The sequence below is a fragment of the Nicotiana sylvestris genome, chromosome 2 (genome assembly GCF_000393655.2).
Source record: "Nicotiana sylvestris chromosome 2, ASM39365v2, whole genome shotgun sequence".
NCBI lineage: Eukaryota > Viridiplantae > Streptophyta > Magnoliopsida > Solanales > Solanaceae > Nicotiana > Nicotiana sylvestris.
In genome coordinates, this window is record NC_091058.1 from 154,762,280 (window position 1) to 154,906,458 (window position 144,179).

At 37.0% G+C, this 144,179-nt stretch overlaps 11 protein-coding genes and 3 non-coding genes across 23 annotated transcripts; 6 read left to right on the forward strand and 8 right to left on the reverse strand.

Annotated features, from left to right (window-relative positions):
• Positions 1–23,963: 23,963 nt before the first annotated feature.
• Positions 23,964–34,852, forward strand: LOC104221109 (uncharacterized). 7 transcript variants are annotated; one of them, XM_009772096.2, is made up of 9 exons: positions 23,964–23,980; positions 29,825–29,998; positions 30,121–30,225; positions 31,721–31,807; positions 32,538–32,588; positions 33,455–33,548; positions 33,639–33,723; positions 33,858–34,091; positions 34,335–34,852. In XM_009772096.2, exons 2-8 carry the CDS (start codon positions 29,867–29,869, stop codon positions 34,027–34,029), a joined length of 726 nt encoding a protein of 241 aa, XP_009770398.1. In that variant the 5' UTR covers positions 23,964–23,980; positions 29,825–29,866; the 3' UTR covers positions 34,030–34,091; positions 34,335–34,852. The 7 variants fall into 7 exon arrangements, with proteins under 7 accessions (XP_009770398.1, XP_009770401.1, XP_009770408.1 ...); XM_009772097.2 differs by lacking the exon at positions 23,964–23,980 and having other exon boundaries at positions 29,779–29,998; positions 34,182–34,852; XM_009772098.2 differs by lacking the exon at positions 23,964–23,980 and having other exon boundaries at positions 29,779–29,998; positions 34,197–34,852.
• Positions 34,853–41,170: 6,318 nt separating this feature from the next.
• Positions 41,171–44,014, forward strand: LOC104221108 (L10-interacting MYB domain-containing protein-like). Of its 3 annotated transcripts, none has more exons than XM_009772093.2 (3): positions 41,171–41,316; positions 42,532–42,948; positions 43,236–44,014. In XM_009772093.2, exons 2-3 carry the CDS (start codon positions 42,583–42,585, stop codon positions 43,761–43,763), a joined length of 894 nt encoding a protein of 297 aa, XP_009770395.1. In that variant the 5' UTR covers positions 41,171–41,316; positions 42,532–42,582; the 3' UTR covers positions 43,764–44,014. The 3 variants fall into 3 exon arrangements, 2 of the variants coding, with proteins under 2 accessions (XP_009770395.1, XP_009770397.1); XR_011405135.1 differs by having other exon boundaries at positions 41,196–41,316; positions 43,246–44,014; XM_009772095.2 differs by having other exon boundaries at positions 41,198–41,316; positions 42,583–42,948.
• A 1,188-nt stretch (positions 44,015–45,202) lies between these two features.
• TRNAI-AAU (transfer RNA isoleucine (anticodon AAU)) lies at positions 45,203–45,276 on the forward strand. Its single transcript has one exon. It is a non-coding gene; the product is annotated as a tRNA-Ile (tRNA).
• A 1,540-nt stretch (positions 45,277–46,816) lies between these two features.
• Positions 46,817–52,945, reverse strand: LOC104221112 (protein EARLY-RESPONSIVE TO DEHYDRATION 7, chloroplastic-like). Its single transcript, XM_009772108.2, has 5 exons — positions 51,999–52,945; positions 50,527–50,693; positions 48,894–48,978; positions 48,278–48,513; positions 46,817–47,164 (listed from the first exon to the last, which is right to left on the reverse strand). Exons 1-4 carry the CDS (start codon positions 52,778–52,780, stop codon positions 48,315–48,317), a joined length of 1,233 nt encoding a protein of 410 aa, XP_009770410.2. The 5' UTR covers positions 52,781–52,945; the 3' UTR covers positions 46,817–47,164; positions 48,278–48,314.
• A 2,329-nt stretch (positions 52,946–55,274) lies between these two features.
• LOC104221107 (vacuolar fusion protein CCZ1 homolog B-like) lies at positions 55,275–67,062 on the reverse strand. Of its 2 annotated transcripts, XM_009772091.2 has the most exons (11): positions 66,895–67,011; positions 65,746–65,942; positions 65,031–65,124; positions 63,861–64,041; positions 63,725–63,763; positions 63,513–63,622; positions 61,796–61,891; positions 59,549–60,004; positions 57,365–57,520; positions 55,777–56,006; positions 55,275–55,450 (listed from the first exon to the last, which is right to left on the reverse strand). In XM_009772091.2, exons 2-11 carry the CDS (start codon positions 65,925–65,927, stop codon positions 55,423–55,425), a joined length of 1,572 nt encoding a protein of 523 aa, XP_009770393.1. In that variant the 5' UTR covers positions 65,928–65,942; positions 66,895–67,011; the 3' UTR covers positions 55,275–55,422. The 2 variants fall into 2 exon arrangements, with proteins under 2 accessions (XP_009770393.1, XP_009770394.1); XM_009772092.2 differs by lacking the exon at positions 63,725–63,763 and having other exon boundaries at positions 66,895–67,062.
• A 7,088-nt stretch (positions 67,063–74,150) lies between these two features.
• Positions 74,151–74,738, reverse strand: LOC138885816 (uncharacterized). The gene is made up of 2 exons (XM_070166800.1): positions 74,579–74,738; positions 74,151–74,482 (listed from the first exon to the last, which is right to left on the reverse strand). Exons 1-2 carry the CDS (start codon positions 74,736–74,738, stop codon positions 74,151–74,153), a joined length of 492 nt encoding a protein of 163 aa, XP_070022901.1.
• A 126-nt stretch (positions 74,739–74,864) lies between these two features.
• Positions 74,865–75,983, reverse strand: LOC138885817 (uncharacterized). The gene has a single exon (XM_070166801.1). It carries the CDS (start codon positions 75,981–75,983, stop codon positions 74,865–74,867), a length of 1,119 nt encoding a protein of 372 aa, XP_070022902.1.
• A 24,234-nt stretch (positions 75,984–100,217) lies between these two features.
• Positions 100,218–102,518, reverse strand: LOC104221106 (importin subunit alpha-1a-like). The gene has a single exon (XM_070167532.1). It carries the CDS (start codon positions 102,278–102,280, stop codon positions 100,613–100,615), a length of 1,668 nt encoding a protein of 555 aa, XP_070023633.1. The 5' UTR covers positions 102,281–102,518; the 3' UTR covers positions 100,218–100,612.
• Positions 102,519–109,807: 7,289 nt separating this feature from the next.
• On the reverse strand, positions 109,808–109,914 carry LOC138886596 (small nucleolar RNA R71). Its single transcript, XR_011405646.1, has one exon. It is a non-coding gene; the product is annotated as a small nucleolar RNA R71 (small nucleolar RNA).
• A 652-nt stretch (positions 109,915–110,566) lies between these two features.
• LOC138885818 (uncharacterized) lies at positions 110,567–114,114 on the forward strand. Its single transcript, XM_070166802.1, has 5 exons — positions 110,567–111,310; positions 111,410–111,466; positions 111,641–111,945; positions 113,256–113,589; positions 113,719–114,114. Exons 1-5 carry the CDS (start codon positions 110,567–110,569, stop codon positions 114,112–114,114), a joined length of 1,836 nt encoding a protein of 611 aa, XP_070022903.1.
• A 232-nt stretch (positions 114,115–114,346) lies between these two features.
• Positions 114,347–114,814, forward strand: LOC138885819 (uncharacterized). Its single transcript, XM_070166803.1, has one exon. The coding sequence runs from the start codon at positions 114,347–114,349 to the stop codon at positions 114,812–114,814; it is 468 nt and encodes a 155-aa protein (XP_070022904.1).
• Positions 114,815–120,546: 5,732 nt separating this feature from the next.
• LOC138885820 (uncharacterized) lies at positions 120,547–121,502 on the reverse strand. Its single transcript, XM_070166804.1, has 2 exons — positions 121,327–121,502; positions 120,547–121,198 (listed from the first exon to the last, which is right to left on the reverse strand). Exons 1-2 carry the CDS (start codon positions 121,500–121,502, stop codon positions 120,547–120,549), a joined length of 828 nt encoding a protein of 275 aa, XP_070022905.1.
• Positions 121,503–122,485: 983 nt separating this feature from the next.
• On the forward strand, positions 122,486–122,558 carry TRNAR-ACG (transfer RNA arginine (anticodon ACG)). Its single transcript has one exon. It is a non-coding gene; the product is annotated as a tRNA-Arg (tRNA).
• A 325-nt stretch (positions 122,559–122,883) lies between these two features.
• On the reverse strand, positions 122,884–125,462 carry LOC104213058 (pectinesterase-like). The gene is made up of 4 exons (XM_009762464.2): positions 125,407–125,462; positions 124,561–124,931; positions 123,287–123,675; positions 122,884–123,174 (listed from the first exon to the last, which is right to left on the reverse strand). Exons 2-4 carry the CDS (start codon positions 124,892–124,894, stop codon positions 122,884–122,886), a joined length of 1,014 nt encoding a protein of 337 aa, XP_009760766.1. The 5' UTR covers positions 124,895–124,931; positions 125,407–125,462.
• Between the last annotated feature and the right edge of the window lie 18,717 nt (positions 125,463–144,179).

The following is a 144,179-nucleotide window of genomic DNA, read 5'->3' on the forward strand; positions in this document are numbered from 1 at the left end:
AAGAATTAACGCCCGATCCCCTATTAACTGCTTTCCGTGTGTTTGTTTTCTGCTATTGTGATTTGCCGGGAGGATTTGTTTGGAGTTTCGGAGTATTTTGGGACACTTAGTCCCTAAATGAGAGCTTAAGCTTTAAAATTTGGACCGCAGTCGGAGTAGTATGAAGATGGCCTCAGATGGAATTCTGTCGCTTCCATTAGCTCCGTTGGGTGATTTCGGGCTAAGGGGCGTGTTCGGATTGTGTTTTGGAGGTCTGTATTTTAATTAGGCTTGAAATGCCGAAAGTCAAATTTTTGATGTTTCCGGTTCGATAGTGAAATTTTGATATCGGAGTCGGAATGGAATTCCAGAAGTTGGAGTAGGTCCGTTGTGTCATTTGGATATGCGTACAAAATTTTAGGTCATTCGGACGAGGTTTGATAGGCTTTTTGATCGAAAGCGGAAATTGAAAGTTTTGAAATCCTTAGGCTTGAATGAGTGTTCCGAAGATTGGTACAACTTTGAATAGTGATATATGACTTGTTTGCACTTTTGGTTGATGTCTCGGGGGCCTCAGGATGATTTCGGAAGGTCGACGGAAGAAATTGGGAGATTTGGGAGCAGCTTCAGCTGCTGAAGTGTTGTCATAACCGCAGTAGATTTTGGAGCTAACATTAGACTTTTTGGGCAATTTTCTTAATTTCACGTGTTAGCTTCGAATTAATTAGTGGAATTAGTTACTTGAAATTATATTTACATTATGCAATTCATTAGAATAGATTTGGGCCGTTTGGAGTCGGGTACTCGTGGAAAGAACGCAATATCGAGTTGATTGAGCTGGTTCGAGGTAAGTGACTTACCTAACCTTGTGGGGGGAAACTCCCCTTAGGATTTGATATTATTGATATATGAAATGCCTTGTATGTAAGGTGATGAGTGCATACATGTGCTAATTGTTGAAAATTCGATTTTCATTAAGTAACTACAACTGTGTTTTCTTCCATGTTTATACTACTTGTAATTTAAGCCTACTGTTAGCTCAGAGAAGCATGTCTAAGTGACTTAATTTCTTTACTTGTTCAAACTGCTTTATTTGAATTATGTGCGGCATGCTAGGTTAGAAATACTTGTTTTACCTTGGTATGAAATTGGATTGAATTGAATATTCTTCGTGTTGCTGCTGTGTGTTTACTTTGGGACTACAGGCAATATCCCGGTAGATCCCCCTTCCCTGTTTATTTGGGACTATAGATTGGTATTCCAGGAGATCCCCTGCACATTTATATTGGAATTATGGGACTACACCCGGTAGATTCCCCCAGTACTGGGTTTTTACATTTAGGACTACGGATTGGTATTCCGGTAGATCCCATGTGCACTACGAGTTGGACTACGGGACGACACCCGGGAGATCCACTGGATATTTATATTTGGGGACTACATGACGGTATCCTGGTAGATCCACGATTGCTATCTCTGTATGGAGTTACGTTTTTTTTGTGATTTTCTCTCCGTTGTATTTGTTGCTATTCTTATTATCATGTGTTACTTCATACTGTTAGCATTTAATTATATTGTCGTATTCTATACTGTTTTACCTTGTTTTTCATCTATAATCAGTGGGGCCCTGACCTTACTCGTCACTACCCGACCGAGGTTAGGCTTGGCACTTACTGAGTACCTCTGTGGTGTACTCATGCCCTTCCTGCGCATGTTTTTCATGTGTAGATCCAGGTTCTTCGACTCAACCATACCATCAATGAGGCGAGGAGAACTTCAGAGAATTCGAGGTATATCTGCCGCGTCCGCAGACCGAGGAGTCCCTCTCTATTTTCCCCTCTAGCTTTAGCTTTCCTGTATTTACTTTTGTTTAGACATTCTGGAGATTAGAACACTTGTGGTTATTCAACAGCTTGTGATTTCATGAGATTCCAGGTTTTGGGAGTTGATTCAGTTTGAGAGTTTATATTTGTATATGCCGAGTGACATCTTAAATGTTTTATTTATGTTTATTCTGCTGTTTTTGACTAGTTTTTATCTTTCATTTCTTTATTCGTAAATTGTTAGGCTTACCTAGTCATAGAGACTAGGTGCCATCACGACAGTTCATGGAGGACGAACTTGGGTCGTGACATTCATGAGTAGAGAAGCACTGAGATTGTCGGAGTATATTTTCAACGTAGACGCCAGAAGTATAGTGTCATCCATAGCCATAGGACGTATCAAAGAGACTAAGTGGCCGAGAACACTACAGTCTGGTCCCACCCATAGAGATCATAGCTTGATGTGAAAATACCATGATACTTACGGTCATAGGACTGAAGATTGTCGACAATTAAGAGAATAAATAGCTCGATTGTTCAACAATGGACACCTTCTGGAATTCCTAAGCGAGCGGGCCAAAAACTACTTCAGAAATAGGGATGCTAGTAAACAGGTCAAATAAGAGGAGACCCATCACGTGATAAACATGATCATTGGGGGAGTTGATGTCCCCCGAGGGCTAATGATAAAATGCACCAAAGTTTTTATTATGAGGGAACAATGCACTCGGGATTACGTCCTAGAAGGAGCTATCTCGTTCAGTAACGAAGACGCCAAGGGTATTATCCAGCCTCACAATGATGCATTGGTAATATCCGTACTTATCAATAAATCTTGGGTTAAACGTGTGTTGATTGATCTAGGTAGCTCGGCTAACATCATTCGATCGAGGGTCGTAGAACAACTGGGTTGCAAGACTAAATCGTACTGGCAATTCGGGTATTGAACATGTTTAACATAGCATGCAAGACCACAAGGGGTGAGATACTTTACCAGTAAACACTGCTGAGACCACCCAAGAAACAAAGTTCTACGTGATCGAAGGGGATATGAGATACGACGCCTTGTTCGGAATGCCATAGGTTCACAGTATGAGAGCGGTGCCTTCGACCTTACATCAAGTGCTGAAATTTCCCACTCCGGGAAGAGTCAAGACAGTCTATGGGGAACAAGTGACCACAAAGGAAATGTTTGTTGTCAATGAAGTAATCCCGGTGTTCGTAGTTTTGACATCAAAAAGCAGGGAACCTGTCACGCCCTAAACCTGAAGAGGCGTGGCCGACACCCGATGCCATATTCGACCTGAGCATACCACTCTGTAACTGGAAGTCAAAGATAATCTGAAGATATGCTTACCTGGTGATACTAACTCAACTCTCTCAATATAGTAAGTAAAATAGTTGTCTGGTCTTATAAGGCTCAGTATGTCTAACTGCTCTGCCGTAGTAGGCTCGCTCATAGGCGATCGACCATACTAGGCTCTGTATCTTGGCCATTCTAGGATCGTTCATAGGTGTTCGGCCATAGTAGGCTCGATATATAACTTACCATCTAATCTCAGGTTTCCCAATAGGGGCCTGCCTATGGATTATAACTCGATGGTGGTGAAAATACTGTAATATTATATATATATAAACTCTCTGCTCTCTTGGCTAAAAGAAGATAAAACTAAACTGAATATGAAGTCCTGATAAGGGAGAATGCTATAACTTATGAGACTAGGACAATGTACTAAAATTTAGGAATATGAACTTCTCTTTATGTCTCGTTATCAAACATGTGTAGTTAATGGATCATGCCAAAATGAAGGAAAGGTTTATCCTTAACATACCTTATCACAATATTTCCAATCACCAAGTTAAACTCGCCTCTTCGCACCTTAATCTACAATAATGATAATAATACTATCATTAAGTTACGAAAGGTACAACTATCGCACAATGGACGACAAGCTTATCTTGTATAAAAACGGACAGCATCTCCCCTATAATCCTTACTTCCTCTAAATTCAAGATAACACCAACAACACAAGAACACAACAATATCAACATATACATTATTTTCCAACCTTATATACACCACAAAATACTACAAAACATCCCAACACACCCCAATCTCTTCATACACAAAACGACCACCGTAGTAGTGTCAAACAACCCCAATATGTTACGACGAACGGCCAGACCTCCAACCTGAATTTATGTGGTGTTTATCCACACCCTTCATCCTCAAAAACTTCAGAAAACAGTAATAAAACATGCAATCCAATAGTAACACAAAATAGTTCGCTACAAGTGAATAACTCAAACCCACAGCTTCCAATCACCGTCCCGTGAGTTCTTAAAATTATAGATTGACTTTCCATACATCTCCAGCAGAAAAAATGGATGAAAGAAAGCAGTAAACATACCTTATTTGTTGAATAGCTCAGCTCCTATCTTGGTTCTTCAACTCTAGGTTTTACCTCCAATAAGAACTTGAAAAGGAGAGAAAATCAATTAGGGTTTGTGGGTAATTTTTGAAAGGATGTTTATAGAGGTTTAGGTCTGGTTATTGTGTTATATAATTGAGTGTTATATTGCAGGATATAAGATCTTAAATGGGCTCTTTACCTGACCCAAAATAGCCCCTTTTTTGACTCTCATTTAAGCAAGTGACACACCTACTTGTCACCTAGCAGTCTGCGCAGTCTCACGGAAATGCATATATATCTCTACTCCAAAGTTGTATTGACAAACGGTTTAATGCATTAGAAAATAGACTCATATACCTTCAATTTGATAAGTATATCATCCCCTAATTTAAGTATATTGGGAGAAAATCTCAACTACATTTAACCTAAGTTTCCATATATTTATGAATGGGACTTGTGATGACCTTTTCCAACTTTTGTTCCACAACTCGCTCGACTTCAAAACATAACACAGGACTATCATACAACTAGCATAACTCATAACATAACCTCCTTATCATGTTAACCACCCTAGTCTCACTCCAAAAGTACATGTTATAACATTCCCAACTTGTCGACTTTCGACGAAATGTTATTTTCTTCAATTCCTTAGCTTCTAAACTGTTACACCCCATATTTTCATACGTGAAAGTACGCCACAAGTAAATTGATGAAAGCTTGGAAAGGAGATGTTACATCCCGCATTTTCGTACTTTAAAGTTTCATCGTAAGTTAATCGGCATAATTTCGGGAGTGAGATTATTTTGGGATACAAGCATTATGCTATTTCAAACAAGTGATGGGTAAATTCGTGAAGTTGAGAGGATAAGAAAATTGAAGAAAATAAATTTCGTCGAAATTTGACATTTTGGGATAAAATACGGCCCGATCTAAAATACCCGGTATTTATGAACTAGTACCATATGAGGTACCCATGACCGTGATAGTGAGGTGTATAAAGTGTGCTAAAAATGAGCAGTATTTTAAGTAATTTGAGATAATTCTTAATTATATGAATAATTAGTTAATTATTGGATTTATGGGAAATTACCAAGTAATTAAGATATTGGTAATTAATAATGATTTTGGATAATTCTTAGACATGATATGGCAGCCATACAAAGTCCAAAGGATGACTATTCATTTGTGCACTATGTGGCATGTGTAGGAGAATTGGTGGCCTACATGGATTATTATGTATAAATTAAGAAATTACATAAATTTGCAAAGAAAAGCTTACGGATAAAGCTTTCACTATCCAAGAATCTATTGTTGAAACTACATAAGTTTGCAAAGAAAAGCTTATAGACAAAGCTTTCACTATCCAAGAATCTATTGTTGTTGCAATGTCTTGTCTCTTATTGGGGTTCATAATCATCCTATAAACACTTCATACTTTTGCTACGGGAACCCCTCCACAAGAAAATCAATAGTAGTTCCCCATCCAAAATTTTCATCGGAGTAATTTTGTACTTGCAGATTGCTTCAAGCTTTTTATACAACTTGTTCCGTGTTTTGTCGTAATTAACGTGTGTTAGAGGACTGTCAAGAGAATTGACCCAGGTATATATGGTACAAACGAAATGAGTAAATGCACAATTTCCATAAATGACTCTATTCATAAAAATACTAGAGATACTTATGTTCGTGATTCTCCATGTGTCATATTATTCTATCATCTATTTATGGGTCTCAGAAAATACGTAAGTTGATAAAGTTTATTTCATGATATTAACTAGAGGCATAATGGTCTTATGACATACCGAGATATTTTATTAACGTATTTCATGTGCATTTCATGCATTTATACATGCACATTGACCCATGACCAGATGGAGTTATATACGCGTATATATATGTATACAGGATATGGGAAAGGTTATGGTGTATATACGCACCACCACCTGATCAGCTAGTATACGTTGATGATTTTGCCCACAGTGGCCGAGATGATATGATGGGATGCCCTTAGAGGTTTGATGATGTTATGAACACATGTACTTACGCACGACATGACATACATATGCATATGCATGCCACTATGAGTCTTTCATGATTTACAGAGTTATTCAGACTTATATGTCGAGTCTTTTACTCCATGTGTCTCTCATGTCTATTAGTTACCGATTTTCATTCCTTACATACTGGGTACATTATTTTTACTAATGTTCCTTTTGCCTGGGGACGCTACATTTCATTCCCGCAGGTCCCGATAGACAGGTCAAGAGTCCTCCTAGTAGGCTATCAGCTCAGTGGAAGGTGTTAGTGCACTTCAATTACTCCGGAGTTGCTTGTTTGGTCAGTATTATTTAGACATGTATTGTTTAGTATGGCGCGGCTCTGTCCCAACCTTTATGATAATTATGTATTTTTAGAGGCTTGTAGACAGATGTCATGTACGCAAAAGATTGTATGGCCTTGTCGGCCTATGTTCAATATATGAGTGGTTATTTTGGTCTTATAGGCATGTATGTCTTATGTATAAGTTGGTATTAAATGTTGTATTTTATTTATCTCACCGCAGCCTCTCCGGCTCAGTTATCTATGATGGCATGATGCGAAATGATACGTTATGTTGGTACTCAGTGGAATAAGGTACCCGATGCCTGTCGCAGCCCATCGATTTGGGTCATGACATAAACCTTCCAACCTTCTTTGTACTTGTTGTTCATGATCTTTAATATATGTAACATACGAGGTAACATGATAACTTACTTTATATACTTCCAAAATATAATCTCATTTTTGGTCTTACATTAGTTTACTTACGATGCACTTTTACATACGAAAACATGGAATGTAACAGAACCGGCCAAAGAAACAAAACTAAATAGCCATCAATAGTACCAGCCTCAACAAAGCCGGGAAAAAAGGAAGAGCGCGGAGCGGACAACGAGGATGGTTATGGTGTCCTGAGATTTTTTATAGTACCCGATGATACTAACACCACCAAATCCACGATTGAGGAGTTGGAGCAGGTTATATTGATCGAGCACCTACCGTATTGAAAGGTATACCTAGTCACGAGATTAACCCCTAAGCTCAAGAAAAAAACTTATTGATTTTCTTAAAACTAATGCCGATTGTTTCGCTTGGTCCCATCTAGACATGATAGGGATCCCACCGGAGGTGACAACTCACAGATTAAGCTTGGATCCAATGTTCCATTTGGTCAAGTAGAAGAGAAGGCTACACTTCGAGATCAAACACACATTCATCAAGGACGAAGATCTAAACTTCTGAAAATAGGTTCCATCCGGGAAGTTAAATACCCGGATTGGTTAGCTAGTGTGGTAGTCGTACCTAAAAAGGGAAATAAACTTAGGATGTGAGTAGATTATAAGGACCTAAACAAAGCGTCCGAAGGACCCTTTCCCTTTGTCGAACACCAATCGAATGATCGATGCGAAGACCAGACATGAGATACAGAGTGTTCTCAACACTTATTCTAGGCACAACTAAATTCGAATGGACCTGGGCGATCAAGAAAAAACATCTTTCATAACCAAATTCGGTACCTACTGTTATAATTTAATGTCATTCGAACTAAAGAATGTTAGTGCCACATACTAACGCCTAGTTAACCAGATGTTCAAAGAACAAATAGGGAAATCAATGGAAGTTTATATTGATGATATGTTAGTTAAGTTTCTGCGAGTAGAGGACCATTTGAAACATTTTCAGAAGACCTTCAATATATTGAGGAATTACAATATAAAGATAAACCCAGAGAAGTGTGCTTTTGTGGTCAGCTTGGGCAAGTTTTTCTGATTCATGGTATCTAACCGGGGAATAGAGATCAAACAGGACAAAATAAAGGCCATAGAATACATCATCATAGTCGACAACGTTAAAGTAGTACAAGGACTAGTCGGACGGATAGTCGCATTGGGCTGGTTTATTTCGAGATCATTGGATAAGAGCCATCAGTTTTTCTCACTGTTCATAAAGAAGAAGAACTTCTTTTAGACCCCAGAATGCCAACAAGCCTTAGAAGAACTCAAGTGATACCTATCGAGCCCTCCCTTACTACATACCCCGAAGGGAGACGAACAACTATACCTCTACTTGGTGGTTTTCGAGGTGGTGGTAAGTGGTGTCCTGGTCCGGGAGTAAGAAGATACACAATTTCCTATTTATTATGTTAGTAGAACCCTAGGCGATGCCGAAATGAGGTATCCACATTTAGAAAAATTAGCGCTTGCCTTATTAAGCGTTTCCAAAAAATTAAAATCGTACTTTCAATGCCACCCATATGTGTCATGACTTCTTACCCGCTGAGAAATGTCATGCATAAAATTGAGCTCTTAGGCCGGTTGGCCAAATGGGCCATAGAAATTAGCGGGTACGATAACGAGTATAAACCCTAGACTGCCATAAAATCTAAGATTTTGGCAGACTTTGTGGCCGACTTTATGTCGTCCTTGGTACCGAAGTCGAGAAGGAATTAATGCTAACCTTAAGGATTAGCTCGGGGATCTGGACTCTATTCACGAATGGTGCCTCCAACGCGAAGGGGTCCGAGTTCGGTATAGTGTTAAAAGCACCTGCAAGTAACATAATTAGGCAGTCTATTAGAACTGTAAAATTGACTAACAATGAAGTCGAGTATGAAGCTATAATTGTAGGTCTATAACTAGTTGTGAGCTTGTGGGTCGAAGTGATCGAGGCCAAATGTGACTCCCTCCTTGTCATAAATCAAGTAAACAGGACGTTCTAAGTGAAAGAGGAACGGATGCGAAGGTACTTGGATAAGTTGCAGGTGACCTTACACCAATTCAAGGAATGAATTTTACATTACGTACCTCTAGATCAAAATAATGAGGCCTATGCACTGGCCAACTTGGGGTCGTCTGTGGACTGCGATGAATTCGACTAGGAGGCAGTGGTACAACTGATGAACTCGATGGTAGAAGAAGGTCACCCCGAGATAAACTCAACAAGATTGACTTAGGATTGGAGAAACAAATACATAGACTACCTGAATACAGGAAAATTACTATCGAATCCCCAGGAGTCGAGATCCCTACGCACCAAAGCTGCCAGGTTCGGTCGAGGGGAAATTATTTAGAAGATCCTTTTTTGTCCCACTAGATAGGTGCTTGGGTCCCAGGGAGATTGACTACGCTATGAGAGAGGTGCACGAGGGAACTTGTAGGAACCACTCGGGAGCAGAATCCTTGGTATGGAAGTTAATCATAGTCGGTTACTATTGGAACGAGATAGATAAAGATGCGAAAGACTTCATACGAAAATGCAACGAGTGTCAAAGATACACCCCAATGATTTATCAACCGGGAGAGATATTTTACCCGGTCTTGTTGCCAAGGACATTTATGAAATGGGGGATGGACATCACCGACCCCCTACCATGGGCGCCCAGTAAAGCCCAATACATACTACTCATGAAAGATTATTTCTCGAAGTGGGTCGAAGCTCAGACGTTCGAGAAGGTTTGGGAGAAGGAGGTCATCAACTTCATTTGGGATCACATAATATGTTGATTTGGGATACCAGGCGAGATCGTTTGTGACAACGGAAAGCAATTCATTGGGAGCAAGGTAAGTAAGTTTCTCGAAGATCACAAAATCAAAAAGATACTTTTAACACCTTACCACCCTAGTGGGAATGAACAAGCGGAGTCAAAGAACAAAACTATACTCCAAAACTTGAAAAAGAGGCTAATCTATTCAAAGGGAAAGTGGAAAGATATCTTGCCCGAAGTCTTGTGAGCATACCGAATGACTTCGAAGTCAAGTACCGGAGTGATCCTGTTCTCTCTAGTCTATGGGGAGGAAGCCTTAATCCCGATTGAGATTGGGGAATCAAGCCTAAAGTTCCAATATGTGTCCAAAATGTCAAACTGCGAGGCCATGACCACAAGTTTGGACTTATCAGACGAAAGGCAAGAAGCTGCCCTGGTCTAGTTGGCTGCCCAAAAGCAGCAAGTGGGGAGGTACTACAACCAAAGATCTAACCTTTGACATTTATAAGTCGGAGACTTAGTGTTAAGGAAAGTAAATCTACACACCAAAAACCCAAGCGACGAGAACTAGGTCCAAACTAGGAAAGACCGTATAGAGTTTCCAGAATAATAGGAAAAGGTTCGTATAAACTCGAGTCCAAAAATGTTGTACAACTACCGAACAACTGGAACGTGACACGCTTAAAGCGGTACTACTGCTAAGGTACAAATAAAATTCCCTTTTGAAATTTGTTATACTATAGACTAACTTATGCAGGTAACCGACCAAGTGCCGATGTGACAATTAGGTCTGAAAGCACGTATTATACTCTTTTTTCCTTGAACCGATTTTTTCCAAAGTGGATTTTACGAAAGGTTTTTAATGAGGCAACAGTAAAATGTGCTACCTTAGTTTCGAAGGCCGGCCTAAATCGGAGTTGTCGATCACCCGTACTAGACCTATAGTATTCGTGCCTTCACAAGTTTGGTCTCAAATACTAGGGGTCATTACCCCCCCTCCCCCCCAAGTTAGTATCCTTAGAAGGTGTTATTATTTGCCAAGGCTCTATTATTAGAATTCGTTGTAAGTTTCAAATGGTCAAATGAGCCATAACCGTGTTTCTATTACGTCGCATTTATACCGTCGATATATTCGTTGAGTTACTTAAAACAAATAGCGGATTCTAAATCCTTGAGCCTACGGTCCACCCCGAGTTGGGGATTGTTGTTCGATAAAAAGATCGGACAACTCGGTCCCGAAGCCTAAGGGCACCGAGCCTATCAGGCAGGGCCCCAACATGAAAGGCTACGGCCAACTCAAAACAGCTCAAAGACGTCCAAGTCCATACTCAGAAAGTAAGGTCCTTACATATGATTAAAACCTATTAAAAGATTGCCCTCGGCAAAACACCATCGTGTATGACTAAAATATTCAAGTATCTTACAATGCTTCATTTTAATCAAGTATTTCAAAGCCTAAGCAACTTAGAGTTATTATCAAAATCGAGCCTTATTCGGGCTTCAGGGAAACGAGTGCTCTAGACTATTTCCAATTTTATGTTGAGGCTTTAATAACAATCTTCAGATAGAAAGTTGCAAACAGATACTGAAAAGTAAAAGACATAGAGCCCATTTGGATTGGCTTGTTTTAAGTGCTTTCAAGCCAAAATCGCTTTTAAGCCATTTTGTAGTATTTGGATAAAGTAAAAAAAATGCTTTTAAGCACTTGTTTTTAAGCTAAAATGACAAAAACAAGCCAAAAGCCAAAAGCTAGAATTCCTAACTTATGACTTAAAATCTATTTTGGCTTAAAAGTCACATAAAACAAGCTCATCCAAACGGGCTCACAATATAGCCTAGGGAAAATTTTATATATTCAAAAAATATTTACAAAAGCACGATAAAACGACCTCTAAATAAAAATGAAATGTACAAAAGAAATCAAAAAATAATCTAAGGCATCTCCGCCTAATCTTTACCAGAGCCAGACTCAACACCGGAACCCTCAGGCTTATGTAACTCTTTTGCCTCGGCCTCAAGCCTCTTGGCCTCTTCAATCTCGACCGACAGATCAAAACCTCGGGCATGAATCTCCTTGAGGGTCTCCCTCCATGATAGCTACTTTACATACTTAGCCTTTGCTATTAAGAGGGCCTCGGCCATTTCCACGTCGGTTTTATATTAGGCCAGCAGCTCCTCGACCTTGGAGGAATCAATCGAAGCCACTTTTAACTTGGACTTTAGGGTGGTATACTCCTGACCGAGGTCGTCCTGTTCCGAAATGGCTAAACGTAGTTGAGCTTAGAGCTCATCATTTAGCTGAGACTATTTGTCGGTCTTTTCCCTTATTACTCGGAGTTGGTCCTTGGTCGATGCCAACTTTTCTTTGTTGGCCTCCTTTTTCGAGGCCAGAAGGTTCATCCTGCTCCTTAGTGTCTCGGTAGAAGCTTTGAACTCGTTCATCTCGGCCTGGAACTGGTCAATCAAGTCTACCATCTCCTGGACCTGCGAGGTTGCATCGTTAGCAACTACGATCAACCTCTCGTGTTTAATCTCAAGTATCCTTACCTTCTCAACCAGTTTGGCATGCTCCCGTTTTACAGACGAATCCTCCCTTCGAGCTTTTTCTAGCTCTTCTTAAAGAATGGGGAGATCCATGAGGGCCTCATTTTTTTGTTCGCTGAGGGCCTTGTACATATCCCTCTGTCGGACTTGCTCCTTGAGCTCAAATTCGAGCTGGCTGACTTCCATCCGAGACCAGTGGAAACTTTCATGATGGAGAACCGAAGCCTGAAAAATGAATCGATAAGATCATGAGGATATGATGAAGTTAAATGAGAAGCATAAAGGGCACATGGAAAGGAAAACTTACTCGATTTAGTGCTTGTTGTGCCTCATTCAAGAGGCTCGATATTCTCCCTCATTCATCTTCGCCCGGTCCTCTTCAATCACAAGGAAGCAAAGGTAGATGGCCACACTCACTGATACGGACAATACTCAGGTGTCCGACTGGATAGTAAATATGATCGTTCTTTTACGGTCGGGATCCACACTCAGGATAGGAGACTGCTTAATCAGCTTTAGGCTTGATCTCAGCCTATCTGCTTCCGACGACAAATCTTTCTTTGGGATCTCTAGATGACCAAACCCGGAGTAATCCTCCAATGCGTCGATGTCCCCACCATCAAAGAAAAGGTTGAGGGCCTCATCTACATCCCGCGCCGTCTCATTTGTATTCTCCTTTATGGCCTGAAACTTGTCGAACAAGGACTTTGTGTGGGATGGCAATTTCGTGATGTCAATGACACCGATGGTTCCTATCAGAACATGGGTAACTTCTTGGGATACCGTAGTTACTGATTTTCCTTCTGGCTCCCGAGCTAAAAGGGGTCGGCCTTTTGGTCACTTCCCCTGGGCGCTGTCTGATCTTCTTCGTCAATGGCCAGCTCACTAGCAACGAACTCTAGATTATCATATTTAGGGTAATCCTTGAGCCGGTGGAGGGAGTCAGAATCCAGTACCCTGGCCCAAGTACTCTTCTTGTTGCTTTTACAGACCCAGACTGTGACCCTCTTCTTCTTGGATTCAACATTCGAGGAGCCCAAAGATTTCCTATTTTTTCTCTTTTTCTCCTCTGTGCAGCAGCTCCATGTTGTTACGAAGCGGGGGGTTTATCGAGTAAAGACGGAGCCTCATCCTCATTTGATTCCCAAAGTTCAGTGGTCTTGGGCAAACCCATTAAATAAAGAGAACTTAATGGAAATGACGGTTGAGTATGAGAATAGGCTTGGTCGAGAGGAGCACTTACCATGGGAACAAGCCTCCCACTTGCCCTTTGATAGTTTGCGCCATTCGCGCTCAAAGTACGATAGTTGTTTGCAGATCCCCTAGACCCACTCTTTGAATCGAGGAACTGCATTGGGAACTTGGGTAACCGCTGCACAATGGTAGAAGCGGGAAATAAGAAAAAAGAACAAAAGAAATTTTGAGTACTCAGAAGGGAAAGAAACTTACGGGCTAGGTTCCACTTCTTAGGGAACAACAAAAATTCAGAGGGGATGAGATCCTTAGTTTTTACCCGAAAGAATCTCCCCTACCAGTCTCGATCCCGATCTTTATCTATGCGCAAAAATAGAGCTTTACTTGCCTGACGAACGAGCTTGATTAACCCCTCTTGGAAAACTCGGGGACTGTAGAGACGAAGCAGGTGGTCGATAGTAAATTGAGGTGCTTCGGTATTGTTGACAAAATGGCAAAGAAGCATTATCATCCTCCAAAAAGACGGGTGAATTTTCTCGAGGCAAACCTTGTACCTTTTGAAAAAGCTAAGGATTATGGGATCCACCACGACAAGTGTGAAGAGGTAAGTGTAAACACTTAGATACCCCTCCAGAGGAGTGATAATATCCTCATCGAGACTAGGGACGACCACTTCTTTACCCTCCCAATTGTAGTCCTCCCAAATTGTAGGGAGTGGATCTTCGGTAATGGAGCATATGTACATTCATAGCCCCTACCCTCAGTCCTGTTGACTAGAGGTTTTTTCGACCTTGAAGTTGTTCTCAATGGAGCAGCCTCCGTGGATGAAGCTCTTCAAGGGAGGTTCCAAGGCCACCTCGGGTACGACCACCTCAGTATTCGTGGCCAGGTTAGAAGTTGAAAATATAGTCTATTGAGGCACAAATTTCAATGTATTTGCCATCGAATTCTGGGAAATATGAATATTTGAAGGTGAGGATGAAGATTTGAAGATAAGGATGAAGGTATAAAGGTCAGATTTGAAGATTTAAAGATGGAGTATGAAGATTTAAAGATGGGAAGATGGAAATATGAAGGTCTGTAGAACAATGTATGAAGATTTGAAGGGGTTACGAATAAGTGAAAAGTTCGGGGCTAAATTAAGGAGCTCTAGAATCGGAAAGTAAAAAGTGAAAAAGGGGACTGAAGTTTTTATAGAGAAGGGATAATCAATGCATGACGTTTCGCATTCGGGGACTGTCAACTAACAGCTAACACATGTCCGAAGTCAGAACGATGTGACTGATGGGACATTTTACTGACCCGTGAACTCGGTTGTAGCGTAAGGAAAAAGGAACCGGGGTTAATTTATCGCTTCTTGCCGCTTCGATAAACCTGCCCTCCAAAAGGCGAGAGGACTATCTTTGTATGGGTAAAATTGGGGTAAATGTTTCCCCTGATTCCCATATAAGGATACAAGAGGGAAGCACGGTTCGACACAACTATAAGCAAGGCCGCAAGACCCCTCGTATCGGAACCCGAGAGGAGTGGACGATGTATCTAGGATCGGGCATGATAAAATAATGAACCTAGACCAAGTAAAGTTTCTAGACTACGGGAAACGCGGGGAACAATTATGCATGACAAGTAGGGAGTCGTAATATTCACCTTCAATCGGATATTACGGTATAAATCTCGTCCGATATCAACTGCGGACCGACATTTATCGGAAGAAGAAGATTTTTACCTTATTTAGACTTGTACTAGGACTGAAATTTCCCTACTATATAAAGGGAAAATTTCTTTTATTTGAGGACATTATTAACATGCAAATCAAAAAAAATAAAAGTTCATTTTGTATCTTCTAGCTATTATTCAAAGTATTCTTCAGCCATTCTCTTCTTTATGCGCGATCGAGATTATATCCAGATTCAAGGGTTCGATCAAGGTCGAATTTCACTGCTCAACCAATTGGTTTGAGCTTTTATTTTATCTTTAATTTAATTACTTGTTGTTCTTAGATTATTCATATTGAATTAAATCACATATCCATTGAATCACGTACAAATTTAATTGTTACTCATTTTTTAGGGTAACCACTATTAGAGCTATACTTCACAGCGATGGTGAGCCAATGACAGAAATCAACTGGTGGTATAGCTAGGAGGTATTTGTCACAACCCCAATTTCCTTCCTTAGGATGTCGTGATGGCACCTAGTCACTTCGACTAGGTAAGCCTAATATTTGATAAAAACTTGACAGATATAATTAATAGAAATACTAAAGCAAGTCTAATAAACTCATAATATATTACGAAATAGAATCTCAACAATACACTCCACAAAACACGTGGAACTGAGATATACGCTCTAAAGAGTAAACTACAATGTCTAATACATCACTGTATGAATGAAAATACAACAGAAAATAAAGATAAAGGAAGATGACTCCGAGGCCTGCGGACACCGAGTAGACATACCTTAAAGTCTCTATAAAGCAGCTAACAGATGATCACTAATGTCCAGCACGAGCAGACGTATCTGGACCTGCACAAAAAGATGTGCCAAATCGTAGTATGAGTACACCACAATAATACCCAATAAGTAACAAGCCTAACCTCGATAGAGTAGTGACGAGGCCAGGTCAAGACATCTACTAGGATGTAAATAAGCAGTATGAAATCATAATACAGATAAATAATGGAAGACAGAGAAATAACTTATACGAAACAAGTGAATAACATGAACTAATACCGGAATTTGTAGCATGGAAATAACATAAAGAAATCAATTAAAGGGAACCACAATGATCATATACGGACAACAACTGATAGACCAAGGAAGAAAAAAATAATAAGAAGTGTTCCCACCAAAACTCTTTGCAACAAGAGATAATCAACAAGAATCACAATGAGATACCACCTCGTGTATATATCAAGAATCACAACTGAGGTACTGCCTCATATTCACAATATCAATCACATTCTTTTCTTATAACACCGCGTGAGCCTTACATTTAAATAGTATTGAAAATATTTTTGTCCGAAATAGCTACACACACTTTAGCCCACTTTATGACGTCGTGTGACTTCACATAGTAACCTTACAAGTAACACGTACATAAGTCACACCTTATGCCACCACATGCACATTAACCCCTAACCTTATACCGCATCATGTGTGTCAATATCACATCACAATAACAACTTGCACCACAAGTGCCCAATATATCACAACTTGCCAACAACCAACAATATCAATATTTCAACAACAATAGACCATGGATCCATCACAACGTGTACAAGAATATCAACAATAATTATAAATGTAAAATTCTTGACAAGAAAGATATCTCAACAATTGACAACTTCGCCTCCAAGTGATACGACTTTCACAACTTCAACACCAATAACTCAACAATAAAAAAAATAATGTGTAACCATGAACTAAATACCAATAACTCAAAATGGAAGAGATAACATGACTTCAAATAAGAATAATAGCATTGAAAGAGATAATATGTAACAATGAATTCAAATAATGACAATCAACAAAGAAAGAGATAACATGTGTAATGACTTTAGATAATGATAATCAATAATGAAAGAGATAACATGTAACAATAAAAGGGGAAACAAGTTCAATTAAAGCATCAGAGCAATTCATCAAGTAGGATGTAGAATAAGTGTTAAACAAGTCATTTAATGCATGTAAGGATAGACTAACACATATAAGAATAGATTGACTATGAGAATTTAGAACATAATATGACATTTCAATTAAAGCATGGAAAGAGTCTAAGTAGCCTAAACCGATCAAATACCACGTACAACCCGTGTACTCACTCGTCACCTTGCATACACGGCCTCCACATAACACAAAAGACACAATCAATCCCAAATCCTAAGGGATAGTTTCCCCCTACACAAAGTTCTGGCAAGATACCTATCTCAACTAGGCCAATTCAACTCTCGGAAATAGCTTTTACCTTAAAATTTGCATCCACGCGGCTGAAATCTAACCAAAATCGACTTAATATCGTCAAACAATACAAGAAAAATCAATTATAATAGATAAAGCTAAGATCTTTACACTTTTCTCAAAAAGTCAACAAAAGTCAACCAGGGATCGCCCGGTCAAAACCTAGGTCCAATGGTAGATTCTGACTACCCATGAACCCATGAGTTCATATATGTGATTAGTTTCAAAAGATGAGTCCAAATCGACTCTCAAAACTCGAATCTTATTTTCAAAAACTTGATAAAGTTTCACAATTTTCCACTTTAATTCACACGATTTTGATGTTGAAATCTAACATATGTTGATGGACTATCATTGGAATTAGATTAGAATCACTTACCCAAAGTTTGTAGATGAAAATCCCCTATCCAAATTGCCTCCTACCGAGTATAGGGTCCTAAAATAAAAGAATGTGTTGAAAAATTCCGTCTCCCAGCCCTTTGTACCAGCTACAGTTGTCGCATTTGCGACACAGGGTTCGCATTTGCACACCCTCGCAATTGTGGACCAGGGCTCACATTTTCGAACTCTGACAACCTCCTTCATTATCGTAATTGCGACAAAAGGCTTCGTAATTGCGAAGCTATGATCCTCGCAAAACTGAACAAATATTCGCAAATGCAACTAAGTCAAAAGTCGGAAGACTTCACAAATGCGAAGGGGAAGTCGGAATTGCGACATCTGAGCCCCCACTATCACCTTCACAATTGCAAGGCTGGTGCTCGCAATTGCGATAACTGAGCACCAGCAGAACCTACAGTTCATTTCAGTTCAAAACCATTCCGAAACATGTTCGAAACTCATTTGGGCCTCAGGGCTCCAAACCAAATATCCACATAAGTCTAAAAATATCATTAAAAACTTGCTCGCATGATCAAAATACAAAAATAACATCTAAAACTATTAATCGAACACTAAAACGCAATTTCAAAGTAAAGTTCAAAAATCTTTATAATTATAACTAAACGTCCGAATCATACCAAATCAACTTCAAATGATACCAAATTTTACAGACAACTTCTAAATAGCATAACATGCCTATTCTGTAACACCCCAAAGTTTTAACTAATATTTGCATTCTCGATTGAGCATCTTTATAATGAGGATAGAATTTACTTAGCATTTCCTAAATGTGAAATTGACAATATATGAAAATTGCTTACTTTAGGTTGTGTTAATATTGACAAAGAAGTTCCATGGTGTTGCTATGTGCAATACTTAATATCATTTTGATGAATTGTTATTAAATACATTAGATATTTAAGGTTTTGGGCTGCCACCCCTTTGTATTTATCTAAAGATATTTAGTAGTTTTGGCAAGCACTTTTATTTCATACTTATCTAAAGTTCATAACTACTTTTGTGACTTGCTTTTCCATAACCTTCTCTCATATTTCATTCTTTCATGTTAACGAAAACCCCTACCCTCTCTCCTTCTTATCACCTGAAATACTTCATGAAAACCATAAAAAAAATTCACTAAACCAACCAGCAAAACTAGTTCTTGGTGAAGCTGAAGTTGCTCCTCTCTTTTATGGTAAGTTACTAAACCCGTTGTTTCACTAGACAACTACTAGTGTTTTCTTATATATCGTTTTGTATAGAGCTCTGTTGTAAGTGATCCAAGCTTTGCTGGAAAGATATTTTGTAGATCTATAACTCTTATTCAGGCATTGGTTTGTCTTTATTTACCCGAAAATGGGTGATGAAGTACATGGCAGGTGCAACCCAGATTTTCTGTTTTACAAACCCTCCATGTACTACTGTTAGTAATTTTAGCATAGCTTTTTGTAAAAAATTGATATTAGGGTGATTCAAGATTTACTGAGTCCCTAAGCCATATGTCTATGACTTTCATGGAGACTATACAGTTTAGTTTGTTCATTTAAATCTTTAAAACTGAGCCACAATACTAGATAGTGGTATTGTCCAAAATTTCGGTTTAAAAAATGTAGGGTAATTTTCACCAGTATCATATTTAGTTTGACATGTTAAATCACTGAACTTATATAGATATTTGATTATATATTTAAGGTATATATACCCTTGTAAAATTTAAGGGGAAGTACTTGAGAAAGTGGGCGGATTTGGTTGGTCTATGGCGTGGACGATTCGAACGTCCTCAAGTTGTGGTTGAACTATTTTTTGATAAAACACCAAGTTTTGTGTATAAACATGAAGTTGTACTCTTTTTACTTGCTGGAATGTTTTGAAATAACTTGAGATTTTCTTTTCCTTGTCTTCAATTAATAGCATTGTATTCGTGTTATATCAAGTATTGTAAGATATTTGCTAAATCGCCCACTCGTACGGATTGCTTGATCATTTTGCATTCTTGTTGGGACTTTGTCTTTCTTGTGGCAATGACTTTATCACTCATCTTGGCATGCCTCTTGATTCGGATCTTTTTCCATCTTGACTTTGGATTTGTAGTTCGTCTTAAATTATGGAACTTGCCCGTGTTAAGTACGAACTAGAAAGCCATTTTTAATATGGTTCTTGATTCTCTTGGCTATTGGGTTTTGAACCTAATTGATTTAGGGCTTTGGTCCACCTTGATATCTGATTATACTTAGTGTGACGGCATGACGTACATATTGGGCAAAAAATAGATATTTGGCAAACTCTCTTAGATTGATAGCATGCGCTTTCTCGACTCTTGAATCTTGAACATTTTTATTGATATTTGGAAATACTTCAAGGTTTGATATTCGATACTTTTGATATATTTGTTTACTTGTTTTAAATTATGTTTCATTTGAGCTACCTATGACTGAAAAGGAGAATTAGAGAATTTAATGGCTCCAAACCCAAAGTTTATATGCCACTAAGCTTTATGCTTAGAGATAGTTGTTTTGTATTGTAGGTAATGTACGGGATGAGATTTGAAGACGACCTTATCAAGTAGTCTTTTTGGGAGCACATGGATATCAAATTTGCATATGCACCTAGGTTTTGTATAATTTTGAGACTTGCACATGATATATATGTCACACTTATGTATGTTATTATGGAGGCTTGTTGGATCTCAAGGCCAAAATTATGTAACATGTAATTTGGTGACTTGTTTTGCTGTTTTAGGATATATGAATAACTCAAGTCTTGAAATATGCTGAATTTATACTTTGTCTTGTAAAAATGCACAAAGGAGAAGACTAGTTTTTCTTCTTTTACTCCCTAGTTTGAAATTCATGTACAATATGAACATGCAGTGATGTTGAACGAAAAGTATAAATTTTGTTGGGAAACTGCTTTAACATGTTGGTTGTTCAAGAAGGGTTGGATCACCTTATGTTGATATTTTGACATTATATTTTATTTTAAAAAATTACAAAGTGTATTTTCAAAAATAAAAATATTACACTTTGAACCTTTATCGCATGGGCCTATTTCCGCTACGAAATTATTCTGAATGTCTTTTTGGACTAATATCTTCTTAATGTTGTAAGTAGTAAATTAGATTTGTTTCGTAAGTAGCACCCACCTAAAGGGATTGCTACATATTCCAAGTATCAAAATCAAATTCCGAACCTGATAGCTAAAAGTCAACTTACGGTCAAACTTTTCAACCTACGGTCAAACTTTTCAACGTCAAATTACCAAATTTTGGCGAAAATAACAAAAATCAAACTACGGATTTCTGAATTAATTTCGGGCATATTCCCAAGTCCAAAATTCAGATAGGAAGTTATCGGGGCCATTAAAATACTGTTGCAGAGTGGTTTTCATAATAGTCAAAGTTAAGTAAATATTTCTAACTTAGGTTTCTAAGCCAAGAATTAAAGGGTCCAAAATAACCCGAAAGCTTTCCGGAACGAAACTAACCAACCCCGCAAGTCATAAAATTATAAATACACATATGTAAAGCATAAAAAGTATGTAACGGGGTATAATTTCACAAAATGACCGACCAAATCGTTACAGTATTTTTGCTGATTTATAGACACAAGATCCAGCCTGTTAGGGGAGAATCTTTTTGAAAGATTAGACCATCTCAAGCAATGGAGCCACTGGAGTTTGTGAAGTGGCTGGCAGACCTAAGTTTAAGATAGATAGATAGAAGGATGAGGCAATTAAAAGGCAAGAAGTGTGGTCACAGTCCTGAAAAGAAAGAATCATAACTTGTAGCAAATATGGAGAAACAATTCATAATGCTAGGACTTGTGGTCAGGTAATTGCTTATATAATTTGAATTTCAAAGCATTAAAGTTTTAAATGCTAGAACATATTTATATTTTCTAACTTGTCTTTTTAACAGCAACCAAAGGGAAAGAAGCAAAGAAAGAGTGGAAGAACTAAGTAGGTTGCCACCAATTCAACACCCGAAGCAACAAAATCAAAAGAAAAGCAATAGAGGAAGAGGCCAAGTTATTTGATATATCATGAAACTTAAACAAGTCAGGACAGTTCAACACCTCAAGTTGAACATGATATCAAATGTGCAGCACCTCAAGTCGTTCAACCAAATTAGACCAGTAGTCTTAGGTTCATGCCAACACCTAGAGTTCGAGGTATTGGACAATCAAGTATGGATCAATATTTTGAGTTTCTAGTTGGACATGAATAAAATGTTGTGCTTAGGCCAAGAGTTATATCAGAATTCAATACAAGGCTCATGATGAGACAACAAGTACAAATACTAGCTGGAACAAGGTCAATCAACTTCACTGGTGATTACACGAGTGTTAGCGTTCCAACAAATCTTCAATACTCTGCACCAACATTATAGTGGAAGGGAAAAGCTGATGTAACTGCAAATCAGTTAGAAAAACAAGGGCAAGCGAGAATTGTGAAGCTGAAATCAAGGGAAAGAATGATGACACAACTGGAATTTTTGTGTGTTGTGTGAGATGTATTTACTGCAAACTTAATTATATTTATCTCCCATTTAGTATTCTGTTAATAATGGTTCATAATGTTGAAATCGGATGTCATATTATGATCTAGGATGTGTATATTTTTGGTGATGTAATTACTGTTTTTGGTGTGTATATTTTTGTGATGTAATTACTGAAATTGGATGTCATATTAATCGAACTGATGTTTTGAAGTTGTAAGTTGCTATATTGAAGTTATATGTTCTAAGTTATAAGTTATATGTTGTAAGAATTATCTTCAAGTTCCTGTTATGATCCTTGTGTTAATTGTTAATCGAATACATGTATTCAATGAAATTGGAAGAAAACATGTATTCAGTTAAAGCTTTGCCGAAGGAAACACATGCCTCACCGGATAAGAGTGTCACAAGTTATTGTGAAGTGCCAATAGCTTCAAGTTGTAGTTGTAAGAAGTGTCTATAGTTGATTAGGACTTGTAGCACAACTAGTACATAAACAATTACGCATAATACAAATTGAAGAAGTTTCATCATTATATTACAATAACTTGGAACATACATTAACAGTTGATGTCATTGTTTTACAATGACTAAGAATATCAAAACTCAGTAGATAGGAGTGTAAAAAATAGTAGATATAAACATCTAAGTTTTACAAGAACTAGGAACATCAATATGGAGTAGATGCCATCTTGCTTTTATAAATTTAATTTATCCACATTGCCGCAACAAATCTAACAAAAATACAACTGAAATCCAAATAAACATCTCCATCTTAACCACTTTATCTTCGATTTTTCTTGCTTTGTTCACTTCAATTTTTTGCAGCCTCCAAAACTTCAACTTTTTCCAATAATTTGTCCATTTCTAGATTGTATGACTCCAACAATTGATTCAACATATTGATTGTAACATTAGCAACATTCAATTTTACTGTAACTTATTGATTTCTATCAACACTCGATTCAGAAAGGGCTCGTCTTAACATTCTCAATATCCTCATAACTCATTCTAACAATAATGAACAATAATTATGTTACAAGAAATAAAAATTCAATTTTTGTACAAAACAATTAACAAACTCAACACATGATTTTTTTAACTTACTTCAGGTTAACACATTTATAGAATCTCCTTCCCGTATTTTGAGGTGTGGTCGGTCGAAAGTGGTTGGAAATCTCTCCACAATAGCACCTCCTCTTTGATGTAGCACTAAAATCCGACATTTGACACGCTTTTACCATCAACAACAAAAAAGGAATTAATGATGAATTTTGTTGAAATCGGCGGTCTTGATGGAGCTTAGAACATAGAGGGATTAATGGAATATAGGAGTATAACTTAGGGTTGGGGTTTCTTTTGAGTTATAATTTACGGGTTAATTTGGATTGGGTAGCGAGTAATATGAATTGGTCGAGTCAAAATAATACCAGATGAAAAAAAAGGCACGGATGACTGTCATGTATCCCCTACGTTCACTTAAAGATAAATGTATGTGGATAGTAAGACGGTAAGGATTTTATGGTCCGATAGTATAACAAGGGACAACTTTCCATAATCCGTATCTTTCCCTTTCAATCAATGTCTCTCTCTTTTAAGAAGCATTCCCTCAATCTCTCTCTCCATAAGCTAATTTCTCTGGGTTAATATACTTCTTCATCTTAAGGTACACTTTTTTATTTATTTATTGTTTTCTTATGTTTTTGTCTTCTTTTCTTCTCTATCTCTATTTCACAAGACCTATATCTAGCTTATAGTTTCCAGGGTACTTTTTCCCCTTTAATTTTGGGTTAATTTTCATCAAACTATCAAAAATGAACCTTTCTTATGTGGACGATAGCACTTCACAAAAAAACTTGAATTATAGATTTTCCGTTGTATCAATTCACGGAATAGCCCCCAATTCGTTTTAATATTTGTATACCTAAGCCAATCAGATAATAAGGAAGGGCAACAATTCAGACAAAAAAGATAAATTTGGCTGAAATTGATTAAGCTAAAGGAGCCAATCTTTCCTATATCGTGACAAAGAAACAAAAAATATTGAATTAGACTATGCACATATGGTATTTGATGATATGCCATGTCCATCTTATGTTATTGTGTACTTACTGATTCCTTTGAGCATTTGCTTTCACTATTCTGTTTCTTTTTTGATGAAGTTCTTCTTTTTTTATGAAGTTCTTTTCTACGTCGAATCTAAGAAATGATGAACTTTTTTTTATTGAAACATTTTGTATAATTCCCTTTCATCGTTATTGTTATCTTTGAGTCAAATGTTTTCATGTTATTTATTTGAAATTTCTTCGGTCTCTTTGAAAGTGTACGTCTCCACTTAGTAAATCTGATGGTGTGTTAATGTGAAATGTTGCTTATGTATACCTTTTCAATGCCAGGTATGATGTGTTATCTAAGTGAACTTCATTAATCCAAATCAAACATATCTAACATCAATACATGTGCACTTAGCATTACTCGTACACACTGAATGATATTTTTTTCCTTTTCTTCTTATGTAGCACTTACATTATAGGTAGTATTATTGCCTATATGTAGATAGTAATATCGCCTATATTGATCAGTCTTGTATAATAGGATATGGACATATCAGAATCTTTCCGATTTCAATATGAATATTAAACTAGTTAATATCCATTTAATATATGATGTAGTACATTCAGAATTTGATATAAATCAATCTTATAGCTAAGAAAAATGCGAATAAGTAAAGTCAAAAAACAAATCGAAAAAAGAATTAAATTGAACAAAACTGTAATACAACAACAAATTAGAAAATCGGATGCGCACCCCTCATTTTATTCTTTTATCCAACCTTAATATCATACGTCTTTAAAAACACATTTCAAAGGTGAAATTGTTACAATAAATGAATTCCAATCTTAATAACTTCATAATTATTAATTAATAATGCATATATATAATAAGCTATCTCAAACACCATTTGTCATATGAATCCCTCCAATTGAAGAAAATACATAAATAATTGAATCTATCTATCTATATCTATAGTATATTAAAAGCACGAAATTTTTTAACGAAATAGTATTCGCCTTTTTTACCCTAAAATAGAATTCACACTTGACAAAATAGTCATTTGATTATTATCCTAATATTTAGAAATAGGCATTTAATTTTTTTACTATTTAGGAATAGTCATTAATTAATTTTCTACTATTTAGGAATAATCATTTAATTATCTAAGTCTAAGTTAAATATAAAAAAATATTTCCAAGAAGGAATCAAATACTATACCTTTTTTTTGACAATATGGATATATATTATATAAAACTAGAAGTTGTTGCTAGTACATATACTTCGAATATGAAAATCGTCACATATTGGTGACCCAATATTTGTGACATTTTGATTCCATAGATAAAATACTATACCTTATTAAAAAGAAATTCTAACTTTTCAGCAATTTTGCTGATTTGTCAAACAAAAAAATTAGGAACTTTTCTTTACCCCTTTTACATTTTGTACTGTAGAAAACTTTTCGAAAAATTATCAAACAAAAAATTAGGAGCTTTTCTTTTACATCTTAGATTGTAAGCCATCCATGTTTCTGCTTTAAACAATTTAATTTGTTCTTTGCACTTGGCAAGTTTGTCTAATTTCAAGTAAGAAAAGAGCTATCCTTAAGGCCCCGTTTGGCGACACATTTTCCCAAAGTAAATTTGAAATTTATTTTCAAAACCCATATTTGGCCATAAATTTTGCCCACATTTTGCCCAAAACCCAAATCCCATATTTCAAATCCCAAAATCAGCTAATAAGCTGATTTTGGGCCAAAATATGACCGTTATATTTTTTTAAAATTCTCAATATTACCCCAAACTTTTATATTTTATAAAAGAGCCCACATTTATTAAGCCCAACTAAACCATATCTGCTCACTTGTCTCTACCGGTTAATAGGGTAACATACTTTAAATTTTATAGCTAGTTACGATCATTTTTTTTTGGACTCATGGATCTTGTAATATTATTGCAATTTGACGAATTGTAATAGCTAGTAATTGTGTTTGTTATTAAAAATGATAATTTTGTACCAAACTTATTTATGTTCAGGAATATGGTTTGTGATAATGATAATGAATGTTATTGATGAAGGTTATGTATATACAATATAACAAGTTTATTTGTTTGGTACTGTTGGATATTTTTTATAGTTTTTAGAACTTGTGGGTATAAGTTAATGTTTCATATTTTCAAATAAAAAGTGAAATATGTTCTGAAAAAACACGTCCAAACACATTTTCATCTTCAAACCAAACTTCACCTAAATCAGATTTTTCAAAATAAATTTGGGATTTATGGCCAAACTCTAGCTAAATCTCCGTAAAATTAGTTTTAATGCAAATTTATTTTCAAAACAAAGAATATTATAACTTCAATTATTGTTTATGGATAAACATATTTTTGTAATATTGACATTTTCTCTTACCCTTCAATTACGTACTATTTTTTCAAAATAATATACATCTAAAATAATAAAATTACTTTATAATAAATAATAGGTCAAACTAAAGCATATTCTCTGTGTGAAATTTGAAGTTGGACATGAATTTGTAAGGAAAAAGTAGTATTTGAAGTTAAGTTTAAAAAAAAGTATTTGAAAGCCATGTTTACCTTTTTAATTTGTTTCTTAAAAGAAGTTTAAAGGTTATAGACGAGCTGAGATACATTGTGAGCAATGTTAACACAAGTTTTAAATGTTTTTTTATATAGAATTAGATAAACACAATCAATATTCTTTAGTTTAAGGAACTTACACCATTTTCTTTATCTTTGTATTTTATAATTCAAGATACTTTTATAATAATATTTTTGTGATTTTTAACAAGTTTATTCATGACACGGGATACACACACGTAAAAATTGCATGGGATAGCCACTTTCTAAAGTGGTATTTAGTTTTTATCCAGCATTTTTAATGCTGAGCAAAAGTAGCCACTAGTCTATTAAAATTAATATGAAAAGACAGTATTACCCTTTCATAATTTCATAAAGGTAAAGCGCAGGAAACTGTTGCATGGAAGTTTACGTTTCCCTCGTTCAAGTGGGAGTTTTCTTCTCTCTTTTAATTTCTCACTGATTTTTTAACACAATCTTTGGTAGACTGCTCGTTGTTCATAATTTTTGCCAAGAATGTATGGTTTCCTATAGATTATAATGGATGAGTGTCATGACTGTCTCTATCTAGTACATAAGTAACAAAAACGGGGCAGAAACATAGGTAATAGAAAACTACGATGATTCTGGAAGAATTTTGTGCACTTCATTTGACATCAATCTTATATGTAAATTGCAATTATTATTATTTATTTATTTGTGAAAAGATACAAATAATGTTTGGTTTTCTGCTACGTTATGGATCCTGAACTTACAGTTATAAGTTCAAAAGTTAAGGACACCTGGTCCTGAACTTCGAGTTCCAAGTTCAAAAGTTTAGGACACTTGGTCCTGAACTTAGAATTACAAGTTCAAAAGTTAAGGACACTTGGTCCTGAACTTAGACTAACAAGCTCAAAAGTTAAGGACAATAGGTCTTGAACTTACAGTTACAAGTTCAAAAGTTAAGGACAATAGGTCATGAAGTCCTGAACTTAGACTAACAAGCTCAAAAGTTAAGGATAATAGGTCTTGAACTTAGGCTAAGAAGCCTAAAAGTTAAGGACAAAAGGTCCTGAACTTACAGTTACAAGTTCAAAAGTTAAAGACAATAGGTCCTGAAGTCCTGAACTTAAACTAACAAGCTCAAACGTTAAGGACAATAGGTCCTGAACTTAGGCTAAGAAGCCCAAAAGTTAAGGACAATAGGTCCTGAACTTAGACTAACAAGCTCAAAAGTTAAGGACACTTGATCCCGAACTTACAGTTACAAGTTCAAAAGTTAAAGACATGTAGTGCTGAAGTTAAATGTAGTCCTGAAGTCCTGAACTTAGAGTTACAAATTCAAAAGTTAAGGACATGTAGTCCTGAAGTCCTGAACTTAGAGTTACAAGTTCAAAAGTTAAGGACATGTAATCCCGAAGTACTGAAGTTAAGTTCAAAAGTTAAGGACATGAGCAGAAGGGTATTTTCGTCCGGGCAGTTAAAGTTTATTAAAGTAGTGGCTAAAGACTAATGATATTTTAAATAGTGGCTTAAAAGTAAATACATGTGTTATTAGTGGCTAACCGTGCACTTTCCCCTACACACGCAGCGTGCGTACAGAGCCCGTGAAATATCGTTCGTCTTTTTACTCTTTTATAATAGAGTTCTCACTGGACAAAATAATCATTATTATCTTATTATTTTCCTAATATTTAGGTTTTAAATTAACTAAAATTTTGGCTATTAAATCTCTTCTTATTTGAATTATGTAAGAACTACTAATATTTAGGAATTTAAATCTTTTCATAACTATAATATTCTTAACATACGGTAGAAGAAGGAATTACAATTGGGCGTTCATGACTTCTTTAGAAGTCTTTATTTTCCTAAAAAAATATTATTTCAAAAAAATATATAAATAATTCGTATTCTTTTATCTTCTCATAATAATAAAAAAATTAATATTGAATAATTAAAGTGGGATGGAAAAAGTAATAAATATTCTCTGGTATAATAAAAAAGGTTAATAATCTAAGTAGGGGTGTGCATTCGAATCGATTTATCGATAAATCGAATCGATTATTTGTTATCGATTTCGAAATTTTCCTTATCGGGTTATCGATTTTAATTTCGATTTTGTCCTCTTCAGTTATCGGTTTATCGATAAACCGATAAGATATACTAAAAAAATAATTTTTTTTACCCTTATTCTATAATACCCTTTCCTTTACCCTAAATCCCTAACTCTTATTTCCCCGACCACATTTAAGGAATGATCATATTTAAAGCTCAAGGGAATGAAGTTCAAATTAATGGAAAACAGAATTAGCCGTGATAATGTAGTTAGTTTTGTTTTTTTATACCATTGGAGTGTTGGTGTCATACATTTGATCTCTTACTTTAGTTTCGTTGCATGTGCGTGTTGACACAATTTTTATGTTATAAACGGTGTTCGTCTTATTTAGCTTCTTTTTGTCCATATTAGTTAGGCGTGTTTATAGCGATATACTTTCCGTGGAATCCCGCAAATTTTCTTATTTGTATAATCGATAACCGAATCGATAAGTCCCAAAAATCAATAAATCGGAATCGAACAAATCGAAATCTTATTGAAACGATAAAGATAAGCATATGTACAAATCGATAAGTAATTATCGATAAGGGTCAAAATCGAATCGATAAATCGAATGCCCCTAAATCTAAGCATCTAAGTTAGCCACCAAATATTTTTTTCTTAATATTGATATGGTTTTCTTAAAAAACTTAAAAACTTACCCATGGAGATAGTGTGCACGCGTGTCATAACACTAGTTGACCTATATGTCGTGTATTCATCTACTTCTAAAGTCAAACAAGTCAATAGTGTTCTATTTTTCCCGTTCACGAATCAGAGGGGAAAAAAAAAATCAAATTGGGAGGTTCCTAACGGCGGCATGGAAGTGAACGGGGACGACGGCGAACCAGCGGCGAAATCTCCAGCTGAAGAAGAAATGACTACATTTTCTCGCCACAATTTCGGAAATTCTGGAAACACCGACGACGGCTTCTCCGTCACCATCATCGAGGTCTTTCCTCTCTTTTAGTATATTTCTCTAATTTCAGCACTCTATATTATATAAAAATTCAAACAACAACAACAAAGGATAAAGAACTCCATACAGCTAACTTCTTTTTGGCATGTAAATAGAACATGAAAGAAGAGTACGGTTTATTCGTATGGCCTTGCAGTATTGTTCTAGCCGAGTACATTTGGCAACAAAAATCACGCTTTACTGGCGCTACTGTGGTTGAGGTAAGGAACCTCATTTTATTGTTTTACTTATTGAAAATTTTATAACTTCGTTGCCTTTTATTGGTCTTTAGCTCGAATAAAGGAGGACGGTTGCAGTAAGTAACTCTATTGTAAAACTAGTGGGTTTATAATGAATCCTCAATATATTGTTGAGTTTTAGTTATATACACTGTCATGTTTTACACTATCAGCTCAACCAAAGGATAGTTACATGGAAATCTCCTTAAAATATACAACAACAACAGCCGAGTGTAATCTTACAAGTGGATTATGGGGAGCAGAGCCAGAGCTAGGATTTAAGCTGTATGGGTTCTAAATTACAAATCCAGGGTCTCAGAAAAAGTCATTGGGTTTTCTACTACTGTAGCTCCGCCCCTGACTACATATGAGTGTTTTCTTCTTAATAAGGGCATAAGACCACTCCATGTGAATGCAAGTTAGTCTCACTAAGAAACTAAAAACAAGAAAGTAGGACAACAACCACATACCTTGTCTGGCGACAGACTTCAAGTTTGAAATTTTGGAAAGAATCAAAGCACAAATTGACAAAGAGAATGAAGTTCAAAATGTGGGGCAACCCTAGAATCAAAGATTAAAAATCAGATTTCGTATAAATTGTCAAATATAAAATATAAGAGGAAAACATGAAGAAAAAAAATCAGAAAAGAAGAGTTGAAGAAGAAAAATAGGGTGCAACTTCTAAGGGAGAAAGAGCATACCCTAGCTTTTTTGATTTTGGAGTTAAGAAGATTAGAAGAGACAACCTTATGGTTTATTTATTCCCTAAAAAGAATAAATGGAGTAGTTTAAAGGAAGGCAAAGCGTGATTTAGACTTTGAAGTTGTCTGGGATTACGACATCGTTTACTTTCTGCTTTCTTAAAAAGAAAAATTGTAAAAAAAAAGAAAATAGCACACTGCTTTTGAAGGGATTCGAACCCACGTGCTCTCCAAGCGAACCCAAAACTCTTACCATTGAACCCAAACCTCTTTTGTTACTGGGTTCGGTATGATATATTTATGTATAAACAATAAATTTTTCAATACAAATACAGAGTCTCGGAAAAAGTCACTGGGTTCGCCTGAACCCACACCCTCTACTGTGGCTCCGCCCCTGATGGGGGGTAGTATGTACGCAGCCTTACCCCTACGCTGGAAGGGCAGAGAGACTGTTTCCGATATATAATTTGAAATGTGAGATATATAATTTGAAAATAAGACACGTTACTTGACGGATGGTGTAAAATTCCTTAAACTGATGGTCTACATAACTTAAGAACTCTTATTGTTTGGTTTCTTCGATACGGACTTGAAACAGGTTTAAAGGAGCGAAATGAATATTAAAGATTTATATGACCGACTCAAACTAGTTTGGGATTGACGCGTAGCAGCAGCAGTAGTAGTTGTTGTTTGTCTGTTGCCTACTTTGCGTACTCTGCTTTAGTTTTAGTTTGAATAGTGTTATATTTACTTCCTTTTTGTTCATCATATTACAGCTTGGGGCAGGGACCTCGTTGCCTGGGCTGGTTGCTGCAAAAGTGGGTGCAGTTGTAACGCTCACTGATGATTCAAGCAGAGTGGAGGTGTGATTTTTTATTTTTATTTTTTTGAGTAGTTTTCTAATAGACACCAGATTGAGAATTCATTATTTGATCATAGTCGTGGAGACAGTGCTCAAACCCGGGTGCTCAAACCATGGATATATTACATATCTATATTACTGGTATGATAATTGGATTCAAGAACTGAGCATAGAATTGATGTGCAGCGGGAATTGAGTATTAGGAATTATTGATAACAAAGAAGTGCTTGACCTTTTCTTTTCTCTTCTTTATTTTCTTAGCTATTTCTTACCTTGGAGCATCCGTGTATCTTTGAGGCCATTATTGTCATAAAAAATATGTTGTCCTCACAACAATTCTGGTTACAACAACAACAACAATGCCTCAGTCCCAAACAAGTTAGGGACAACCGTGCTGGTAACTCAAAGTAATATGCTTACAGAAACTGTTGAATTGTTCTGGGTTTTAACTTGTAGGTTTTGTCCAAGGATGCTTTTTGGAAATAGAGCTGCCATTGACCCTGTTCTCCCACACTCATCTGCTGCTTCAATATTATTAAACAACAATCTGAACGTGCAATGGTGACTGATGTAATTGAATGACTAAGCTATAGATGTTAGTAGGTAGGGTAGGAAGCACCTACCCTGAATAAGAACGTCTCAAAATTTTGTGGGAATTATTAGTCAGCACCTGAGCTTCCAAAATTGATACTTATCAGTTTTACTATAACTGCTTGTTTGTGGAACTACAGGTGGTCACTCATATGAGAAGACAATGCGACTTAAATGATATCAAGTGCAAGGTAATCCACACGCTTTTGTTTGCTATATGCAACTTGTCATTCCACATGACACATTTTGTGTAGAAGGGTAAAGTTGTGTGAGTTTTACTTGAGTATCTAAGAGCGTGTAGAATGCCTTGGACAGAGGCGGCTCAACGATATTTGTGACCTAAAGCTTAAGAAAAGACCTTAAATTTATTGTAATAAATTATATATATTCAATCTTATTTGATTTTTTTCTTTTTTGTTTTGTAATAATGGTTTACGGATCATCTTGTACGTATTTTGGCCCTTCACTCGGCTACCTGCTAGCTCACACCATTGAAGACATCTAGTAACTCCACTCACCAAGGCTTCAAAGATCCTTTTATAAGAAACATCCGCGTTTAAGATACAATTTTGTAAGTTCCCATCATCTAATGATCTTAATTTTGTACTATTAAGTAGATGTTAAAATAATTTAATACATTTAAAATAGTTTAAGTGTATTTGAAATTGAAAAAAAGACTTGATCTACTCTTTATAAGATAATCTACTTTAAAAGATATTACAAGAGACGTTGTTTGTATTTATTTTATTATCATTGTTGTCGTCAAACTTTTTTTTTTGCCATATTGCATATTTATTATGAATTTTTTTTATCTGAATAACCTCTATTTTTCTTCTTCTAAATAGCGTCGAAAAAGCAATGAAACTTAAATCTGGTATTTGATAATATGAAAAATTTGGGCCTCTTGGAACATTGATAGTTTTATGCATTTCTCCTCCGTAGGCTTTATGAAGGTCTTGTTTCTTTTCTTGATTTTGCGTGTGATATCTATTTGAAGTCTTCCATTTTCACATTGCTCGTACTGTTGTTGAAGTGTTTTTTTCATTTTATCTTCTAGATACGTGGACTTACCTGGGGTGTGTGGGATGCACAAACCTTCTCTCTGTGCCCAAACATTATCCTTGGAGCTGATGTCCTATATGACAGTTGTGGTAGGTTTATTTCTTTATATATCTTGTTCTTTCCTTGTTTTCTGAATCTGCCTACTGAAGTTGAAATGTCTTTCTTGCTTGCTTACCAAGCCTTTGATGATCTCTTTGCAACTGTGACATTTTTACTCCAGAATTGCCCATCATCCGTCTTTATTACTACATATCATAACAGAAGGTATGTTTCTGACCTCTCTTCTCACTTTAGGTTCAGCTAAGGATTATTTTCTTGTGTAATTTGCTCATTCAGATGTAGAGATGATCCAACTCCTGAGGGAAATGTTTCCTCTGATTGCTTTAAACCATGTGTAGTGGGCATCACCTAATTGGATTCTTGATGGTGAAATGGGGCCTGAAGTGTGTTAAGCTTCTTGATGGGTTCTCATTCATGCCATCACACAAGACGTCTAGTTTGAGTGGTAACATTCAATTGGCTGAGATTATTTTGGACGCAGCAAACAGAGACGATACAAAATTGATGTGACTGAACTCAAGTGTGATGGTGCCAAATACTAGGTCCTGCTTACATATTTTACTTCTTCCATTGTAAGTGATCTAAAATTTAACTATATAGCACTCTTTAGAAATCTTTCCTGCAGTCTTTTTCTCGTTTTTATTTTCTAAAGGATTCCATAGGTTGTAATCGTTCAGGTTTCGATGTAAATAACTTGTGATCAACTAATCATCACCTGCACATCAATAGAAGTGACCAGTGCATTTGTGTCCTCTCTTTCTGTGTGCTTTTTCTGGGGGAAAGGAAACTTACTATCACCATTGCATCTCTCGCAGCAAAGGCTAAAATATCTGAACATGAGACTATGCTGTGGCAAAGAGCTTCAACTGCTTTCTTCACATTATCAATGACTTAGAATGCAAGCAAAGAAGCATTAGAGGGACCATCTTTTTCTGCCAAGTTCTTTCCCTTGGAGTTCAGCATAACAGAAGCATCACAAACCTTCAAGAAGGTTCATGGGGTAAAAATGAACAATTTGCTTAGCAATGGGAGGGAAAAGTGTGAGAAAGTGTAACTATTATATGGATGAAACATCATGAAATGCATCCTAAGACAGGCACTGTTTTCTCCATCTTTGACGGGTCGGCATGAGAACATGTTTTAGCGTAGTAATTTGAACTAAGGGCATTCCCTTGACTCTTTAAGGTAGATGGCAAAACAAGTAATGAGCTCAACTATGCAACAAAATACGCCATTGGCTCTATATGCCTACTAGGAACTCTAGACCAAAGTTGTGTAATTGCTTTGGAATTTGTTGATAAAAAATGGTTGGTGAAAACAGTGAATTTGGTTGCATGCATGTTTGCTATTAGGTTGTGGAGAGCTTTTCAAGCTTCTATTGTGAATAGATATATCATGTTACTTTTGTCTGCTCCTTTATGCCTAATGAACCTTGCCAAAGGATAATGATATAAACCAGGCATGTCATTTTTATCTCCTCCTTTCCTGCTTGTTGGCACTGCACGTTGTGTTAAGGCAGTTAAGCTTCAGAGCCAAGGATGTTGCTTAGCTCGATGTTCAAATCCTACTCGAGACAAAAAATTATTGCGTGATATTTTTTACCTGTTCAAGTCTTGATAGACAAAGTTATTGCATACCTGTGATGGTTAGAGGTGATAAGCATCTGATGAAATAGTTGAGTGTTCACAAGGTGGTCAAGTTACCATCCTTAAAAAAACAAGGTGGTTAACCTTCATATAGCAATACCGTTATGCATGTAATAATGGCTCGTAATCCAAGTCTACTGTTTCGTTAGTTACACCCACCTGAGTATAGTACCAGTTAGGAGTGTCAATTTGAGCCCAAACTCATCTAACCCACCCAACCCGTCCAGAGACTAATGAGTTGAGTTACAAATATTTTAGCTCATGGGTTAATTTGGGTTGAGCCCAAGTTAACCCATTATATTTTAGCTCATTCTGACCCATTAATCAGCCCAAATACAACCTATGAAACTCACCCAAAACAAAAGGTATCTCAACCCAACTTATATAGAAATTTATTTAGTTGCCCCAATTTTACTTTTTTCTTTTGTATTTTTAGTTGGTAGAATAGCCTAATAGATACCTATACTTATCCCGCTTTGTCATCCCGGTCCCGATACTTTAGAAGGTTTCATCCAAACACTTGTAGTTATTTTATTAAAACACACTACTTTAAACCCCTCTGACCGTTGACAGAGCATATGTGGCAACTTGATGGCCGAGTTGGACAAAATACGTGAATTTCACGTGTACAAGGAGCGTGAACATAAAAAGTTAGACTGTAAATAATTAAGGTAGAATAGCCTAAACGACACTTCTACTTGTCCCCCTTTGTCATCCCGGTCCCGATACGCTACGAAGTTTCACCTAGACACTCATAATTTTCAAAACCCATTACTTTAAACCCCTCTGACCGTTGACCAAGCCTATGTGACAACTTCATGACTGAGTTGGACACAATACGTGAATTTCACGCGCATAACGAGAGTAAACATAAAAAAATTATACTAAAAATGATTAAAATAAAAAGAAAGGTAAAAGCAAGAGACAAAAAATATAAGAAAATTTAAAATATCTCTGCTCTTTCTTCTTCCTTCTTTCCCCCAGCCCCACCCCTACCCCCTACCCCATTTCTTTTTCTCTTTCTATCCTTCCCCTTTCCCGTTCTTTCCCACCCATCTCCCATTTCTATTTATTTTTCTCTTTCTTCCCCTTCCCGTTCTCCCCACGTACCTCCCCGTCCGTTCTTCCCTAAAACCCATTTCCCATTTCTATTTCTCTTTCTTCCCTTTCCCGCCACCCCACCCCCCAACAACCCGCACCCCCCTTGAAGAGACTAACCACTGTAAACATGTCTTGTTTTTTCTTTTTTCCTGTTTCTTTTTGTGTGTATATGTCATCAGCAGCACCATTAGTTCATTAGAATACTACAAGACTCTTAGAATTGAATGAACACTACAAGATTTTTAATGGTGTTCTCCGGTGGCCGGAGGAATTTTCCGGCGATAACAATGAAGTTGTTGGTGGTAAAAAGAAGAGATGGTGGAGTAAGGAAAAAAATAAGATAAAGTCAATCATTTATTTTCCTATGTGGCACTAGCAATGACCGTGACATCCTACGTGTAGGAGATTGTATTACACTCACATCAGCCTCCTGTCATAAGCGTTTATTATACACGATTTGAATGAGTGTAAGTGTTCGATTGGTAAAACCGGGATGACAAAGTGACACAAGTATATGTGTCATTTAGGCTATTCAAAGAATAAATAAAAAGAAAAAGTAAAAGATAAAAAAATAAAAACAAATATGCCTCCTTCCCCACGCCGCTCCCATTTCCTTTTCTCTTTCTACAGTTCCCCTTTTCCCTTTCCCCTTCTTTCAACACCTCTCCTCCATCTCTTTTCTCGTTCCCCATTTTTCCTTTCCCGTTATTCATCCTTTCCATTTTCACAAACTTTAAACCAACATTTGAGAAAAATATATTAAAAATCCTTTTCTGAAGAACAATCACCATTAGTGTTTTTGAGATGAATTAGATCTATGGCTATTACAGTGTTGAATCTGTTTTGGGCAAGGACCGTTTTGGAACTATGATTTTCAGGTTGTGGAGTCGATATTTAATGGCGAATTTATTTGATCGAGAGAACCTGATTTTTTTTGACAGTTTAGGGTGAGTTTCTTGAGATGCGTTTTGGAGAGTGTGGTTGATGGAGGTCTTTGCGGAATTAGGTGGGATGTACACCGTAAAATTGTGTGAACATATGAGTATATTGAGTATTTTCACTGGTGGTTCCTTGGCATCAATGGAGGAAGGAGTTCAAGGTGGTTCACATGGTGGATTGAAGTAGTGAGTGGCGGCGTTGGACAAAAATATTTGTAAGGGAGAGATGGACGATGGAAAATTGGAGAATGATGATTTTTTTGGTTATCCATGGTGGTATTGTTGCTAGTAAAGCTAGAAAGTCAGATGTTGTTTCTTGCTTTCTGCTGTGAAAAATGAAGACAGATGGTAAGGGTGGGGGAGGAGCCTGAGCGAAAAAGAAAAAGAATTTTTTTTTTTTTGAAATTAAAGTGAAAAAATAATGATGTGTCATGAAAAATCTGATGCGGAGGACGACGTGTCATTCACATTGTGCATTTGAAGAACACGCGAGGTAGGGAGGGTTTAAAGTAGTTGTTTTAACACCCACGAGTGTTTGGATGAAATCTTATGAAATATAGGGATCGAGATATAAAACGGGATAAGTAGAGGTATTTAAGGCTATTTTGTCTTTTTAATTTTATGTTCTTTTGTTTTTCTGCACCATCCACCTACCCTGCCCCTCCCCTCAAAAAGAAATTTTTTCCTTTTTTTGTATTTTTAGTTTTTTGCACCACCAACCTCCCTCCCCCTAATTTTTTTTCGACTAACACATTTAAGGTAAAAGACTTTTTTTTATGCAAGATGAACATGGTTTTAAAACATGGGTCAAGTTGGACGGGTTGGGTTATGACTCATTGTTTGGTCCATCTTGACCCAGCCCATCTTAGCTCAAGTACTTTGGGTTGAGTTGAGCAATGACCCATTTATTGACTTAATCCATTTTAACCCGCCCAAATTCAACCCAACCCACCCATTTGTCACTCCTATTTACAGTTAAAGAAAACACAAAGTGAGATGTAGGGCTGGGTTTGTCTTGTACAGGAGATAAAATTTTAACAAAGCACATGCATCCGAATACTTTGAAGTTTGAATAGTCATCTCTTTGCTCCTCTTTACCATGTGAAAAGAATAAGGGTCAAAGTTTAGACTCAAATCTATTTACATCTCAAGTTTCCAGAAACATAACATATTTGTCCGAGTTGAGGCTTTCACTCGGTGCGTTGTGATTCGTGGTTTGAGAAAGGGTCTAATAATTCAACTAAGTGATTAACCAAAAGGGAACTTAACACTTGGCCTTTCCAATAGTCCGTTTGGTCAAGTTGTAAAAATCAATTTATTTTGAGAAGCGTTTTTTTTTTACAAGTGTGTTTCTCAAAAATACTTTTTTTGAGAAACCGTTTGTGTTTGACTAATTAATTCGAAAAGCACTTTTGACCAAGCTTTTAAAAACTGCTTGTAAGTGTATTTTTCTCAAAAGTGCTTTTGAAAAAAAACTATTTTTTTCTGCTTCTCCAAAACTGTTTCTAATTTTCCTCAAAAGAATTTCTTTTTTCTTCCAAAAGCTTGGTCAGACACTTTAACTTTGAAAAAAAAATATTATTTTTGAAGAAAAAAAGTGCTTATAGAATTGGAGAAGCTTGACCAAACAGGCTATAAATCAAGTAGTAATAAACATTTTTATTTATGCAAAAAAAATGATGGTGTTATGAAATATAACTCAAAGTAGCAATATGGAACAAGGAAATAAAAATAATTTAGTAAAATATGAACAAGAAATAGAGATAGAGAGAAGGAAGAGATTTTTTTCTTTAATTGCGTGTATTTTCCTATCTATTACAAGGCCTTTATATATGCATGAAAAGTGAAGAAAATATGTCATGGAATATGTCATTGAACATATAAAATATGTCATTGAATATGTCATTAAGCATTTGAAGAGTAGACATCCACCGTAATACGATATTTATCATAACAGATGGCATATTATTGTAATTGTTCCTGCTACTTCTGGCTATTTGATTGCTCCATCTCCACTACCAAAATTGATGGGCGTATCGTTGAACTTGCACAAACTAGTACTCCTTTCAAAAGGAATGGTGGAATTCGGAATATGAGGATTTACACCTCTAATTTTTTGTTTGAATCAGATATCAATTATTTGTTGAGTTTTTCGAAATAAGATTATAAATTTATAATTATAATATTGTTCTAGTTAATGTTTCTAACAAAGGAGCAACTGTTTCACTTACCTATAGGGAAAAACCGTGGAATTACAACAATTCTACCTCTTTATTTTGCCTTTTCAATTTACAGAAAACATATCTTTACTAGAAAATTCCATTTTACAATTGACTAATTAAGCTTATCAATGATATTAGTGTTAACTCGATGAAGGTTTTATATTTAACAAAAGCAAGTATAACACTAATTGATCTTATAACTTGACCCATTTCAATTTTATTTTGAAGGGTGAACGAAAGTTTCATGGACACATGTCTATCCTCCTCTAAAAGTTTGTCCAATCATAAATAACAAAATTTACTCAAATGTACTTCATATATTCACATGCAAATGAGATTATAAAATGAAAGAGGATGGCTTCACCATATTAACTTGCATCCTACCAAGACAATGATTGAAAAACTCATTATTAATTTTTTCATAAACATAACAAATGTTATACGTTTAAGAGAGAAACTAAACATATTGATACCATGAAATGCATTTATCAAAAATTTATAGTAAGAGCAACATTATATTCTGTAAAAGTGGCACACGTACTCTAGACTATTTGGGAGGATCTATTAGGAGGATCAATTAGAAGACTATGCTGAACACGGGGTATTAGATCATAAGTACAAAAGCGCTTTCATATCAGGAATTTAAGAGATTTGCTCAAGTCCAGTTATCCAAATACAGTAAAAACAACACAAAATAGTAGTAGCAATTACACCTTAAAATTTAAACGAAATATAGTATTAAAGAGAATTAAGCCCTAAGGTGACTTTATATACTTACGAATAAAATTATAATTTTGATAGAGCTTATTTGGTTATAGGTTAAACCATTAATAAAATTGGGCAAACCGAGAACTGAACAGATAATCCAATAGTCTAATAATACTAATCAAGGAAAAAAATTAGAAATAGTCAGATTTACAATTGGTAATTGAAAAATAGCCACAATTTTAAAAGTAATCAAAATTAAGCCACCTTTTTATGTAAGATATAATCTGAACAAAAGCACCCTTAAAAATTCAGAAAAATTCCAGCATAATATGTTGGAGTTCGAATTTTTTACATATGCTTCCAGTATAATGCTGGAATTTCATAATGTGTTGGAGTTCCAACATAATATGCGAAAACTTTAAATGGACGAGCTCCATAGTCCAACATAATTATGCTAAAATTTTCCGTGATGGAATTGCAACATAATAAACTAGAAGTTTATACGGTCGAACTCCATAATTCAGCATTATGCTGGAAGTAATGACGGATCTACGTTGATAGATTTGGGTGCTTCAGCATCCATTACATTTGGAATACTACACTATTTATTTATATAGAGATACTAATGATACACACAAATTTATTGTTGAGCACCCATCTCTCTTCATGAACTTCTCATTAAAAGCAGTTGAGCGCTCATAATTTGAAAATTTTGAATCCGTCACTAGCTGGAAGTATCTGTATTTCAGAACAGTGGCTATTTTTAATAATTTTACAAATGCTAGTTATTTTTTGATTACCAATCCAAAAACTAATTAGACCGTGCTATTTTCACCACTAAATCGTTAATGAATTATTAACCTAATAATCCAATAAGTTTTTTTTGGTTTGAGTTATAGGTTTTACCCGATATATGCCCGGCAGGTTAAGAACCAAAGTCGTGAACGTCGTAAAAGCGTAGTAACCTCCGCCCATTTTTCACTGCCGTCAAAAGTTTAGGGTATAAGTGCAAATTCATAAAAGTTTGCGGGCTCCTAAACAAAACTGCTAAATATTTTCTCGAACCCGCACGAGGAGAAAAGGCAATGCCCTGTTTGGATGCCCAAAATTCTCGTTTACGGGGAAATCAGCTCTTTACTGTAACCTAAGTGCGACAATTTTACAGCACCAGTTTCCTCAGAGGTATTTTTTTTTTTTCTGTTCGATAGATTATTATTCATATAAAATATTACAAAGTCTTTCGGTCTTAAAATTTCTAGGGTTGTCTTTATAGCCAATTATGGCCCTGCCATTGGCGTTTAATTTGATTTTGAACCAACAAGGGTCTTGTTGTATAAACTGGGAACATTCACTGCAACAGGATCAAACCCACAAGCTGTTTAAATTCTAGAATTGGATTAAGGCCTAATTAAAATCGAATAAGGTTTCTTTGATTTTGTTAACTTTTGGCGCGAGATTAGAGGGGTAAGGCGAGATTTGAATCATGTACCTAAGTGGCCAGAGTGAAGTTGTAATCTCTAAAGCTGATTGGTCTTTTTGAATGAAATTGATATTTATGCATGTATTCCTTCTTTTTTTTTTAATGTCTAATGTGTCATAATTACCAGATGGAAATTGTTGAAAAAGGTCAACATTACCCTGGGACTGCAGATTGTTGTTGTAGGCTTAAGAGCTAATTGGTTTATTTTGCAGCTGTATATACATGAAAAATTAAAACTTGGAGATAGAGAAGTGGGATAATACTGGGTATATTCTTTTTTGGTTAAGTAAAGTAGACGGTTTTCTCCTTTCAAGTAAATTACCTGTTGTCTCTCAATTCTCATGCCTTTTGGATAACTGTTATACGAGTCCTATTTCTGAATTCGGTGTAGTTTGCATTAGAGGCGGAGTTAGAAATTTATATAAGGGGATTCAAAAAATTATTAGAATGACATAGTTGGGATTCAAACTTGTGACTTTAAAGCCTTTTTAACCCACTTTACCACTATACTAAAATTTTCCCGGGGATTCAACAATTCGTATATAACCATAAAAAATTATTTTTACCCTATTTGCTCAGTATAATACTGGGTATGCTATTGTTGTTGTTGCTCAATATAATTTTTCGATGAAGGGAAGTGAATCTCATTCCCTCTTACTAGCTCCGCCCCCGGTTTGCATTACTCTGTGAATAACCCCTGGGTAAATACTAAATAGTCAATGCAAGTGTCTTTGGTGATACCTGTATTAATCTATGAAGACAAAAAGCTTTTCTCTTGTGATAGAAGTTAGAACGTTACTTGGATGTTTGAACCGCTCTTTCAAGCTTATAAAGCTATACGAAAGAAAATATAAATATTTATGCAGTCATGCTTGAATTTCTGTGATCTGTGATCTGATCTTACTTGTCATTTTTAGGTATAATACTGCTGTAACTTGTCCACATTGCATTTTTACTCAATCAAATAGATGGCTGGGAGTGGGAGGTCTACTCGTTCCAAAACACAGCAATCTATGCAGCAGCGGGAATCCCAGTGTAGAGCAAAGTGGACCACATCTCTTACCAAGACAATGCTGGAGGTCATGGTCGACCAAGTTCATGAAGGGCATATGCAAAACAAGTCTTTTAGTAAGAAGGGATGGAAATGCATTTGTGATGAGTTCCATAAAAGAACTAGTCTTACATGGGAGAAGGAGCAATTAAAGTATCGATATGCTGCACTAAGAAAGCAGTTTGCTACTATGAAGTTGCTACTTAATCATAGTGATTTCAAATGGGAGGAAATTACAGGTTTAGTAACAGCAACAGATGAAGCTTGGGACAAGTACATCAAGGTTTGTATTCCCGTGTTGTCTATTTTGAACAAAAACACCTTTAGCCGCTAGGACACATTTGTCATTTGTGTTTGCAAGTTGAAATCTCCTTTTCAGTTTAGTTTTCTTTTATCTCCTAACGCACAGGCATAAGACTTTCTTTTCCAATGCCTGTGTGATCTATGGATGGATCACGGTTTACCTTAGCAAAATTTTTCATGTCAAGGGCTTGTAATTTCTTAGTAGAGTCAGATGTTGTTCTTCAGAAATCATCCGTCACAAAACTCTCCTTGACATGTACTAATCAGGATAATCCAGATGCAGAAACCATAAGGAGCACTGGCTGCCCATTTTACAAGGAACTGAGCGTGATATTTGCTGATTCTGGAAGTAAAGGGACGTATAATGGATCTACTAGACACAAGGACTGTCTCCCTGGTTCAACACTGTCTCAGGAAGACTTATCATATTCAGAGTCTGAAGAAGGTCCCGATACCAATGAGCAAGAAATTCTTCAGTCTGTGAGCTCACCTACTGATATAGTATGTCGAAAGAGAGGGCGTAAGGGGATTGATGGTGCTATTGCAAAAGCTATATCTGAGATGGCTGCTGCTTCAAGACTTAGAGCATCTGCTATGAACAAGTGCAATGAAAATTTCAGCATAACCGACTGTATTAGAGCTTTGGATGAATTGGAAGGTGTCGATGACCAAGTGTATTATGCTGCTTTGGATCTCTTCTACAATCGTGCTGCTAGGGAGTTGTTCTTATCTCTCAAAGTTGAGAAGCGGCTGACATGGTTGGTTGGCAAATTCTCCCGGTCCTCCCTAAGTTAAAAGGACAAGTCCGACTAATTTTGTTATATATTTAAGTAGCAATATCCTATCTCAACTGATTCATTTATTATTGGTTTTTACAAAGGTGGAAGCTTCATCTCTCTATCTCTTTCTCCTTTTTTTCTTTTTTGATAACTAGGAGTAAGACTAGATTTCAGAGAGTTGAAACTTGCTGTAGGAGGAAGCATTTTGTTAAAAATTAAGCCCACTCATTATGCATTAGATGCAAAGGTGGCAATTGTTTCTATTCATCATAAGGCAGGAATTGCAGTTGGAGTTGCCGTTGCAGCAACAGTTGTGACATTTAGACTCTATGTTGTGCGGACTCTCCAAAATGCTGTAGCTCCCGTGTCGGATCCTTCAAAAATACACTACTTTTGAAGGATACGACACGCACCCGACGATATTTTTGGAGAGTCCGACCAAGATAGCATTTAGTTGCTTGTATGAAGTCAAAAGGAGAGCACGTAAACATCAGCAATATGAGTGAGTTCCAGATGTTCTGGTGAAAATGAATAGCACCGTGGTTCATAAGGCATCTAGTTGTTATGGATGATCCATCATACTCCTAGTTTTTGTATTATGAAAAACAAAAACAAAAAATCCTGATTTTAACAAGTACTAACTCATAAAAGAAAAGATCCGGCATTTAAATATGAGGGATTCAACCTTTAACCCATTGTGTTTTTAAAATTATGGCTACATAAGTCATTCAAAATATTTGTTGGATTTTTCACATTTATATCTATGCTCTATAGTCCATCCGCCTCTGGCAAAGGTACACTCCACCTTCCAATCCATGGCAAAGCCTGAAGTATTGCTTGCTTGGAGCCAAGACATCTTCCTCGGTATTGTAAGACAACGAAAAAGAAGAATCCATTCAATCATGAAAGGTCAAATCCCAACGGAGACATAAAAGGTGTGTTTTTTTTCATCTGTCAAAGCCAGAGTTACGTAGTACTTGTGGGAGGTAGCAACTAACCGAGGCGAGGCGATAGAACTAGTCGAGTGCAAATTTGTGCCCTAGAGGCAAAAGTTGAATTTTAGAGGCACCAGATCAATTACTACTACTTTCCCCTCCTAAAGGAGAACAAGTTTACGCCAACTAACTTGAAAATGGAATTATATTAAAGTTAAAATAATCCATAATGTTAGTTAGGCTCGTGGACTCAAACACAAGGCGCTCCCTTGAAAAATCTTTGACTATTCATCATGGCTATAATCTTGGTTTCTTTTAATACTTTTGGAGGATTTTTCTACAGCAGTTTTTTATTCAATAAGGTAAATATATGACTAACGTAGATGGCATCTGAATTAGGTTTAGAATTAAATTTACGAAAATATTTTTATAAAAGTTCATCAAAAGAAAATTATATTTGGAGTAAAAAGGGATTGCTTAATCTGGAACTATACAATTTAGACGGGGATAGGGGCATCGAGGCCCATTAGCTCAGTTGGTTAGAGCGTCATGCTAATAACGCGAAGGTCGCAGGTTCGAGACCTGCATGGGCCAAGTTTGTTTTATTTTTCCTTCATATTTAACCTGCTTTCTGCCCTTTTGCAGCAGTAAACTAAGCTTTATAGCTGGAAAAATCGAATAAATACGAGTCAGCGACCAATGTATTACACAATTTCTTCTGAACAGATACAGAGCTTTTAAGCATTTTGCTTCATCTCTCTGATCTTCTTATTGCCTTTATAATTGCTTCACAGCCATCCATCAATCTTTGGTATCTAAAAAACATAATTTATGCAGCCAAATATTTCTCTAAGTTTAAAAAGATAAATTAAGTGGTAAGAACTACAACCAAATTAAATATTATTAGTAGTTTTACTCACAAATCTTCAACTTTTACAAGCTTCTCTTCAATGTAAAATTCATATTTAAAAGCAGCTCCACTTGCGCAGATTCTTTTCAACTCAAATATCATCCAAACACCTACTGAAATCACACATGTTTGTTTGTCTTTCCACAGAGATTATGTCGTTGGGTGCATGACCAGTTGACATCTGGGCGATTTTCCTAATGGTGTGTTGGTAAAAGAAGAACTGCTACAGCTTTTTATGCATCTTAAAAAGTACTTTTATCTCACTTTGGTAGGGTGCATAAGAATAATACTGAATAGGGTGTATTGGTAATGCTGACATATTTCTTATCCATTGTTTGATTTGATATATTAAAGCATTGTGCAATTTCTAAAAGAATTGTTTGTTTACAAAAACGCCCTCAAAATCAGTCCATCACTTTAACTTTCTAAATGAAATATATGTTGAGAAATATTTTTATATGAAAAAGTTTTAAAAAAACTATTTAATTTGTCTACCTCTATTGTAACATAGAACTAAATATTTATTTATAAAAAAGGAAATATGCTAAGTATTTATTTATTTACTAGGGCTATAATTTTATTTCTCACAATTTGGATTATTTTAAACTTCCATCAATATAATAACTAGCATATTTTAATCAAGCATAAATGTTGAAGGACAATTTTATCTTTAACTAAGCTAATGCATGCATTAAAACTCATTGCATTGCTAATACCATTGTTTTCTATGCATTAGTTATGCATAGGATAATACCAAAAAGGATGTATAACTAATGCATAGGTTCAAAATATCTACCAAACAATGTATTATTAATACACAAAGCTAATGCATGCATTATTATCCTACCAAACGAACCCTAATTCTAACTAGTCTGGTATGATCGAGGAAAAACTTGTTAAACGAATGCATGAGTGAGGTGAACTGTTGTTCTGCAATTAAGTATATTATTTTATAGCGCCATTAGAAGCTTAGCTGATGGTGCAATTCGAAAAGGAAAAAAAATGGTCCATCAATTGATCAACTATATCTCAATCACAAACTAGTAAATATTCACTCCGTATTTTACAATATGGGAACCTACTCATTTCAATATTGAATATAATTTATCTTTTAGGACAAATTATAGGTTCTCTTAGACTAGAGATTCTTGAAGTGACTCATTTATTTACATTGCCATACAAGTATATAACAAGATTAAGAACATGCCTAACAAACTCCATATCTAATGTAAATGTAATAATTAATCAAATTTTAATCCCAACTGGTTAGTATCAAGTTCATGAGGAAAAGAGTATTCATTCACACATTTTACAGCAGACTCCCACTTGTACACACATAGACAGACACAAAAATAATATGAAGAGGACGGCCCCAATTGCCTGTTATCTCAATGTTTTCTTCTAATGCCCAATCTGCTCGTCTCCACCACTCACAACTTCCCAAATCTTTTTGCAATAATCAGCTTGCTGATCAGAGCCACAGCCAAGTTGAGCCTTCCCATGGACCACGACAACATACTGCTTCACAAGTAGAAAGGAAATACCGCGTTGCTACCAATACTTCACACGAATCTGGGGCCGAAATATGCACAGAAAAGCAAGATAGTAAGTAAGATCTAAATGGTGTCTATTTCATATGTTAAATTTCGAACAAAATGCTTTTTGGCATGCACTTCCAGATTTTGCTTCATATCTACATATCAAGCAAAGAGACTGCATGAAGTAATTAAGAACACATTGAAATCAAAACAGAGCTTTCCTTATAGCACCAAATATAATCCACATCAGAGGCTCTGGAATAGGAGTATGTCAGCTGATATGCAGCCTAAACATGGACATCTATGTACTTCTAAGATTTTCCAGTAAATAAGTCCATACATTGCTAGCGACACTCACTTTAATCACTTGGAGTCAACATAGACAACTCAAACCAAAGAACTCCAAAGGATGAGGGCCATGAGTTACCCCCTCCCCCCACCTCCCAAGCCAAGCTTACACACACTTCGACTGCTCCACCATGTTCCTGCTACCTCCCACTGGCACAGGTACCAAGTAACTCTGTCCATCGAGGCTTAGAAAGATGCGAAGAAATCACCTAGATATTTTGTCTCTGCTAGTATTTGAATCGTGGTCTTCAAGGTTTACACCTACTTCATCAAACACTAAGCTACCCTTAAGTAACCTCATAATTCCATCTTTGCTCAGTTTTCTTTGATTATACTCCAAATCTACCCCGGTACCAATAATTTTCCCTCACTCCCTATGAACAATCTAATGTGTACATTCCTTTCCTATTGAACAGAAATGAGTGTATCATCCTTAACAATACTATCATTCATTAACAAATCTGAACTACTAACAAGCACAATAACAAAAGTGTGCAGAAAGAATCAAAAGCTTGAGGAATCTCTGAGCAACAAAAAGAGCAGCATGATTGCAACCCACTAGCATTGTGATTTAACCTAATGATGAAAGCTATTGCTCAAACAAAATGCAAAAATTGCCTGCCAGAGCAGATTACCCATTATAAAAATAGTACTTAAAACCAGAGGATAGAAGGTAGAGATGGAGAACTTACAATTTATTCTACAACAGTATATCTACAATATAGACCTATATTTCTTATCATGACTAATAACTTCAATAAATCTGAAATATGTAAGAGTGGGTTCTAATTGGCAGTACCTCTACTGGAGAAGTCAACAACAATAATCGGCGGTGACTACTTGGAACTCTTAGCCTTCTTATCAGCTTTAGCAGCAGCAGCAGCTTTAGCAGCAGATTTGGCTAAGGTAGTGGGCTTCAAGGCACTCTTGGGGTTCAGTGCCTGTCTGATCTTAAACACAGCCCAGGCAGTTCCAAAAGCATGCCCTGCAGCATCAAGCCCTTCACTGGTTGCCTTAGCTGCTTCTTCTCCATACCTGCAAAAGGCAAATTCAGTTTTAATTTATATCTGAATAATTAGAGCTACATATCTTCCTTTTAGTGTATTACCCCAATGACATAGCGTATTAGCACTTAGTTGGGCGACAAAATGAATGAAAATGTATTGCAATGAAAAGATGGAGGTCTATTACCATATGAAAGTCCTAGTTTTCATTCCTTGTAAATATCAGAAAAAAGCATATGTAGCCAAGATAACTGATCATACACTCGATCATAAATGTTTAGTTAATTGTAGGAAAAAGGGAAAGGAGAGATTTTTCTTTGATTAACCCTTTTTTACCCATTTGGACGATTATCTAGTTTTTTTCGGCAATTTTTTCAGGTATTGGAAAACTGTACAACAACTGAGCTTCACCTGTGAGAAACAAATTCAGTCGTGACAGTGCTTGACGTAGACATCACATTCTTTCCAGCTACTTCAACAGCATCACATATTCTGCCTATTAACAAGAACATCGGCATTAGACTTCTGCCAAATTTAATCATTAATTTTAAACAAAACAAATAAATTGCATCTACTTGTGCCAAAGACAAATTACATTGCTGTGAGAAGTAGCACACATACTTATGAAGTTGAAACCACCAGCTATCATCTTAAGAGTGCACAGTATACATATTGTATTCTAACTGTAACACCTGCATAAAGTTAATGTTCCATGTCCCCTTTGTGCCACTTGGACTCCCGTGTGAGAGGGAGGAAGCAGGAGCAACCATCTAAAAGCAAGGGTTACAACTAGCACTTCACTCAAACATATAACAATTACTCAAAGTTGTCCGTTTGACAGCCTAAGTGAAACTGACTCAATCCTTTTTCTACGCAGAAAAGTGCTTCGACCAAGCTCGTCATCATATCATAAATTGACTACCGCTTCCTCACCGACTGGTAATCAACTCATTCTTGCCATGGAGGACAAAAAAAGAAAACATCAGAATCCAGAGATATATAAAGAACTGAAGTCCCACCTTATAGCAATGAATTATACTGCCCTCTCCTCCATTCAAAACATTGCATACTACCCCATTGTGCACGGTGGTAGCTTTTACTTAATTCCTGTAGCATGCAGTGGTAATACTTTTCTGATCTAGGAAGATTGATATTACGTCTGAATTGAATGATTAGGTGAGCAAGGAAAGGAGGGGAATCAGAGAGATAAAGAATTTTAAGTTCTGATAGATTTTAGAAAGAGAATTAAAAGAGAGATGGGAATGGCAAGGTAATGAAATAAAGATTGAATCTCATTTCCACCTATATTTAAACAGAAAAAGTATGAAACTAAACCTGTTTTATTCAAATTTTTGTAATCTAAAAGGGGAATTTGGCATCATGAATAAAATGGGTATTTTTATAATGTCAAATTATTCATAATAAACCCAAAACAAAACTTGATTTATTCTCTTTTCTCCTACCTCCTTCCCTTTCCCTCTGCATAGTTTTCTTAGCTTATCAAAAGCAAAAGAAAAAAGAGAGGTGGTGGTGGTTGGGGGGGGGGGGGGGTTCTCTTCTCTTAATCCAAACATATCGATCAAGAATAGCTTAAGGCAGAATCAAATACAAAAACTGGATTTCTTACCCTTTTCTCTCTTCTCTATACCCGTGTATTACGATTAGCAATTGCCTTTTTAAACTCCTAATGAGACACAAGTGGTAAGATGTCCAAAATAGTTCAGGTGTGCATTGAATAAACGGTGCCAAGTGGGAGTCCTGAGGTATTATGCCTTTATATTAAAGACAATTGATGAAGACCTATACATATTTATTCTATTCCTGTCAGACATGTCCTTGATGCCATGAATCCTACACTGTTTAAAAATGACGTCTTAGCTAATCCATGTGTCTGTGATAATATGGGTATTATAACGCTGCAATTGAACTTCTATCTGACCTGAAGCAGTAGGGAGAAAAGGTAGAAAAGCAAATAGCAGAACCTAGAGACATACAGATTCCAGAAGATGTCAAAATGAGTCAGAAAGAGAGATATTTGACTTACTAAATCCATCAAGAGTAGCAAGAACCATTTCCCCAGGCAAGAGGCTAAAGAACTTTTTTCCTGCTTTGGTATTTGCAACTGACCTGGTAACGAATCCTGAAACCTTCACAGCTCCAGAAAGGACTCCAACCGCCACTTTCTCAGTCATCTTTGTTACTCTCTTAACCCTGAAAAACACAGCCGAACAAATAAGTCACAAATATTACACCAACTATTCACATGAGTATTCCTGATCTTCTTAAAGGGATGTATATGTCCATCAGCAAGCGGTAGCTTAAAAAAAAAGAACCCAGGTTTATGATATTTTCCATTTCCCAAGAGTGGAAATGAGGGAAAAGGCAGGATTTTGAGTCACTTATTTCTGTATTACTCTATCAAAGAAAGTCTCACATGGCAGCTTCTCATGCTAAAGTTTTAGTTATAGCAGGTTTCAAAATTTATAGGAATTTTGCGTTAACAACGCAAGCATCATTATTGGTAATAGAAACCAGATACATTTAGGCGAATCAAAATTATCTTGGTCCGTAGATGCTCTTTAAGGATGCTTGACATATTCAAACCGATTAACAGTTTTAAGACATTTGAAGCCAAAATAGTTAAGAAAATCAAAAAGTTTCATAGTCCAACAGCTCACTGGGATTAGCAAAATCTCTATAACGCTGAGAACATTTCCCGTCATATATCCCGTTTCTTTAGAGTCATAACTTTTTTTCTTTTTCTTTTTGATAAGGACATCCCCTTTCTTTAGAGTCATAATTGATTACCTTGTAATGAGAAAAATATAAATTTCACTCCAAGTGCCCTAATATCAAACAAACCATCTCTACCTTCTATATCCTCTCATTCAATGAAAGTTCTTCATCACATGAAAACAAAAGAGAAAGCCTTGTGTACACAAAAGAAGAGGCTAAATTTTTCTAGTTCAACACTTCCACACCTTTCACTGACTCACCCTATCTTTAAAATACTAAAGGAGTCATGCATTAATGTGGGGCAGTAAGAAATATCCTCCTTCAACTTTCCTGCTTTCCCATGTGAAGGGGGAAAAAAGCACTTCCCTTCACATTTAAACTTCATAGTCCATTTTATTAATTCCTCATTTATGTAACACTCTTTCCTTGTTAGTATGTCTCAAAAATGATGACACCTTTCTCTATTTAGAAAGAATTCAACTTTACAATTTTCATTTTACTCTTGATAAGATGATTTATCAAGACAAATGTCATGACTTGTTTTAGACCACAAGTTTCACGTGTCTTTCTTTCTTAAAATATGTGTGTCTAGTCGAAGATCATCAGATAAAATGGGACGGAGGGAGTAGCCCATTTAAGAATTCAACAAGTAGTCAGTCTCACTATATACTTGATCTTACTTTGCGAAATATTCAAGAACTCACAAGATTGCTAATCAAAATGATAACCAACAATTGCAAAACAAAGATATTTAGCTGACAATCAAGCAAAAGACCATACCTTTTGATCCTCTTCAATGTCTCAGGACTAACCTCAGTTTTCGAACCTGTCTTAAACCTATTCTTCAATACCTCATTACCCCACTTCAATCTATCTGCAGTCACATCTCCACACCACAAAATCCCCTTTATCAAGTGTCCTGACCCCGAAGCCACATACTTTGCCGCCGAGGCATTATACTCCTCCACATTAGGCGCCAACGTGGTCCAATATGCCGCGCATCGCTCTTCCAACACTTCCTTCTTCTTCTCCGACTTCAAATCCGCCGGAGACAACTCCTTCGCCACCGGTCCGCCCAACACCGCCGCGGCCGTCTCCTCCACTTTCTGCACCGCAAAGTTGCTATAATTTTCCAAAATGCCATCCAGCTCCTTTAGTAATTTCTCCTGTCCCTTGGAAGCAATCGTTAAACCATAATTCAACGATTCATTCGCCAAGTCATTAGCTGACGAATCCTTATCCGATTCATCGTCTTTAGGAGCTTGAAATGAGAAAAAGTAGCGCGAATCGTCGAGTTTTACGGCGGCAAGGTCCTTAGTCAACGGCCACTGGATTTCGTTTCCGACACGAACGAGGACAGCGACGACGCTGTTGTCTTGCCGGAGACGATGAACGGATAAGTCTCCGGCGGAAAGTTCGACGGAGTAGTGTGTGTCGATCAAATGGAGCATGGAACCGGGGATAGTAAGTAGGGTTTCAAGAGGGGCAGACGGTGTATCATGCTGGTCGTTAGGGGTAATTTGGTCATTTTCAGGAAAGAGGTTTTCTACGAGGTCGTTCATGTCAATGGTCGGGTAGAGATTTTGACGGGAGGAGGAGGAGGAAGGGGTATTTTGGTCAATGACTACTTGGGGTTCTAGAAGTATTAGGGTCTAGGGAAGCCATTGAAGAAGAGATGATGGAGTAGAGTAGAGATGAATAGAAGAAGAAAAGGTACAGTAATACTTAATAGCGTAAAATGGGTAGTTTGGATATTAAATTCTGTTAACGGTCTTGGTAATTGCCCGCGTAAGTACCGATACTGCTTTTCGATTGGGTAAAAATATATTTTATTTCAAAAAATTAAACATAGTAAATTTTAAGTGGTGCAAATTTTTTTTTGAATTAGACCAAAGTTCATATAAATTAAAATATTCCATTTGCTTCCTTTTAAGTTACTTGATTAGTCATACGAAATTTCTTCTTCACCCGCTTATAAATTTCTCGTTTGTTAATTTTCCTTCATGCTGGAGGGAAATAAGGATATATCTAGTCTTAATAATTAATCAAATGAAAGTAAAAGAAATCAAACAGTTTATGTGTTATTTCCTCCGGTCCATAATAAATAACCAATTTGCTTTTTTATTTTAGTCCAAAATAAGTATATATCCATTTATATGATCAAGAAAAAATTCAATTTATTTTTCCAAAATTACCCTTATATACGTATCTCTAAAAAGTCTTTTACTCCTCACATTAAATTTTAATTAAGGGTAGTTTAGTCACACTAACTATTTTTGTCTAGAATTTAGTATTTTCTTAATGGATGTGCCTAAAGCAAATTGGTCACTTATTGTGGATCGAAGGGAATAATCAACCACCTGATTGTGTTGTTATACTCTTATGATTTTTAAATTTCAAAATTTAAAGTATAAAACAATCTTAGTAATTAATTGACAGGTAACAAATCCAAAGGTTGTGGACCTTGTAGTAGAATGAGTAGAATGCTTGCATCCTTAAATAAATGTCTTGAGTTGGAATCCCGTGAATAAAAAGAAATTCTGGTTAAACTTGTTGAGTTTCTTTTTAATATAGAAAGGTATTAAAAATTTTGAGTAAAATTTTAAGTTTTTCTCTCCTTTTAATGAGACATTGTCCCTCATTGGTAGAGGAAAAGGAGTTTGATGGGTTTATATACAAATGCACTTCATGTAGCTCTTAAAGAGTCAGGAAGAAGGCAAGCCTCGCGCTGTCGTCGCTCGCTCGGCTTTGGCTATGGCTATGGCTATGGCTTCGGTCAAATGATTGATTGATTAATTTTTTAGACCAAATTTATTTGTTAATAGTAAATATTAACGTAATAATATCTGTGTTTGTAACGGATATGTTCCAATCCGTGGATTTGTTCCAGCAGGCTAATGCGTCTCCCACCATTGCGAAATGCTTGCTCCATAATAGCAAGTGATTGCTCCATTAGTTAGCAGCCTGGTGTTCCGTCCACCATGGCCAAGTGCTCCACTAAATAAGTGGCAGTGGATCTGTGTTTAGCAGCTAACTGCACTATAAATAGATGGTGCAAGCAGCTTGTTGAAGACACACAGAAAGAAATCGTTCCTCTTCAGTTTACAGAACTACTGATATCCTCTTCAGTAAGAACTCAACATCGGCTATAAATTGCATGTCTTCCTCTCAGAATTTCCATTCGACTTCTGAGTTCTCCTCCCTTGTTCTGCATTGTTTTAAACTACAAACAAAGCATCCGTAAGTGTGATTTGCTGCCGAACTTTGTGTTCGCTGAAACACTGGGATTTGAAGTACCGCTACACCAGTGTGTAATTCGTTCTATCCTGGGAGGAAATAATCTATAACCTTGGGTACTAGGAGGGGATTAAATTCCTTAAGGAAACACTGTGAATTCAGTGAGCTCGAATTAATTTCTGTTTTATTTATATTTGCGTTTATAAGCTAACGTTCTAATTTCCAGAATCATTATTTAGAAATAGAGGAATTTAATAACAAAACTAAAATAATACTGTAATAAATAAATAAATAAAAAAAAGGTTCTGCCTGAGTTTACCTCAGTTAACATACTTATTTGCTGGCCCTATTCTCGCACATCAAAGTTATATATGAAGCGATGATTTTTCTCTTTAGATTTTTTTTGTGAAGAAATGAACTTAGGGAAAACATCAAAGCAGTTGTCCACTAGACAAATTATTCTAGTTCTTGTGTAGAAAATAAGAGAAAAAACTCCATTAAAATCTTAGAAGAAAAGTTTCTTCTCCAATTGGTACAGACTCACTGATTCATCTTCAACATATATTCCAACTAGCTCATCTTCTTCGTCTGATAAGTCCTGTCTTGGTATAACATTGTTTCCTTGATTGGGTTATCTGAATGAAGGAAAATTATAGCTAGGAGACTAATATGGCAAGCAGCTTCAACAGGAACTATATATCTAAATTTTTATCCAAAAAGAGAACGCGTAGGGTCATTAGGTTTAGATCAAGTTATACAGAAATTGTAATGCAAGGATTAATAATATAGGGAGAAAAAATGCATAAACTATACAAGTGATTTAGATTTTCCAAGTGGAAGAGGAGAGGATCAAGTTTTTATTTATTTATAAACAGTACAAACAAAGTTGAATTAACAACAACATATATGTAGCTATGTCTTTTGTATGAATCCTGTGTCTCGGCAATACCAAAATCTAGTTTCCCTCTTACAAAGAAAAAGCGCCACTGCAATACCTGCATGGTTTAAGAAAGTTAACATGAGACGAACACTATTCCAAAGGAAGTTTTAAAGACCCGTAAGATCGTCCATAGAAAGTGAGATTAGTAACCTGAAAAATAAGCCAGGTTTCTTACTACTACAAGTTGAGATATTGACTTTTACATTGTCGATGTACGCAAGTTAAATCCTATTGGAAACTGATGAAAACAAGGAATTAAAGGACATGTTGAGGCACATGTAGGGTTCAAAAAACCTTATGATGTAGTTAAGTAGTTGATGGTTAGACGTGAAAATTTTCAGTAAAAATGCTCAATCTTAGACCTTCCTTGGGAAATTTTACCTGTCACTGAACTTTTCAACAGCTTCAGAGGCATAAAGAAGGGTCTCATTGGCTTTCTCAAGTACCATATAGAGCTCCTTCCCTCGTGTCACCCGCGAAATCACCCAAGCACCATTTTTTGCTCTAATACAAATTTCTTGGTCTTTCTCGCAGTCCGATCCATCACATTTAGCTCTGCTCTTTTCTAAGTCAACCTCTTCTCGGAGCTTATTCATTGCAACTAAAGAATCCTGCATGCATTATCAGATTATTTAGAGCAACAGTCAAATCTAGTTATTACAGTACACAAATTTGATTACCATGGCTACATCGTTCTATGAGAAAAGAATATTACCAGTTAATGACTACCTCATTAAACAAATGTTCACGAACTTAACAAGAAAACTGGTCCTAAGGTAAATATATTTAAAGTAAAACCGGCCATCATGCAAATAAGGTAAACATCAGAGAATACTTGGGTTGTTTGGTGCGAAGGAAAATGTTTTTTAGGAAAATAATTTTCCTTTCTCTTGATAAGGAAAACATTTTCCTCCAATTGGAGGAAAATGAGGTCAAGGAAAATATTTTCCAAAACATTTAAGCCAACCAAACATGGAAAAATTGGAAAACATGTTAAATGTTTTCCTTCATACCACACACACCCTTAGAAGCAGTGTGCTATCTAATCACATTTGACAAAAGATTGATTGAGATGGGGCTTAATAGGTCCCCTAGTGCAAGTACCCTAGGTGCAGACTTAGTATTTCTTTAAAAGAAACTACTAAATAAAACATGTTTGTCAATAAATAAATGAGAATTTTCAAAATAACAAACAACCAACCATCCAAATTTATGAAACTGTGTACCAAATAAATTCAAAATTGTTAATGTCTAATTGACAAATTTATTATAGCACCCTGGTTTTTTTTTTTCTAGTTTTCAGTTTTACTTGCTTGTGGCAGAGGGCTCATATTAAGGGTGCAAGATAGCCAAACACCTCACTGTGAGCCATATGCAAAAACTCTACGCATCACGGTAACCACAACAAGCACCTCACTGCCAAACGAAGCTAGGAACAAGAAGTCTCCAACAAATCAAATTATTACGATATAACATATCCAAAGAAACATATTCCATGAAACTATATTAATTTTACTTTGCCTTGCACCAATATTTAATTTTGTATAAGGTTTCTGACTGCAAGCAACAAAAAGATGCCAACTTGGTCAAACTTCGTCAGCTATACCCCCACAATTACAACTCCAATAAAAATCGTATCTTCGCAAATACAATAATAATGAGGTTCTAAAAGCTTTCATCTTCTCTGATGTGTCCTGCTGCATCTGTTAGTAGCAAATGTGTTGGAGTACCCATATAATGTGACAAAGTGTAATTGAAGTTGAGGAGCAAATAGCTGCCGCACTTAGAGAGACGAAATAATCTTTAAAATCTTTACTATTTTCACATGGCTATTAAATAGGTACATATATTGGAACTTCCACTATAGTCAAAAAAGCAAAGCAAGCATTACAATAGGTGGATTCTCGAAATGAAATGAAAGTTTTGAGTTTTTGACAACCAAAAGAAGGAAAAAAGGAAGTTATCTAACCTTTGTAAGAGTTGTTACTTTTCCAGGCGGAGATGCCCGAGAGATGCATCTATCACCGTCTACAAGTAAGTAGCGGTAACCACTCACATGATATGCATTCTCGCCACCCCATCCTCTAGATAGTTTCTCTTCAACTTTGAATATCTTGGGTGATGCCTGAAATTAACAAGACATGTAATGAACTGACCAAGATAATAATTTTATATATCATAATTATGCTCGCCAGAGAAAGGCTATTAATCTCAAAAGCAGAATAAATTTTCACCAAATGAAATGGAAAGGAAAAACCAGAGAGAACACACGAAACAATATCTTGATAAAAGCACCATAACTAATATTTATTTGATTCATTTTCGCTTGAGGTCGTATATTTGTTGCATCAATTCATTGTCTCTTCTACTTGTGCCCACTCGACTTATGAGGAGTCAAATCAAACACTAGCTTGGCTAATACAACACAAACCACTTAGAGCCACCATTTTAAGTCTTTGAAGAAGTCTTGTAAAACCTAGAGCAACAATATACAGATGGTTTAGTGTATTTGTCAACTAAAAAAAGGCACATAACCACCACGGAAACCCAGGAAACACATAACCACCACATAACCACCACGGAAACCCAGGATCTAAAACGTGAGCTTGTTACTGAGGGTTTGTTCAGGCTAGAATGCAATTAAGTTAATGCTAGTAAAAAGTTCGTCAACAAAATAAAAGGTACACATGAGGATTAAACAGTTTATTCCCTTCCTGGTCAAGAGATTTCACGGGGAAAAAAGCATGGGATACAGAATGTCTATGATTGACTCTAGCTTTTGTACAGCAAAGAATTTTGTTAACCAATCTTAATCACATCAGAATGATTTAGTCGTTGGTAGCTTCTAATTTTGCCAAGGAAGAACATATTACAAATCTCCTTTCATTTGTATTTGCAGTCAGATTGACATCAATGTGTGAGTCTCAACCTATAACAAAACGCAAGATTTCATATAATGAAACAAAAATGAAGAATCGGTGAGATGATTTAGTGTCCGTGACAACTAAAACTTCTGCGAGATAAACTGGCCTGGGAGTTGCTGTGGATTGCCATGAAGGAAAATTTTCTATTCTCCAGCCAATATAAACAAAAAAAGAATTCCCTTTTCTTGCTCACAAAAGACTGGCATTTCCCATTTCTTTGTTCATCCCGGCTGTAACAAGACAATAAACATTTATTTCCTTGATAGACTATGCTGCAGCAAGATAAATTAGGGTTTAACCCATTTCCTTGCCAGCAACTACTCCAACATCCTCCTACCCGCCGTTGTTAACCCTCTACCCTTGTAAATATCTTCTGGCCCAACAAAAGCGAGAAAATAGAGACACCTTCCTCCTTATATAGAAAGCGTGAGGTATAAAAGGTTCAAGCTGCTAACTGGCCCACCATAGTGACTTTACGCTAGTGTTGTCAAAGGCTCATTTAAGGCGTGCTTAAACCTGAAGCTCAGAAAAGCTCAAGAAGGGCGCTTTACCTCGCTTAAGCTGCGCTTCAGTGTAAGGCAAGCACTAAGGCGTGGACCTCATAGCCCATGAGTTCTCTGTTGAATCAAGCGGTAGTAAACAACAAGTATAATCGAAAATATGTGTATTAGCTGCTAAGAGAAGCGTTATGAATGAATTTGTTACTTTGTTCTTGAATTACATATATATTTTTATCTTTTTTCCGCCATTGCACCTTTCTTTTACTAAAGCCCACAATTTAAGTACGCTTTGAGCTTAAAGCCTCAAGAGACCTAGAGCCCTTTTTAGAGCTTTTGCCTTTGACAACACTGCTTGACGCAATCACTACGCACAAGCATCATTGTTAACGTTTACCAAATGCAGAAATCAGCAAGAACCAGGCAGATACGACTATATTTCTTAACCCTTATCCGCAGTCAATGAAAAATTAAGACGTGGTGTTATAGTTTTATCTCACTAAGGTCTCTCTTTCGATGTTTCAGAATAGGTCATAGAAAATGGAGCAAATTGTAGATCCTTTGCAAACCCTACTGTGATAAGTTCCATTTTACATAGAAGATGTCCTAACAAAGAGGTCCTCATTAGGAGGCTAGGGTAGATCAAGAGAAGAGCCCACGTTTAACAAGAACCAACTTATATTTCAGCAAAAATAAGATAGTAGTATGCTTTCATTTGTTGTATCGACTTACATTCTCCAGAATTTGCTGCTTCACCACCGATAACCCTTGCTCTCCATTGTGTACGGATGTGACGGGAATGAAAAGTATTATGGTGAGGCTCCTATGCTGAAAAGCACAAAGATACATCCTCTCCTCTGTTTGCTTAAGCCAAATTGTTGGACTGCTGGGACTCAAGCTGCCAACTTCTGTGCCCCAGATATCAGTAACAAGGAAAACATCCTTCCCCTTGGACCATTTGTCATGCTGTAAGGGCCTAACAACCTGATAGCTACGAACTCCAACTGGAGAAGTATCCCGTGAGCTGTAGTACCGGTCCAGGACAGAGGTAGAGCTTGCCAATAATGAACCAGAAGCATTAGAAGTAGAGCTTCCTTTGCGTAAATAGGACCAGGAGCCAGCACCAGCAGACAGAGCATTTGGGGTCAACCTCATGACAGTATAGGTGAATAGGTTAATCAAGTCATCCTGAAAAGGAGAATAGTAATCGTTCATGGTTGGAGCAAGACATGACCATTAACATCAAAGGTTCCCCATAGATAGTTTGTCAATGCAGATAATATTCGTTTTATCCAGATCTTTCTTTAGTTTTGAACGATAACTGCTTCTATAACAAAATTACTAAAGATAAACCGGCCACCGGGCTTAACCGAACCAGGACGGGCCTAGTTAAGTTGGGCCCGGCCAGGCTTGAACTGGCCCAAACCAGTTTCGACTTAGCCGGGCAGGGCCGGTTGAAAATTCTTGGGTTTAAGAACGGCCCAGGACCAGGACCACCAACTAATTATACCAGTTCTTGGTGGGTCACCCCAGTCCAACCGGGAGTTTTACCTCTTACAATTGAATTTATTTAAATGGAGTTTTAAGAATAATTATTTTGAAGCATGTAAAATATAACGTTTTAAATTTTAAAAAATGTAAATTTAGCATTGTTTTTGTTTATTTGTTTAATACTTTGTTAATTAAAACAAGAATATAGTGGAGGAAACCATGTAATCCCAATCTAATATATTATTCAAATATACTCATAGTTTGTTCATGTTCAGATATATAAGTTCTTTTGAGTTTGAATAATTGTCGACCACTTGAATTCTTACTTAGCCTTGACCCAATCTTTTAAGCGAACCAGTGTTTTAAAAGGCGTTTTCGAGGCGAGCCCCAAGGCTTGCCCCGAGACGATGGTGTGGGGAGAAAGTCTCAAGGGGCGTACGCCCGGGGCGTACGCTCGGGCGTTTGAGGTGCGTTTTTTTAGTGAGGCGTAAGCCCCAGAAACTTTTTCAAATTAAAACAAAATTTGTTGAATAAGTCCTTCATATAATACCCAAATTCTCAAAATTCAGATTGGTAACTACTCAAAAGTGTTAAAAAAGAACTTGAATGTATTAAATTTAAAAGTCAAGACCTTTTTTATTGATTGAAGCCCTAATTCATGGTCTTTCCCAATTCTTTATCTTGTCCGCTAGTCTGCTAATATCTTCCAAAAGCAACAAATATTCAATTTTTTTTAAAAAAAAAAAATACAGAGAACTCCATTTTCCATCATAGCAGCAAGTTCAAAGTTCAAACTGCAGGTTAGTCATCCTTTTTGTTCCTCCATGTAGAAAACTTTATTCTTTTCGACTCAAGTTACTTGCGCTTCTAAGTAGCGTATAATAGATTCTTTTGACTAGTTTTTTGTGGGGACGGAGCACATCTATATATATATATATATATATTTTCCCCACATATTTATAGTTTTCTTCAATTTTTATGCAATTTTACCTGTTTATAAATATTTACTGTAATTACATTATTTTACAAAATATTAAAAATTAAATACTCATGGGGCTTACGCCTCGCTGAGGCATATGTAAAACGCCTCGCCTTACGCCCACGCCTTTTAGAACACTGAAGCGAACAACCACCTCTGAAGTATTTCCTGAGAGTAAGTTCATTTGGCCCCGACTAGAAGTATATTCAGATGCAATGGTATAAACTAGAACCATTAATTTCAGTTTTTTCCTACTAATTAGGGCCGGTCAGATAAGGAAGTTGGTCCCTATTCGAGCCACTTCATGAGTTAGAATCCTGAACTGGCCCAAGCCCAATTTAGGTCTGGACTAGCCCAGCCCCGGTTAACCTAACTGGGCCTATATTTTGTGGGCCAGTTTCCTTAGTAACCTGGTCCAGTTGCCAGGTCTAACTAAAGACAATATAAAGACGGAAAGTACAAGTGAGAGAGAGAGAGAGAGAGACAGAGAGAGAGAGAGAGAAGCCTACAGGAGAAAGAGTTGTGGAAACCAGCAGGTCCTGGAACATGATCAGTGAGTAGCACTGTGTGCAGCCGGCACACGATTCTAGCACTCTTACTAGTGACTGAATGCCAAAAAATGCAAGAAATTGTGGTTAGAATGATAATGTCTTCACCAAAAGATTATGGCATCTACACAACAACATCAGCCTTATTAACAAAATTCTACCCTCAGGCATTGGATTTCACACCACATGTCAATCAAGAGGGGACATAAAAATAGAGTTCAAATCATCAGTCTGGCCATATATTAAGTTACACCCTTTCTGTAATTCCTTGCGGTAGATATACTCACGTGTTTTTGTTATAGTTGGTCAAATAGATTTTGGGAGAAGATATATTGGTACTAAAAGCACAATCTTCAATTTAATTCGCAAGCATTTCCGCCCCTAGTGCAACAAGTAAAAGTCGGAGCAGAAGTGTGACAATATAAGAAGAATCTATCCAAGATTAAACATGAATACTCATAATCAGAATATAGATTAAAGAATAAAAATGAAATTAATGAAATAATAATGGCGTGTATTAGTTAATTTCACTCTTACGACATATACCCAGCTTGATTTAATATTGCTTCATGACTCAGAGATCCATTTTACACCTTATAAATTGATTTTCGAACTGGGGGCCATTAGCCCTCGGGGATCTCTCGGTCATACAGAAAAAAGCAATAATTTGAGGTCAAAAGGGAGAAGAAAACAAGAAATGGGAAGAGTGAAAAAAACATGAAAACGTCAAAAGATTTACCATCTAAGATTAAACCAAATTACATCTGATTGTCTATTCTACTGTAATGTAGTATAGCAGCTGTAGGCAACATCCTTTAGGCAACTCAAGATGAGAGTTTAATACTAAAACAGTCATCTTATTAAGAGAGAGAGAGAGAGAGCACTAAACTACAGTTGTTTAACACTAAAGCTGCTATTAGCTAAAGTTTTTTTTTTTTGAGAATAAAAAAAAAAAAAAAACCTTCAGCTAATAGCTAAAGTTTTACCTTCGGAGTTCTAAACATTTATAATGCTAATGAGGCTATAGTCTATATGATAATGGTGGAGGATAAAAGACTCGGTTTCAAGTCCACCAGATGTTTGATATGCTGATAACTTTGGATTTTTGGGTAACTATTCCTCCAGCTACATATGGGCAACCAAATTCTTCTTTTATTCCTCAAACGTAAATTCCATTACAACAATGAAGATCAATGGCAATCAAGTATGGACAGGTAAAAGCGTAAAAGTAGTGAACAAACATGTTAAGTCTAAACCTAAATGCTTGGGTTAATAATCTTTATTTTGACTAACACACTTGATCTTTATTCAGCAAATGAAACAGTACAAAGTGTTTCACATAAGTACGTCAGGACAGATTTCTAAAAAGATAATAGCTGAGATTTTGCTTCTTTATTTTTCTGGGACATTTAGATGCCATGAACTTTTGGCAGAAGCTACCATGTGAAAAGAGTGAGGCTATGGTGTCTTTGATTCGGCCAGAGAAGCCAAAACTTGATCCTATCTAGGGCAAACCCCATCCACTTTGCCAACAAGACGAGCACGGAAGACACACAGATCTGAGCAACATAATGAATAAATCCAGCAAAACAAATAAATCCAAAGTTTATCTTTTCATCTCCAGTTTGCCCTGGGCTTCAACAATCTGAGTGCATGCAATAAACTGCCAATAACGAACCTGAACTTCAAGTGCTGCTTCCCTCCCAATAGTCAACATCTGTACTTTTCCACGCTCCTTCAGACAGTCACGGAAATTTGGCAAGTGAAGCTTCTTGCCAGAAAGAAAATCTGCCACAGGGAAAAATTAATAAGTGAAGCATTCAAAAGGCTGTTTAATACTCAAATTGCACAAACTGATGGAATTATTAGATACAGAAGCTATAGTATTACCCCAGCAGCACAATTCCAATGAAGGTCGCTTTTCAAATGCTGGCAATTATGACTTGCAATGAAATAATTTGAACAGGAATATCTTCTTATAAAAGAGATGAAATGCAAATTTTCAAGGTACGTAATAAAGCCTCACCACTTAAATAATCCATAACAAAATAATACAAATGCGTCCTGGTAAGCCCTCCACTCGGTTCTCTATCGAGTAATGCTCTGATGGACCCGTGAAACATCACAAAGAGAGAGTGAACTTCTTTAAGAACATTTCGTAAAGCATCAGTCCGCCATATGGCTTCTGACTCACTTTTCTCCACCACCTAAACATGGTATACCACCAGAAAAGCTAATAAATAACATAAAAGTTACAAAGCATAACAAATTTCTTCTGCAATGGCAATAAAAATGTGAGGAAATTTGAGTTAGTCCGAGAAATTTCTGTATCTGAACTTTGTTGTTCCCATTAAGTCATACTCAGCTTTTAACCAACAAGAAATGATAGTCATGCTTAATCATCCTATCTTCTCCAGTAATTTAAAGAATTTTTGGGAAATCTATCTAAGAGCCAACTGCATATACAAACCATAGTAGTATTATATTAAGCAACCTACAGAATTTGAGATATTATACTCATCAAAAGCATAGAAATATAGATACAAACCCATAAAGCACTATGTGTATCTCAAGGTTGTTATGCATATGTCCAACATGAGATCCACGTTACTCCATTGTTTGAACCACATGTCTGAGCATGCCACGAAGTAGGGACCCGCCTATGGTTCGTTAGTGCAGTTCGCCAACTATGATATTTAACAGTTTATTTAGACTTCAAACAGCAGTATTATGGAAAGAAATTTCCTGAGTTACCACTTGTCTTTTCATCTTTCCTAACCTAGTCCTCAACCTTCTATGCTTCAGTTCACTGCAGGTGGTAGTCCTGGAATTGTTCATTGAAGTAAAACTATTGAAGTATGGGCAAAAAAAATCCAAGAAGCGAGTACGGATGTAGCATCAGATTTAAAACATCTGTGAGTTATGTATCCACTTATATACAGCAACAATTACATCAGTGAGCTTATATCCAGCCTCCATATGATCATCCTTTCAAATTTAGCAGGTAGAAGGACAGACCAGCATTGTACAATCTCCCAAATCAGTACAGATAATAAGTGATCACCACACATTATTATCTAATCCGATTAGTGGCAGAATTATCCTCCATACAATTCACCAAAGAATTAAAATTCAACCACGTCATGAAGTGCCAGGTAAAGTTTATTGGTGATAATATAAGTGCAAGAAATCATACCATCACCATCCAAATATCACGTTCTGCCTCATAGAAAACATGTGAGTGCATCTCTGCGTCAATAACCTCACACGGAGCCTCTGGGGAGAATATCCTGCAAAAAAAAAGTATAGAGGATATTACCATATGACTTGAAAGATCCATGAATCGTAAAACTGCAAGAAGTTGACAACAGCATCCAGATGGCACAGTCATACATATCAAAGATTACCTATCTTTCAGAGCAGAAAAAGAAGATAAATGGAAGATGAACGAAATCTTAGCCTTAAAAATTAACATATCCACGTTGAAGAATCCCATTGCTCTTCATTAAGCACAACAACTTCAAACTAGGAACAAGCTTCAAGCTCTTTTTTCTTTACCTCTTTAATGCCTCTAATATGAGAATGCAGAAACATGAGCTCAACTATCTATCAACCTAATGATATGACTGAAGAATCCTTTGGGTAAGAATGAATGTCTATTGATAAAAGGATATGAACAGAGGGAAAGATCTTCCTCAAACTAAGAACTAAAAGCTCTATCCAAGAATACAGACTTCAATAACATTGCAGATCAGTTATCAAGACAGCGTGAAAGAAGTAATGTGAAAGTAAAAATCATAGCAACCAATCTAGTTATCCCATCTTTAAGAAAGAGCTTTAAAAAGAATCACATGAATTTCTACTCGTTAATAGATACAGGTGCAGATATGTGAGTGCCAGTCACAACAAACCTGGTGAATGTTATGAGCCCTTCACTAAGCCCTATCACAGAGAGTTGGGTTGGGAAAGGCAAATCAGCAGGAAAGAAAAATAAAATCTTGTCCAACTCCTGCCCTTCATGTTGTCCCCTTCTCAAATCAAATATGCACAATTTCATAGCTTCATTGACAGAGCTTGCCGCCGACATGCCCATTTTTCCGCTCCCTTCCTATCACCAAGATATCAAGTTTCCAAATCAAAACTAGACTAGGTTCACAAATATGACACATCTAATATGAATTAGCATACAAGATTTTAATTATCTAAATACATCACGCATGCATGACTTATCAAAATTCTTATTGAAGAAGAACAACAAAAGTATTTCTAATACAAATTATCTCTTTCTTATTCTCTTATCCTTCCATTTTCTTTCTTCTTTTTACCGGTAGAAAAATTAGTTTCTAGTACAGCTAACAATATGATTGCCAGAAAAAAAAAAACCAATAATTTTACATACAATCAATAAAGCCACAAAGCATTTAAAAAAACACTAAATTTACATTCAGTTTGTTTGCTTAATGCTTATCTGAAACTCGCAGGATTTTGTGCGGTCTGCTACTAAAGACCAGAACAACCCATCAGAGACAACAAAAAAAACAACAACAACAAGCCCAGTGAAATCTCACAAGTGGGGTTAGGTGATTTCTTGTCATCTGCATAAGCCTTGGTGGGCAGTTACCCAGTGGTATAGTCAAGGTGTGGGCAAGCTGGCCCAAACACCACCATTATTCAAAAAAAAAAAAAACTTTTATGATCAGATGAATCATTTCGTTTTCTCATCATAAGCAACAGCAAAACACACGTTAAAAAAACGTTTTTAAGTTGTTTATATAATGCATCTTGTGCTTAATTCAGTAGAAAGTCATTACTAGAGTATCATACTATATCAATGAGCAGCATCAAATGTGCTCTTTTCTCCATGATCTCCAAAATTAGTAAGTAAATAGAACCTTAACAATCATGAATTCACCTAGACTGCTCTATCCGTTCACAATTTGATCCTTAGTTACTGTAGAGTTAGGGATACACAAACCTAAAATTAACATTGCAAAAGAATCTGAATTAGTATTAGGGTTTTTTATTTTTTCCTCACTGAGTTCGATTTAAGAGATACTTACAGAGGGTCTTGCCGGAGCCGGACCGCCGAGCTGTTGTGTTGGGTCTCGCCGGAGCCGGGCGTGGGGTTTATAGTAGGGGTGAGAAGAATTAAACAAAAATACAACAACAATTTTACATCATCACTTTAGAATGTAGAACTAATAAGAAAAAGTAAATATTGTCAGTTCTCTCTCATTTTCAGATGAAATAGAGAACTATAATTGTAATATTAAAATCAAATTATTAGAAATAGATGAATGTTCAAATTAATTCTTAAAAAATTGACGACTTGGTTTTAAATTTTCAGAAACACATTTGATAGAAGGTTTAAAAGTTCTAGGAGGTATTCCAATTAATTTGATTTTCTTGCTTTAAAATAAATATTTGAGATAATAAATATGGTGAAGAAATAGTTGTACAATGTTTAATTTGAGAAATCAAAATCGTAATTTTATTGTAGCTTGAATTCGTGGCTATATCTTTTGTCATCGAGACAATTATTGTTACGATTATTATAAATTATGTTCATTTAGATATAAAAGTATTTGTAATTAAAAGTTTATCATTGTTCGGTTATATGGCAAGAATTTATGATTAGTTACAAAAACGATAAGCTTGTGGTTATATTTTTTTTAATGACAAATATGTAACTATTATATCTGTTATTGGTGGCGAATTGTTATTACAAAATTGTTGAGAAAATTTAGGTTGAGATTCGTCGAAATTTTTATGCTATTATATATTTAAATGAACATTTTCTCCTATGGCTTTAGTTGGTAATTTTTTCACATGAGAGTATAAGTGGAGTTTTCTTGATACATGTTTATATAGGAAAATTGCTTAAAAAGTCATTTTTGTTAACGTTATTAGCAAATGCTTTTTTTTTTTCCCTCCAATTTGATTTGAAGCTATAATTTTTATATCGTGATATAAGTCCACTAAAAGAACTAAAAATTACCAACATATTCACCAATAAACTAGATTGGTTGGTAATTTAGCAATATATTACCAATATTCTTTTTGGTTGATGCATTATCGATAGATTAATAACTATTACCAATATTCTTTTTGGTTGATGCATTACCGATAGATTAATAGATTATTAGATTAGCTTTGATTATTCACCCCCCTCACTAATATTTTTGTTTTTTGGTTTCCCACTCGGTGTCCGATATTCGTATTGGAACCCGACTATTTCTGGATTCGTGCTGCGTAGGGCCTCATTCGGAGGGAAGCGCTTCCTACCAAGATTTTTTCTATATTCATGACTCGAACTCGAGACCTCTGGTTAACCTCACCAATATCTTTTGGTATGTTTTTGTATAAATATAATGGGTTAAGTACAACAGAAGTTGGCTATCTCTCAATTGGCTATCTCTCGGCAAATAATATAATGTTAGTATCAAACACCATCATATAAATGGAATAAGGATGAACCAAATTATCTATCACAAAGGCCATGACAGTGTGCAAATTTTTTCATTTCACATTGAAGCTCAAAGCAAAAATAAAAGAAAAAATTAAAAGAGAAAGAAGGAAAGAAAAGTTATAGTTGGATGTTTTAATAGCTGCAATCTTAGTATTACACCTGATCCCTCATGTATTTATTTGCTAAAATATAATAATGTCACGACCCATTTTCTGTACAAGTCGTGACTGACACCCGATCACTAAACATGATTGAGCGAACCATCTGTGCTTATCAAATCTATTATAACTTCAAACTTTATATGCAATAAGGTAATACTTTAAACAAATACTTTTGATTAATTTAAATATTTAAAATAAATCAACTCCAAAACTTTATTCGTAGTAACTACTGAAATATTGCTAAGTTATTATCCAAAAACACCTTAATCTTAACCCACCGACTGTGTCTATGAAGCCTCTACTGATAAACTGACGCACTGCTTAGGACATGAGATTTTCTGGCCAGTTCTCTAAGTAAACAAAGAAATAGCTAAATAAATATGACTCTAAGAAATACTCCACGAACAAAAGCGGAGCTCAATAATAGTACTGGAAGTGAGGGAAGTCATAACCCGTAGCCTGCTCGCTGCAAAATCGGTTCATACGTTATACCGCAGACCAACGTAGGTTCCCAAAAAGAGAACGTCAGTACCATCCATTGTACTCAGTGAGTCTCAACGACAGGGGACAAAACTTTAATAACATATATATTACGAGCAAAGGTTCTAAATGCATGTAAAACATAAAGCTTATAAAAATAATTCTAAAATAATTGCATAATAGCAGTTTATGAATATTCTAAAAGAAATTCTTTTCTTTTTCTTTCCAAAAAAATATACATCACTTTATACTTTGGGAGTTCCAACTATCCTGACCTATTTCTGTTTTAGTCACCGTGTGATCGGCACGAGTTCGATCCCAACCTAATCGAATAGGCTCAATCCACGAGGTGCCACTCGCTTCATGGTTCTCAGCGCTCATGTATCATACCTTAGCATGGCTAAGTAAATTCTCAGCAACGAGACCCTCGGCTCGTGTGTTCCCTACTTTGGCACAAGTAGTTTCAGGAAGTCAACGCCTTGGTCAGGACCCTCGGCCTGGACGATGACCCCTTCTCAGAATAAAGGATACTCACAAAAAAAAAATCTTTCTAAAACTTCTTCTTGTGACTTTTCAAGTCTAAATCTTTCAAACAGACTTATTCTGGAATCCTTAAAGGTAAGGTATGGCATAAGAATGAAATGAACATTAAAAATTATTTCTAAAGGTTCTTGCTTCTTCATTAATTTTCAACATGAAAATGGCATATGAGAATAACACAAAAACAAAATCTGAAAATTTATGCACATATGTCAAAATAATCATCTAAACTTTAGCTAGAAAATAATTCTAAGCTAATAGGTACTTACTCGCCCCAATTAAGTACATATAAACTCTTTTAAGCAATTCATCAAACACCTTGTATGCGTGCTTTTGTGAGTTAAACTACTTTAATGGAAAATTTCCTTCAGGCAATATCACTATAAATTTGGAACAAATATGGAAAGAAAGATATAGCTCTTCACCAAACACTCACAAAATTAATAGTTCATTACTGCAACTTCTGAACACGAAAAATTTGACGAGTATTTATACCTGTATTTGGATTCTAGATCATAAAATTTCAGATATGCCTAGTTCCAAAAGAAAATAATTTAAATGCCTAGAAAGCTCAGAACATTTTGCTTTCTCTAATCTGTCTAGTAAAGTTAAGGATCTCATGTTGTTTATTTCCCACTACAATGTAATTGGGAGTCTTTTTGGTGTTCTACAAGTACCATTAAATTACAGGAAAAAAGAAAAAGAAAAATACAAAGTCCCCTGAAACTTCAATTTAATTGTAATTCAAATGCAAAGACAACTGAAGTCTTTAAGAAAGAGTGGACAAATTATATCAACTCACCTCAAAACTCCTCGAGCCAATACGTAGGCCCTAGTCCAATTTATACCCGTCAAATAATAGATTCTACAACAACCAGTGCATTTTAATTAATTTTAAAGTTTCATACCTAAACATGAAATTTATTGTTGATATAGAGAAAGAAGGAAATTAACTATTCAATTCCTACATATTACAACTGTAGGGTAATTGACAATAGGAAATTTTACATACCCGAGTTCATGAATTAGTGATTTATAAAGAACCCTAGATCTTCTGTTGCCTGCATGAGTAAGCAGCCTATGTTTCGTGAGTTAGTTCTGGTTTTTGTCTAAGGCTTTTGCCTTCTAACCTTTTTTGTAGATGACAGAACTTTGTTCTGTTTTCTTAAGACTTGAAGTTTTGTTTTTCAACATCCCGTTTTATGGGCTTTAGGCTCCCCCCCCCCCTTTTTTTTAACTTAACTAATAATTAATGATACCCACCTTTAATAATTAATAATATTAAAATTATTAATATTACCCTAATTATATATTCAATTATTTATAAATAATTTAATATATAAAAAAATTAATTCTATATTTAGCGTGTCTTGAAACTTTTATAGATTTGAGGAATGTTACAATCTTCCATCCTTAAAAACATTCGTCCTCGAATGTTGCTAGAGCCTTATTCTTAAGCTAACAATCATTCCTTAGGTCCTTGAACCTCTTAAGTTTTCTTAGAACTACTCACTCTTCCAAGGGACTCAAAATTTTGGCTAACTCCCTAAATTTTTAAAATTTTCGGCAGAGTTTTCCTTGTAAATTGGACTATCCAAAAAAAATATCCCTGTCACAAATACCATAACTACACCACCAACAACCAAATATACCATAACAGGCCATTCATAGGTACCATACACAGCTCATAAATTAATTACTCACACTCCAAAAAGGAGGTACCACAATAACCGAAAAGAATCTAAAGCACAATACTTTAGCACAAGTAAATCAATTTAATGAATTAAATATACTTTGGCATAAACTAAATTACTACAACAACTAAGTATCTAGGAAGGACATAAACACTTGCTAACTTGTATTTAATAAATGAAATATAAATGTCAAGCCAAACCTAGTTTCACATACCTTGTTACTCAAATAAATATGGATATTTCTTTCTCATATCTTCCTCGACCTCCCACGTAGCCTCTTTTGAATCATGATTACTCCACAAAACTTTTATCGATGCTATATCCTTTGTTCTCAACTTTCTTACTTGCCTATCGAGAATTTCTATAGGTACCTCTTCATAAGTCAAGACTTCTTTAATTTCTATGGTATCGGTAGGTATTATATGTGACTCATCATGAATGTACTTTCTAAGCATATGCACATGAAAGACAGGATGAACAAAGGACAACTCAATAGGCAACGCTAGCTCATATGCCACGTTTCCCTTCTTTTCTATAATCTCATAAGGTCCAATAAATCTAGGACTAAGTTTTCCCTTCTTACCAAACCTTATAACTCTTTTCATTGGTGAAACCTTCAAAAACACCTTGTCACCAACCATGAACTCTAAGTCATGATGCCTCTTATCAGAATAGGACTTTTGACGACCCTGAGCCGCTTTTAATCTTTCTCTGATTAGCTGAACTTTTTCTAAAGCCTCACAAATAAACTCTGGACCAATCAACGTCACCTCTACTGGTTCAAACCAACCCACTGTACACCTACATCTTCGCCCATACAACGCTTCATAAGGAGCCATACCAATGCTAGCCTGATAGCTGTTATTGTAAGCAAATTCTATAAGCGGCAAGTGATCATCCCAATTACCTCCAAAATCTATAACACAAGCTCGCAACATATCTTCGAGAGTCTGAATGACCCTTTCTGCCTGTCTGTGGATGGAAAGCGGTGCTCAAATTGACCTCGGTACCTAATCTTTTCTGAAATACCTGCCAAAAATGCACTGTGAACTGAGGGCCTCTGTCAGATATGATTGAAACTAGAGTACTATGCAATCGGACTATTTCTTTGATGTACAACTGTGCATACTACTCTGCGGAATCTGTCGTCTTTACCGGTAGGAAATGCGCGGACTTTGTTAGTCGGTCTACAATAACCCAAATTGAATCATGCTTATGGTATGTGCAAGGTAGACCTACTACGAAATCCATATTAATCATCTCTCATTTCCACTGTGGTATCTCTATATCTTGAGCTAGGCCACTAGGCCTCTGATGCTCGGCTTTGACTTGCTGGCAATTCAAACATTTAGCCACATGATCAACTACTTACTTCTTCATGCCTTTCCACCAATACAACTCTTTCAAATCCAGATACATTTTGGTAGCACCTAGGTGGATAGAGTACCTCGAACTACGAGCTTCTTCCATTATGGCCTTCCTAAGACCATCTACATCAGGCACACATAACCGATTATTCAACTTCAAAACTCTGTCACTTCCTAGAGTGAAAGTAATGATTTCTTTGTTTCTAACTCTTTCTTTAACTTCACTAAGTACGCATCTTCATCTTGCTTAGCCTTAACATGCGCAACTAAAGAGGATTGCGCTAAGGCATAAGTAGCTATACCTCCTTCTTCGGTCTCATCCAGTCTAATTCCATCATTTGCCAGTTTTTGAATTTCTCGACCCAAAGTTTGCCTTTGCACTGCAAGATGGGCCAAGACAGCCATTGACTTCCTACTAAGTGCATCTGCTACCATATTAGCTTTGCCCGGGTGATAAAAAATATTGATGTCATAATCTTTCAATAGCTCGAGCCACCTTCTCTGACTCAAATTTAATTCTTTTTGCTTGAAAATGTACTGGAGGCTTTTGTGATCTGTAAACACTTTAGAATGCTCGCCATAAAGGTAGTGTCACCATATCTTTAATGCAAGCACCACTGCTGCAAGTTCCAATTCGTGAGTGTGGTAGTTTTTTTCATGATTCTTTAACTGCCTGGAAGCATAAGCAATAACTTTTACATCTTGAATAAGAACACAACCAAGACCCACTCTAGAGGTATCACAATACATTGTGAACCCACCCGAACCTGTCGGCAAGGTTAACACAGGTGCAGTGGTCAACCTCTTCTTTAACTCTTGAAAACTCTGCTCACAAACATCTAACCACTAGAACTTAACTGCTTTCTGGGTCAACTTAGTAAATGGAGCTGCAAGTGAGGAAAATCCCTCTACAAACATTCTATAGTAGCCAGCTAACCCCAAGAAACCCTTGATTTCAGTTGGCGTTGTCAGCCTTGGCTAGTTTTTGACTGCTTCTGTCTTGTGAGGGTCTACTTTTATGCCTTCACTAGATACTACGTGGCCTAAGAATGCCACTGACTGCAACCAGAACTCACATTTTGAGAATTTGGCATAAAGCTCATTCTCCTTCAAGGTCTGCAAGGCTATCCTAGGGTGGTCTGCATGCTCATCCTTGCTCTTAGAGTATACCAAAATATTGTCTATGAATACGATAATAAAGGTATCAAGGAATGGCTTGAAAACTTTGTTCATGAGGTCCATGAGTGCAGCTGGAGCATTTGTCAACCCAAAGGACATCACTAGAAATTCATAGTGCCCGTAGCGAGTTCTAAAGGCTGTTTTAGATATATCTTCTTCTCTGATTCTCAACTGATGGTACCCTGACCTCAAGTTTATCTTTGAAAAGTACTTTGCACCCTGAAGTTGATCAAATAAATCATCAATTCTTGGAAGTGGGTACTTTTTCTTAATGGTAACTTTATTCAACTGCCGATAGTCGAGGCATATTCTGAGAGACCCATCTTTCTTCTTGACAAACAGGACGGGGACACCCCACAGTGAAACACTCGGCCTGATGAAGCCCTTGTCAATAAGGTCTTTCAAATGTTCTCTCAACTCATTAAGTTATGCCGGAGCCATCCTATAAGGAGGTATATATATGGGCTGAGTGCCTGGCATGAGATCAATGTCAAAGTCTATGATTCTTTCAGGAGGATGTCCGGGAAGGTCATCTGGAAAAACTTCTGAAAATTCTCTAATAACAGGCACAGACTGAAGAGTTGGTGGTTCTAATTCTGTATTAATGATGTGAGCCAAATAGGCAAGACGCCCCTTACCGATCATTCGTTGTGCCTTAAGGTAAGAAATAAACTTACCTACAAGCAATGTTGAACTACTCTTCCACTCTAAGACTTTTTCATTTGGAAATTGGAACCTGACTATCTTGACATGACAATCTAACATGGCATAGCAGGAAGACAATCAATCCATACTCATGATCACATCGAAATCCACCATTTCTAATTCTATGAGATCGGCCTTGGTGTTGCAACCTTGGACTGAAACTATACAACCTCTATAGACTCTTCTGACTTTTACTGACTCGCCAACTGGAGTAGATACTAGGAATGGCTCATTAAGTTGTTCAGGTTCTAGCCCAAGGTTAATTGCAAAGTATGGAGTCACATATGAAAACGTTGAACCTGGATCCATTATGGCATAAGCATTATGTGAGCAAACTAAAAGTATACCTGTAATAACTTCTGCAGATGCCTCTACACTCTGACGATCAAGTGTAGCAGACAAACGGGGTTGTCCTTCCTCTTTGAGTAACTCGATCTACACCTCCGCCTTCCCATGCCCAGTCTGATTATGAGAACCACGAGCCTGAGGTGGTGCAACTGCATTAGCGGAGGAACTAGGAGGACGAGTTGATCCACTACTGAAATTATGTCGCAACTTTGGGCAGTTGCCCTTTATATGACCAATGTCTCCACAATGATAGCAACCATGAAACCTGAGCTTGCATTGACCTGAATGTTGCCGCTTACATGTTCCACAAAAACCTTGTTGGTGTGAATATTTCTCAGCATGACTCTGGCTATGTGAGGATGATGTCCTAAAATTTTGATCCTGGCGAGAATGGTTTCCATAACTATGAGTACGTATGAAGGAAGACCCACCACCTGAGTGACGACTGGACTGAGCTGGTGCTAATGACTCCTTATTGGAGGGACCCCTTCCCCCTCTGCTGGATATACCATTAAACTTGCCCGTTGTCCGAGCTTTCTTGTTATGCTTTTTTTCTTCTCTTCTTTGTTGCCTGTCTTTTTCTAAGTACTTGGCGAATCCCACAATAGAGGAGAAAGCTATCATTCCTACCACTGCAACTGATGTCGTATCCTTAATGTGGTAAGCCAAACCGCCAACAAACTTATGAATCTTTGCCTTTTCTATCTTAACCATGTGAGGAGCATGCTTAGCTAACCTTATGAATTCCATGTAGTACTCTTGCACACTTTTATTCCCTTGCTTGAGTTGTTCGAACTCTATAGCCTTAGCTTCACTATCCTTTTCCCGGATAAAGTTAGCCATGAAGGCCTCTTCAAATTCTTCCCAAGTAGGTGGATCATCATCTTCATCTCTTTCCTTTTCCCACATCTCAATCCAAGTGCCAGTCACATCTCTAAGCTGGTAAGCAACTAGCTCCACAGCTTCATCATCAAATGCTTTCATCGCTCGGAGGGCTTTCTTGACACCCTCCAGCCACAACATTGGATTTTCATCAGCTATAAAACCATGTAACAATGGAGGACTGAACTTCAAAAATTCATTCACTTTTGAGGACTCAAAATTGTTCTGTCTATTTGATTGAGGTGGAATCTCATCTCTTCTCTCGTTCTGATTGGCCATGAAGTATTTAAACATCTCCATAGCACTGTTGACATCATTAAACATCTGACCCACCTCTGGAGATATAGCTGTCAAAGTCGGAGCTGCTGTTGGGGGCGATACTGGATCCTGAGGTACTGGATCATCATGCTCCACCCCTCCTTCTTGTTCAACTCGGGGTACTTGGACCCCCTATGTGGATTCACTGCTCCTTTTATTAGTTGAAGCCTTTTTAGTTCTACCTTGAGCCACAATAGTAGCAATAGTTTCTTGAGAAACATCCCGAGTGACGGTGTCAGAGTTGCGAGTACGAGCCATTTCTGCGAGTTTTGGAGAAACAAATACATTAGAAAATTTCTTAGAGGTAGGACTTACTGCACGATCTAAAGTATAAAAAAAATAAGACTTTTCTTAAATGCTTGTAGCCTCCTATTTATAAGTATGGTGCGCTTCATACCCATAAACAAGACTCTACTAACACGGCTTCATAGACCCTTATGACTCAATAAACCTGAGGCTCTGATACCAAGTTTGTCACGACTCATTTTCAGAACAAGCCGTGACCGGCACCCGATCACTAAACATGACCGAGCGAACCATCTGTGCTTATCAAATCTATTATAACTTCAAACTTTATATGTAACAAGGAAATACTTTAACCAAATACTTTTGATTAATTTAAATATTTAAAATAAATTAACTCCAAACTTATTCATAGTAACTACTGAAATACTGCTAAGTTATTATCCAAAATATCTGAATATTAACCCACCGACTGTGTTTATGAAGTCTCTACTGATAAACTGATGCACTGCTTAGAACATGAGATTTTCTAGCTAGTTCTCTAAGTAAACAAAAAAATAGCTAAATAAAGATGACTCTAAGAAATACTCCACGAACAAAAGCGGAGCTCACCACTAGTACTGGAAGTGAGGGAAGTCCTAACCCGTAGCTTGCTCGCCTACAAAACCGGTTCTTACATTGTACCGTAGACCAACATAGGTTCCCAAAAAGAGAATGTCAGTACCATCCATTGTACTCAGTGAGTCTCAATGACAGGGGACAAAACTTTGATAACATATATATTACGAGCAAAGGTTCTAAATGCATGTAAAACATAAAGCTTATAAGAATAATTCTAAAATAATTGTATAATAGTAATTTATGAATATTCTAAAAGAAATTCTTTTCTTTTTCTTTCCAAAAAATATACATCACTTTATACTTTGGGAGTTCCAACTATCCTGACCTATTTTTGTCTTAGTCACCGTGTGATTGGCACGAGTTCGATTTCAACCTGATCGAATAGGCCCAATCCACGAGGTGCCACTTGCTTCATGGTTCTCAGCGCTCATGTATCATACCTTAGCATGACTAAGTAAATTCTCAGCAACGAGACCCTCAGCTCATGTGCTCCCCATTTTGGCACAAGTAGTTTCAAGTAGTCAACGCCTTGGTCAGGACACTCGACCTGGACGATGACCCCTTCTCAGAATAAAGGATATTCCCAAAAATCTTTTCTTTCTAAAACTTCTTCTTGTGACTTTTCAAGTCTAAATCTTTCAAACAAACTTATTCTGGAATCCTTAAAGGTAAGGTATGACATAAGAATGAAATGAACATTCAAAATTATTTCTAAAGGTTCTTGCTTCTTCATGAATTTTCAACATGAAAATGGCATATGAGAATAACAAAAAAAATCTGAGAATTTATGCACATATGTCAAAATAATCATCTAAACTTTGAAAATAATTCTAAACTAATAGGTACTTACTCGCCCCAATCAAGTACATATAAACTCTTTTAAGCAATTCGTCAAACACTTTGTATGCGTGCTTTTGTGAGTTAAACTACTTTAATGAAAAATTTCCTTCATGCAATATCACTACAAAATTAGAATAAAGATGGAAAAAAAGATATAACTCTTCACCAAACACTCACAAAATCAATAGTTCATTACTGCAACTTCTGAACACAAAAAATTGATGAGTATTTATACCTGTATTTGGATTCTAGATTATAAAATTTCAAATATGCCTAGTTCCAAAAGAAAATAATTTAAACGCCTAGAAAGCTCAGAACATTTTGCTTTCTCTAATTTATCTAGTAAAGTTTAAGGACCTCATGTTGTTTATTTCCCACTACAATATAATTGGGAGTCTTTCTGGTGTTCTACAAGTACCATTAAATTACAGGGAAAAAAAAGAAGAAAAATACAAAGTCCCCTGAAACTTCAATTTAATTGTAATTCAAATGCAAAGACAACTGAAGTCTTTAAGAAAGGGTGGACAAATTATATCAACTCACCTCAAAACTCCTCGAGCCAATACGTAAGCCCTAGTCCAATTTATACCCGTCAAATAATTGATTCTACAACAACCAGTCATTTTAATTAATTTTAAAGTTTCATACCTAAACATGAAATTTATTGTTGATATAGAGAAAGAAGGAAATTAACTATTCAATTCCTACCTATTACAACTGTAGGGTAATTGACAATAGGGAATTTTACATACCCGAGTTCATGAATTAGTGATTTATAAAGAAACCTAGATCTTCTGTTGCCTGCATGAGTAAGCAGCCTATGTTTCGTGGCTCTCTGTTTCGTGAGTTAGTTCTGGTTTTTGTCTAAGGCTTTTGCCTTCTAACCTTTTTCGTGGATGACAGAACTTTGTTCTATTTTCTTAAGGCTTGAAGTTTTATTTTCCAACAGCCCATTTTATGGGCTTCAGGCTTTTCTCCCCCCCCCCCTTTTTTTTAACTTAACTAATAATTAATGATACCCACCTTTAATAATTAATAATATTAAAATTATTAATATTTTCCTAATTGTATATACAATTATTTATAAATATAAAAGTAACTCAAAACTCAATCACAAGGGTTTAAATCCGTAATAGAAGTATAATTTAAGATTTTCAAAAAAATAAATTTAAATTCTATATTTAGCATGTCTTGAAACTTTTACAGATTTAAGGAGTGTTACAAATTAGTTATTAGAAGACCCATTGTAGCCAAAGCGGGCGTTAAGGGTCTTGTGGGGCTCAGGTTTTAGACTTGCTTGATAGGACTATTGACTTGACATGACACGTATCTCTTTAAAACTTCCATGTAGCTCCGTCGAAGCGATCCTGTAACTATATAGTGGTGTACATTTCCACCCAAATTTATATTTGATTTCCACTATGCTCCTCTATTGTATTAAGTATGTAACAAAAAAATCAAGTTCATACATATATAGGGACAAAAATTGCATATTAGGGTTCATCCAGTTATATGTTTCTCATCCATACCTAGCCCCTCAAAAATTCAACTTCAAAAGGTGCAGCCACAAACACTGTCACAATAAGAAATAAAGACGAACTTTTTAGGAAACAAAAACATAATGAGAAATCTAAAGTATGAATTACTAAGGAAAAAATTACTTATCTATATGAATGCAGATGAGAAAAACTTAAACTTATCTACATGATCACTCCAGGAAAGCCCTTGTGACATGGGATAAATTATGCCTGCCTAGATCTGCTGGGAAACTTAACATTATTGACATCTTCAAGTGGAATAAAGCTGCTTTGTGCAAACTACTATGAGCAGTAGCATTGAAAGAGGACAGATTATGAATACAATGGATACATGGTATCTACATCAAGGCGCAAGATCTAATGCAAATGAAGACACCACAACAAGCTAGCTGGCTAGTTATAAAGATTTGTGAAGCAAGGCAATGGCTAGCTGAAGCAGAAGATCCTATCACAATGTTAGAAGGAATGGTTGACAAAGGCAGATTTAGCATAAAAAAGCTTACAGATCTCTTATGCCTCAGTATGAAGAGGTCTCATGGAAAAGTCTTATGTTGGCTAGAGGCTTACTACCTCAGTACCAATTCATATTATGATTAGCTGCCCAAAAATGACTATCCACACTAGACAGACTAAAGAGATGGAGGGTGCAGGTTGCTCAAAACTGTGCTATGTGAGACTGATTCTATTGAAGATCTTCAACATCTATTCTTCTCCTGTCCATATTCAAACAACATGTGGTGGATCCTAACAAGATGGGCAGAGATAATAAGATCAATTGGCAACTAGGATGGGGAGGTGACATGGCACTCCAGGAAAGTTAACAATTGCAGACCAAAGGCAAGTACCCTGGATTCTTATTTGCAGCAACAATCTACCATATCTGGGCAGAAAGAAATAGATGCAGGTTTACCAATCAGAAACTGGAAAGCAAACAGCTCATCAGAGAGATCATACTATAACTGCATATGAAAGGGCAGAAAATACACAAGTGGAAGAAAGAGTTAGAACAGTTAAATAGTTACCCTGTAAGCTCAAGTGAAATTAGTGAGTATAGTTCAAGTGAAATTAGTGAATACATCGTGAAATAGCGGTTCTAATTGTAATTGATGAATGACTCTATAGACCAGGAGAGTCATCTTGTACATATTGAGTTACTTGGTTAAATAAAATTTTGCAGTTTAACCAAAAAAAAACTTAAACTTGGTTCATATTTTGTACAAAGAAACTAAATTTTTTTAGTAGACTTTCATATTCCATTAATTTGCCTTCTTCAACTATTTTTTTTGTAATCTGCCCAGTTAATGCCTTAAAAACATGGTAAATAAGGTTAAGCTTTGGTTTATCTTTCTGGTGGATCTAGACATTTACAGGCATTTTACATTCGCATGTTTGATATGTGAAAAATGATTGATACATTTCTAACTTATCTTGCCATCTCTTTCAGCAAGTGAAGTATGTCATCAATTCTACTTCCTGACCTGCTTTGTACCAGCCGGTATTTTGTGTACTTCTGGGCGCTAAATAGCCTTGCTCAACGCCCTACACCCTTCTCTTGAGCGCTTAATTGAACATTTCTCTTGAGTGCACACATGTAAACAAATGTGTTGTCTTCCTTGAGTAAAGTCCATAGTTCTTGAGCATATTGAGCATTTTGGTTTGGATGTATATCTTCTTGCCTCTCTCGTTAGTCTGCTCCCTGCTCACAGTAAAGTCTAGTATGAAGTTTACCGGTGCCTCTCCTTCATTTTCTTGAATTCCTACAACAAAATCCCCAAGTTATAAATCTTAATCCTGCATTGCTACATAATAACTTTGATGCAGGAGAGCCTGCAATATGGAGATTGATATTACCTCATTTTAAAGCAGTGAGCTACTTGTTGGAACACCCAAGAAAATCCAAGACAAACTATTGAACTACATAAACTCAAAGCCATATTTAAGGAAGTAATAAGAAAACACAAGATAATGCCGCTAAAAGTCGAATCATATGACTCCATCGAGAAATTCTGCTAGCAGCAGTGTAAGTTGAAAAGGAGGCGAGTGCATAATCTAGAATAGTGAATTTATGATGAGGTGTGCTCTTTTTATACATATAAAATTAATTTTTTCTGCATAAGCATATTCATCTGTAACACATGTATCACTTAGTATCTCTCTATTACATTCATCTCTAGTTCCACTTTTATCCTAATTGCCCGTGAATAGATAAAATACTCAATGAAGCCTTTTCCTTTCTCAATGCGTTCATGAAACCAATAATGAAAGATGACGGGATACTAATGGTTTCTCTGGTGTACCTTATAATCCTCATGCTTCTCAAAGAACATTTTCCGCAAAGAATCCACGGAAAGGAGCAATGCCAGTTCCAGTGGCAAGCTGTAAGATGAAAAGATCAAAGTCTAATAATATTATGCTTAGCCATTTTGAAGGGGAGAAAAGTCCCTGATGGTGACAACAAATGTGATGGCCCGAAAGGTCATCTTGTGTTTTAGAACTCAATTCTACACTTTTAAGCCTTAAAAATCTCATTTTTAGCCTCCTCGATTTGCACGCACAGTCCAGACGTATTTTCGAAAAGCTTTTATGTTAAATATTGTTGAAAATAAGAAATTTTGCCTAAAACTTCATTTGAGTTGACTTCGGTCAGTATTTTTGGTAAACAGACCCAGATTCATATTTTGGCGGTACCAGTGGGCCCGTATCGCAATTTGGAACTTGGGAGTATATCCGAAATCGAAATCAGAAGTCCCTAGCTTGAGATATCGGACTTTGTTGAAATTTGAAAGTTAAAGGCTTAATGAAATGGAAGTGTTTGACCAAGGTTTGACTTTTTGGATATCGGGTTCGTATTTTGGTTTCGAAATCCAGTATAGGTCCAATACCCTATTTATGACTTATCTGTAAAATTTGGTGAGAAATAGAGTTGGTTTGATGTGATTCGGACGTTCGGTTGAGAAAATAGAAATTTTAAAAGTGTTCCTGAGAATTCCATTTGATTTAGTGCTAAATTCGTAGTTTTAGGTGTTATTTTTGCGATTAGATTGCGCGAGCAAGTTTGTATGATGTTTCTAGACTTGTGTGCATGTTTTTTTTGGAGCCTCGAGGGCTCGGATGAGTTTCGAATAGGCTACAAAGTGATTTGAACTTGAAAAAATTTGTTGGTGTAACTGATCATGTTACAGGCCTCTGATCTCGCATTTGCAAGATCAGGTATCGCAATTGTGCCCTCTAAAGGGTTCGCATTTGCGAGATACTCATCGCAAATATGAAAAGAAGATGGGTCATACAAGTTCGCATTTGCAAAGTACTCGTCACATTTGCGATATGGGTATTTGGGGGGGGGGGGCAGTTTTCGCATTTGCGATCTTGGGGTCGCATTTGAGGCTAGCTTAGTTCGCATTTGCGAACTTTTCATCGCATTTGTGAAGATAGCAGAAATGTGAGAATCTTCGCAAATGCGATGGATTTCTCGCATTTGTGGGCTTCGCATTTGCAAAGCCCAGGTCGCATTCGCGACATCTGCAGTTGGTAAAACTAGACATAGACGGGATTTTTTCTCATTTTTCAAAACTTTCAAAACAAGAAACCCTCTAGGCGATTTTCCAATGACCACTTCTTCTCCAAAACATTGGTAAGTGATTATAAACTAGTTTCTTTCAATCTTTCACTTTATTTTACAAGATTTCAACTTAGAATCTAAGGTTTTCATGGGGAATTGAGGGTTTTTGGGTAGAAATTAGAGATTTCAAAATTTGGGGATTTAGACCTCAAATTGAGGTCGAATTCCAAAACCAATTACATATTCGGGCTCGGGGGTGAATAGGTAATCGAGTTTTGGTCCAAATTTTGGGTTTGGACCAAGCGGGCTCGAGTATTAACTTTTGTTGACTTTTTCAATATTAGCCTAAATTGGATCCTTTGCAATCATCGGTAGTTCCTAAGGTTTGAAGGGAAAAGTTGTGATTGAGCTTTGAGTTTGGGCGTTGGAGCGAGGTAAGTGTCATGGTTAACCTTGGATTGAGGGATTAGGTCTTATTTGCCTATTTACTACATGTTTGAATGTTGAGTACAACACATAGGTGAGGTGACTAGTACCTATGCGTTGTTGTCGAGTCATAGCATGCGAGTGAGTCTTATTCATGAAATTGTAGCTTTCCGTGATCATATTACCCATGCTTAGCTTAACTTACCGTTATGTTGATCGTTCATATCATATTTATGGATTTTGGTATTGATTGAGTATTGATTCAAAGTTGAGGTTGGTATTGTGGAACCAATTGTTAAAGTAAGACTTGTTCTTGATATTTCTAGCTCCCTGTTGTTGTTTCTTTTTTTAGGTGAGGGAGAGTGTTAATGCACGAAGGGTGATGTCATGCCATGTTTTGTGAGTGTTAATGCTCGAAGGGTGATGTCGTGCTATATTGTGAGTTTAATGCACGAAGGGTGATGACATGCAATGTTATGAGAGTGTTAATGCACGAAGGGTAATGCCGTGCCGTTTCTATTAATTATCTGGTGAGGTTGAGAGTAAAAGCACAAAGGGTGATGCCGAGCATTTTTTCGTTACTGTGTTACTTGTTATTATTGGTTCAAGGTGTATTAGCTGATCAAGTTTCTTTACTGCTGTGATCCTTTATCTTGTAATCTGCTCAGTATGTCCCCCTTCTAATATTATTTGTCTATCTCTTGCTTGCCATTATTTTGTACATATACTGTTGAATTGCACGAGTTTGTTTATGGTACCTTGTCCTAGCCTCATCACTACTTCGCCGAGGTTAGGCTCGACACTTACCCGTATATGGGGTCAGTTGTACTGATACTACATTGCATTTCTATATAGATTACGGTACCGGCCCTAGCTGATCGCGAGGTTAGTAGCTGGACTTGATCATCGGGAGACCAAGATAGATCTGTTGGCGTATGCAGACCCTGGAGTCTCTTCCTAGTCTTGATATTTTACTGTTTCTTTTCCTCCAAAACATTGTATTATCTTTCAGACTCTGTTAATCGTAGTATCTCGTAAGTTGTGTCTCCAGATCCTAAATATTTCAAATATTTTGGGTTTTATAATATTCCGCAAACTCTGTTTAGCTTAATTAATTCTGTTAGTAAAAATTGGTTGAAGATGATCTTGTGAATTCTCTAACGTTGGCTTGCCTATCAAGTGAAATGTTAGGCGCCATCACGCTTCTGAAGGTAGGAATTCGGGGTCGTGACAAGTTGGTATTAGAGCACTTGGTTACCTAGGTATCACAATTCACGATCAGGCTTAGTAGAGTCTGGGGGATTGGTACGGAGACGTCTGTACTTATCTCTCAGAGGCTATAGAGTTTAGGAACAAGTTCAATTCTATTCTTCTCTATCGTGCGATTTTGTTCTCTCAATGCTAATCGAACTCTTCTACTTTTGTTCTTTCGCAGATGGCGAGAACACGTATCGCATCTTCAGTTGAGCAACAACTAGATCCCTTAGTGGAAACTCCTACAAGGGGCAATGGACGAGGTCGAGGCCGTGCCAGAGGTCGAGGCAGGGGCAGAGCTCATCCAAGAGCTCGAGTAGCAGCACCAGCAGTGGAGCCTCAGGTTGAGATTGATGAGGAGGCTCCAGCCCAGACCATTCCAACATGACTAACTCAGGTCCTAGAGGGGTTCATCGCCACCCCGGTACTTCAGGATTCTTTGGTCTGTCTAGTGGGCCTCATGGAGAGTGTGGCATAGACCGACATATTTCCTGTAGCACCAGATGTCTCTCAGGATGGGGGAGGAGCATAGACTCCCGCTACCAATGCTTCGGAGCAGATGGCTCCTCATTTTCAGACTCCAGAAGCTCAGCCCGTTGGGGTAGTTCAGTCAGGTATTGTGGCACAGACCGGTGATGGATCAGCTATGTCTTCTGAGGCTTTGTGGAGATTGGATAGGTTGACCAAGCTTTTCCCAGTTCATTTTAGCAGTGCATATTCAGAGGATCCCCAAGACTATCTGGACAGTTGTCATGAGGTGTTACGAAACATGGGAATAGTGGAGACTAATGGGGTCGACTTTGCTGCATTTTATTTGTCGGGTTCCGCCAAGAAATAGTGGAGGGATTATATGTTGACCAGTCTAGCTGGATCACCGGCTCTTACTTGGGACCAGTTCTCTCAGCATTTCTTGAGAAGTTCCTTACTATCACTCAGAGAGAGGACTATCGGAGGCAGTTTGAGTGTTTGAAGCAGGGTTCTATGAATGTCACTCAGTACGAGACTCGATTTGTAGATTTGGCCCGTCGTGCTATTTTTCTACAACTTACCGAGAAAGAGAGAGAGAGAGAGAGAGTGAAGAGGTTTACTGAGGGACTTGCTTAGCCTATCAGATTGCAGATGGCTAAGGAGACTGGGAGTGAGTTTCTTTTCAGGTGGCAACCAATGTTGCCAGGCGAGTCGAGATGGTACTAGCTTAGGGGAGTGGTCAGGGATCTGACAAGAGACCTCCTCATTCTGGTGGAATCAGTGGTGCCTCGTCTGGAGGCAGGGGCACTTTTGGTAGAGTCCATCCGCCTAGGCCATTTCATTTAGCACTCCAGGCTTCTCACGGTGCTTCAGGTGGCCGTGGCCCTCATATGGATTATTTCGATCAGCTAGCCCACCACAAGCTCCTATTAGTGCACCTCCGCTCTAGAGTTTTTAGGGTGGTTACTTAGGCTGACATGGTCAGTTTCAAGGTCAGTAGTCTCAGTAGCAGAGGTCTTGTTATACTTGTGGTGACCGGAGGCACATTGCTAGGTGTTTCCCTCGTGCATCGAGCAGTTCTCAACATTAGGGTTCTCGTGCCATGGTTCCGGTACCGGGTGATTCACCGCCCGCTCAGCCAGCTAGAGGTAGGGGTCAAATAGTTAGAGGTGGAGGTTGGGGCATTAGAGGTGGAGGTCTGGCTACTAGAGGTAGAGGCCAACCAGACATGTCCCGTCCTCGAGATATCGTTCAGAGTGGTGGGGCCCAGCCCTGATGCTATAGTTTTCCATCCAGGCCTGAGGCTGAGTCATCTGATGCAGTTATCATAGGTACAGTTTTAGTCTGCAGTAGAGATGCCTCAGTTCTATTTGATCCGAGTTCTATTTATTCCTACGTGTCATCCTTTTTTAGTTCATATTTGGTTGTTCCTCGTGATTCTTTGAGTGCCCCTGTGTATGTGTCCACCCCTATGGGAGATGCTATTGTTGTAGATTGTGTTTATCATTTGTGTATGGTTACCATTAGGAGTCTTGAGACTCGTGTAGATCTCCTACTTCTTGATATGGTTGATTTTGATGTTATTTTGGGGATGGATTGGCTATCACCTTATTATGCTATATTGGACTGTTACGCCAAGACAGTGACCTTAGCCTTGTCGGGGTTGCCTCGATTGGAGTGGAGAGGGACTCCAGGCCATTTTACCAGCAAGGTTATCTCTTATGTGAAGGCTCGACATATGGTCGAGAAGGGGTGTCTAGCTTATTTGGATTATGTCCGCGATTCTAGTGCAGAGGTTCCTTCGATGGATTCAATACCGGCCGTTCATGAGTTTCCAGAGGTGTTTCCTGCAAACCTGCCGAGGATGCCACCCGACAGGGATATTGACTTCTATATCGATTTGGCCCCGGGCACTCAGCCCATTTTCATTCCGCCATACTGTATGGCCCTGCCAGAGTTGAAAGAATTGAAGGAGAAGTTAAAAGATTTGCTTGATAAGGGCTTTATTAGACCTAGTGTCTCGCCCTGGGGTGCGCTCGTATTATTTGTATAGAAGAAGAATGGATCGATGAGGATGTGCATAGACTATCGGTAGTTGAACAAAGTCACTATCAAGAACAAGTGTCCGTTGCCGAGGATTGATGACTTATTCAATCAAATTTAGGGTGCCAAGGTCTTTTCAAAGATCGATTTGAGGTCTGGCTACCATCAGTTGAGGATTAGGGCATTTGATGTCCCTAAGACAGCTTTTCGGACTCGATATGGGCATTATGAGTTTCTAATAATGTCATTTGGCTTGACAAATACCATAACAACATTTATGGATTTGATGAACCCGGTGTTCAATCCTTATTTGGATGCCTTTGTGATTGTGTTTATTGATAATATTTTGATCTACTCCCGCAACCGAGAGGAGCATGAACAACACCTTCAGATCGTTCTTCAGGCTTTGAGAGACAGCCAGTTATATGTAAGTTTTCAAAATGCGAGTTTTGGTTGAGCTTAGTCTCCTTCTTGGGGCACGTTGTATCAACAAAGGGTATTCGCGTGGATCCTAAGAAGATTAAGGTAGTCAAGAATTGGCCTAGACCCACATCAGCTACAGAGATCCGGGGTTTCTTAGGATTGTCGGGTTATTCTTGTCAATTTGTGGATGGGTTTTTATCTATAGCAGCCCCGTTGACCAGGTTAACCCAGAAGGGTGCCCCGTTTAGATGGTCAGACGAGTGTGAGGCGGGCTTTCAAAAGCTCAAGACTGCTTTGACTAGGGCACCGGTGTTGGTGTTGCCTACAAGTTCCGAGCCTTATACAGTATATTGTGACGCATATTGTATTGGACTTGGTACGGTATTGATGCAGGATGACAAGGTGATTGTATATGCATCACGACAACTGAAGGTTCACGAGAAGAATTACCATGTCCATGACTTAGAGCTGGCAGCCATTGTTCACACGCTGAAAGTTTGGAGGCACTATCTTTATGGCATGTCGTGTGAGGTGTTCACGGTTCATCAGAGTTTGCGGTATTTGTTCAAGCAAAAGGAGCTCAATTTAAGGCAAAGAAGGTGGTTGGAGCTATTGAAAGAATATGATATCAATATCTTGTATCATCTCGGGAAGGCCAATGCGGTAGATGATTCTTTGAGTAGAAAGTCAGTGAGTATGGGCAGCCTTGTGTACATTCTAGTCGGTGATAAACTGCTTATATTAGATGTTTAGGCCTTGGCCAATCAGTTCGTGAGGTTGGATGTTTCAGAGCCTAGTCATGTTTTAGCTTGTACAGTCGCTCGGTCTTCATTGTTTGAGTGCATCAGGGAACGACAATATGATAACCCTCATTTGCTTGTGTTTGGGTATATAGTGCAACACGGTGATGCCAAGAAGGTTACAGTTGTAGATGATGGAGTTTTGAGGATGCAGGGTCATGTTTGTGATCCTAATGTAGATGGACTTTGTGAGTTGATTCTAGAGTAGGCCCACAGTTCTCAGTATTCTATTCATCCGGGCGCCGCCAAGATGTATTAGGACTTACGACAGCATTATTGGTGGAGGAGAATGAAGACAGATATAGTGGCATATATGGCTCGGTGTCTAAATTGTCAGCAAGTAAAGTACGAGCATTAGAGACCCAGTGATTTTCTATATGGTTTCAAAAGTTTAGATACCTCGTCTTTGATGAATGTGGATTCGATCTTGGACTGTGGCCTTCTCTTCTATTTGATCGGATTAAACTTTGGATCCAGGCTCAATTTGTGAACTGTTATCTCCCGTGGATCCCTATTTTGTCTAGATAGGACCAGGCGAAATAATAGGCATTAGCTTTAAGAAAATCAACAAGTTTCTTCCTGAGCTCGGGAGTTAGGTTCGTACCTAGGTATACCTCTCGATCTGATAGGTGCTCGATCAGTATAACCTGCTCCAATTCCTAGATTATCTACTTAGTGGCATCGGTGTCATCGGGCACTATAAGATTTTAGGATGTCGTAATCATCCTCTTCCCCTGCCACGTGCTCCTCCTATTTTTCGGCCCAGTTAAGGTCGGGATCGTTGATTGCTATATGGTTTCCTTTTCTTTGGCAGGTTCCTTGTTTTTTGGTGTCGAAACCGTGAGCACTAGGATTACTTTATCGACAATAAACATTTCCTTTGCGGCCGGTTATTCCACATAGACTGTTTTAACACCTTCTGGAGTCGGAAATTTCAGCGCCTGATGTAAGGTTGAAGGCACTGCTCTCATTCTGTGAACCCATGGCCTTCCGAACAGGGCATTATACCTCATATCCCCCTCGATCACGTAGAACTTTGTTTCCTGGGTGGTCCCGACAGTGTTTACCGAGAAAGTTATCTCACCCTTCATTGTCTTGCATGCCATGTTGAATCCGTTCAATACCCGGACCATCGGTACGAGTTGGTCCAACAATCTAGTTGTTCTACGACCCTCCATCAAATGATATTGGCCGAGCTACCTGAATCAATCAACACACGTTTAACCCGAGATTTATTGATAAGTACCGATATTATTAGTGCATCATTGTGAGGCTGGATGATGCCCTCATTGTCTTCATCGTGAACAAGATGGCCCCTTCCGGGACATAATCTTGGGTGCATTTTTCCCTCGTGATAGAAAATTTGGTGCATTTTATCATTGGCCCTTGGGGGCATCCACTCCCCCAATGATCATGTTCATCACGTGCTGGGGCTCCTTTTGTTCGTCCTGTTTATTGGCGTCCCTGTTTCTGAAGTGATTTTTGACCCGTTCGCTTAGGAACTCTTGAAGGTGCCCATTTTTGAATAACTGAGCTACTTCTTCTCTTGCTGGTCGATAGTATTTGGTCCGACGTGAGTACCGTGGTATCTACACACCAAGCTATGATCCCTCTAAGCGGTATCGGACTGCAGTAGTCTAGGCCACTTAGTCTCTTTGATGCGCCCTATAGCTGATACTATACTTACAACATCCACGTTGAAATTGTATTCCGATAATCTCGGCGCTTCCCTACCCCCGTGTAACCTGTCCAAACCATTTTTGCTCATTAGGCCTCGGATGCTTGGTCCTTGATTATTTCTCTTGTCATTCCTTGTTGGGTAGTGCCCAAATTCATTTCCCCTCCGATCTACCGTATGACTGGTATCGATCTCGAACCGGCCTTAGCTCCTGGTTGATGATTCTCTTTGACCTATCATTTGCTTTGTTGGGGTAAACAAACCCCGAGAGGTCCCCTAGTTGGTCGTCCTCGACTCTGATCTTCGATTAATACCTATTGTGGACATCGGGCCCAGGTGACCGCCGAGTACTTCACTAAGTTTTTATTTATTTGTTGAGAAGCCACAATACTTCGGGGGTTGAGCCCTTGAGTAAATGCGGCCCAATCATCCGCGACCCGGGGCAGGTCCATTCATTCCATCTGGAACCTCGATACGAACTTCCTAAGAATCTCATTATCCCTTTGCTTGACTTTGAAAAGGTCTGACTTCCTCATCTCGACATTGATGGCACCAACATAGGACTTTTCGAAAACATCTACAAGCATAGAAAATGAATCAATAGCAATCGGAGGCAAGTTGTGATAAATTGCTCCCTTGGACAATGTTTCCCCAAATTTTTCAACGAAACCGACTTGATCTCATCATCTTCCAGATCATTTCCCTTGATTGGGCATGTATAGGAGGTTACATGCTTATTTGGATATGTGTTCCCATTATACTTAGGAATGTAAGGCATTTGAAACCTCTTCGGGACCGGCTTCGCTTCCGAGCTCGGGGAAGGGGGGAGGCTTATGATGGTTTTTTTGAAAGTCGACCCCTTCAATATTGGGGTACTCTCAAGATCTTATCGATCCTGGAGTTATAAGTTTCCACCTTCTTGTCATTGGCCTCTATATTTTTCTCGCTAGACTCCACCCGCTTTGGCAATGCTTCAAGCATCTTTATCACCTCGAAAGTTTCCCCAGGCCCGAATTCATCTGGTTCCAGGACAACTTGTTCATCCCTTCCGAGTATTTCCCCTGATCCGCTCGGGCTTGATCCTATTAGGGACGTGACTCTAGTTCTGTAAATGCGCTATTCTTGCTTGCTGAGCTTGCAACATTTCGAAAATCAACCACAAGCTAACCTCATCACCTTCCCCTTCGAGTGCATGTCGAGCCGATGTGGGTGCCCCGTGAATGCTATTTTCGGGGTCAGTTACAGATTGATGTTGATGGAAACCTGTGAGTTAGCATCAATCAGGTCGGCGACTGGGACACCATTAGGATCAACAGTAGGCACCTCATTGCTAGGTACCACGTTATTATTTTTGTCGTCGTGGCCTGACTCGACATCAACGTTCAAGTGAGCTTACTGAGAATTTGACATCCTTAGGTTAACCTGAAATCAAAACTTTAAATAATAGGTGTAAAATAAGGTGTGTTATGGAGATTTGTATCAAATCACCACTATTATCTTTATCTCCACGGTGAGCGCCAAACTGTTTACCTTTAAAAATGAGTAATAATTAAATTTGTACACGGTTTAAAGGATACATGATTTAATTCAATATGAATGATCTGAGAATAGCAAATAATTAGATTAAAGGGAGAATGAACGATCAAATCAATCGTAATGGAACAATCAAGCCCGGTCTTAAGTTGAACACTAAAATCCAACCTCGATCGAACCCTCGATATGGGCTCGGTTGAAATTAAAGAAGAGAGTAACTGAAGAACACTTTGAATAATATTTAGAAGACAAAAACGAACTTTTATTGCTTTGATATGCATGTCAACAGCGTTTTAGAATGACAATTTTTTCCCTTTATATAGTAGGGGAATTTCAATCCTAGTACAAGTATAAATAAAGTAAAAATATTTTTTCCCCGGTAAATATCGATCCCCAGTTGATATTGGATGATATTTGCACCTTAATATCCAGTTGAGAGTGAATATTAAGGCTCCCTACTTGTAATACTCAACCATTTACTTTTTCCGTGGTCTCGAAAACGAACCTGGCCCAGATCCATTATTTAGTCGCACTCGATGCCAGTTACATCATTCATCCCTCTTGAGCTCCGATATGAGGGACCTTTCAGCTTCGCTTGAAGTTGCATTAGATCGTGCTTCCTCTCGTCTCTTTAGTAGGGAATCAAGAGTAATATTGTTCCCGATTTTACCCGTACACACATATGTCACTTATCAATATACTATGTTCCTTCAATGTGCTTTAGAACCTTCTTTCTTCTAAATCTTCTATATTATAACTAGGATCTGAAATAATTTCCCAATTCTATGCGTTGGTTGCATAAAATCTATATAGTCTAAATTCTGAATATTAAGGTCCACCGAAGGAAAGTTTTGAAACGATGCACATGTCTGATTTAGATATTATTTGGGCATGAAATATACTAGTTTGACTATAAGTATTTGTAAATACTGAACTTCGCATATTTGAATTTCAAATTGTTAAAGAATAAATGTAGCCATATTCCTTGTACTATACATAGATAGTATAATTATGGGGATTGATAATTAATCTATAGGATTTTTCTCTTTATTTCTTTCCATAGTTAGGGATTTCCTGTATGGCCTCTTTATTCCTTTCCATAGTTAGGACTCCATGTACATCAATATGTGTTTGTTAGTCAATGGAATAGAATATCATTGTTTTCTCCCATACCTTGTTTATTACATGGTATTAGAGCCACTAAGGCTCAAAACCTTTCTCGAAAAATCGAATCCCTTATCTGTATTAGGAGAAAGGGTTCAATCTCATTTTGGGTCACCCTTGGGAGTGACTGTTTGCCTCACATCCACTATATTAGGAGGTGGAAAAGGATTTTTGTCCTAGAGATAGCATCTCCGGCGACTACGTTGTCAGAGTGTGATCTTACGTGCCATTTGAAGTTTGCGAGTGTTCACCAAACGTTGACGCGTGGATTGTCAGCAACAATACTTGTTCGACAGTCCATATTTATCTTCTTGATTCTGGTGATTCTTGGTATTACTCTGGTAATTTAGTTTATTTGGAGAGATCTGTGGCTCATTTTTGTCGGCCTACACTTTGGCTTTGTCTTCCATTTCTGTTCACAATTTACTTTAACCAAGTTTACGTGCCTCAAAATTTGAAATTTCAGTTCTATTAAATTTTGAGGGGACTTCTGTATATTGGACTTCTTCTTTTTTGGGTTACAGTGGTACTTCTATTTTTTGGTTGTGGTCAGATTTGGTGAAGATCCTTTTGTTTACTGATTTGTGAACTGTTATTATTATTATTGTTGTTGCTGGAATTCGATTGGTTTTGTCAATATACAGCTGGATAGATAACTCACGACTAGTATGGCTATGGATCCTAGTCCATCAATTTTAGTTTCAAATAAGTTTATAAAATTCCTTCAATGTCATAAATCAATTATGAAATCTTCTTCAGTTACTGTTTTTACTAGGTTAGATAAAATATGTCTTATCACATCTTCAAATAAATGGGTGATTGATTCAGGTGCCATAAATTACATGACAGGTAATCTAAATATTTTTTCTAGCTTTCGCTCACAGAAAGAACCCCCTCCAGCTATGGTAGCTGATGGATCAACTTATAGTAGTGTTGGATTTGAGGTTGTTAAAGCAACTTCCTCTATTACCCTGTCATTTTTATTAAGTTTACCCAACTTGGACTTTAATTTGATTTCCTTTGGTAAAATCACCAGAGACCTTAATTGTTGTATCGCGTTCTTTCCCAATCATTGTCTGTTTCTAGATTTTACAATGAAGCAAGTTATTGGTAAATGATATTTATCTGGTGATCTCTACATCATTGATGAAATTGAGCCACTGCCTGCTGCATGCTCCTGTGTTGTGTCTCCTTTTGAAGCACATTGTCGATTAGGACGTCCCTCTCTACCTTTGTTGAAGAAGCTCTATCCTCAGTTTCAGAATATTTCTTCATTGAATTGTGAGTAATGTTAATTCGCAAAACACCATCGCATCTCACTAGGTCTAAGGGTTAATAAGCAAGTTGAGTCAGCTTTTAAGCTAGTCCATTATGATGTTTGGGGACCATGTCCTGTTGTTTCCAAAACTATGCATAAGTATTTTGTCACTTATGTAGATGATTTTTCTTGAATGACTTGGATTTACTTTATGAAGAGCCACTCTTAAGTGTTTACTCACTTTTCTGCCTTTTTGTTGAAATTAAAACTTAATTCAATGCTTTAGTGCGTATTCTGAGGAGTGATAACACTAAAGAATATGTGTCAGAGTTATTTCGGTCCTACACAAGACAACATGGTATACTACATCAGTCTTCACGTGTTGATACACCCTCTCAAAATGGAGTTGCTGAGAGGAAGAATAGGCATCTGCTTGATACAACTCGGACACTTTTGTTCCAAATGAAGTTTCCTAAACAGTTATGGGCTGATGCGGTCTCCACAACTTATTTTTTAATTAATCGCATGACATCTAGTGTTCTTGGTGGTGATATGCCTTACAGTTTTCTCTTCCCAAACAAGTCAATATTTCTAGTGGAACCTAATGTATTTGGATGTATATGTTGTAAGCACGTGATTTTTGTCTCACACGAATTACTCCAAAAGAATTCCCAAAATTAGGTCTTTTCTTTAATTATGTGTTATTCTAGGAATTACTGTGCGATTTTCCTGATTGTTTGCATAGATTTGTGGGCATGTTTAATTTTATTAATGCATTAAAAATACAAAAATATAGCATTGACATTTAAGATTTGATTTTTACATTTTCTGGAATTAATTAATAATTAGGTGTTTTACAAAAATGAAAATTCAAAAAAAATAATAACATATTTTTGTAATTTTAGTCAAATTGTGTGATTTTCTTTTAATTTGGCATTTAAGTATTTGTGATAATTCAGAACTTAAGAGATTGTTAAAAACAGAAACTTAAGGGTAATATTGGGAATTGTTTAATAAAAAGGGTATTCACCTAATTGAGAAGCTTTTCAATAGTGGTAGGGTTAGAATTACACTAGCTAGTTTAAGTGGACAATTAAGAAATAAAAATCTGAAAATGATAATGGGAATGACACTAATTGATTAATTTAGAGAAAATAAGTTAGTGGGGATAATTAAAATAAAGGAAGGGACACTAGTAATGGGGATGACATTAATTGAGTGCCTATAAGAAGGGACATTCTGAAGAGGAGAAGAAAAAAAAGAAGGGGGCGGAGAAAGCGGTATACACTCGATATACACTCTGGATACACTGGATATACCGGGGCAGAATTCATTTTGGAGAGAATAAAAAAGATAGAACCAAATTTTCTGAAATATTGAGAGCGGAAGAACACCAGAGAGAGTTCAAATCTAGAAAGAGAAAACAAAGAGAGATTTCCGGACTATTTTTCTTCTCCATTTTTACTGGTTTTCTCCGTGTTGCTGGGATTTCTGGATTGAGGTGTTGAAGCTACTGTGTTGAACTTTCTGCTGTTGTATTTTGCTGTTTGTTGTTGCTGATTGCTTACCCCATTTTTCTGTTCTACATACCAGGTACATATCCTGAAACTCGATGTATGAAAATATCCAGTTGAAAATGAATGAAGTGGAGGCCTATTGTTGTTGAAGTGGAGGCCTATTGAAAAATTGTGCATAACCCTTTGTAATTTTCTCTCTCTTCTTTCTCTCTCTAAAAGTCAATGGCGAATCCAAATTGTGCATATCCTTTGCAACTGACCTATATATCTATATAACAGAATTACGCCTACGGAAAGTGATTTTTTTAGGATTGACGAATCAGAGTCAATCCCATTTTTTTTCTTTCTTTTTGAATAGTTCATAAAAAATAAAATAATCACTTTTGATGTTTTGGTTAGGTCCATGGTGATATCTGTCAAGTCAATAGTTACATGTGAGCTAATTCAAATAATTTATTAGGCACTCATAGTTGATAAAATTTTTGTTTGAAATCACTGTTAATGGAAGAGATATTAGCTGGGACTCGTTTTCACGGAAAGCTAAAGAAGCTTAATTAATCCCTTCATGAAGTAGTTGTTCTCACCGATCACTTTAGTTTTATGTAAAGGGTATGCATCTGGAATTGTAATTCACATACGATGGCTTGAGTTGTACGGAGCAGGGGTGTGAATTTTGTTGAAGTGTGATTCGAAATACACGTCTGTGCTAAGATTCTTTCTTTTGGATTATTAAATTACCACTTCATTGGAAAATTAATATTGTTATATGTTGAGTGGATCGAATTAGTTGTGTCATAGGTATTTAGCATTATCCATTTCACGAGTTCATGTGCTCATTTACAATGTTGAAGAGAATTTATCATTCTGTGCATCAGAATTTCTTTTGGATAGTCTCGGGAGTATTTGACTTGGTTTAGGTGGATTTTATAAGTTCTTGTCAAGGTAGTGCATCGTAGAATTGCATAAGTCTTAATCGGCTTTTCTTATATTTTAATGCATTTTCTTTTACTCCATCTATTATTTAATATTTGATATTAACATTGTGATTGTGGACACGTTCGCGTGACATGATTACAATTCTAAAAACTAATTCGGAGTATGCGTTCGCGCAACTTCGAGCAAACCTTCTTAATAGTAGAACGGGGTTTCGTAGGGTATTAATTAAATTAGCTCATATAGTCTGAGGTGCGTCGTATACCATTTAATCATACAAAATGACAAGTGTTTAGAGTTTGCTTTAGATACGCGCAACTCTGGCCAAATCTTTTCATATATAATAATAAAGTGTTATTAATTGTGGACACGTTCGCGTGACATGATTTTTGACGCGCCAAAGGGAAAGAGTATACGTACGCGTAACTCGATCCTTTAACTACGAATAATCAAGTAATTTAAAAGCGGTAAAGGATAAATACACATAGGGTCCAAAGTTAGTAATTAAATAATTTCAATAAGCCAAGTATGATCAAAGCGACCGTGCTAGAACCACGGAACTCGGGAATGCCTAACACCTTCTCCCGGGTTAACATAATTCCTTACCCGAATTTCTGGTTCGCGGACTGTTAAACAGAGTCAACCTTCCTTGATTCGGGATTTTAACCGGTGACTTGGGACATCATAAATTATCCCAAGTGGCGACTCTGATTTTTAATAAATAAACAATCCCGTTTCGATTGTCTTTTAATTGGAAAAACTCCCCTATATTTATACCCTTCCGGGGGTGTAGGTAAAAAGGAGGTGTGACACATGTTATGTTCGAGATGTTCGTCCATCTGTTACCAAGTTGGATCCCAAGGCGTTAAAGTGTATTTTCTTGGGCTATTCTCGCCTCCAGAAAGGGTTTCGATGTTATTCTACTGAGCTTGGAAAATATTTGGTGTCAACTGATGTGGTATTTTCAGAGACTACACCATTCTTCTATGCACCTCCCATTTCTACAAGCTAGGGGGAGGAAGATGAGTGGCTAGTATATAAGACTCATGCTTTGACAGAACAACCAGATGATGTTTCTCCTTTACCTTGTTCTTCTATTGAGCACCAATCGACTACGTGCCTTCAGCACCTGTTCCGACTGTGTTAGCAAGACAACCAATTGTTCAAGTTTATTTGAAGAGGCGAGAGTCGAATGATACATGTCCTACAACAGTTCCTTTGTCACCTAATCCTCCTATGCCTGGCCCTACAGAAAAACTTGACCTTCCTATTGCTCTTTGCAAAGGTATACGTACTTGCAAATCCACATATTGTATTGTTAATTTTGTTTCCTATGACCACTTATCTTCTACATCAAGATCTATGATTGTTTTTCTAGACTCCATCTCGGTACCCAAAACAGTGAAGGAGGCTTTGAATCATCCTTGATGGTCTGACACAATGCTAGAGGAAATACATACCTTAGAGGATAACCACACATGGGATTTGGTAGATTTACCCAAGGGAAAGAAACCAGTAGGATGTAAGTGGGTCTTCACAGTTAAAGTTAATCCAGATGGTTATATGGCAAGACTTAAGGCTAGACTTCTAGCTAAAGGGTATGCTCAAACTTATGGGGTGGATTATTCCGACACTTTTTCCCCGGTTGCCAAACTCACTTCTGTCCGCTTATTTATTTCTTTAGATATTTCCAAATATTGGCCTTTACATCAGTTGGATATCAAGAATGTGTTCCTTCATGGTGATCTTCAGGAGGAAGTGTATATAGGGAAATCACCCGACTTTGTTGCTCAGGGGGAGCATGAGAAAGTCTGTCATTTGAAGAAGTATTTGTATGGATTGAAGCAGAGTCCTCGAGCTTGGTTTGGCAAGTTCAGCGAGATAGTTTAGGAGTTTGGGCTGAAAATGAGTAATCACTCCGTCTTCTATCGGCAATCAACAACTGGCATTATTCTCCTGTTGTATATATGACGATATTTTTATCACAGGAAGAGATCACGAGGATCTCTTCCCTCAAATCTTTCCTACATACTAAGTTTCATACAAAGACTTGGGCATGTTGAAATACTTTTTGGGAGTAGAAATAAGTAGAAGCAAGAAGAGAATTCTTTTGTCTCAGAGAAAGTACATTATTGACTTGCTTGCAGAAACGGAAAAGTTGGCAGCTAAACACTGCAGTACTCCAATGGTTCTTGATGCGCACCTTATGAAAGATGATAGTGGTTCTTATGATGATCCAGAGAGATACATGAGGTTAGTTGGAAAATTAAACTACCTCACTGTGACTAATCCAGATATTGCTTTTGCGGTAAGTGTTGTTATCCAGTTCATGTCCGTACCAACTGTCAAACATTTGGAAGCTTTGGAACATATTTTATGTTACTTGAAAGAAGCTCCTGGACTTGGCGTATTATATAGCAATCACGGTCATACCCATATTGAGTGTTTGAAGATGTTGACTGGGCTGGATCCAAAATTGGTAGAAGATCTACTACAAGCTTTTGTGTCATTGTTGAAGGGAACCTGGTATCGTGGAGGAGTAGGAAGCAAACTGTTGTATCTCGATCCAGTGCAGAATTTGAGTAGTGTTGTATCTCGATCCAGTGCAGAATCTGAGTACAAAGCTATGTCAGAATCTACGTGTGAGATTATGTGGATATATCATCTTTTGATTGAAATTGTGTTGGAGCATCCAATACCAGCAAAACTCTGGTACGACAATCAAGCTACTCTCCATATTGCGTCAAATCCGATGTATCATGAAAGAACTAAGCATATTGAAGTTGACTATCATTTTATTCGCAAGAAGATTCAGTAAAACCTGATCTCCACTGGCTACGTGAAAACAGGAGAGCAACCAACCGATTTATTCACAAAGGCGTTAAATGGAACTCGGGTGGATTATATTTACAACAAGCTAGGCATGATCAATATCTATGCTCCAGTTTGATGGGGAGTGTTAAAAATGAACGTAGTCATATTCATATACTATACATAGATAGTATAATTACATGGATTGATAATTAATCTGTAGGATTTTCCTCTTTATTTCTTTCCATAGTTAGGGATTCCCTATGTAGACTCTTTATTCCTTTCCATAGTTTGGACTCCATGTACAACTATATATGTTTGTCACCCCATAGAATAAAATATCGGTTTATTCTCACATACCTTGTTTATTACACAAACAAAATATTGATATATTGGTTCGAAGGTGCATTCAAAGTGAAATATTGGTTTTTCACTCGCAAATCTTCATAGGCGTCTGGACAATACCCGATTTGAAGTTGAAAAAAAGTAATTGAAGTTAGAAATTGAAAAAAGGAAATTTGTAAGGGCAGTTATGTTCAGACACGGACTTCACTTGGAAATCATTAAAATGCTGGATAATTCACGCCTGTATAGGAAGTCCATTTTTTGGAATGAGCATGTTGTTGGATATTTGATCGGGGTATCGGGTCGCTCCATGAGGACTGGCCCAACCCATTTGGAAAAGAAAGAAATTTAGAAGAGATAGAGTTTAAAATAACCTCTTTAAAGAGAGGTTACTACACGTTTAAGTGTAGTGGACTCTTCAAAGTGGTTACTACACGTTTAAGTGTAGTGGTCCCTCTCCATATAAACATACTTTCTTCTTTTCTGAAAGACGATAGAGACAAAAAAGTAAGAGTGAGATCAAAAATCTCTTCTCAATCAATACAAGAAGATATTTAGTTCGTGAAATTCTAACTTTGTTTCCAAGAGATTCAAAGTTCGACTTGGGGCAATTCTTTTGATGGTGAATTCAACAATTCTTCCGCTGCGTTGATAGGTATACTAATATTGTTCTCGCCCCGCGATTATTTTCATTACAATTTACATCACTATAATCGTTAAAATTTCATATGGTGAATTTCAGCAACTCTAATGAAAAAAGAGTGAATACCCTTAAACAGAATGAAAGGAAAATCACAAAGCCGAAGAAAATGATTATTCATATATTGCAAGAGTAACAGATTCTGTATCCTAGTCCTACATACAATAATACAGCTTACAACAACAACTACTGCGCCTCAGTTCCAAATGAGTTGGGGATTTCAACAGAGCAGAGGGGATTCCTGAGGTCTTCTTAAACAAAATTTTTGCAGGAAAAAAAGTTTATTTTATATACATTCCATGACCATAGGAAATAGGAAGACATTTAAAAACAAGAAACAGAATATCTCATCTAACAAAATGCAAATTATGCACATCAAGTCACAGATGCAATCAACGGAATCCCCTTGATCCTCTGGATTGATAGAGTTCAAGCCTGCTTTTGGATTCATGCAAAAATGTCTCCACCTTTTCATCTTGGTTCAAGTATGCCTGCTTCGAAGTAATGCAGGGACGTGCAATGCAATGTAACATAACAGAAGTAATGCAGAACTCTGAACTATTTTTTCACCAAGGAAAACAAGTTGAATCAAATGCTTTGCCCCTCCCATGCTTACGATCGCTTTGCAATGATCCATGTGAAGGTAGTTATCATTGCACGCAAATTTTGCGAGTGCAATGGCTGCTTCGTTTGAAATCTCTGCTTCTCGTTCATCGAGCAGCTTTACTAATGGGCTAATCATCGTCGTCTCTGTAACTCGAAAAGTCCTAGCCAAATTCCCAATAGCTCTAATGCACGGAATAAGCAGATTTAAATCTTCTTTTTCGATGATTCTCACAAGTTGATCAACAAGAGCTTTGCAAGCGGGCGAATTAGGCTTGAATGCTGACTTTCTCAAATCAGAATCTTGCTCCGCCACAGCTGTGATTTCCTTTACTGCCATAGCTGAATTGTACTGAATATCTTCAGTCCCATTCTCTAACAGCACTGCAAAGCAAAGCAGTGCTCTTGATTCAGTAATGCTACGGCAAATAGATGAATTTCCCTTGGCTAGTTTCCATAGAGCTCTTGCAGCCATTGCCTTCATATAATCCTTAGTAACAGACTCCTCGAGTTCTCGCCCTTTACTACTTACCCCTGTAGTAGAAACACTGTGCTGATGGTGATGGTTTACATCATCATTATTATCATTCACCTTGTGCACACTAGTCACACTACCCCTATTATTATTATTACTAGCAAAAACGACAGCATGAATCGACGTGGCTTTGCTAGCTATAGCATACTTGCTATGCTCCTGGACTGTCTCAAAGGCGAGATGGCTAACAAGTAATCTAATTATATTATGCTGATGAAAGAGATCCTGACATTTTGGGTAATTTGCAGAAAGTTCAGAAACTGCCCAAGCCACTACAGCCTGAACTTTCATTGAACCTTCTTTGAGGATTTTCACAAACACTGAGCATACACCAAGATGCACCATGTGTTCGACGCTTTCAGTGTCACGTCCTAATAGTCCAATTGCCTTTGCAGCATTCTCCTGACCTTCCAATTTTCCTTCTTTCAATAATTTCAACAATGGTCCAACTCCACCTTCTTCAACGATCAATTTTCCATTCCGATGATTGTCCTTAGCTAGTGAAGTCAATGATGCAGCAGCTTCAGATCGATCATTGACCGAACCAGTATATAAAATCGCTATATGTTCCCAAATAAAACACAATATAGGTTCATTAGCGGCAATAGGAGGAAGGCCCAAATACTCATCTCCGCTTTCTGTGGCGGAGACACGGAGGAGCCACGAAACATTAACTATGGAATTCTCTAGCTGTGAAGACAGGTTGCGGAAAGATGCAGACGGGATGATGGTAAATACGCGCTGCATTAGTCCCTGAGCGCAACATTTGGTAACGATAGACATAGCCATTTCCAGGGCTTGTTCAGTGTCGTCAATGATACGCCTCGTGGGGCGTTGGTAGAGATCGTTGCTGGCTCGTGCTGCTTGACGAAGCAGCACGACCAGCCTCTCTGTTTTGGACTTGAGCTCAGCACATTCTTGCTTGAATGAAGTTGCGACATCATCTGCCTGAGTCACTTGATCTGCCAATTGGATTGGCTTTGCCAGGATTTGCTTCACTATATCCGCCATCAACACTTTGTCACTGCAGTGAAATCTTTTCTTATTCTAAGGGAAGTCAACAATTTGTATATATTCAATTAAATCCTCTTGGCCTCACGTAGCCAAGAAATAATGCCTAAAAAGGCTGTGACAAAGTAGATCTTTGATGTAAATTTTGTTTTGCTGTACTATCAAATGAACAAAGAGATCAAGATTGTAGGGAGAGAAACAAAGATGACTTTGACTTGGGTTTTGTGAGTATAGAATATAGTAGATGTTTAACAATCGAAGAGTTGGTTTTTGGTGACTGACTTTGAGAGTCAATTGGTTTATTAAATTAAATAATATTGGCTTGTGTTGTTCTAATTCGTTAATTCTGATTCTATTCGATATTACCAGTTTGATTTTTCTTGGTCTTAAAATTTATACGTATCTTGTTTAATAATTTATCATCCGAGTTGTTGCCATCCTAACTACCTCTCACACATGGCCCCACGCTACAAGACAAGAAGAGAGGAACCTTTGCGGATGGACCTCTTTGCCCGCCTCAAAACGCAAATATTAGGGGGAAAAAAATGACTATATACATTTTGTATATTATATACAAAAATTATATAAGTTTTATATAGTTTTCGGTTATCAATCGTAAATAGTTTCTGACGCGGGCTAAAAGTAATAATACCTCCAAATATTAGTGGTTTTGAAATATTTGAAGTTAAAAAAATGATTTATTACCTTTTTGAAAAAATAAATAAATTGCCATGACTGTTAATTTATGGAGCGTTACTCAAGTGACATATAGTTAAGAGAGATAAAGGGTGGTTTGCACAAAATTATCGTGATTAGGGCTATTAAATATTTTTTTTAAGGGATGTGCAAACATCTTAAAAGGACAAAAAACTATGAATCTAATAAGATTTTAAATATGGGTGTTCAAATTATTATTGTATCAGTTACTTCATCTGTTCTAATATTTTTGACGGGTTTGATTGGATGCAAAGTTAAAGAAAAAAGACTTTTGAAACTTATGGTTTAAAATATGCTATAAATATTTTTGTAGGTATGAATCATCATAAAGGATAAAATAAAAAGTTTAAACACCAATTATTATTAAATATATAAAGGTAACATTCTCTTCAGAAACAAATTAAAAAGAAAAGTGAGTCACAAAAATAAAGTAATATTGGAGCTTCAACCCAGTTACAACTTTCATGAACTTTTTAACATTCATCCCAAATATTAGTTATTTTACAAATTAAATTTATTTTAAAATATTTGACGCTTTATAGAAAAGAAAACGCATTTATTATTTTTTAAGATCCACCCTTACTGCTCAAATTAGTGAAATATTAATTAAGTGCGACATTTTAAATATGAGATAAACGGTATTTCAAACAAATACTCTTAAGGTTAAATTAAGTTGCTAAATGTCTTTTTCAAAAGGTTTGAATTTTTTATAAAAGACAAATAATATGAACATTATTAGGGTCATTCACTGCTTCTCTTAAATTTATTTTTAAATGAATTGCAAAAGTTAAGGTTCCTTGAAATTTAACGATAACCAAAACAAAACAAAAAAATTTGTAATAAAACAATAAAAGTTGAAGAACAATATTACAGAGAAAGAGAGAGAGAATTCTTATTGAATTTTGGGATGATTTATAATGGGGTAAGACCTCTCTATTTATAGGGAAAAAATGACTTAGCCACAAAGTAAAATTCTCTACAAGATAGACATTCACTCTAAATAGAATTCTATTCATAACACTCCCCCTTGAATGTCTACTCAATAAGTAATGTGCCTCGATAAAACCTTAACTAAAATAAAACCCAATAGGGAAAAAAATTCTAGAAAAGAAAAAAGAGTACACATATCTAACAATACACCTTTTGGTTGCCTCGTTAAAAACCTTGTAAGGAAAACCCAGTGGGACAAAATTTTGTAAGGAAAAAAGAGTGCAACGCGCATTAAACTCCCCCTGATGAGAGCAACATTTCACATCCTTGAGCCTTCGCATCCCAATCTTGTATATTAGCTTCTTGAAAGTTGACGTCGGTAGAGATTTTGCGAACAAATCAACCATATTATCACTTGAACGAATCTGTTGCACATTGATATCACCATTCTTTTGAAGATCATGTGTGAAAAATAACTTTGGTGAAATGTGTTTTGTCCTATCTCCTTTTATGAATCCTCTCTTCAATTGAGCTATGCATGCTGCATTGTCTTCATACAAAATCGTGGGTAGTTTGTCACATTTCAAACCACATTTATCTCGAATAAGACGTATTATAGACCTCAACCATACACACTCTTGACTTGCTTCATGAATAGCAATTATCTCAGCATGATTAGATGAAGTAGCCGCAATTGATTGCTTAGTCGATCGCCAAGATATGACAGTGCCTCCACAGGTAAACACATAACCTGTTTGAGATCGAACCTTGTGTGGGTTATAAATACCCAGCATCAGCATAACCAACAAGATCAGAATTGCAATTATTGACATAAAATAAGCCTATATCGATAGTCCCTTTTAGATACCACAATATGTGCTTGATTCCATTCCAATGTCTCATTGTAGGAGCAGAGCTATATCTTGCTAAGACATTAACTGAAAAAGTTATGTCAGGCCTTGTAGTATTAGCAAGATACATTAGTGCACCAATTGCACTAAGATATGGTACTTCAGGACCAAGTAGCTTTTCATTCTCTTCTTGAGGTCGGAATGGATCCTTATTCACATCAAGTGATCGAACAACCATCGGAGTACTTAATGGATGTGCTCCATCCATGTAAAACTGTTTCAATACATTTTCTATGTAGGCAGATTGATGAACAAAAATTCCATTTACCAAATGTTCAATTTGCAAACCAAGACATAATTTTGTCTTTCCGAGATCTTTCATCTCGAGTTCCTTTTTTAAATAATCAATTGCCTTTTGGAGTTCTATAGGAGTTCCAATAAGGTTTATGTCATCAACATATACGGCAAGTACAACAAATTCCGATGTTGTTTTCTTTATAAAAACACATGGGCAAATGGCATCATTTATATAGCCTTCTTTTAATAAATACTCACTAAGACGATTATACCACATTCGTCCTAATTGCTTTAGACCATACAACGATCTTTGCAATTTGATTGAAAACATTTTTCGGGACTTTGAATTATTTGTTTTAGGCATTTTAAATCCCTCAAGAATTTTCATGTATATCTCATTATCAAGTGAGCCATAAAGGTAGGCGGTAACCACATCCATTAAATGCATGTCAAGCTTTTCATGGACAACAAAACTAATGAGATAACGGAATGTTATAGCATCCATAACGAGTGAATATGTCTCTTCATAATCGACATCAGGCCTTTGTGAAAATCCTTGTACAACAAGGCGTGTCTTATATCTTTGTACCTCGTTTTTCTCATTTCTCTTGCGTACAAAGACCCATTTATAGCCAACAGGCTTAACACCATTAGGTGTCTGGACTACAGGCCCAAAAACTTCACGTTTTGCAAGTGAATTTAACTCTGATTGGATTGCTTCTTGCCATTTTGGCTAATCAAGTCTTTGTCGACATTCTCCAACAGATTGAGGTTCAAGATCCTCACTTTCTTGTATAATGCTAGATGCAACATTATATGCAAAGACATAATCCACCATTATATCCACTCGATTTAAATTTGTCTCAATATCGATTGGATTTATTGATAGTTCCTTATTTTCTTGAGTCTTGGGCTCAGTGGATTCCTCATGAATCTCAGAATTTATTAGATTATGGATTTCTTCATGAGATTCTTTCGTAGTGTCATTTTGATCATTTGTTTTCCTTTTTCTAGGATTTCGATCTTTGGAACCTAATCGTCTGCCATGTTTTAGGCGTGCTTTTGACTCATTAGCTATGACACTAGAAGATTGTCCAACAGGGACATCAATACGGATTAGAACATTCTCTGCAGGGATATGTGATTTTGTTATTCTTTTCAAATCCGTAAATGCATCTGGCATTTAATTTTCTATTCTCTGCAAATGGATAATCTTTTGCACCTCTTTTCATAAATAGAAGCAAGTGGATCAAGATGAGATAATGATGGATTTTTCCACAAAATTTTCCGTTTGGTTTCACCAACTTCTCCCCCTAATTTTGGGAAAAGTGTCTCATCGAATCAACAGTCTGCAAATCGAGCAGTGAATAAATCCCCCGTTAATGTTTCAAGATAGAGAATAATGGAGCGCGATTCAAACCCAACATATATTCCTAACCTTCTTTGGGGACCCATTTTGGTGCGATAAGGCGGTGCTACAGGCACATATACTTCGCATCCAAAAATTCTTAAATGGGATATATTAGGTTCATGACCCAAAACTAATTGCAATGGGGAATATTTATGATAATTTGTCGGTCTAAGACGAACTAGCATTACTTCATGCAAAATGGCGTGACCCCAAACAGAAGTGGGCAGCCTCGTTTTCATGAGTAACGGTCTTGCTATCAATTGCAGACGTTTAAGTAAAGACTCTGCAAGACCATTTTGAGTGTGAACATGAGCTACATGATGTTCCACTTTTATCCCAATTGATTAGCAATAATCATTAAATGCTTGGGATGAAAACTCAACAGAATTATCAAGTTTAATAGACTTAATTGGATTATCGGGAAATTGTGCCCGTAATTGAATTATTTGTGCCATTAATTTTGCAAATGCGAGGTTGCGAGATGACAATAGGTACACATGGTCCCATCTAGAAGATGCGTCTATTAAGACCATAAAATATCTAAACGACCCACTAGGTGGGTGAATAGGTCCACAAATGTCCCCTTGTATACGTTCCAAAAATGTAGGACACTCAATTCCTACCTTTGTTAGTGATGGTCTAATAATTAACTTGCCTTAATAACAAGAAGTGCAAGAAAATTCATTATTTAAAAGAATCTTTAAATTCTTTAATGAATGCCCATTTGAGTTTTCTATAATTCGTCTCATCATAATTGATCTAGGGTGTTCCAATCGATCATGCCAAAGTACAAAAGTATTGGAATCAGTAACCTTTTGGTTTACGGTAGAATGTGCCTCAATTGCACTAATTCTTGTCCAATACATGCCACAAAATAAAGATGGGAACTTCTCAATAACCCTCTTTTGGCCAGAGACATTCTTGGTAATGATGAGATATTTAAGATTATTCTCATCTATTGTCTCAATATGATATCTATTTTGGCGGATATCTTTAAAACTCAACAAGTTCCTCTTGGACTTGGAGGAGAACATTGCATTCTCTATGATAAGTATTGTTCCCTTAGGCAGAGTTATAGTAGCTCTCCAGAGCCTTCAATTAATTTACTACTACCAAAAATTGTAATAACATCTGCCTTACACATATTTAAATGAGAGAAATATTTCTTCTCTTTGAATATTGTATGTGTCGTACATGAATCAATTAAACAAATATTTTTACAATTGAACTTTGATCCAAGTTTGTTTTGTGAGATATCCATATTTGCTTCCTATTGTTTGACATACAAAAGAAATATATGAATAAATATTAGTATTTCAGAGATAAAAGAAAAGAAACTGATAATAGGTGAATTGGACTATAATTAGGCCCTAAAGAACCACCTTTTTGTATAGTTTTTATGGTAAAAAGTGATAACAAAATGCTCTGATTAGTGCTTTTCATGCTTTGCAGGCTATATACAATAAAATAAGTCTATGGAGTACTTTTGGGATCAATTACGGAGAAAACGAGGCCAATCTTGCAATATCCGCTAAGTGCACCATGCGAAGGCAGCAAAACCAGAACTAGAGATGGACTGCCACGGTCCCGGCGTAACCGCGGTCGGACCGCGGCAGAAGGCTGTTGCGAATTCTGAGAGGCTAGTTGGCCGCGGTCCTGGCGTAACCACGGTAGGACCTTGATAGGAAGCGGAAAATTGAGGGACTGAAGTGCAAAACACGGGATTTTTAACCCAAAACCCTATATTAAACAATAGAACTCGTCCAAGGGAGGCATGTAATGTTTTAGAATGTACTTTGGCAAGAGAAACAAGTGTGAGAGATCACCCAAAACATCATATTTTATTCTTCTCTTTATTTTTCTTGCAATTTTGATCATGAATATTTTCATAGTTTATTTACCCATTGTCATAAGTAGCTAAATCTTTTGTCTAGGGTTTTGATGGAACCTATTGAAGGATGAACTTCTTGATTATGTTAATATAGTTTGCGAGTTTAATCTCTATTTGTTAAACTACGTGTTTGTTGTAGTTAATTGACAAGATCCTCAATTAGCTGTGCCTAATTAGTGTGCATGACTCGGGAGAGAGTGCATATTTAGGTAATTGTTGAACAACATCACTCCCAAAGTATAAGAGGGATCTATAACTGCGGGTTTAAAGGCGGGATTAGGGATAACGAAGTCTTGGGTGCAATCTAAAGTGAACTGTAATAAACAAAGCCAGCTAGCGTATCTCGGGAGAGTGCGTCTAGTAAATTATCGTGATTACTCGGGAGAGATTCACGGTAAAAAGAGTGTTCATGGTTGATAGAGATGTGTTGATAAATCTATATGAAACATAAACAGAAGGGATTCCATCAATAGGGGAAATCACTACCTTAGAACCTTCTCATTATTGTTCACAACTTAAGCTTAATTAGTTTACAACTGTTTATTGACTTTCAATCTTAGTTATTAAATATACCATCAACTGTTATTCATAACGTTTGGAGAAGTTGATTCTAAAGAATTTAGTAAGTCCAACGAAAGTAATTGATAGGTTAATTCTCTGTGGATTCGAATCTGGGCATAAATACTCAAGTTATATTTGCAACGTACGCATTGTCCTTTTAGAAGGCATAGTTGGGCGTGATAAAATTTTGGCGTCGTTGCCGGGGAATTAACGGTGTTATCAATTACAATTGAAAGAAGTACAAAAATTCTTATTGTAGTCATTTTTTCTCTATACCAAATTTTTACATTGAAATTTTAACGTTTTTTGACTTGGTTGCACAGGTGCATGCCTAGAAACTCATCGAGATCTGGTGAAGTATTTGAAGCATTATCAGATCCCGAGAAAGTTTTCAAGGCCTTGAATCGGCTAATCGGAAAAATAAACAACAACTAACAACTGCACAATTTGAAACAGTCATGGGGGATCACGAGGAAAACCCAGCGGTACCAATAGTGCCAGAGGCTGCTCTCTATGACTGGGCACAACCCACAGCTGAAAATCTGTCCACATCCATTGTAGTTCCATAGATACAGGCTGAGTCATTTCAAATTACGAATAACATGCTGCACTTGTTGCAGAACAAGGGACTATTTTCGGGGTCGCAAGTCGAAGATCCTTAGCAGCACTTGAAGAACTTCCTCTCTATCTGCAAAACCCAAAGGCAGGCCAACGTAACTCCTGAAGTAATCAAGCTGTTATTGTTTCCATTCTCAGTGACAGGAGCTGCCCAGACTTGGCTAAATTCACTTCCCATAAATTCTATAACAACTTGGGATGAGTTAGTCAGGCAATTCCATAACAAGTTCTACCCACCCAATAAGACTGCCCAACAAATTGATGAAATTTTGAGTTTTAAACAGAGACCAATGGAGACACTGCATGAAATATGGGAGCGCTTTAAAGGGATGCTGGTTATATGCCCGCACCATGGTATTCCAGATCTGATGTTGGGGCAGCGGTTTTACATGGGATTGTCAGATAGCGTGAAGAACATTGTTGATGCTTCAGCTGGTGGAGCATTTTTGAGCAAAACATGGAGAGAAGGCCAGAGTCTGCTTGACAAGATGGCACAAAATTTGGGATGGACAACCAGGAATGCACCTATCACTCCAGTGGTTCACTCAGTGCCCTTAGATCCATCCAACTCTATGGCTGAAAATATGGCCACCTTATTGACACAGATGAGTATACTCACCAAAAAGGTGGAAGAGTCAGGGCAGAAACAGCAGGTACACATCGTAGATACTACCAATAGGGGTTTGTGCGCATCTTGCATTAGTCAGCCAATCGGTAACCAATGGAATGCAGAACATGATCATCACTACTACCCTGAAGACATGAATTATGTGTCTAATTATGGAGGCCAGAGACAAGGTGGTCAGAATTGGGCCCAGCAAAATTAGCAATACAGGCCAGTCCATCCACAGTTCAACAATGGAAACATGAGAGGTATGAGACCCCCTAACAATATGGCACCTTACCCAAGGCCACGTGGATATAATAATTAGTATCAACAGCATAGGTATCACCCTCCTCAGCAGCAACATGGTGGAAGGCAGAAAGATGGGTTTGCTAGACTTGAGGCAATGATGCAACAGGTTATTAGGTCTAATGCAAATATTAATGAGGGAGTGGATGCACATGATGCATCAATCAAGAATATTGAAGTGCAGGTTGGCCAAATTTCTATGTCTCTGAGCAATCGTCCTCATGGGACACTACCTACAGACACCCAGATAAATCCAAAAGATCAAGGCCCAAAGCAGCTGATGGCGGTAAGTCTACGTAATGGCAGAGATCTGGATGTAGAGCAAGAGAGAGCTCAAGAAACTAGACAAGCTGAGACACTTATACCAGTGCCCATTGAGTTGGATGAGTCAATGAAACTGACGGAGGTGCCAGTCCAGCCCGCCCAGGAAGAAAATAGTATCCATAATGCGACCGAGAAAGAAGCTGAGACAGTCCATGAACCAGTAGTTGATGTAGCAGCTAATAAGGATCAATCCCAGTTGATTGGGAAGAAGAGACCTCCTGCACCTTTCCCTCAGAGGCTGGCTAAGTATCAAAAGGAGGAACGATACAAGAAGTTCTTCGAAATGCTGAAACAAATCCAGATAAACATACCATTGATTGAAGCTTTGAAGGAGATGCCTGAGTATGCAAAAATGATGAAGGACTTGATGTCCCGAAAGTTTGATTTCCAAGACTTGGCCACAGTTACTCTTACTCAGACATGTAGTGCAGTGGTGACTAGACCAATTTCAAAAAAGCTATCTTATCCAGGGAGCTTTACAATTCCATGCACTATTGATAATTTTGCTTTTGCTAAAGTACTGTGTGATCTAGGGGCCATCATCAATCTTATGCCCCTGGCGATTTATAAGAGGCTGGGCATTGGAAGAGCTAGACCCACCTCTATGTTGTTGTAGCTGGCTGACATGACAGTGAAACGACCCTCTGGTATACTGGATGATGTGCTAGTTCAGGTAGGGAAATTTGTGTTCCCTGCAGATTTTGTGATCTTAGACTGCAGAGTGGATAAAGAGATTCCCATAATTTTGGGAAGACCATTATTGGCCACAGGGAGAGCTGTCATTGATTGTGAAACCGGGGAGCTCAAGATGAGATTGAACGATGAGGAGATAACATTTAATGTGCAGAAATCTATGAGGCGACCAAGTGAATTCGCCAATTGTTCTCTTATTGATGCCGTGGATGTAATCGTGGAGACTGATGATGAGGTGCTAACCATTGAGGACCCCCTTGCTGCATGTTTGATGAATTTGGATGAGGTGAATGGAGAGGAAGTGGCGGAATGGGTGTTGGCATTAGAGGGTAGAGGGTTCTGGGATAGAACTCTAGAATTTGAGCCCTTACACTTGGAAAATCGAGAGACTCCTCCAGCCAAGCCATCTATCGAAGAACCACCAAAGCTGGAGTTAAAGCCATTGCCCAACCATCTCAGGTATGAATTCCTTGGACCTAACTCCACATTACCTGTTATTATCTCATCTAGTTTGTTAGATGTGTAGGCGCAACAACTCTTGCAGGTACTTAAGGAGTGCAAGACTGCCATTGGGTGGACCATGACAGATATAAAGGGGATCAGCCCCGCCTACTATATGCACAAAATTCTACTGGAAGAGGGACACAAACCTTCCAAGGAACACCAAAGAAGGCTGAACCCTAACATGAAGGAAGTGGTGAAGAAGGAGTAATAAAGTGGTTAGGCGCGAGAATTATCTTCCCAATCTCTGACAGCAGTTGGGTTAGCCCAGTTCAATATGTACCTAAAAAGGGTGGCATGACGGTAGTTAAGAATGATAACAATGAACTGATCTCTACAAGAACAGTCACAGGCTGGAGAATTTGCATGGATTATAGAAAGCTAAATCTAGCCACCCGGAAAGACCACTTCCCACTTCCCTTCATTAATCAGATGTTAGACAGACTGGCAGGGAGGTCGCACTTCTGTTTTTTAGACGGGTACTCAGGATACAACCATATTTATATTGCACCGGAGGACAGAGAGAAGACCTCTTTCACTTGTCCTTATGGAATTTATGCCTTTCGGAGGATGCCCTTTAGCCTATGCAACGCACCCGCCACATTCCAACGGTGCATGATGGCCATATTCACTGACATGATAGAGGACATAATGGAGGTGTTCATGGATGACTTCTCAGTGGTGGGGAATTCATTTGATGAGTGCCTGATAAATCTGATGCGTGTGCTGAAACGGTGTATCGAGACTAACCTGGTTCTGAACTGGGAGAAGTTCCACTTCATGGTACAAGAAGGCATATTCTTGGGGCACCGAGTGTCAAGCAAAGGAATTGAGGTGGTTCGTGCTAAAGTGGATGTAATAGCAAAGCTACCTCCTCCAACTTCAGTCAAAGCAATCAGAAGCTTCCTTGGGCATGCCGGTTTCTACCGGAGATTCATAAAAGACTTCTCAAAAATTGCCAACCCTCTTTGTAAGTTGTTAGAAAAAGATCACCCTTTCTTGTTTTTTGATGATTGCAGGGTAGCATTCGAGGAGCTGAAAAAGAGACTGGTCACAACACCTATCATTGTTGCCCCCAACTGGGAGCAGCCATTCGAACTCATGTGTGATGCCAGTGACTACGCAGTGGGGGCAGTGCTGGGACAACGGAAGGACAAGCTGATGCATCCAATCTACTATGCTAGTAGAACGCTGAGTGGAGCCTAGCTAAACTATACTGTGACTGAGAAGGAGATGTTGGCTGTGGTGTTTGCTTTCGAAAAGTTCAGATCATATCTGATTGGTTCTAAGGTAATTGTATACACTGATCATGCAGCTCTCAGGTACTTGATTGAGAAGAAGGAGTCTAAGCCGCGCCTGATTCATTGGATGTTACTGCTGCAAGAATTCGACCTTGAAATTCGTGACCGTAAGGGCACAGAGAACCAAGTCACTGATCATCTATCACGACTTGAGGGAGCTGAAAATGCAGCTGAGGTTGAAGATATTCTGGAAACCTTTACAGACGAGCAGCTGCTCGCTACTAATCTTGAGAAAGCGCCATGGTATGCAGATTTTGCAAATTACCCGGCCTGCGGTATAGTTCCCTATGACCTTTCATCTGTATAAAAGAAAAAGTTTTATCGTGACTGCCGCATGTATTATTGGGATGAGCCTTACCTGTTTAGAATTTGTATTGACAATATGATCCGGAGGTGTGTCCCCAAGATAGAACAATCTTCTGTTTTGCAGGCTTGTTACGCATCGGCTTATGGAGGACATTTTAGAGGGGTCAGGACAGTTGCGAAAGTGCTTGAGGCCGGATTCTTTTGGCCAACAATGTTTAAAGATGTGAACCAATGGGTGAAGGGCTGCAATGAATGTCAGCGGACTGGGAACATTTCCCGTCGCCATGAGATGCCCATGAACCCAATTCAAGAGGTGGAAGTGTTTGATGTCTGGGGGATTGACTTCATGGGTCCCTTAGTCAACTCCTATGGCAATAAGTACATACTTGTTGCTGTGGATTACGTGTCCAAATGGGTAGAAGCTGCAGCGTTGCCCACTAATGATGCAAGAGTGGTGGTGGGGGTTTTTGAAGAAGAACATATTCACCAGATTTGGGACACCAAGAGCGATTATCAGTGATGGAGGCACTAACTTCTATAATAGAGCTTTCGAGAAGTTACTTGCAAAGTATGATGTACGCCACAAGGTGGCTACCCCTTATCACCCGCAAACTATTGGGCAGGTTGAAGTGTCCAACAGAGAGATAAAGAGTGTGCTAACCAAGACTATGAACGCCACAAGAACTGATTGGGCAAAAAAGTTAGATGATGCACTCTGGGCTTATAGAACTGCTTTTAAAACACCGATTGGTATGTCACTATATAAGTTGGTGTTCGGGAAGGCCTGCCATTTGCCAGTGGAACTTGAACATAGAGCGTGGCGGGCACTAAAACAGCTGAATCTAGACATCGAGGCTGCAGGCACAACGAGGATCACAGAATTGCATGATCTCGACGAGTTCAGACATCTTGCTTTTGAGAGCACAAGGTTGTACAAGGAAAGAATGAAGAGGTTGCACGACAAGAACATTGTGGAGCAAAATTTCAATCCTGGAGATATGGTGTTGCTTTATAACTCACGATTAAGGCTATTTCCGGGTAAACTCAGGTCACGATGGTATGGACCATTTAGAGTGGTCAAGGTTTTCCCTTCAGGTGCTGTCGAGATTGCCACAGAGAAAGAATCTCGTACATTTAGAGTCAATGGGCAGAGATTGAAACTATATGTGGGCATGAGCGAACCAAAGGAAGTGTCTGAGCTACACCTGACTGAACCATAGAGGTCGAGCGAGCCTTAAATACGCTCATCTGCGTCGTGCTGCGACGTTAAATCAGGCGCTGCATGGGAGGCAACCCACGAATGTGTTGTAAGTGTAATGCATAAAAAAAAGTAGTAGCAGGAACATGCCCAAACCGCGGTCCCAGCGTAACCGCGGTCAAGGACCTTCTTTGAAATAAGTCTACCACGGTCCCAGCATAATCGTGGTAGGACCGCGATCAAATACCCCCTCTGAAAAGGGTCTACCGCGGTCCCAACGTAACCGCGGTAGGACCGCGACAGACCAGCGTGGGCCAGGTAAGTGCAGAATTGTTTTTTTTTCTTTTTCTTTTTCCTTTTCCCCCCCTCTTTTTAATAAACCTAACCCCCCACTATTCCCCCATCTCCTTCTATCTTCTCTTCTCTCTTTCACACTCTCTTACCCCCCAAACCCCCATTATTGCCCCTCCTTTCTTCTCCATCTCTCTCTCTCCACCACCTATCCCTTCCATTTATCCTCAAGGTAAGTTTCTCTATTCTTTTCTCTTTCTTTTACATAACTTAGTGTAGTGTTTTAGTGTAAATATTTTATTATTTTTTCTTTCTTTCTTTTCTTTCCTTTTCTCCATTATTTGCTTCTTTTGGCCATGATTGATGTTTAAATGGTTGGGTTTTCATTGTGCTTAACTTGGGGGTGATTTTTAGAAGGTTTGGAGGCCTAAACAAATTTTTTAGGGTGACGCTTGGTGGAGGGGTCTGAATGGCCGAAAATTGGGGGTGTGTTGTAAAAGTTTTGAGCACTTTGTGCCCTTCTTAGTTTGTGGTGGTGGTAGAATTTGACATAATTCACTTGAGGGAGATTGTGTGGGGTATTATATGGCGGAATTGTAGAATTAATAGTGGTGTGAGGGAAATAATGGAGGTTTTCAACTTTGGGCACCTTACTAATTGGGTATACTGGCATTGTTTGACAAAAGGAAACTGTTTGGTGCCATCGGGTGGCGAAGTCTGAGTACCCATCCGACTGGCACATATTAGGATGCATCTGATTGTTACCCTGAATTGTCTGCAGGTAATATGGCTCGAAAAAGGCAAAAGAGCTCGGCAAGCACTTCCCAAATGCCAATATATGATCCCACCAGGTTCCAGTCACAGGAGGCAGAGGACGCGTTTCATGCTAAGGCCACCAAAAGCTTTATCCCTGAGATTCCTGTTGATAGGGCTGCCCCCCGTATGGAAAAAGCAGACATGTATGAGAAAATCAGATGGAGGGAGATGGAGTTCTTGTTTGATGAACCTGAGATGGCAACCCCGATGATAGTCCGGGAGTTCTACGCAAACTGCCCGAAACATTTATGCCGGTATGTGATTGTGCGGGGTAGGGTGGTGGATGCTTCAATTCTGAAGATTCGCCAGGTCTTGCAGCTGCCCCAGTTCACTGGTGACATTGATCATTACCACGACGCCCAAGGGGTCACTTGGGACACTATGATTGAGACAATCTGCGCAGGGGGTCGACCAATCTGGATACAGAAAAACATTACCCTTCACTCCAAGTCGTTCACACATAGGCTAAGTGCTAGTTCTCCATTATTTGCAGCCAGTTATTGCCCACGGGCAACACGACAGATGTGAACCACCTACAGGCTCTATTGGTGTGGTGCTTCGTCACCAAGAAAGACTTTGATGTGGCGAGAATTATTGGAGATGAAATGATCCTTTGGTTACCTCTGCTATCTAAAGGGTTTTACTTCCCCTCACTTGTGACGAGGTTGTGTCTGCTGGATGGTGTCCCCACCAATCCTACAGATGGAGCTTTGCCTACAAAAGCGACATTCAGAGCTTCAAAGATCACAGTGGGCAGAGATGCACCCACAACTATTGAGCTTGATGATGAGGATGACGCCCCAACACCTATGGCACCATCCAGGAGATCCTATGATGGAGCCGGATCCTCTCGGCGACCCCATACTGGGGCAGGGTTCTCTAGATCACAGTCCAGCCGACCCATGTTGCATTCTTTGGAGGAAGAGGTGGCAGATCTTCGCGCCTCGGTGGATGGCCTGCATGTGCGTATGGATGCCATGTCTCAGCAGCATGCCAGGTCTGAGAGCCGGATGATAGCTTGGTTCTGTGCTTTGGGGAGGGCTTGTCATGTGGATCCCAGCACCGTCTCCGACTTCGAGTGACGCTCAGGGAAGTCTTCTTACCCTTCTGCACTTTATTTGTGTTATGACATGGGGACATGCTATATTCTTTTTGTGTGGGGTGAGAGACTTGATTTAGTGGTGTATTGTTAGTGTACATATACATTGGTTGTAAAATAAATAAATGTAGGAGACTCTTCCTAAGGACGGACCACTTGGACAGTACTCTTGAGGGAAGTAGTCCATTTAGATTATTTTTTTTCTTTTTAGGTAGTGTAGTAATTCCTCTTTGGTTTTTCTTTTGACCACGATTCTTTTCCAAGGGCTTTTCTTGAACCGGGTTAGGTAGATTTTTCTTTAATATTTTTAGGACCCTTAGGAATCTATTGGACTAAGATGGGTGAAGGTAAGAATGCAACCCGTAATGTACACACCTGCAAATAACTAAAATGAACTTGAGAGTGAGATGTCTAGGCTCGTTTGTAGACTCGTAATTTTATGCCTTAATTCTGCACACCTTGTCTTTCTTGAACGCTCACGTGAGTGTGTTGACAAACTAATTGGAATGAGTTACATGCCAAGTGTGTGTGAGATAATACTTGTATTCTGTGCTTGCATGCGATACCTAGAACTTGCCCTGTGTGTTTGCAAAGCGAAATAGAAGTTGTTTGGCCTTAGAGATGATTGAGGCAGTTCCTTGTGTAGGCTGTATAATTATGAATCCACCTGTACATATTGCCATAGTTAACCCCTTCGAGCCTGAAGCCTGTTCTTTGATAACCTTACAATAACCTACATCCCTGTGTTTGAATAGTTTGAACTTGTACCTCCTAGAAGCACTTGAATCGTTAAAGAGCATATAAAAGTCAAAGTGTGGGGTAGTAATGGAGTGGGAAAAGGAAAATCAGGAAAATACTTGAATGGTGCAATGGCAGCTAAAAAAAAGATAAAAAAAGAGAGGCCAGTGGCACCTAAAGAAAAGTGAGGGTAGACTATGAAACAAGTGTGGAAGAATGATTGGGTTGAACATGGAAATTGGAATAAAGGGAACGATTGTATTAAAAGTGCTTAGGGAGGTTAGTCACTATATCCAAATATATCCTACCCATCCCTTAGTCTACATTATAACCAAATAAAGACCTCTTGATCTTGGACTGAACAACTCGATTAGTAGAGTATTACACTAAGGGCAAGCTTATGGTATATCTGTGTGTCATGTGAATGTTCTTTGCTGAGAGTGAGTGGATTCGTTCTATCTATAGTTCCTTGTTGCTTGATTTTATATGTGTGGAACTTCTCTCAGAAATATGATGTGAGGGCATGTGACTCAGGAAGAAAAAGTGAGTTTTTACCTCTGTTTAGAGTAACTAGAGTAAGCACGAGTGTGACATGTCATTAGAGTCTTCATCTGAGGTGTGGCTGTTGCACTGCTTAGGTTGTTCTTTCATAATGGCGGGTGTGACATAAACTGGGTAATGCATCAAACGATTAGGCCTAGAAGTGTGGTTCAACTTGCTCGAGGACGAGCAAAGATTTAAGTGTGGGGTGTTGATAATAGGTGAATTTGACTATAATTAGGCCCTAAAGAACCACCTTCTTGTATAGTTTTTATGGTAAAAAGTGATAACAAAATGCTCTGATTAGTGCTTTTCATGCTTTGCAGGCTATATACAATAAAATAAGTCTATGGAGTACTTTTGGGATCAATTACGGAGAAAACGAGGCCAATCTTGCAATATCCGCTAAGTGCACCATGCGAAGGCAGCAAAACCAGAACTAGAGATGGACTGCCACGGTCCCGGCGTAACCGCGGTCGGACCGCGGCAGAAGGCTGTTGCGAATTCTGAGAGGCTAGTTGGCCGCGGTCCTGGCGTAACCGCGGTAGGACCTTGATAGGAAGCGGAAAATTGAGGGACTGAAGTGCAAAACACGGGATTTTTAACCCAAAACCCTATATTAAACAATAGAACTCGTCCAAGGGAGGCATGTAATGTTTTAGAATGTACTTTGGCAAGAGAAACAAGTGTGAGAGATCACCCAAAACATCATATTTTATTCTTCTCTTTATTTTTCTTGCAATTTTGATCATGAATATTTTCATAGTTTATTTACCCATTGTCATAAGTAGCTAAATCTTTTGTCTAGGGTTTTGATGGAACCTATTGAAGGATGAACTTCTTGATTATGTTAATATAGTTTGCGAGTTTAATCTCTATTTGTTAAACTACGTGTTTGTTGTAGTTAATTGACAAGATCCTCAATTAGCTGTGCCTAATTAGTGTGCATGACTCGGGAGAGAGTGCATATTTAGGTAATTGTTGAACAACATCACTCCCAAAGTATAAGAGGGATCTATAACTGCGGGTTTAAAGGCGGGATTAGGGATAACGAAGTCTTGGGTGCAATCTAAAGTGAACTGTAATAAACAAAGCCAGCTAGCGTATCTCGGGAGAGTGCGTCTAGTAAATTATCGTGATTACTCGGGAGAGATTCACGGTAAAAAAAGTGTTCATGGTTGATAGAGATGTGTTGGTAAATCTATATGAAACATAAACAGAAGAGATTCCATCAATAGGAGAAATCACTACCTTAGAACCTTCTCATTATTGTTCACAACTTAAGCTTAATTAGTTTACAACTGTTTATTGACTTTCAATCTTAGTTATTAAATATATCATCAACTGTTATTCACAATGTTTAGGGAAGTTGATTCTAAAGAATTTAGTAAGTCCAACGAAAGTAATTGATAGGTTAATTCTCTGTGAATTCGACTCTGGGCATAAATACTCAGGTTATATTTGCAACGTCCGCATTGTCCTTTTAAAAGGCATAGTTGGGCGTGATCAGAAACCATTATAAGTACACAACACATATGATTAATACAATTATAACAAATTTATTTACATGTATAAGTTATTTACTTTTGTATTTAATAAAGAAAAATAAAAAATTGAATGAATGGACCGTTTCCCGATTTTTGAGTATCAACACTAATTACATTAAACAATTATACATTCATATTAAGCTGGTTATACCATCACAATATCGTAAAATAAACAACAACAAAAAATAACTATAATAATTTAAGTGATCAAGTGTGCAAATCACTTACGAAACATGTTTATACAGTTTACTTATAGCTAAATATTGATGATAACAATTGGACTATAATTCTTACGTTTAAAAATAAGTTAGTCATGTATTCACATACATACAATGTTACAAAGTTATTGATGGTTTACAATACATACTGTATTATGAAATAACAGTTTTATTATCAATATATTCACACGCTAGAATAAGTTCTGTGCGTTACATATATATGCATGAATGCACAACATATGGATACTAACGTTTTACTACTTCCACCAGCAACCAAAGTGTTCCAACGTTTTTAACGAGCACGCATTGTTAAAAACAAAACCAGAAGACTAAATAAACTGAAACATTGTTTAAAACGAATAGTAGAACAATATTTAATCGAAACGAACTAACACAATTTTATAAAACAAATAAAGCTAATGACTACTACTCATGTAAAGAACTATGATTACATGATATTTATTCACTAACTACTATGAATAGACAAAAATAAAAATTAAACTACTCAACCATCTTTAACCACGGATCCATCACCGATCAAGTGGTCTATTTTCCCATCAGGGCGCTCAAAGAAGTGTGCCACATCTAAGTGGGTGATGCCAAATTCATTGTCATAGACAAAGTTAGCTTCAGGGCCTTTGTTCTTTAGAGATGCTTGATAAAGCTCAACCAAATGTCTTGGTACATGACAAATATTTGCCCAATGATCTTTTCCACCGCAACGATAACATTCGGTTTCTGAACCATTTGCCTTTGGTTTCTCATCTTTCCCTTTCCACTTTTGGTGGTTATTTTTCTTTGGGGGGTGATTAACACCAGGAAAATTTCTTCGTTGTCCACGGTCACGACCATGACCACGACCACGACCACGAATAGGGCCACGGCCTTTTCCACGCTTAGCATAATAGGAATACACCTCATCCACTTCAGGCAATGGTGTAGACCCAGTGGGTAGATTTTCGTGATTTCTCATGAGCAAGTCATTTTTTCGCTCAGCCACAAGGAGAAGAGAAATCAACTCAGAGTACTTCTTGAAACCTTTCTCTCTGTATTGCTGTTGCAAGATCATATTGGAGGCATGAAACGTTGTGAACGTTTTTTCAAGCATATCATAATCAGTGATAGTTTCTCCACAAAATTTCAATTTAAAAGTAATTCTGAACATTGCAGAATTATATTCAGAAACAGACTTAAAGTCTTGGAGCCTCAGATGAGCCAAATCATATCGTGCTTGTGGAAGAGTGACCACTTTAAATTGTCATATCTTTCCTTTAAGCCATTTCACAAAACAAGTGGATCTTTGACTGTGAGATATTCTATTTTCAACCATTCATTAAGGTGATGACGCAAGAAATTCAAGGCCTTAGCACAATCTTGGGTGGATGCTTTAGTTTTGTCTTTAATAGCGTCTCCAAGACCCATTGCATCTAAATGGATTTCAGCATCCAACACCCATGTCATATAGTTCTTGCCCGAAATTTCAAGGGCAACGAACTTTCTTTTCATAATATCAGTCATAATTAAAAGAGGAGAAAAGTTGTACCTTAATCTTCTTGAGACGGTAGAGTCTCGTGCTGATAACGTGTTATAAAACAATAAAAGTAGAAAACAATATTGTAGAAAAAGAGAGAGAAAATTCTTATTGAATTTTGGAATAATTTACAATGGGGTAAGACCCCTCTATTTATAAGGGAAAAATAACTTAGCCACAAAGTAAAATTCTCTACAAAATAGACATTCACTCTAAATAGAATTCTATTCGTAACAAAAAAGTTATTCTCACATCCATTTTATTGGAGAGAAAGATGTGATAGGCGACAGGGTAAAGTCATTTGTGAAGGTATATACTTTTCGCGAAGAGACTTATTAAAAGATTAATTGTGAATAGGATTTTATTACCAATAAAGTTTTAACCACTTATACCATGGCATGCATCTCTTCTATATTCTTGAAACACACTTACTAATTAGTTACAACAGACAGTTTTTTTAATAAGAAAATAGACAAATTAAAGTTACAATTTACATGTATAAGTCCTATTGGATTTGAAATGCCTTAATAATTTTAAGTGGGCGTTTGGATATAAGAATTGTAAAATTCCAAAAAAAAAGTAATTATTTTTAAATGAAAATGACATTTGAAATTAGAGTTGTGCTTGAACATGAACATAATTTTGAGTTGTTTTTGAAGTTTCATGAGTAACCTGAGTGAAAATTTTGAAAAATAGTTATTTGGAGTTTTTCAAATTTTTGAAAAATTCCAAGATTCATCTTCAAGTGAAAATTAAAAATTTTATGGTCAAACACTGATTTCGAAAAAAATGAAAAAATTCTTATGTCCAAACGGGCTCTAGAATTCTCTTTTACGATCAGTGTATGAAAACTGGTCCAGTGAATATAATAAAATTATATTATAATAAAGAATAGGAGCGAATTCAATAAGATGACTCTGTGGCCCAATGGATAAGGCGCTGGTCTACGGAACCAGAGATTCTGGGTTCGATCCCCAGCAGAGTCGTCCTTCTTTTTAAGTTTTTTCTGTATCATTTTTGGTATTTTGAGGAGTTAACGTAACTATGGAAAAAACTTCCAAAATTCGTAAATATCCAGTGCTTTACCAACACCTCTCGTTGAGCAAATTTTCTAGGAAATTGAACTAAGATTTTTCACACCAATTCAAGTGGCAAATCGGGGTCCTGGAATTAATTTTCTGCATTTATTTTCGTGTGGAACAACATAAAGTACACAAGGAGAAAGTGCGCACCATCCTATCTTTCTTCTTTTGGGTAAAGAAACTAAATATTTATTTTCTAAATGGAAAGAGTAGTAAATGCTCTATAAATTTAAACCAGATCAAGTGTGTATGGGATTGCTGAGGGTATCCATTCATCTCCATGAAGAAAGTTTCGAACTGTAAAATTAGAAGCTTCAGAATCAGAAATATTTCTTTCCCACTTTACTCTTCGATTTGTGTCAGCTCCTGGCCCTCTATTATTATACTCAGCAAAATATATATCTGAGGGTTTTCCATTCCATAGAGTCCAACCTTGAGGATCTATGAACCCATCTAGATAACTTGACATGGCGATCGTACGAGAGTAATTTTTCCAAGGTCTACCAAGGTAGACTCGTACCTGTTTGAGACATAATATTATTACATAATTAAGTAGGCGTTATGACAACATTTGACACGGTTGAAAAAAAAAGGATATAATTAGATGAGATGGTAATACAATTCAATATTACCTTTGGTTCATGTTCGCGCAAATCTTGTGTGACGTTTATTGTACAACCTTGAAGGACAATTGCAGTAGTTTCATTTTTGTGTTTTCTTCCTTGGGCAGTTATTGTCACTTCATGTTGAATATCTTCAGGTTTTCTTGCATAGATATTGCAATCTTGTAGAATGACCTTAGCGTTACCAAATATGAAGTCAACAGTACCATAGACATCACAATTTTTAAAAAATTGGACACCTTTTCTTGTGTAAAGTGTATCTTGATAACCATCGAACTTGCATCTATAGAATGCAACATGGTCAGCTTCAATACTCACTGCAACAGCTTGATGCAGAGATGGTCCAGCAGTGTTTTGAAATGTGATATCTTGTGCAACGAACCCGTAGCCATGTACATCTTTTAACCAAAAAAGAAGATTATTTGTATCAATTATTTTTTGAGAAAGGTAACAAATAAAAAAATAAAAAAGAAGATTATTTATATGATCTTCATAATAATTCAAAAACAACATTAATGCATGCAGTATTAGGGTGAGCACCCTCCAATTCCAACCAAGAGATTGTGAGTTCGAGTCACCCCAAGAGCAAGGTAGGGAGTTCTTGGAGGGAAGGATGCCGAGGGTCTATCGGAAACAACCTCTCTACCCCAGGGTAGGGTAAAATCTGTGTACACACTATCCTCCCCAAACCCCACTAGTTGTGGAATTATACTGGGTTAATCGTTGTTGTTGTTATTGTAGTAGTAGTAGTAGTATTAGGGTTGCTAGATCTTTGCTACTATATATTGTCTGGATGTTTAGTGTATAAGAATTTTACATTATAAAGTGAGATTAGTAATGCATACAGGAAATAAGGTAATTTACTTACTACAACATGTTAAATTATACCGATAGTATTTTAACTTCTATAAACATAAGTAGATGAAGCTTATATACTCTACGTTTAACTACATCCAATATTTTCGACAAAACATAAATATATACTAGTAAAAATCACTAAATTCCAAAGAAAATTAAATTTTGAACACATGATTTTAAATATAAACACTTTAATGTTAAGAACGATTAAAAGTTGAATCCATCAAGTTTAAATCGTGAATTCGTTTCTACCTATGCACTAATAGTGTAAAAGAATCAAATCAAATTACAGAGAAGATAATTACATGCATGTAACCGCTAATAAGAAAAAGTGGGAAGTCAAGTTATCGTATAAAAGAATAAAATACATTGACAGTATAAAAATTATTTCTTTTTAAAAGGAGAGAGGTCATTAGACAACTGACCTACAGTTGCAGTCTCGTTAGTTCTGAAGCCAGTGCCATTGCTTTTAGATCCTGTTATAATCGTGAGATCCACTCCATCACCAATAAATGTAATGTTAGTTTTATGTTTATCAACAAAAACATATTCATTATAAATTCCCTGTTTAATCTTGATGTTGTATCTTGTTTCACTGTTATTAGGAGCTGCTTGTAATGCTTCTGTTATGGATTTGAAATCTCCACTTCCATCTGCTGCCACTATTGCATCGAAATGAGAAGAAGAGTGGCTCTCTAAACCCCAGAATAATGTTGTCAATAAGGCAAATAAACCAAGTCTCATCTCTTTTAGCTGCATGGTAGTAATATTTTGCTTCTCCGTTAGTGGAATTCGGCTGTCCTTTATACAAAAGCACCCAAAAAAAAATTTAACAATAATAAGAATAAAAGAACCAATATGCTAACAAAAATGAGAGAAAAGAAAATTTTAACTAAGCATAAATTTTTTAACACTCACTACCAAAAAGAAAAAGGAACAAAAAATTAGCGACGGGAAAATTACGTCGATAAATAGAAAAAGTTCATTTTTAATCCTATCTGACAATAGGTTATTGAAAAATTCTATTTAGCGACAGGGTATTTAGCAGCGTATTAGCGACTAGTGGTAGCTAATTCTTATTTTTTCGTAGTACTGTCAGGTCACTTAAAAATAATTATAACAACTATTTATAATGAGTGGAATTGATTTTATATTATGTAAAATATAAGACTTATGATACAATAGATTAAATTATACGAATAGCGTAATACTATGTACTGTCAGCATGTTAAGTTGAATCACAAATAAGAAAAAGAACCCATCAAACTTACCTAATGCCACGGTTTAATAAAGCAAAGTATAAAGTTGGCCTCGGAATTTTGAAACAATCTTCCTATCCAAAAAAACTGATACTGGACAATTACATTGAGTTACATATATATAAGGAAAAAAAATTAATTAATAGAATGGCTATTTGAATTCCTATTTAATTTGGAAGTTTAATATATTTATGAAACTTGGCTAATTTTAAGTTTCATTTATACGCTAGCCATCAGTTACTCTACTGGAAAATGGAAACGGACATTAAAATTTATGTTGTTAGCTCTTCTCCTGGCAGAAGAGCTGGTAATTAGATTTAGATAATTGCATTTACTTGCACTTTAAGATAGTGCTTAATTTTATGAAAGCTATACATGTATAAATAAAAATTAATTCATCTGCTTTATAAGGTGAGTAATTAACATATGGCTTAAAGTTCCTAATTAATTTTGCTGTTTAGAACTTAAGTATATGTTTTATTTCTGCACATCAACTGATTGAAGAAATTGTAACTGTACTAGCAATGAATTAGTGGATGCATGCATACAGATGTCGTTTCTTTTTTCTTTTTTTTGCATTCATATATACCTTATAGTCATAGAAAGTTGAAAATCTAAGTTTTTTTATTCGAATCTTTTAATCTTCTGCAATTTTCAATGATGTGGTCGTCAAATTCCCTTCTTTTTTTTTTCCTTTTTTTTATCTCAGATATTTTTTGTTTTGACTAGTGATAACCACTTTCTTTGTCTTCAAAATAATTGTCCACTGACACTTTAGGGTTAAGGTTGTGCATAATTGGGTAAATACGAATTAACATACCAAAATAATAAAAAATTAATATTTGGTATTCGATATTTTAGTATTAGTTTCAGTTGAAAAAATTGGTATTAGGTATTTAAAAATAAAATACCGAAATAAATTTTAGTTTCAGTTATTTTTATAGTTTTCTTTGACTTTACCACTTTTTTTCTCACTATACTTGTTTTCCCCGTTTTCTATGGTTCCCTACTTATGTTTCAACCTTTCTGACGCCTAGGTTTAGTATTTTCTGTTTTCATTTTTTTTACTATATTATAATATTTTTACTTTCGTATTTGTGAGTACCTTAAAAATATTACAATTTTATGCACTAGTTAATATTTGAGCCGAACAAACCGAAGTTATCAGGCCGAATAAATCGAAACCGAAAGGAAAAAAGCCAAACCATATTGAATTTATATAATTAATTAAGTATGGTATTGGTATAGCTGTGGGATAATATTGAGTATGTTGTTGTTGTATGATATTGATATAACATTTTAAGAAATCAAATACCAAATCAAAACGTTTAAATATCATACTTTACCGATCGACGAACACACCTATCGAGGCTTACGACTCAATATGTCAGAAGAAAAATTTATTCACACAAAATTAGTCATACTGTTTGAAGCAGGAACACAATCTCTTTATGAATGCCAAACAGCGTTTGTTTTTCTTTTTCTTTTCCAAAGTCTATCTTTTTCTTTGTTAGAACCGATTATATACTCAACCTTAATTACTTATCTCCTTTATAAATAACAAATCGTTTCTAAAATTTAGAGCACTATAAGAATTATATTCTTTTATGGTATTTATCATGTCGTGTCGTAGTGGTATGTATTGCAGAAAAGAAACATTTGTTAGAAAACCTATAATCTAACTCCAATAAGTAGCTAGCTTATAAATTTATAAAGGAAATGACGAACATTGGGTCGAGATTACAAAAAATTGCATGACGTGTCTCCCAATGGGATAGGCCTTGACGGAATGTCTATGTTTTTTATGGTCTTAGGCTCTTAGCAAAATATGCTCCTATTTTTTACTTGAACACCACTTTTTTTAACATTTAATGTTTGAAATTTCTGTTTCGTGGTGGAAAGTAGAAGGTTAATGACCCATTATAATTAAAATTGTTTGAATATTAATAATTTATGCATAAATTTTAGTTCAAATACCAACTTAATAATTTATTGTAGAAAACTCAGAACTCCATTATTGGACCTTAAAAAGTATTGAAGAAGACCACTGGTTTGATTTGGTATTATTTGACTGAATTGGTGATTAGGAACTGCTTGTATTGGTATTTGAAAGCTAAATTTATTTTAAATTTAAGATCATTTGGAGTAGATTTGGGGTGGTTTCATCGAAATTAAAATTGCAAATTCGAATAACACTTTGTTAAAATAATACATAAAGATTATGTCAATCGGGTAGACTTCAATAAACAACTTAATAAATAGCTACAGTAAATATAGCATAAACTCTCCAATCCGATAGAGAAATCTCTAAAGAGTAAAATCATGCCAAATCGGTAGACTTTGATGAACAACTTAACAGATAAATAGAGTAAATATAACATAAAACTCTACAAATCCGATAGAGAAATGCTGAAGAGCAATACTTATGTGCGAATGAGCGGGTTATATTTGTAAAAATTGCACGGGGCGCCCTATTTGGTCGCCCCCATTTAACCTATACCCATTTTTAAAAAACTTTTAACTTGTACCCACTTCTTAAATAACTTCAGCCCCTTTCTCCTCATTCTTCTCCTCCTTCGTTTTCTTCTTCTCAACAAAAGACAAAATGCAGAGCCTATTTTTTTTTTATTGATTTTGCGTCGAAAATCTTTCTTCACCCTGGGAGTAGCAGTTAATAACTTCAGCTCTTATTCTTAAGACGAAAATATGTTTGATCAATTCGTCAATGTGTTTCTCTAGTGCATTTTGTTAAGTTCTTTGGTTAATAAGTGTTCATAATACAGAGAAGCTAATGCTCTTTGGTTTTATCATGGATTTATAATGTTGTTCTCTATTATATATCTGTAGGATAAGAGAATCCAATTTGAGTTTCACAATGGTGCTGTTGAGCATACATTTATGAGGATAGATGGGGAACCATGGAAGCAACGACTTCCCACGGACGATGACACGGTGGTTATAGAAATATCCCATTTTGGTCAAGTAAACATGCTCGCCAGATACTCATGTGTTATGTGCATTACAAAGAGGGAGTTAAAAGTAGCCAATTACAACACAAAAACTTCAGCTCTAGAGCTGAAGTTTCCCAGTTACAACACAAAAACTTCAGCTCTAAAGATGAAGTTTCCCAATTACAACACAAAAACTTCAGCTCAAGAGCTGAAGTTTCCCAGTTACAACACAAAAACTTCAACTCTAGAGCTGAACTTCACGCCCGGGTACTAGAATGCTGAAATTTTGCGTGATTGTCTTTGCTACTTCAGCCCCGTATGCTGAAGTTATATGAAAAACCGGGTACGCTTGCAATTTTTTTTGCAAAACGAGTACAAGTTAAAATCTGACACAAAAAACGAATATAGATGCAAATGCTACCGTCAATTTTGGGACACTCATCTAAGACCAGCCCATTAGGAGGCCATTCCTGTCAATCACCCTCAAGACTAGGAAACAGGCCCATTACTTATCATGGGCCCATTTGTTCCCCAGGCTGTTATTTGTGTGGGCTAGAATACTCGGGCTCCGAACAGCACCAAACATTTTAGTTGTTAACATTTGGAATCCTTACACAAAAAGGTAAATTTATTATTTACTTTTTCTAGTCTATACACAGACGAAGGCATATGCACCTAATACCATGTAGTATCACGGAAATCGCTTGGTTGAAATTTTTCATTAGATATTTAAAAGAAAAAAAAAATATTGGGGATACGTATAGAAAATGATACTGCTTCTCGTTATAGTGATTTATTCATTTGCCTATTTTTTCAATTTGTGACATTGCTTATATAAAATCCTGCGTACGTCACTGTATACAGAAATTATACATCAATTATATGTAGTTATATACATATCATATATGAATTATATATATATATATATATTATAATTTTCGATAATTTTTAATTCAATCTAATTGGGTGAGCGATTATTAGGTTAAGTCGTCAACATTTTTCATGTACAACTCCTGTAAAGGCTAGCTTTGTGAACAGACAGTGGATGTAAAAAGAATTTAAAAAGTGTGGATGCTTTTTACTAAGTTTTCACAAAAGAGTTGTAGATATAGAGTTACTCTCGACCATCCATCCACTTGTTTTAAATTCTTAAACCCATCTCTAGAATATAACTCATTTGTAATCTTTACGATGTAGCAAGTTGAGCAAAGATGTAGACAATTAATTGAAATAGTTAAATTTTATCAAATAAAAAACCATAATCAATAGTAGAAACAAATATTTCCTCTATGGAACAAAAATGAGAGAAGGGAAAATATCCAGAGATAAAGAAATTCATAAAGGGGACGGTTGTCTCATTTCCCACACCATCTAAAAAAACAAAATAACCCAATGCGATATATTACATTAACCATTCCAATTTATGCGTCCAACTAATATTCTTCTCTCGCCATAAAAGGAATGATAGAATTATTATTTGGAGCTTAAAATAGTTTCTTTTAGAAATAACTTTCAAACATCTTCTGAGTATATTTAAATGAGTTGATCTTTTTGCCCCAATGATGTCATAATTTTTTTGGGCAGTACGAAGGCTAGTGTTTTATTTGAGCAAATCCAACAACAACAACAAACACAGTGTATTCCCATAAATAGGGTTTGGGGAGGGTAGCGTGTACGCAGACCTTACTTCTACCTTATAAAGATAGGGATGCTGTTTCCGATAGACCTTCAGCTCAAGGCACAGTGGATATAAGGCAACAAGTAGCAAACAATAGTAACAATAATACATTAAGGTAATATACACAAATGACACAACATGTAATAGCAAAGAATCATGAATAAGATAATACAAAAATAGTCCTAGCACTACTGGTAGGACTATATTAAGGCAGAAACTAACAAACTAGAATGAGCCTTTTGCTGTAGTGCCCAAGCGAAAGGTCCAGTGACTTAAAAGTTAAGTTCAATACTAAGAAAAAAACTCATCCTAGTCCAGTCAATAAATGAATATTTAGTTACCAGTATTTCGGATGTGAAGTTTATTGAACAGCAGATGCATGAGCAGGCCAGATGCAGATGTTTCCAAGGTTACTGGATCAGCAAGCATTCACTGTTACTTCGAATTAATTGGAAACATTGTGATTGGTGTTCACATGCTCTGTCCGATTCACAATCAAAAGATCTTTCTAAAACTCTTTTTTCCAATTTGGAATTTAATTTTTATACATCGAATTTATAAAGAATACTTTTACTAATATTCACGTAGGCCAAATACATAGACAGCCCATTAAATTTGGCCTAGTTTTTCATTTTGGCACTTTAACTTAGCCTTGTTTCATTTTGCCTCTCCAACCCCATTTCTTTTGTTCCACTTTGACACAAAAGCTGACTAGATTCCATGTGTGATTTGCCTCATCCTTGTAGGCGCGTGAAAGCCATTTTTAAGCCAAATTTCATACTCCCAACGTAGAGGCGAATCCAGAATTTATATCCTATGGATTCAATTTTAATGTTTTTAACATTGAACCCATTATATTTTTAAAGTTATGGGTTTATATCTATTTTTTTTTTTATGATTTTAATGAATTTTTACATACAAATTTTTACTCCGCGTCGAAAGTTATAGGTTCAGTTGAACCCGTAGTTATTACTGAAAATATATATATAAAAAATATTTTTTCCACGGGAGGGGGGCAGAAAAAACGAAAAAAAATAATAATTTGAAATTACAAAAAAAAAAATTGCGGGGGGTTGGGGTAACTGGGGGTGGGGGTAGCAGCTGGGTATTTGTTCGCGCTGAATTTTTACTTGGGATAAAAGTTTTTGTGTCAAAGTGGAACAAAAGAACCCATTATATTTTTAAATGTTATGGGTTTATATCTATTTTTTTTTTTACAATTTTAATGAATTTTTACATACGAATTTTTTACTCCGCGTCGAAAGTTATGGGTTCAGTTGAACCCGTAGTTATTACTGAAAATATATATAAAAAATATTTTTTTCCCCGTGATGTGGGCAGAAAAAACGAAAAAAATTATAATTTGAAATTACAAAAAAAAGTAATAAAAAAAATTTGCAGGGGGGTAGCAGCTGGGTATTTGCACGCGCTGCATTTTTACCTGGGAGAAAATTTTTTGTGTCAAAGTGGAACAAAAGAAATGGGGTTGGAGGGCCAAAATTGAACAAGGCTGAGTTAAAGTGCCAAAATGAAAAATCGGGCCAAGCTTAATGATCTGTATATGCATTTGGCCTTTAAATTATTATAAAAAGTAATACACCTTATTTTTCGAGCTAGTAACTTTGAATCGTCAATACATACAACTTAAAATTTTAACTGTTTACCCGTAAAATGATACCATTAAATTTGTTACGTGGTTTATACACAAGCGAACCGATTTGATCAAAAAATGATAAATAAATAAGATTAAAGACAAGACTTAGCGTATAAATCAAAGGAAATGGTAGGTCTGGCTCCGAGAGCGATGCCTCAGAGGACAGAGATAATAGCAATATAAAACAGAAAGTAAAGTTATATTCTTTTAGCTTGAGAATGGGATGTAGCATAAGTTTTGCCCAAGATTTCATGTTTTTCACAATGATTGTTGAAGCCACTATTTATTGCTATACCTAGGAAATAAGATCCTAGAATCAAGCCCCTCTTAAATGACAATAGAGAGGGCCATTGATGAATATGTAACGGCAGATCATGAATGCCAAAAGTTTCTGCAACGGCTGCCTATTTAATACTAGGGAGTATTCTTCATTAAATGCCATCTGGTGACAACATTCGACTTGCTCCCATTGATTATTTTCCCTTCGGGATCTATCCAACACCAACTGCAGATGTTATCCCTGGTCTTGGTTCTTACTCGATTCATCTTCTGTCTGCATTTGGTTACACATGTCATGCAATCATTCGATCATTTAATATAGATCAATTTACGATATAAAGATAGTCCCCCTGCTTTCTGGTGGCACATCTTTGTATTATCGTGAAGTTGATGAAAATTCCTTTCTTGGCGGAAAATTTTCTGAAACCTTCTGAACAGTCTCTGACGCTTGATAAGATGCATGTCTCCTCGCATTTAATACCCCGAATACGTGTTGCCCCGCGATTCAACAATATTTTTGCCCGTACTCGAGGTAATTATAACCATGAATTTTGCCGTATATACCTTTACTTATACTCAACATCTTACCTCTTTCACTTCCAAAGCCCTCATAAGTTTATTACCTTCTTTGCTCGTAATCTTCTTCTGCTTTTATCTCTTTCCGACTTTCTTTTCTCTTAACCCATAAACTCTTTATTATCATGGCTTCTTTTACTAAATCCTCTAAAAAATCTGGCCTTCTCTTCGGCGGAGGTCCGTAAAGAAGCAAAGATAAAGAGGTTGATGCCGATGCTGATCTTTGATCTCGTCCAATTCACACCTCAAATAAAGGATATGAAACGGTCGATTGCAATACTAATATCCAACAAGAGTCGGGACGATTTTCACAGGGATATATATATATATATATATAGGAGTTAGGAGTATATATTATATTACGTGAGTTTGAACTATCTCAATTTATACTTCCACAAATTGAGGTTGTTTCTATGTCTATTTTCAACTAAGATTGTTAAGTTGAGAAATGAAACTAAGATTTTTTTGTTGTTTTTCAATGTTTGTAAAAAGCCTAGGACTATGACCGTTTCCTAAGTGTTTGCCTAATGGGATATAAACCTTAATATTTGTATTGATCGGGGTGTATTATAACTATCAACACTCAATTACCCACTCAATACCTCTCGGTCAGAAAGTGGTTTTGACCAACAATTACTCACACCACTCATGCATTATTGACAAGGCAACAAGTTAGACATTTATGCACATATAGCTCCAATGTGACATTCGAGCATCAAGAGTTGAGTTTGCTCATCAAGGACTTTCGCTCTATCTTGTAGGTACTGGTGGATCCTAAACTCCTTCTTCTCTACTCTCCATTTGCCACGCTCACTCAAGAATTTAGCACTCAATTCAAAAATTTACGAAAGGTTCACTCATCTCTCTCAAGAGATGGCCACAAATATGGCTTCCGGTACCATAAGCTTTCCTCTCATGTAAATCACCACTAATGTAGCTCACTCGGCTCAAAATCAAGTAGGACTTCTTTCAGGATGTAATGAAGGCTTTTGGATTAGGGATTGATACAATATGGATAAATGGTTACACCTTTCTTAAGCACTCAATCTTTCAATTCTTGGCTCACACTTTGCCGATTCCTTGAGGCAATTTATTTTCCTTGGGGAACTAAATAGACTTAACATCACTCTTTATTGATTATTTCATGCATATTTCTCCATATTTGGGATCATTGCCTTTCTTTTGAATCCCTTCAACTCTTTCATTTATTCACTTTTTGCATTCTTCTTTTTGTATTTTTCTTTTCTTTTGTTTTTCCTTCTCGTCATTTCTTTTTCTCTTTTTGTGCCTTGATACCTTTTTTCAATTTCCTCGTCTCTCCCCAAAACTTATGTTTTTAGCTGATTGTTTCACATGAGTGTTAAGGAAAGTTCGGGTGCCAAGAGAGGTCACTATAGAACGAGTAAAGGCTTGTAACATCGTTTCCAAATGAGAAAGGCTAAAGGCTCGAAGGGGTTGACTAGGTATGACATCATTGGTAGGCAATAGAAAACTCAAACGGGTCAAGGAAACCTACAATCAGTTCTCAAGCCATGCAAAACTTACGATTTGGCCTTAAAACACATTCTAGGCAAGTTCTAGACCTTCCGCACAAGTACTCGGACTAGCAACAAAGCATCTCACCCCTCACCCTACTAGATTATTAAAGAGTATAGATTTGAGGGTCCACAACAACCACATTCGAGATTGAAGATCACTATGGTCCAATTAAACCACTCGATGGTATCAAAGTAAACACAAGAGTCACAAAGTCACTAATTAGAGCTATTTCCTTTAAAAAAATCCTTGTCTCTAACCATAAGCACGTAGTTAAATGTGCTAGTACCAAATGAAGCATGTTTGACTCTTCGAGTTTGAATTAATCAGGTCTTTTTATTCATTATTACTACTATTATCACCTAAACACAAACAGACTCATTTCCTTAAGAAGGTTGTCACGCCATCCATCATTGGGACGAGTCACCTGGTTCACACAAAAACTACTTTTGAAAAAAACCGTGGCATTAAACAAACCAAAGGCTTATTGCCTACTAAAATATATGTTTACCGTGAAAAAGGTAATAATAATTAAATTTGATTATGGAACTCTAAAAATACGTGATCTATTTTTATACTAGTTGGTAAATAGTTGATGCTATGTGTGAGGTTTAGAAATGAGATAAGAGTAAGGAGTAGGGTGATAACCAAACCGATAGGTTAACAATCGGGGCCTCGAGCTTATCGATTCAGGAGCTTTGAGGTCGATTCCGGAGCTCGGCTGGGAGCTATTGAAGGTGTTCGAAGTATGACTAACATTTATAATAATATCAACGAAGGCACTTTATGACCAATGATAATCAATAAATGATGAACAATAATGAAGATAATAAATGGAAGCAATAATATCAAGAGAATGTATTAGAGAGCAAAGCAAATGTTCTTGTATATTTCGCGTGGAGCAACTGAAGCAACAGGGAATTACAAAATGACAAGGATCCCCTTTATATAGGAGGGAAATCCCAACATAGTACAAAATACATTAATAACAAAGATATGTGGATGGGACAGCTAGATGACACTCTGATTCAGGGTTAGGGTAGTCCACTAGGCTCTGTCAGACCTAGCCATGTACCTTGGGAACTCCCTATTTCTACTGTAGACATGTGATTTTTGACCCTCCCCAAGATTTTTCATATTTTAGCACGTAAATATTTAATTTAGGCCCAATATAGCTATTTCAACTCATTTTTACTCTTTTACTTTATTTTACTACAAGAAAATGAAAATTACAAAAAATATTTTTATTTTATGTACCTTTCATAAAGTAAAAAAATATATACAAAAAACAGTACTTTAATTTTATCTTTATATAATCTTGCAAAATACAAAAAATATGTAATAGTTTCATGTTTTAATATAGTTTAGTTTAATTAATTAGAATTTATTTTTGCATCATGTAGCATAGTTATCTTATATTAAGGGAGTATAGCTATGATTTTAATTAATAATTTTTGGAGTCTTCTTAGCCCAAAATTGAAACACAAAAAAAAGACATGGTCCAACCCAATTACTCTTAGCCCATTCTTCCCAACCCATTAACCCATTTAAGTGCAAAATTTAATCCTAGCCATCTATTTCCTTCTAATCCAATGACCATCATCCCTTCCCACTTCCATATAAAATACCCAATTATAGAAACCCTACCCTTAAGATTTCAATTCCTAGACTTAGACCTAGCTAAGAAAAAAGATTTCCTACACTAAAAAAGAGAGCAGCATCAGTAATTGAAGCTGCGGTCAGTAGCAAAGGTCTTGAATTTCTTCATTTCAACCTCAAATTTCTAGTTTTTTCCGATTTCAAAGCTATCGTCTTCTCAATTTGTATCAATTCAAAGAACAAAATATTGGGTAACGAAAAGCTGTGGACATGAATCTTTCTTTGTCTTTTTTCCGTTTGTAGGTTCTTAACAAAATTGGGTTCTCTTTCTTTTTTCGTGATTACATTTACATTACACCTTTAATTTGTATCTCTTACTTTATAACTACAAGTACTCCACTGGAACTCCCTTCATGGAATTACTCTATTAGTTTCGAATTTCGAGATAAATACAGACAATTGATTTAAAAAGTAAGGATGTACTAGTAATTTAAAAAGTGAGGATGTTTTGGTGGTAATATTCCTCGGGCATGGAGAATACAAAGCGTGGAGGTGAGTGTGTTCAACTCGGTGGAGCTGCACGTGGTGGAGTTTGTGTGCAACTTTAGAATCGATCGGGTGTTAGGAGTTGGAACAATGTCGATTCGAGGTTCTGGTTTGTAATTTCGGTGTTTCGGTCCGAGGATTGTTGCTTTGTTTAACCCGATTGATTTATAATTTTCAACTTGGTTCATCAATAAAAGGTCAATCTCTCAATTTTCATTCTCATTTTATTGTGTTATGATAGCTTGGTGCGCGTGTTGGTTGATTTGTGATTCTACATTGTTTGAGTAGTATGTCTTAATTTTCATTTAAATTGTTTTAATTAGTTTTATTTCGATTGTGATATGTGTAGTCTGTGTTCTTGAATAATTGCTTTTAATTGGGTAAATGAAAAAATTGGAGTTTTTTTTTTTTTTTGCAAGGAATAAGAATGGGCCATAAGGTGTGTCTTGAACCATGAAGAGTCTAGGCCAAGTAATAGATCATGTTAGCTAACCTTTGACCCCAATAATATCTTGTTCATAAATTTGGCCTTATCACAATCTCAAAGATTAGGAAAATAATTCAAATGCGTAGCTTGCTTTAGGCGAGCTAGTTAATAATTTACCTTACTAAAACTCGGGTGCGCATTTATGTGACCCAAATCCAAATCCTAACAACGTTATATAAAATGTGTCGCGGGCTGCGGGTGCATTTATGTGACGTTGAATTATTCTTAAAATTAATTAAAAGCGTTTATAGTTTTAAAATGCACATAGGTTTCAAAGATGTATTAAAATCAGATAATAGGTCAATTGTAACAGTTGAGTGATCGTGCTTGAACCACGGAACTCGGAAATGCCTAATACCTTCTCCCGGGTTAATAGAATTCCTTATCTGGATTTCTGGTTCGCAGACTGTAATACAGAGTCAATCTTTCCTTGATTCGGGATTTGAACCGGTGACTTGGGACACCATAAAGCTCTCAAGTGGCGACTCTGAATCTTTTAATAAATAATCCCATTTCGATTGTCACTTTAAGTTGGAAAAAAGTCCCTTATACTCTCTTTCGGGGGATGTAAGTGAAAAAAGAGGTGTGACAGCTCTGGCGACTCTGCTAAGGATCGAACCCAGAATCTCTGATTCAGGGTTCAGAATTCGAGCTTAGATGAATTGTTGTATTTGGATTTATTTGTTATCTGATTACATGCTTGGGCCTAATGTGCTAAATGATGCTTTTACCGCTTTGATATTATCTGAACTGTATATAAACTGCTACGAAACCCTTCTCTTCTCATCTTCGGGGATATGCTCACTAGTCGAGACTCCTTGTTCTGTTAGTGCCATATCTTGAAATAAGAAAGAGGCTCGGACAAGTTACTAAGCCGGATGGTCTTTTGGTTCCTGGTACGTAGCCCCCTCTTCGGCTCGAGTTGTCCGCTCGAGTACACAAGTCTAGAACAAATACCCAGGTTTTGAACCCAGAATAACTCAGCTTCATGCCGAATCCCTAGTAGGAATGCTTGTTTGCATCATGTGCACTTGACTTATGGGACTCAACACTAGGGTTGGGTCCGTCTAGGACAGATATACCCCAAAAAAATAAAAAACCATCCTGATGCATCTTATGTGCTACATGTTGCATTTATTCAAGGGTAAAAGGGTCATTTGGCGGACCAATGATAGTTGAGGGTAAATGAAGAAAGGAAAAAAAACAATGAATAAAGAAATTCAAAAGAGTTTACATTTCTGTTACATTTTGTTAAGAGAAAAAAAAAGAGCTTGGAAAATTCAAAAGATTTTTTACTTTTTCATCATTTTTCAAAAATAAAAAAAGGGAAAAAAGAAAATAAAAAAAAGAGTTTACATGTTTCATCATTTTTCAAAAAAAGAGAAAGAAAAAAAATCATATTTTCTCTAAATTAGTTGTTATTTTTATTTCTCGCCCGTATCCTATCTGCCCGAACTACGCATACCTGATTCTCGTCTTTCGAGATGTGATACGTAGGCAACTCACATAGGGTCCGATCTTCCTAGTGAATCTTAGGTTCTTGGCTTTGCGGGGTCATAGCCAAATTTTGCACTTCTAGCCACCTTTTGGCCAAATAAGCCATTTTGCAAAAATAGCCTCAATCATGTCTTGCATGTGTCTTAGAGAATGTTATTGTCTCACATAGTGCTAGTTTAAGTTTTCTCATACAGGTGTGGATCTACTTACTGGAGTTTGAGCATGACAGATACTCCAGGATCACTGCATTCAGGAGCTGCTCGAGGAGCCATTTTATGTTTTTGAGTCAATTGTTTTTGTTTTATTTTCTAGTCCTATATAGTAGTATTTAGTCTTTTAGGTGATGTTAGAGTTTGTAATAGTCAGGTTAAGTTTGCCGAGTCTTTTGTTATTATATTTATTATTTTGTATGTGGAAATGTGTTACAAGTCGAAAATCCAGAAAAAAAGAAGAAATTTTGCGTTTTGTTATAAGAAAAAAAAATTCTCCTTTGAGATTGTTTTTCCTTTAGGCAATTAATATCTAGGACTTAAAATGAATTGTTTTTATATTTCCTCTACTATATTAGGACCAAAATTCAAAAAAAAAAGAGAATTTTCTTTTAGTACTTCTTTAAAAATTCTTCTTTAAGGTATTAATTCCAAAATCCAAAAAGATTTTCTTTTGAGGTGTTTCTTGGGGAAATTAGTGAAAAATGAAAAAAATTCTTTTTATTTTCATTAGAACTTTAGGATATTGTACATAGAAAAAATATATTTTATCCTTTGTTTATCATTAGAAATTCTTCTTTAGGCAATCAAAATTGAAATCCAAAAACATTTTATTTTATCTTTTTCATTGCTTGTTTCGAAACCTTGCATCAGAATATCAAATGAAAATTCTAAATATTTTTCTGTGGTTCACTCTTTAGATTTTCTTCCTAAAAAAAGGAATCAAAAAATATCTTTCTCTTCTAGAGTTTTTCCTTAATAGAGTATTTGCTTCAAAGAAAAGAAAAACAATCCGTTAAGCTTGAGTTTAAAATAGGTTATAGAACATTAAGTTTAGAAAATTCAAAAAAAGATTTGCTTCATTTATTTCTCTTTTCTCAGTAGAGTAGTCATTAAGGTAAAAAGAAAAGAAAAAGAAAAAGAAACAGAGAACGTCAGTTTGTTTCCTTTATTCCTGATCTTCCCGAACTACGCAAAGATCTGATTCATGCGGCGTCATGATGCGTAGGCAACCTACATAGGGTTCGATCGAATCATTTTTTTTTTAAAGAAAAGAAAAAAAAAAGAAAAATAGAGAGAAAAAGATGGTGAAATTATGGGAGGTGAGATTTGAGAAGGAAGAAAAGAGCGACAATCAGAAAGAAAAGGGGAAACAAAATGAGCGAGCTAAGAAGTGCGAGGAAAGAAAAGAAAAGAAAAGAGAAGATTCAAATGGACATATTGGGATGATGCCAAGTGACCTTATGACCCTCGAAGTCATTCTAGAACCATTAATTGTTACTAGGTGCATTGCACACAATGTGATATTTCTGGTATTAAATGCCCTAACGCTAACGGGATGACCCCATTTTGTTCCTTTTGATATCTTCATAGCAGAAAGGTGGTTGGTTTGTGATCCTCGAAGTAGTAACTCCTCTCCATAACATAAAGTCAAAAGGCAATGACAGACAACAACAAAACTGAGTTGGTTGATACAGGTGCCCAAAAGCAATTTGTTGAACATGACAATAGGTTGGTTGAAGAGGTGAGGATGTTAAGACAACATATGGCGGACATGTATCAGGCCTGGATGACTGGGAAGGCACCACCCCCGCCACCACCTAGCTTCCTAAATGCTACCCTTACCCAAACACCGGTCACAGTGTCAGATGATCCCCCATACTCTCTAGATCCACCCGCTTATCATGGCTTTCCCAACCACCCTAGTATCTCCATCACTCATCTTCCAATTACCTTTACCAAAAATTACCCTCCGGTCTTATCCACCATACCCAACAATGAACACCCACTCAAAGCTCACGATGCCCAATATTACCCCTCAGAGGTTGCCCACAAGTTTCCCAACTCATACAAGCAGGGCTCGCGGGATGAGCCTCATATTGAAAATGAAAAGTTCACAGGAAGAAAGGGGCGAGATGGGATACCCAGAAGGCTGAAAGGCATAGAACAGTCCTTAAAGAACAAGCAAGGAACGGGAGACCAGGGTAGCATGTCTTACAAAGAATTGTCTGTGTCCCCCGACGTTCGTCTGCCTGCGGGGTTTAAAGTGCCAAAGTTTAACTTGTATAATGGGTGTGGGGATCCAGTAACCCATTTGAGGGATTATTGTAGTAAAATAAGAAGTGTTGGCAAGAAAGATGATTTGTTGATGGCGTACTTCAGTGAGAGCCTGACTGGGGCAGTGTTGGAATACCATAATCGCCAAGATGTTGGTAAGTGGCCTACATTGGGTGACATGGTTCAAGATTTTGTTCAAAACTTTCAATACAAATCAGGCGTTACCCAGACCGCTCCTCCATATCTAGAATGGGAAAGAAGACGGAGGAAAGCTTTAGAGAGTTTGGGCTCAGATGGAGGGAGCAGGCTGCTCGAGTCAATACCCCGATTGGTGAAGAAGAAATGGTTGAGCTTTTCCTACAAGTACAGGGGCCCACCTACATCAGTCATTTGATCCCGGCCCTGGGGAAGCCTTTCAATGATGTGTTAAAAATGGAGGAGCTAGTAGAAGAGGGAATCAAGTCAGGCAAAATCATGAGTTGTTCGAAAAACATTCAGAACATCCCAGTAAGCTTGGGTGGAAGAAAGAGAAACAGAAAAGATGATCCAATGGGCTTTCCCGATCAACACTTCCAGCCTCGATATCGTCCCCGTGGATATCCTTATGCACCAAATGATCCTCTCCAATGCCACTTCTCTCCACAGAACTCCCAAAGTCGTACATCACTCTCCCAGTACCCAGCTCCACAAAATGCCTATCTACCCCCACGAGCCTATCGAAAACCCCCTGGATCAGGTTTCCGGCCCAGTCAAGCCTTTAAGAACGAGAGGTTACAGAAGAAGAAAATATTCACTCCATTGGGAGTGTCATATACCAGTCTGTTCCAGAGGCTAAGGAAATTGGACATGTTGAAGCCGACCCAGATAAAAATGTCAAACCCTCTTCCAAAGAAGTTTGATTTTTCTCAAAGGTGCACCTATTGCTCAGATGCCCCGGGGCATGACATAGAGAAGTGTTGGAATCTGAAGAATGCGATTCAGAAGCTTATTGATGCAGGCGACATTGTCGTGCAAAATCCAGATGTAGCAGACACTAGCCAAAGTCCATCGCCTGTGCATAATAAGACGCATATGGTGGGTATGGTTTATTTTGAAAAGGAATGTGAGAATTCTTCTGGGAGCCTCGGAGGTCCACGTGCTACTAAGCTTTCAGCGCTATCAGAGGTTGATCCTAAGAACGAGCAGGCAAAGGGAACCCAAAGGCAATATGTTAAGAACAATGTGATGGAGACGTGTGAAGGTCCTAGTATTGTTGATGCAGAAGTCAGTGGCTAATATGTTGAGTTTGATGATTGGAAAGACGCTCTTTTCTTGGTTAGCCAGTGAGGAGTTTTTGGTGGTTTATTTTGTTGTCATTTCTGATGTCCGGGTTATTTCAGGGTTGTAATCCGGATATTGTCTTGTGACTCAAACCTTTCTATCCTTTTATTTTGCCTAGTTTGTTTAGTCATAGTAACCTATTTAGCGCTGTCTAGGTTTGTTCTAGGTTCGTAACCCCAGTTTAGTTTGTTTGTTTTGTTGTCCAAACCCTTTCACCATCTGTCTAATGCAATTTTCTATTTTCTGTGATTTCTAGTCATTTTCGTTTAGTTCTCTTTTCTTTTATAGTTCTTTTCCTGTTGACTCTAGTAACATGGCATGCATGCATAATTCTCAGCTTGGTCTTAAAAAGTCAGTTTAGTCATGAAGCTGAATGAAATAATGTTGAAGATGTAGGGATATTTGAGGGAAATAAGTGAAGGCATTTTGAGATCACTTCAAGCCCGAATTGTGTGAAACTGGGGCAGATAGAATATAAAAATACACTATTGAAATGCATCATGCTGCATCGGGTGAAGATAACGGCAATTTGACCCCAAATTTGTAGGGGGCCGTTCGTGGTAGTGAGAGTGAGAGTGTTGTCCAATGGTGCTTTGTATGTAACAGATGTAGAAGGCGAATGTGTGGATATGGTCATCAAGTCTAGCGCAATCAAAAGATGTTACGAATGTTTTCCTTGGTTTGTTTAATTGTGTTATTTGTACTTGACATATTTTGAAGATTGGAATGACGAAGGCATTTTGTTCTGCTATCTAAACACCTTATCCTTCATTACCCCTTTGAGCCTTGTTTATTTTCTTTCATACCCCTCTTTCGGAATCGGTAGCAAAGATCAGAAACACAAGCGTGAAAGATAAGTAAAGGAAAAGGAGAAAATAAAAGAACGAAAAGGGAGAGAAGAAAAATGAAAATCAAAAAAAAAAAGAAAAAAAAAAGAGAAAGAAAAGAATGAAAAGAATAAAAGAAGAAAAACAACAAAAAGAGAAAAAGAAAGCAAAAAAGAGAAAGAAAAGAAAGAGAAAAGAGAAAATCACAACAATAAAGTAATTCCTATGTTATGAACTGCGTTCGACCTGATTCCTTTTAAGGATACGTAGGCAGCCTCACGGTTCGGTCTCATCAAAATAAAAATCCAAAAGTCCTCAAGCAAGAAACTGGGGCAAAAGTTGTGGTTGTTGTAAGAAATCTAATTCCGAAAGTTGTAATTTTGAACCCATGTGAATTGTTTTGAGCCTTTGATATCCTTTCCTTTTAACCCTATCCAAAAGCCCACGCTACGGTCCAAAGAAAGATCTTTCGATCAGTCTTCGAGAGATGCCAAGTCAAGCAAGGAGAGGTAATTCATATCAGGGGCAACACTCTGGTCCAAGCAGAAAAATAATGAAAATAAGAGAGTCTTATTGGTGAAAACCCTCGCGGGCACCGTAAGGCGACGGTAAGTTGAGAGAAAGAACAGAATGAGAGAGACTTGATGGTGAAAACCCTTCGGGAACTACAAGTCGAATAAGAATTGTGAATTAGATTGGATAATTGGAGCATTGAAGTCCAGTTTCACGGTTCAGGGGTATAATAAGAGTTGAACATCAGACTTGTTTGACAGATTATGCCACTTAATCAACATGTGCATGTCATGGTCATTAGAGTTGGTATCCACATCTGATAGGTTTCTACTTTGTAGTTTTCTTGTTAGGAATCATCTCTTTCCTTTGTCCTTTACTCTGTTCCTTTTGTCTTGTTTACTTCTTCTTCCTAAGTTCGTTTGGTCAAAATAAGTGAGAAATGACTTCAAAATTTGCCACCAGCTTTTCAATTGCACAAAACGGGATCTGGCCAGCACATCAAAGTGGCATAAGTTAGGAAAGAACAACAAGTGCACTGAGTTGGTAGCAATCAACATGCTTTGGAGTCCATGAGAAATACAAAGGTTTGGTATATTTTAATTCGTGAATAGTGCAATAGATAAAGGATGTTGGGTGAACGGGTCAAAGGTATCCTCTGTGATGAGATCAACAAAGAATGTGTTTAACCAGTGACAAGCAAGGTATTCCAAGCAGAAATCAAAGTTATCGTGACAAGTGAGGGAACAATAGACTTCAAGGCCAAGGCCAGTGATTTAAGTCAGGACGGAACAACATGCGCACTAAGTGGATGGCAATTAACGTGCTTTGGAATTCATGTCAACACAAGAGCACGATGCAACAGATGAAGGGTGTTAGGTGGACAGATCGAAGGTATTTTCGATTAAACACAAAGGTTAGTAAATGTCAGTTCATGAGCAATGCAACAGATAAAGGGAATTGGGTCTGAACGGAGAAGGGGTATTTTCTGTGATAAGGATCACAAAGAAAGTGGTTAGTCCATAAGCAAGCAAGGTCCTCGAGTGGAAATCAGTTAT

Bases quoted from the DNA above. Each gene is read 5' to 3' on its own strand.
- LOC104221109 (XM_009772096.2), top strand. From the start codon at position 29,867: ATGGAAGTGAACGGGGACGACGGCGAACCAGCGGCGAAATCTCCAGCT. The intron at 30,226-31,720 runs GTAAGGAACCTC...ATCATATTACAG, and splicing joins CTGGCGCTACTGTGGTTGAG to CTTGGGGCAGGGACCTCGTT. The intron at 33,549-33,638 runs GTAGGTTTATTT...TTGCTTACCAAG, and splicing joins TGTCCTATATGACAGTTGTG to CCTTTGATGATCTCTTTGCA.
- LOC104221108 (XM_009772093.2), top strand. From the start codon at position 42,583: ATGGCTGGGAGTGGGAGGTCTACTCGTTCCAAAACACAGCAATCTATG. The intron at 42,949-43,235 runs GTTTGTATTCCC...TGTACTAATCAG, and splicing joins CTTGGGACAAGTACATCAAG to GATAATCCAGATGCAGAAAC.
- LOC104221112 (XM_009772108.2), bottom strand. From the start codon at position 52,780: ATGAACGACCTCGTAGAAAACCTCTTTCCTGAAAATGACCAAATTACC. The intron at 50,694-51,998 runs GTATGGTCTTTT...TGTGTTTTTCAG, and splicing joins ACATTGAAGAGGATCAAAAG to GGTTAAGAGAGTAACAAAGA. The intron at 48,514-48,893 runs GTGAAGCTCAGT...TGCCTTTTGCAG, and splicing joins ACTGAATTTGTTTCTCACAG to GTATGGAGAAGAAGCAGCTA.
- LOC104221107 (XM_009772091.2), bottom strand. From the start codon at position 65,927: ATGGGCATGTCGGCGGCAAGCTCTGTCAATGAAGCTATGAAATTGTGC. The intron at 64,042-65,030 runs GTATGATTTCTT...TACCATGTTTAG, and splicing joins GTGATATTTGGATGGTGATG to GTGGTGGAGAAAAGTGAGTC. The intron at 61,892-63,512 runs GTTCGTTATTGG...TTTGGCATTCAG, and splicing joins AAGCAGCACTTGAAGTTCAG to TCACTAGTAAGAGTGCTAGA.
- LOC138885816 (XM_070166800.1), bottom strand. From the start codon at position 74,738: ATGGATCCAGGTTCAACGTTTTCATATGTGACTCCATACTTTGCAATT. The intron at 74,483-74,578 runs GTTGCAACACCA...ATGCCATGTTAG, and splicing joins TTGTATAGTTTCAGTCCAAG to ATTGTCATGTCAAGATAGTC.
- LOC138885817 (XM_070166801.1), bottom strand. From the start codon at position 75,983: ATGTTTAATGATGTCAACAGTGCTATGGAGATGTTTAAATACTTCATG.
- LOC104221106 (XM_070167532.1), bottom strand. From the start codon at position 102,280: ATGGCGGATATAGTGAAGCAAATCCTGGCAAAGCCAATCCAATTGGCA.
- LOC138885818 (XM_070166802.1), top strand. From the start codon at position 110,567: ATGATGCAACAGGTTATTAGGTCTAATGCAAATATTAATGAGGGAGTG. The intron at 111,467-111,640 runs GTAGGGAAATTT...TTTAATGTGCAG, and splicing joins TGGATGATGTGCTAGTTCAG to AAATCTATGAGGCGACCAAG. The intron at 113,590-113,718 runs GTATAAAAGAAA...TCTGTTTTGCAG, and splicing joins TTCCCTATGACCTTTCATCT to GCTTGTTACGCATCGGCTTA.
- LOC138885819 (XM_070166803.1), top strand. From the start codon at position 114,347: ATGTCACTATATAAGTTGGTGTTCGGGAAGGCCTGCCATTTGCCAGTG.
- LOC138885820 (XM_070166804.1), bottom strand. From the start codon at position 121,502: ATGACATGGGTGTTGGATGCTGAAATCCATTTAGATGCAATGGGTCTT. The intron at 121,199-121,326 runs GTGAAATGGCTT...TGCAATGTTCAG, and splicing joins GTCAAAGATCCACTTGTTTT to AATTACTTTTAAATTGAAAT.
- LOC104213058 (XM_009762464.2), bottom strand. From the start codon at position 124,894: ATGCAGCTAAAAGAGATGAGACTTGGTTTATTTGCCTTATTGACAACA. The intron at 123,676-124,560 runs GTCAGTTGTCTA...TTTGGTTAAAAG, and splicing joins TAACGAGACTGCAACTGTAG to ATGTACATGGCTACGGGTTC. The intron at 123,175-123,286 runs GTAATATTGAAT...TGTCTCAAACAG, and splicing joins TGCGCGAACATGAACCAAAG to GTACGAGTCTACCTTGGTAG.